The following is a 121896-nucleotide window of genomic DNA, read 5'->3' as shown; positions in this document are numbered from 1 at the left end:
TTATCGTGCTTGAGGGGAGGAATGCTGTTCTACCATCATTTCTCTTTATAATTTCTCATTAGACTTTTCTTTCTCTTTATCATTCATCAAATCAGAATTATTCTTCCCCTTCATTAATATGGAACTCTTCAAAATTAAAAGTGGATTAATGAGAAACGTTATACAGTTTCCTCTGAAAAGATATTAAATGCTTTCTGTGGAGGGCTGATAGTTAAGGGTGAAATGGACCTAAACCACTAATCAGATGCCAGGTTTGAGCAATAATTTATTGGTTAGAAATCATTCATAATTATCCATCTATATAGTTCAGGTTGGTGCAGACTTTTTACACTTGAGATGAACACACAACTCAAAAGATCGTACATCAGACTGTCTCATCAACACATCACGAATTTCACACACACTTTATCAAGGACTGTTAGGAAAAACTCGGCAAGGCTTTGCCCTGGGAGTGCATCCTAACTGTACTATAGATTCTGAAGTCTGTGTAACACTGGGGCAGCAAGGCTGACTTCATACCATTGACAGGCTGCCCATGCGAATCAAACTGCCTCTAAATAATTATGCAAAGAGCCCTCCGATGGTCAACCCAACTGTACAAATAGATTGAATCTCTCTCCTGCAGCTCAATATTAATACAAACCACCAAAGGAATTTCACAGTATGCATTGCTGGTCGCTTTCTCTTCCTTTAAAATCAAAAGTCCAAACATTTATTTTGCCACTTTTTGCAAATCAACACATCAGTTTCGCTGATATTATAATTTTCTGACTTCTCCACTCAGTGTACTCTTTCTCACTGATGTTAACGTGTTCTATTCTCTCTTCCCTGATATCACAATCTGCTGTGTGCTTTCTCTGATATTATGTTCAGTTGTCTTCTGCCTCACTATTACATTCTGCTGTTTTATGCCTCACTGATATTAGTCTTCAGGCATCTATTCTCACTGCTATTTACAGTCTGCTGTTCTGTTTCAATGATATCATAGTCGCTGTCCTGTCCCCTGCACTAACTGACACTAGATTTCTGCGCTTTGTCACCTGATATTAGAGTTAACTGTCACTTTCTCTCACTGATATTATTGTCTGCTGTCCTATTAGATTCAATGTTATCACAGCTTTTGTAAACAGGAATTCTGTGCTTTCAAGCCGGAAATTTAGGATGTCAAAGGATCTTTTCTACCCCAACACCTCCACTCCTCTTCTGAAAACACCAATTCATGGTGTATAATTTCACGGATGCTAGCTGGTTCCTTATCCAAGTGGTCATTCTTCACGTGAGCCTAGACAGTGTGTCAGCAGAATATTCAAACAGGGGAGTATTAACAGCGAAGCCCGATCTCGTTACTCCACGAACAGGGATACTTCCCTACATGACAGCAGTGATTACACTTCAAAAGTAATTGGATGTGAAACACTTTAGGATATTGTGGGGATGTGATAAGCCACTACAGAAATGCAAGTTCTTTCTTTGTTTCCAGCAGAGGTTGCTGGAAGGTGATTAGGAACCCTGCTAGATTTTTTCCCCTTCTTAATTCAGGGCTCCAAGGCCAATTGTAGAATCTCAACTGAGACCAGCTAACTCACCATAGATCAGGGATTAAAGTGACACTGAAACCAAGTTAGAATCAGCAGAATAGGAAAACGGGGTGAGAGAGAACCCAGTGATCCCTTTTTGTTGACAGTTCACTTCTCACATTGATGTTATCAAGCTCTTTATTAAATAATATTTCAGGCCAATATTAAATTATATTAATTAATTAACTCTAAGGTTTTCACAAAGTATATGCACCGACCCCCTATTGGTTCATTCTCATTGCAACAAACATGATGTGTGCAGCAGCTCCTCACTGTGACATTCATTCCCTCAGATTCTCAGAAGATGCCCATCCATCATACCTGAATTTGAATAAATTTGGCAAAAATATTTGCTGTCAGATCCCAGCATTGTTATATCATTTGCAATTTGTAGTTAACTCTCTCTGTCTTTGGAGAACTCAAAGGCTGTAGATACTAATTCATGAGCAGCAGTTCTGTCTTTATCAGGGCAAAGCGTGGATTGTACTGCTGGTGTTGAATCCTCTGTATGAGAGGAGTGCTGACTTGCTCTCTCTGCCTCCAGAAGATCATCACCTGACAAGGAATCAGAGGGCTGAGTATTGGCTGCTTGTGGCACGTTCTCTCCAGCAGAATTTATTTCTGTGTTACCTTCAGGCGCCTCTCCTTCTCTTGCACACTTCTCACCCATGTTAAAAATGGGGTTAACATTCCATTTGTCCTCCAGGCGACATTCCTTGGTTTTCACTCCTACAGCCTTTAATATCGTGTCCATTTGTTTCATATAATCCAAATGTCCATTTACCTGCAAAACAAAAATAATTATATTTGCGCAGATGAAGCTGTTGTGTCTGTGAACACTCTTTGCCCAAAACAGAATGCATACTAACTCCCCATAGGGACATGCACCACTTACTTAAGTCCAGACAGCTTAGGCACGGGGTGGTACATCCAAGGGTTAGGGACCCCCATATATGTGCAGGGGTACTGCTGAAGTTTAAAACCATGCAGCTTACCAGCATAGTAAACTAAACTTCTTTTTGTTTGTGCAGCTAGGACTACCCTATTTGTACGTGCACTGGGCCTGCAGGGTTACCTGGAGCTGAGTGGGAAGAATTCCAACACCCAGTGACAGGTTTATCCCTTCAGATTCCATTAATGAACCAAGCTAGTCAATCATCAACAGTGCCCTGGAGTACAGCAAACCCGCTGGCTCAGGTGTAGCATTACCAGGCCTGACACAGAGGTTTGATTGAATTCTGAACTTTCACCTGTGCGGTGTCATCTCGAAGCCATGTTCTATGTTGATCCTGAAGAGACCCTGCTTACCTCCTCTCCCTCCAGGAAGGTAGTATTTTCATATATTTGAGTATCTCTGCATTATAAGAAATGCTGAACCAACTTTTTTTTTAAAAAACAACAGTTCTTTGTTGGTCTGACAACAGAATGATCACAATAACATCTGTATGTGGGCACATTCCAGGGGAATCTGCTTGGAGGTTACATTAGTTCTAATGTGACCTAATCATTGTTTGGTTGGAGGTTATACAAAGTTCCCTGGAAGAGCCTGCAAATTCATTGCTAGAAAAAAGAAAAGAAAAGTATCATGGATTTAATGAGGTATGATCATCTAGCTTTCTTATTCTTTTTTTCTGCCTCCTTTTCTCTCCTTGTATCCTGAAACACAGTCTCATCCTGGGGAATGTCCTTCTTTTCTAAAGCTTTGACTTATACTGGGATATGGTTCCAGGCTCTGGTACCTCACCTATGTAGCCAACCTACAGAAGTGAGTCCAGATAGTGAGTGCCAGCAGACTATTCAACCTCAGGGGCATCACAGCTGAGCACAATGTTGCCTTCACGAGACGTTACACAAAAGCACTTTCCAAAAGGAGTCAATTGACAGTAATCAGCAGCGGGAACCCTGGCTCATTTTGCTTTCTCTGACCCAGGGGCAGTGAGGCCAATTGCAGAGTCCTACTGTTGCTCCACCTTAAACCAGTTTAGACTGGTTTTTAAACCTGGGACTTTCCTGGTTTGTATGGTTCAGTGCAACACCAGGAAATGTATTTATTCACTGAGTCACCTGGGTAGCGCCCTAATTGTTCGTCTTCGTGTTTATATTTCAAAATAAAACAATTTTCTCTTTTAGGGTTGTTGACCAAACTGACCATCAAGTGCAGATTGTGCAGTAACAGAGCACATTTAGTATAGTCATGGTGTCTGAAGGCAGAATGCGTGTGTCTGGTTAATTGACCAACACTACAATATTCACAACTGTTAAATGCAAAGTCTGCTGCGTTTGCTTCAAGAACACAAACAAGATCCTATATATTTTTGCTCTGGGTTTATACAAAAACAACAACTTGTATTTATACAGCACCATCAGTGTAGAAAAATATTCCTAGGTGCTTCACATAGGGAAACAAACAGCCTTTGCTGTAGAGTTGAGAGGAGTGACCAAAAACTTGGTCAAAATGAAGGTGGCTTTAAAGCAGAGAGAAACAGATAGGGGGAGGGGTTTAAAGTGTAAATTCCAGAATGTTGGCCAAGATAGCTGTAGGCTTTACCACCATTGGGGAGTGGAGTTAGGGGGGAAATGCACGGAAGTTCAAAGACAGTGAACCAAAGGGCATGGGAAGGGATGGAAAACTGGAAGAGGCTGCAGAAATAAGATGGGACAAGGCTTCGGATGAGGTCGAGGTTTTCAATTTGATCAGTTGGGGCACAGGGGGCCTGTATAAGTCAGTGAAGACGGAGGTGATGAGTGAGTGGGACTTAGTGTAGGCCAGGATTTAGGAGGTGGATTTTATGGAGGTATACAAGTATGCGTATTGGAAACTGATTTTGTTGAATACGCAGCATTTTGCCTGAGCTCAGAGCTGCATTACTAATTTGAACTGTTAGTAACAGACGATTCAACAAAATACTTGTGTCATCAGGGTTGAGTCATCAGTTCTGCTGGATTACATTAAATTGCAGCATCTTCCAATCTGTAAGTAAAGGCAGCACAGAAAATAATAAACAACCGTGTTTAACTAGAGCATGGTGCTGCCTGCTGTCTGACTCCATGCAGAGATAATGGAACATGTTCCTCAGCAGTGCTGGTCCAGACACACACATCCCTAAGGAAATTCTGAAGGAAGAACAAAATGAAACACGAATTTCAAACAGTTGGCTGCCAGCTTTTCAAGTGTCTCTAAAGCGCTGGGAATTTCAAAACTGTGCTGTTAGCAAAGTTTTGCAAAAGAACAACTGGAAGAGGCTGCAGACGTAAGATGGTAAGGAAAAATAGAACTGTAAACACAATTTTTAAAAACAGTACCTGAACATTGTGTATAGTACTTTAAACTTTTTAAAATTTGTTCATGGGATGTGGGCGTCGCTGGCAAGGCCAGCATTTATTGCCCATCCCTAATTGCCCTGGAGAAAGTGGTGGTGAGCCGCCTTCTTGAACTGCCAATGTCAAACTGCATATATTTCATTCAAATACCACACTCCAGAAAAATTTATATGAAGTGTATCTGTTACATCCTTTATGACTGAAGGTGTCAGAAGAATACTATTTCATTACTTCAACGGCTGTGAGACTTAACATACACACTGTTGCAAGAATCTCTGCCATGTGATAGTTATATGAATGTGACATTAAGCTTCTGTGAACCTCTGATAAACATTTTCTAATATATTAATGAAAAACCATAATCTGCTGAGTTGTTTTGTTAGAGGACTGACTTGGGCTGTAGCTGATGGGAAATGCTGCACTGATTTCTATCAGATTTACAACTAAAAGAAGCTGGAACAATCTCTGCTTGGGAATGGGATGGAGGTTATAGGGATACGTACAGACGGAGGTGATCAAATATCCTTGGCATACACTGCTTCTGATGCTGTTGGAAGGGGGAATGCTGTCTGGTGATGGTAGGATGCCAGGATTGAATAGTGAAAATGTGAGAATGGATGAATATTCTGGACTTTAGTTTGATTATCTTTGAGTATCGGAGTATTTAGATATAACTTTCTCAGGATATTAAATGAGCAGGTTAGAGTGCATGAGAGGGCAGATTGTACATGGGCTGTGGTAGGAGATTAAATGAGTGAGGTAGAGTCTATGATAGGGTAACTGTGCATGGGCTATGGAGAGAGCAGGTGATGGGCCTAGTAGCTTTTTCTCAGTCTGTATATGTTCTATAAATCAGTTTTATAGAAAGACACTAAAGATTGCCATAGGGACTGAGAGATTGTGATGACAGTTTCAGTGAGGCATGCAGACAAGCTGTTCCACACACAGATTGACTCTTATTTCCCCAAGCTCCCACATTCATTTCATTAACTAATTATTTCACTTGCAAAACAAACTGGCTGAATAATGCCTAAACTTTCCCTGTGTATCTAAAAATATTTCTCAAGATTAAATTTGTTTACCATAATTAATGCAACTCAAACATGTGAACACTTCACATACCTTACCCCAAGGGCTTCATATGAATCAAGTGATTATGAGAAGGAACGATTGTGATTTTGTTGCTGTTTACTGACAGATTGAGTGGTCAGCGGCGAAGGGTGAATGTTTTACTCGCTCCATCACTTTTTGAAAACTAAAACAGTTGGAGTTATTGTACATCTGTCTTCAATCTTTGTATTTCTCTCCCATCTTCTCCTGAAGTCATCAATTCTTGATGTGGTACAGTGCCACAGATGCTGGCCAAACACCTTCAAGTGGCCACGGTTTCACATGTGAGCAGAGATTCTCATCGTCAGCTGACTATATTATTGAGGGGGGGTGTCAGGGCCAAGCCTGACCTTGTTCTCACCTGATGTCCATGATGGAATAAAGGGCAAGAAACTACCAGCATTGGTATAAGTATATTTGGCTGTTAAAATTAAGAACAATTATTGCTTTAGGAGGCCAGGTTAATTCAGGTCACAGTCAGAACTGTGAGCAGCTACACATCCTTTTAAAGTTCTGACACTGATTTCTCTACTTTATTGAGGGTTGGCCTTTCGCCTGGTGTCCTGCACCGTGTGGCTCGGCCTTTCGCCTGGTGTCCTGCACCGTGTGGCTCGGCCTTTCGCCTGGTGTCCTGCACCGTGTGGCTCGGCCTTTCGCCTGGTGTCCTGCACCGTGTGGCTCGGCCTTTCGCCTGGTGTCCTGCACCGTGTGGCTCGGCCTTTCGCCTGGTGTCCTGCACCGTGTGGCTCGGCCTTTCGCCTGGTGTCCTGCACCGTGTGGCTCGGCCTTTCGCCTGGTGTCCTGCACCGTGTGGCTCGGCCTTTCGCCTGGTGTCCTGCACCGTGTGGCTCGGCCTTTCGCCTGGTGTCCTGCACCGTGTGGCTCGGCCTTTCGCCTGGTGTCCTGCACCGTGTGGCTCGGCCTTTCGCCTGGTGTCCTGCACCGTGTGGCTCGGCCTTTCGCCTGGTGTCCTGCACCGTGTGGCTCGGCCTTTCGCCTGGTGTCCTGCACCGTGTGGCTCGGCCTTTCGCCTGGTGTCCTGCACCGTGTGGCTCGGCCTTTCGCCTGGTGTCCTGCACCGTGTGGCTCGGCCTTTCGCCTGGTGTCCTGCACCGTGTGGCTCGGCCTTTCGCCTGGTGTCCTGCACCATGGGCCATTGTTCCTCTAAAAAATCCTTCCAACCTTTAAATAGCTCCAGCCTACATGCTCTTCCACTCCCTGCATTCTCACTGAGTTGAAATCCAGAATCATTCCACCATGTCCTAGTCCAAAACATTTTTTCCCAGGAATTCAAAATAGTGAAACTCCTAACCTCCTTCAATCTTCCCTTCCTCATACAATTGACAGGTTTCTAAAACTCAAAGCTTAATCACTACATTCTCATTTACCTCATCTTCTTTCCTACTCCTTTGAACCTTACAGGTGTCTTGCACTGTGAGGCTTGCCCCTTCACCCGGTGTCCTGCACTGTGAGGCTTGCCCCTTCACCCGGTGTCCTGCACTGTGAGGCTTGCCCCTTCACCCGGTGTCCTGCACTGTGAGGCTTGCCCCTTCACCCGGTGTCCTGCACTGTGAGGCTTGCCCCTTCACCCGGTGTCCTGCACTGTGTGGCTTGCCCCTTCACCCGGTGTCCTGCACTGTGTGGCTTGCCCCTTCACCTGGTGTCCTGCACTGTGAGACTCGATCCTTCTCCTGATACCTTACACTTTGGGGCCAGCCCTTCATCCGGTACCACGAACTGTGGGGCTTGGTGCTTTTCCTTGATTTCTCAATGAATTAAAAAAAACAAATTGGCCTCCATGTCCCTAGGTTGGGAAGGGGAAAATCAGACAGAGTTCCTCTTGATCCCTATACAGTAACCCATATAAATCCATTTGTGTGTACGCTGGGTGAAGAAGGGATTGGGTTTGGCTGTGATGCCCTTCACAGTTGAACAGCCTGTCTAGGCTCACTCATGAAGAATGGTCACTTGGGCAAGGTGACTGGCGGTTCTGGAACTACCTGCTATCAAGGGTCAGTGCCTGTGAAACCAGTACCCCAGAGAAGGTCAGCACCTTCAGGAGAGATGGGGAGAAAAATGGAAAAAGAAAAAGAAAATATCACAAGAGAAAAGGTGTGAATGAGTTGATGTCTGAGCCAAGAGAGCATTACAACTTGCATCAAGAGTGTAATACAACTTCCATTCTGATTCTTCAGGAGTTGAATTGTGAGAGGTCAGTAGAGTGAGAAGGAACCCGAGTGAGCCTGAACTGGAGTTCGGCACTGACGTGTAGTTGGCTTGAAACTACATTAAGTTATTTGTGTTTGAGTTCTTTCAGTCCATTTATCGTGGCAGCACTGTGGAAACCAGTGTTGTGTATAACTTGCAAGATGTGCGATTTCTGAAAACCATAAGTGTCAAGGACAACCAGAGGTGTAAGAAATGTTTTCAGGTGGACTCAAAGTTATTGAGCTTGAGACACTCTACTGTGTATGAGAGGAGGAAAGGTCCCGATAGCACACACTGGAGAGGAATAGGAAAGCAGGCAAAGGAAAATGGGTGACTATCTGCTGGGGGGAAGGAGAGGATGATTGGGGAAACTTCAGGGAGTTTGAAATTGCCTACTAGGCATTTAGTGCTGGATACTATGATAGATAGCGATAGTGGCTTAGGGTGGGGTGGGAGAAGTGATAGTGTTGAGAAAAGGCAAATGGTTGGTAAAGAGGATTCTTTCATTCGACAGATAGATAACTTTTTCTGCAGCTCTAACTGGGAGCCTCCCAAGTGTCAGGGTAAAGGACGTAACAATATGGGTGGAAAAGATTCTGGAAAGGGAGGATGAGCAGCCTGAAGTCATGGTTCATACTGGAACCATTGACATAGGGAAGAGCAGGATGGATGGAGCTGTTGAAAAGAGAGTTGAGGAATTAGGTTTTTAGATTAAAAAGCAGAACCTCCAAGCAATGATTATTCCCAGTGCCACACAATGGGCAGTTGGAGAGAAGCAGATTAGACACATCATATTGTGGCTTGCCAGATGGTGTAGAAAGGAGGGTTTGAGATTTCTAAGGCACTAGGATGTGTCCCAGAGAGAGGAAAGTTTTACAGATGGGATAGGCATCACCAAAACCAGTATCAATGTACTAGCAGAAAGGGTAAAAGGGGGAAGGATTTAAACTAGCAAAGCAGGGGCAAGAGACAAATCTTACAGCACATGGGGGAGTGGCTAAGCAGTCTGAATTAGTGAACTTTGGGCAGAGCGTAGTGGAAAGATGGATTTTAGGGTAAATAATGAGGGAGGTTAAGAAGAAAGATAGTGAAAGAATGAGAAAAGATACCAGAGGAATATGAATGTGTCAGGGTTGCAGTGTTTATATGTGAATGTGCAAAACGTTAGAAATAAAGTCAGGGTACTAGAGGCACTAATTACAATGGAGAAACATAATGATGTAGCCTTGATAGAAACTTGGCTAAATATTTTCAGGAGAGATAGAGAAGAAAAACAAGGGAAGGTGGGTGGCCTTATTTAATTAAAGAGATAATTACAGCCACTGAAAGGAACGTTTGTATTGATTGTAGTACCTGTCTGGTTAGAGTTAGGAAATAGTAAGGGATATGCCGCCATATTAGGAATACATTATACAGAAATTTGCAGTTGGAACAATGTTGTAATTATGGGGGAATTTAACCATCCTAAGGTAGACTGGGATGACACAAACATTTGTGGTCAAAATTGGGGAGGGCTTCTTAGAATGCATCCAGGACTGTTTCCTTAATCAGTATGTTGCATGCCCAACAAGGAAGCGTGCAGCGTTAGATCTGTTCCGGGCAACGAAGCAGGACAAATAAGTGACCTGAAGGTTGGAGAACCCGTAGGAATCACTTTTCTAGATAGATGCCAGATACAATTCAATGCAATAAAATGTGAAGTAGTACATTTTGGGAAAAAGAAGAATGAGAGTAAGTATACCCTAAATGGTGAGACTCTTAAAGTGGAAGAAGAGAGGTGTAGGGGTACAGATATGTAGATCTTTAAAAATGGGAGTGCAGGTTAAAAAGGCAAATTGAATTTTGGCAAGCAAGTGATGTTGAATTTGTGCAAGACATCATTTAGGCCACAACTGGAGTATTATTTGCAGCTCCGAGCAACCCTTTATAAAAAGAATGACCTACATTTACACGACCTCTGGGCATCTCAAAGTGCTTTATAGCCAATGAAGTACTGTTGCAATATAGGAAACACGGCAGCCAATTTGTGCACAGCAAGGTCCCACAAACAGCAATGTGATAATGACCAGATAATCTGTTTTAGCGATGAGGGATAAAAAAAAAATCAGGGAGAACTCCCCCCCTCTTCTTCGAAATAGTGCCATGGGATCTTTTACGTCCTCCTGAGAGGGCAGATGGGGCTTCGGTAATGCCTCATCCAAAAGACAGTGCAGCACTCCCTCAGTACTGCACTGGAGCGTCAGCCCAGATTTTGTGCTCAAGACTTTGGAGAGGGGCTTGAACCCACAGCCTTCTGTCTCAGAGTCAAGAGTGCTAGCCACTGAGTCACAGCTGACACCTAGGAAAGATATTAGAGCCATGGAAAGGGTACAGCAAAGATTCACTGGAATACTGGGATTGCAAGGTGATAGTAAGTAAGCCCTCAAAAATTGGAGCTTTTTTCAATGGAACAAAGAATATTAAAAAGGGATCTAATAAAGGCTTTTAAAATTATAAAAGCTATTGAGAGGGTAAACAGTGAAAGGCTGTTTTTACTGTTTGACAAATCCATAACAAAGGGCATAGTCTCAGGATTATCACTAGAGGGAGTTAGAAGATTTTTTTTTTTACATAGATGGTTATTAGGACACGGAATGCTTTGCAACAAGTAGCTCCTGAGGCACAGACTATAAGGTAACTCAAAAGGTAATTGGAGAAGTATTTGAAAAGGAAGAATATAAAAGTAGAATCAGACAGATCTAGTTAAGAGCTAGTCCCAGCATAGGCACTATTGGGTGAATAGACTCCTTCTGTGCTGTAAATTCTTTAATTTTATGAAAAAGATCTATGTATGTGTTCTCAACATACTAGAAAACTAATTAAAATAAAATCAGGTGGAAATGAAATAACTCACCCACAAGCTATGCTGGGACTTTCTCTAGCAATGTCCTCATGAAGAGCTTTATGTCACAGTCCCATTTGGTCTCTGACACAATGTTCCTAGATGGCAGTGACATTGATCTATGTAAAGCACTAGTTTCAAATTGGGGTTCTAGCAGATTCAATAGCAATTTTCGAAAGGGAATTGGATATATACTTGAAAAGGAAAAATTTGCAGGGCTATGGAGAAACAACTGGGGAGTGGGACTAATTGGATAGCTTACAAAGAGCCGACACAGGCATGCTGGGCCGAATGGCCTCCTTCTGTGCTGTATGATTCCAAGGCGTTAGGGGGTCCGCAAGGGGATCCCAGGAGTTCATTGTATTTCTGTATTTGCTGACTTACTAGCACTTACCAGTTCTCAAAGCCACATTGGATTGAACACGATTTCATTTTTGTACATTGTTGCCAATGTAACTGAAAACATTTCAACAGGAAATTAAAGCCCCCTCTATCTGCAGCCTTTCATCCAAACTCTTTACAAGTAAAAATCAAATACTTAAAAGATAATTGGAACAATTTGCCTGTGATAAATATTTCTATCCTCAGTGTATTTAAGCTCTGCGTATCTACACAGCAAAAACATCCTTCAACATCTTTACAAGGAATAAAACTTCACTCTGATAAAGTTTTCCCTGTGACCCCTGAATGTTTGTCTATGTACAGGGTGTTCCCTTTCTGCATTTTGTTTCTCGCTCAATTATATGGGACTTTTCTGCGGTTTTGTGGATTGTGCTCTGGGATTTATTCAGTGAGAGACAAGTTTTCCATTGGCACAGTGCTGTGAGGGCCACCTCTCTGCTGAGTACGGACGGACACCTACTTGCCATTCTGAACTGACCCAACTTATTAGTTGCTAACGATAAGCATGTGAGAGTGCTGGTCTCGACAGTAAGGGAGCAAAGCCAACACTCTAACATCACAGTAACAAGACATTGAAAGCCAACACATTAACTCTCACCATAACAGGACACTCAAAGCCAAAACTCACATCATAGTAACAGGACATTCACTTTAACCCACCCTGTAACAGGAGACTTGAAGCCAACACACTAATCTCACAGTAAGAGAAGACTCAAAGCCAATAAACTAACTTCACTGTAATAGGACACCCAAAGCCAACACACTAACCTCATGGTAACAGAACATCCAAAGCCAACACACTAATTTCACAGCAACAGAACACTCAAAGTCAATACACTAACGTCATGGTAACAGGAGACTCGAAGCCAACACACTAATCTCATAATAAAGGACATTCAAAGCCAATACAATCTCTAGAAATCTACAGTGAATTTTGCTAACCTCTTCTGAGATTACTGGAGGGGGGAAATCTATAAGGATAGATAATGAAATATGTGGGGCATTTTTAACCACAATTTTGTTTTAATCAATAAAATGCCAATAAAAGCACATTGTGCTGACATTTAAAAAAAATACACTAACGTCATGGTAACAGGACACTCAAAGCCAGCACACTAACCTCACAATAACAGGACACTCAAAGCCTACACTATGTCCAATAGTTATTTTTTCTGCGTGTTGAAGGACAGAGAACAAACTGCTTCCTTTTGCAGGGGAAAAAAACATTCAAACTAGGAGCTAAACCAAATCTTTACACATCTCATTACAAACAGATGGTTCACATATCTCATCTACAGCCAGTGAAAGCTTCTGTCTCTCCACAAATAAACAGGTTGTATCTGGAGCTCGGATGCATGTTTTTTCCGAGAATTAAAATAAAACAAAACAACTATATCTTGGCATTTAATGATGGAGTCAAAAAACTGACTCCTTTTGCAAACATGAGCACATCTAAGCACATAATTTCTACCAATGTTTTTGGACATATGCTATGCAGTGTACAGTAAATTAGATTGGACTTGGGCCATTTTTCAAATCACTGTTTAAAATCTGATTTGATACCATGAAAGAATATATTTTGAGCACTTTGATTAACAAGTTTAGACAGTTGTGATTATCTCCCACCTACCCCTACAATCAATCAGCCTGTCGACACTCACTGTCTGGACTCTCACAAAGAGTGGCCACTTGGTTGAGGTCCTGGTGGACAGGCACCTCCTGTAGAATAGTACCCCAGTGAAAGATTTGTGCCTTTAGCAGAAGGCAGGAAAAAAAAACATTGAAGTGAAAATAATGAGCACTGTGTAACATTTTAAACACAGAATAGTAACAGCAATCCTGCTTTTGTGGTCAACATGAATTGGTTCTAACAATCAGCATGACTGACTTAATAGACTGGTACTAGGTTTAACATCTCTGTAACATGGTATTTCCTAATAAGACCTTTTTTTAATCAACTAATTCAATTATGCCCCAGTGTCACAGCTTCCTTCCATCACATCAGATAGAGACATGTGTAACATTCAGCTTTGTTATGGTAAACACAAGTGGTGTTGACGGAAATGAAAGCTGTGATGTTAAAATGTGAACAGGAAGCATCTGAAACAGGAAAAGTGCTGGAGAAAACCTTGGTATCAAGACAATGAATGCTGTCCAGGGTGTTTCAGAGATTACCACACACCATCAGTTTGTTTGGGCTTCAGTTAGCTCCTAACAATACATCATTTCAAAACAACATTTAAATCGTGTAGAAAATACCAGCACAGTGTCATACAGGGCTTCTGATGGGCTGTTTTCTTTCAGCTGCCTCATCTTCTTCCTGCTGTGCGGATTAATGGAGGTTGTACACTCACTGCTAAAATGAGCACATTAACACAAACTGATGTGCATACAAACTACACTATATGCCTCAACATTGGTACATGCTGGTGGGCACAGTACACCGCACACATTACATCAGTGGCCTGCAAACAAGCACATGCTGGTCAGCCCACACTGCAAGCCTACACACCAACATATTCTGGTGTGCACACAAAGTACACCACACACTGACCAATGCTGGTATGCTCTCACACTATTCTGCAGGCCTGCACACTATGCACATGCTGGTTGGCACACGCAATGCACTGCAGGCCTGCACACTAACGTATGCTGGTGTGTACACATTAGAGACTGCACACCTGCACACAAACACCTGCTGACATGCATACCAATATGGCACAACCCCCCAAGTTACCACTTCATTTCGGACAGGCTGCCACTATCACCTGGCTTATAAAGATAAACAGTAAATAAACCAAAAATCTATCCAACTACATCAGATCCAACTATCTGTCAGTGCATTTTGCCTATAATTCAATCTCAGCTTCTGCTGACACTTATAACCTACTTGAGATGTGCTTTTGTACTTTAGGATGTCACCAGAAACACTCAGTTGAATTGTTACTGATTCATTTTCATATACTGTACTTTATAATAAATATGTCTGTGAACTGCTGCACACTTGTTCATCTACCTGACATGGTTTTTCTGCTGTTTACTCAAAGTAACTAAGGATGGTCAGGTCACCAAGCTGAATCATGGTTCACTACATCCCTCCCACATTCTCTCACTAATAGACTGACACTCTGCCACCTACTGTTTGTTGCAACTACCAAGATTCAAGAAAACAAACAAAATTAAATTCCTCAGTTAATTTAGATAATGGAGTTGGAAACTGTACACATATTCATCCATTTATTTTCTATTTTCTAATACTTGCCATCTAAAATTTATAAAAATCCGTCTTTGCTGACCTTACTGATAATTTCAAACCTATTATTAGGGTTCACTGTCACAAACTCTAGAATCGGGGACACGGGCTCAAGATTAGAAGTGGGTAGATGCACAGACAGTTACGATTTAACTACTTTATGCAAAGGGTTGTGGACATGTGGATTGGACGGCCCAGGGAGGCAAATGGTGTAGAAAAGGTTAAAGAATTGGATGGAAATTTGAGGGAGTGGGAAATCAAGAAATATTAATTTTTTGGGACCGGCCAGATGGACTGTAAAGTCTTCTTCTGTCCTGTACTTTCCTATATTCTTACCTGACGTTATAATGAGTGTGAAGTAGAAAAATTGTATTGGATCACTCAGAGCTTAAAGATTCTGGCCTCTGACTTGCATTTCTCTTTTTGTTCTGTATAGAATATTTAACTCATGGATCTGGTTTTCTCTCCCATTGTTGGCTGACTGTGGTGTGGTAAATACAGGATTGGGCAGATGGATATCAACAGTTAATTAGCTCATCAAAGTTGCCTTGTACTGAAAGTCTGGCAAGAGAAGGCTGACTTACAGTAAAATATTCTCCTTGTACTCGATCTAGCTGTGATACAATAGGCATATAAGGTATCAAGTACAATAAGATATATTGTAAACAATTTTACAACACCAAGTTATAGTCCAGCAATTTTATTTTAAATTCACAAGCTTTCGGAGGCTACCTCCTTCGTCAGGTGCACCTGAGGAAGAAGGTAGCCTCCGAAAGCTTGTGAATTTAAAATAAAATTGCTGGACTATAACTTGGTGTTGTAAAATTGTTTACAATTGTCAACCCCAGTCCATCACCGGCATCTCCACATCATGAATAAGATATATGGCATCGGCTGTAATTAAATTGTATGTTATTGCTGATCCAGGGACATCCAATATGTTGCAATGGGGACAGGCAGGGAGAAAGAGAAACAATGATTATTTTTTGCCCTCCTAATTTTTCTTCCAATCTTCTCCCCTTAACTCCTGAGAGTGCTGCCTCCTGCTGGGGTACAATTCGTGGATATAGGCAGGTCTCCAGGGCCTTGATAAACTGGCCATTCTGCATGTGTGAGCCTGGACGTCAAGTGTTGGCAGGTATCTTGACAGTATAAAGCATCACAATGGTGCTTGATCCTGTTTTCATCTGTCCACACTCATCCAATTTTCAGCATGGGTCATTGGAGTGGGAATCAGGAATAGGAACCTTCCCTGATTTCCATCCTCCCTAAAACAGCGGTGCTGAGTACAGTGTATTTTCCCACTGAACCATGAGGACAGAGCTACACTTCATGCATAATTCCACATTCTACTGCTGCCAGTTATATCTATCCTAATTCAAAACTGGAATAATCTTGGTTTGGAGATAACACCTTGGATGCTTCAATTTCTTTCCGAGTTGTAAAATCTTTTAAAATAAATCTACAGATTGAAATTCACTGCACGTCATTTACTCTCATTTGGAAATAGGAGTAATTCCCACTTCTGCTATAATCCAGTTTCCACACCCCCCAGAATGTGCACAAAGCAAAACCAAGAGACCTGTGATCAAGGGTAGGCCTGGAAAGACTGCATTAGGAGGAATTATTTTTCCACAGATTAGTATGGAAAGTTAGCTGTATTGACTAACATTGCTAAAAAAAAAAATTGTTGAACAAATAAGCAGTTAGATACAGGACTGAAGGACAGTACAGACAAAGATGATTTAACGCTGCGTGCAATAGGATAGTTTGCGAACTTGGCATTGTCATACCATGGAAGGCATGTGGAGGGAGACAGCTTGCTGTGCCATATCTCCCGTTCTTGTTCTGAGCTTTCTTATGTTCTTGAACAATGATAATCATCTGGAGTTATGAGAATAAGCAGACTCCACATCTGGCTGCCTCACATTGTTCTGAAGACAATTTAGCTTATGACAAAAGTTACAGCTCTGGTATTTATGAGTTTATTGACTAGGAAGATAAATCAGGTTGTAACCTAACTCCAGATAAAACGTACGTTCTATTCTATTACACTGGTTTCTGCACAAGAGGCATGGAATGAGAAAACACCATGTTCTGTATAAATACTCCCTGATCGCCAAAGGGAATTAAGCAAAACTCAAGAACATTCATCCATCCTTACATCTCCACGAGTCAACCCTAGACCATTTATGTTCATGTAGGCTTTTCTTCAAAATAAGTCTGTTTATTTTGCTATTGTTGGATGTTTCTAAAATACTTGAGGAGCAGTGTTTTAATTCTGTGTAAAATAAGAATGTAGCAGCAACAGCCATTAAAGCACTGAGGGAATGTGTGTGTTGGTTTTGGCGATCAACTCCGAAGGGAAATGAAAAAAGAAAATGCTGCAAATACTTGGCAGGCTGGCCAACATCTGAAAAGAGGAAAGGTTAATATTTCAGGTGTAGATCCTTTATTAGAATGTGACATACCGGCTGTGAATTTCCAGCATTTTCTGTTTTTATTTCAGGTTCAGTGTTCACTGCTTTTCTTTTTACTTTTAACATAATATGAACAAAACTGCTGCTGATCTCAAAGCCCACGTTCACTGGCAACAGTGTTGCTGGTATAAACTGAAGCAACCAAACAGTGAATCTTCTCTTTTCCACTGTGTCTGAAATAAGTTTGATGATTCAATTTTGTTTAAAACAAAGTTTAGTGCAAGAAATGTAAACAAAGAGAATTCTAGGATTGCACAGTTAGTTAAAGAATGAAATACTTTACATTTGATTTGCCCCCCACCTTCCCACAGTAACCTCATTCGTTAGGATAAGATAGGTTGGTTTGGCATGTGGCTCAGCAATGGTAAAGTTTACACACATAAGGAAAATAAAAGTGGAACCACAAGTTACACAGCAATAAATCCTCAAGGTGAGAATACAGACAGTACACGTGTCAGGAATATCAAAGGAGCATGCATCAGCAACACTGAGGGAGTACGTTCTGAAATACAGAGGGGGGTCATTGTCAGGAACACAGGGAAAGCATAAATCAGGAGTACAGAAAGAGCTTGTGTCTGGAATTCAGGGGCGAGCGGGAGCCGGGCGAGCCGAGGGAGCGGGAGCCGGGCGAGCCGAGGGAGCGGGAGCCGGGCGAGCCGAGGGAGCGGGAGCCGGGCGAGCCGAGGGAGCGGGAGCCGGGAGAGCCGAGGGAGCGGGAGCCGGGAGAGCCGAGGGAGCGGGAGCCGGAATACAGAGGGAGACAGTGGCAGTAATAGAGGAAGCACATGTCAGGAATACAGAGGTGGCATGTGTCTGGAATTCTGAGGACAAATATAGCAGGAAAGAGAGAAAGCATCTATTAGGATAACTGAGGGAGCATGTGTCAGGTGTACAGATGAACCATGTGTCAGGAATACCGAGGGAGAGCATGTCAGGAATACCGAGGTAACATGCGTCAGGATTACTCACGGAGCATGCGTCAGGAATACCCACGGAGCATGCGTCAGGAATTCCAAGGAAGTGCATGTCTGGAAGACAGAGGGAGAGCGCCAGTGACAGAGAGGGCGAGTGGGAGACGCCAAGTGCCAGTGACAGAGGGGGAGCGCACGCCAGCGACAGGGGTGGGGGTGCCTGCGCCAGCGACGGGGGGGGGGGGGGGGAAGAGCCCGCGCCAGCAACAAGAGCGGAAGCGCACGCCAACGATAAGAACGGGAGCGTCTGCTAATGCATTTGTGCTTTGCCTGGCACCAGTGCCCCTGATTTTCTTATGTATCTGGTTAGAGAGGATGCTGAAGGATTCAGAGATGTACAGACAGAGATAATCAATACTCCAGAAAACACTGTGGTTCATGTGTTGCCCTGGGGGAGGCAGGGGGTGGGGAGAAAAGATTGGGAGGAAAACAACAACAACTTGTATTTTACAGTGCCTTTAACATTGAAAAATGTCCCAAGGTGCTACACAGAGGTTAATTCAGACGAAAATGGACTCTGAGCCAAAGAAGGAGCTATTAGGATGGGTGACTAAAACCTTGATCAAACTGGTGGGTTTTAAGGAGAGTCTTAAAGCAGGAGAGGGTGGTGAAGGGTTTTATGGAGGGAATTTCAGAGCATGGGGCCTAGATGGCTGAAGGCATTACTACCAAAGATGGGGCAAAGTGGGGGATGCACAAGACACCAGTGTCGGAGGAACAGAAAGTTCTAGGAAGGGCGGTAAGGCAGGAAGAGATTACAGAGATTACGGTCAAGGCCATGAAGGGATTTAAACACGAGGATGAGTGTTTTAAATTGGAGGCACTGGGAGACAAGGAGCCAATGTAGGTCAGCGAGTGATGTGTGAGTAGGACTTGGTGTGGGATAGGATACGGGCAGCCAAATTCAGGGTGAGCTGAAGTTTACAGATGGAGGACGGGAAGCCGGCCAGAGGAGCATTAGAATAGTCGAGTCTGGAAGTGACAAAGGCATGGACGAGAGTTCAGCAGAAAATGGGCTGAGATATAATGGAAATAGGAAGTAGACATTCTTTATGATGGAGTATTAATGGGGTCGGAAGCTCATCTCATGGTCCGAATAGAACTCCAAGGTTGTCAACAGTCTGGTTCAACCTGAGACGGTGGTATGGGAGCAGGACTGAATTGGTGGCAAGAGTACGGAGTTTGTGGCCAGGGATGAAGACGATATTTCGGTCCTCCTAACGTTTAACCGGAGGAAACTGAGGCTCATTCAAAACTGGATGTCAGACAACAAAAAGGGAAGTGAAGGATTCAAGAAAGATGGTGGAGAGGTAGAGCTGCATGTTGTCAGCGTACATCTGGAAGCTGACCCCATGTCTTCGGATGATGTCACCAAGGCACTACATGTAGATAAGGAAGAGAAAACGGCCAAGGTTAGATCGTTCGGGTACTCTGGAGACAGCAGTGCGGGGATGGGAAGAGAAGCCACTGCTGAAGGTGCTCTGGCTACAATTTGATAGGTAAGAGTGGAACCAAGCAAGGGCAGTCCCCCTGAGCTGGACAACGGAGTAGAGGCATTGGAGGAGGATGGTACGGTCACCGTGTAAAAGGCTGCAGAGAGGTTGAGGAGCACGAGAAGGAAAAATGCACCATGGTCACAATCACAGAGGATGTAATTTGTGACTTTGATTATGGCTGTTTCATTGCTGTGGCAGGGGTGGAAGCCTGATTGGAGAGATTCAAACATGGATTATTGGAAAGATGGACACGGATTTGGGAGGCGACAACATGTTCAAGGACTTTGGAGAGGAAAGGGAGGTTGGAGATGGGCCCGTAGTTTGCAAGGACAGAGGGGTTGAAGGTATGTTTTTGAGGAGAGAACTGATGACGGTAGATTTTAAAGGGAGAATGTCACTACCTGAGGAGAGGGAACCACTTAAAATGTCAGGAGAGATGTTACCTGGAAGTCAGCAGGCCAGAGCTGAATCGTGGAGATATGAAGATGGATGAATATTCAGGAGTTTTGCTTAATTTATACAGAACTGTCTCTCAGGAGATTAAAAAGGTGGGTACGGTTCATGATAGGCTAGATTGTATGTGGTATATGGAGAGTGTGGGCTTCATGGGCAGAATGACCGTTTCTCATTCCGTGCTGCTATTATGGTGAAGTATGTTAATGAAATGTTATTCAAGTTGCTTGGTAATTCAGTGGAACTTACTTATTGGTCTGCTACATTTTGTGGAATATTATTTGAATTAAATGTTTTGACATATGCTCTAGAATTTGCTAGTCAGCTTCTCAAGAGCACCACATCTGAATGCATGATCATAAGGTTAGACAGGGTATCAAATTTCAGGTTTATGGGGGACTCAGAGTGTGCTCCTCGATAGGTTTCTTTACATAACAAGGACAGTGATCGATATGGCAATCAGTTAATCAGTTTAAATCCCCTCATGTCTAGCCTCTTCGGACTAATCTTTTGATAGAAGTTGCAGTAACAGTAATTTGAAGCAAGACCATCAATTCAACCCTCTGCATTTTTGGAAAAATGAGTTGTATGTTCTCTGTGTAGGTGTAAACTTTAACTTATGATCCAATCTCCTCTGAATGAATCACAGGCTTGAATTTACATGCCAGGTAATTGGAATGTGGTTGCAAATACTAAATGGCAAGGTCTGATGAAAAGTCTCATAAAAACAGAGAAAAACGTCAGACAACCCCAACTGTGTCAGGCAATCATTGTCACAGTGTCTTTCATTATCTAGTGTGAGATTAGAACTGACCCCTGTTTCTATGCCTCCTGTTCACAGATCTAGTGTCAGGAACCACTTCCCTTCATCTCACAGTAATTAGTCTCTCTCTTGACCTGTCTGTATTTCTCTTTCTCTCTCTGCTTGACTTGCTCTCTCTCCCTGTATGTTTCTCTTTTCTTTGTCTACTTGTCTCTCTTTCTATCTCAACTGCTGCTGCTTCCCAATCTTCATCAGAGCTCCCAATGTTGCTATATATTTTACCTAATGATTTAATGCTCTTCATTTTCGCTTGCATAGCAGACTGAAATTAAAATCACACTGCTATGAAATTTAGATTGCACCTAATTTTCCCCCCAAACAATTGAAGTCTAAAATGGAATAAAACATGTGTGGGAGCTGCAATTATTTTCATCTTCACTAGTCACAGTGTCATATTTTCATTACCACAATGACTGTGTAATGTGATGGGGCTTGACATTAACTGCACTCAATCATACTTGCTGTCACAACACAGACTCTAAAGAAAGAAACTGCATTTACACAGTGCCTTTCAAGACCTCAGGATATCTCAAAGCACCTCACAGCCAATGATGTACTTTTTGAAGTGTAGTCACCGTTGCAAAGTAATGAAATGCAGCAATCTGCACACAGCAAGTTCTCACAATGAGATAAATGATCAAATGATCTGTTTTTAGTGATGTTGGTTGAGGGATAAATGTTGGCCAGGCTAACGGGAGAACTCCACTGCTCTTCTTCAAATAGTGCCCTGGGAGCTTCTACATCACTACAGAACAGCAAGGCCTCAGTTTATCGTCCCATCTGAAAGCATTAGATCCTTTACACGTGTGCTTTCCAAACCAGCATCTAAAGTAAACTGAAGCATTGTAAAGCACAGTGCATAAGGATGCTGAGGGAGGAGGTTACAATCGGTATTGGGAATGGCTCAAAATACAGAAAAACTGCAACATATTTTCCTGGTATGTACTGGCACTGTGATCTGCAGGCACCTATATTGTGATTGTGAATGATTCTGCAGTTGGATTTGCTGTTTGTTCATTCCCATGTCCTTAAGATACTCAATCTGTTCACTATAGAAATTGGGAAAGCCTTTGCAGTAATGAAAATGCAAGGAATGGGGAGCATGAACATACTACTTGATTAGCAGCATGTAGGAGGCGAAATACAATATTTGGATAATTATCAGAAATAATATTTTCTGAAATCCAAAAAATATTATTTAGGTACTAAATACAATTACTCTGCTGGGAAGAAATGCTTTAATTGCTGTGTATCAGATATAGTAAACGCATTTAAGAGCATCATATTTCTGGTGTTACTAAACAACATGCCCAAAGAGTTTCTTTTCCATGATGTGTAGGGGGTAAAATTTTCTTCAGTTTATTAACTTTACATAGGGTCTAAAAACAAACTAGGCTAATCTGATAGTATTTACATAGTAACAGTTAGAATTTGTTGAATAATATATTTTTAAATACAGTAATAAAATTTAATATTTCAAATACACTTTATTAAGATAAAACCAAATGTTGCAAATTTATTTCACCAAGTCTGGATATTAAATGTGTATAAGAATTTCTAATGGTTTCCAATTGGGAATTAAACTGCCAAGGTTACTGAAGGGTTAACTGATCTCATAATATCACATGCACTTGGAGGCTTTGTATCACTGGAAGAAAAAACCATGAGGGGGGCTACCCAGGTTTGAAATAGAGATCTAATAGGATTAAAGCCTCCTCTGCTCGCTGACAGTAAGGATTCAACATTTGGGTAGTTATAATCAGTGTTGTCATCACTTATAATTATAAAAAGGAGCCCTGATGCATCATCCAAGTAGGATGCTGTGTTGGGACTCCCTTTGAGAATAGAGATTGTTGGCGATGCTGCTCAAACCAATTCCTCATGTGTGTGGGTCCACAGCACACAACTCCACACAAGCTGCAATTGAAATGGAAAAATTGACACTGGTACAGTAGGGGATGCTCTTCTAAGGCTGGGGTGAAGGGATGTGTTTGGGGAAAAGCATCTAACTCAGGTGATACCGGAACTGGGGACAGCTAGAAGCCAACACTTGGTACCTGAAATGGAAGAAGGGATTTGAACCGTCACATCACATGAAAAAAGAACAAGAACAAGAACCAAGATTGAAGCTGAAGAGGGTTCGGTGCTCAGAATAACAAACAATATAGTGGGACACCTTTAAAAAAATTGAATTAATTTAAGATAGGTTTAAAATAGCTACAGTATATCAGAAATAAACAGTCACCCAACAAAGGAAGACTGACACTGTCCCGTACAGTAAAGTTTGTTCATGCATGTCAAACAAAACTTAAGACAGTGGAGATAAATACTCACAATGGATGAAAGATCCACATTAATCATTCTTTTGTCGTCCATGGCAATTGGCTGTAGACCTGCTACATTGAGCTGTACTGATGAACTACGATAGACAAAATTAAGAAGCCAGTCTCCCCTGTTAGAGCAGAAAGAATTCTCTTTACAAAAAAGATTTAGTGAAATACCATTTGTCCCAAAGCAAATTGGGGAAACTACGATGAAAGTCAAGGCTTAAAGCAGAGGACACCAAAGTTGGGAATGGCAGAAGAGGAGTTCAATCAGAAAGTGATGCCAAGCTTGGGTTTTAAAAGCTTAGACCAGAGGAGGATTAATAACTAGAACACTGTCACTGAATGTTCACGTGGGGTTAGTGACTGTGACACCATCACTGAATGTTCACGTGGGGTTAGTGACTGTGACACCATCACTGGATGTTCACATGGGATTAGTGACTGGGGCACCATCACTGGATGTTCACATGGGATTAGTGACTATGACATTATCACTGGGCATTCACATTGGATTAATGGCTATAACATCATATTGGGCACTTACATGCTTTAATGTTTTAATACGATTAGGTCATCAAAAAAGTTTGCATCCTTAGCCTAAAATGTGGTTCCTGGGTCTCCCAATACTGGAGAGGCCTGTCAGAGGGGGAGTCTGACATGCTATCTCTGTGCAGGAAAGAAACTTAAGGTTTTTATTAAAAATGTCAAAAAAAATTCTGCCCAACTATTATTTTATTCTCTGTATAAAATTGTGTGTGCTTTGAGCTCATAGTCGCACCTCCACAACCGTTCTTCCCCTTTAAATAAATGTCATTTAAAAAAAATAAACTAGCCCACCACATTAGGATCATATTTACCAATACAACGACAATTGATTCAGGCTCTACATTGCCCAGGGTGTTTAGGAAGTGAGCCAGGTTTCCCTATGGAAGTAAATTTACCACCAAACCTAACCCACTGTACAGATCTGTCTGGTATAGTGATAAACATATTTCAAAATCTTCCAATTGGTTAAACGCTTTAACTCCAGTCTGACCCATAGAACCATTGAAGTTTAAAGCACATATTGGTCCATCATGTCTGTGTGCTCATTGCTAGTACAATCCAAAACTAATTCCACTACCCTTCTCTCTCCCTATAGCCCCGTATCTTCCTCCACTTCACATGTTTATCTACTTTTCCCTTAAAAGATGCAATGGTCTCTGCCTCAACTTCTCTGTTTGGCAAAGCATTCCACACTCTAACAACTATCTGAATATAGAACCTCTCTCATTACTCTCTTAGTGACAATTTAAATCAATGACCCCTCAACAATGACTCCCGAAACCAGAGGAGTTTTCCTCTATTTACACAATCGAAATTCTTCAAAGTTTAAAAACTGTATTAACTTTCCTTTTACAGAAAAAAGAACGAACTTGCATTCATATAACGCCACTTTTCATGATCTCAGGACGTCCCAAAGTGCTTCATAGCCAATAGGGTTGGTGGAAATAGTTCTAGTATCTTAAGCCTCTCCTCATAATTATAATTTCTCATCTCCGAATCATTCAGGCAAATCTATGCTGTATGCTCTCTCGCTTTAATGTACTTTCCATAATGGGAATCCCAAAACTGCATATAGTACTGTGGCTGAAACATTTTCTTGTACAAATTGATCATACTCATTTTTCAATTCAATCGACCTGTGGAGTGCAGCATGCCTTCCATAATTAATGATCTTAATGAGCATGAATTGTCTTTTTCTTCACTAGTATCCAGTTAGTGCTCTCTACCCCGTTCCATCACTTTTTAATTTATCTACTTTTGCGTTAAATTAGCAAAGTCAGGAACTTTGGCCCTTGTAATAAGTCAGCAATATTACAGTCTCAAAGCGCAGAACATGCTTGTGTACCTGCAATAGCCATTAATTATTCGCCCCGCAACCACTTTAGTGAGGGGTTTCCAGTGTTTGCTCCCACCTTCCACTGGTGCTCCTAGCAACACAACATCTTCAATAATTCCTTCACAATCTGTAAAACAAAAGGAACGGAGGGTATGATGAAACCTTGTGTGCATTATAAGAAAATTGTTGACACCCTGCAGCACAAACAGATTCATTATCCTAGCATGTCAATGTTAATTAAAGAAAATGCTATAAACACTCAGGTCAGGCAGCATCTGTGGAGAGAGAAACAGAGTTGATGTTTCAGGTTGATGATCTTTCATCATTGTGAATGTCAACTTAGTACAAACTGGTGAATCTTATCAAAGCACAGACACAGTCAGAGCTAATCTGATTAGTTCAACAGCTTTAAGCAGGATAGTTTAGTTTCATATTGAACTCAGCTAAATTCCGTTATTTCTGTTAGTGCGATGTGCAGGATGCAATTTGGATGCACTGAATGCCATTTGTTTATTTCTTGAGTCAATTTATGTTTTGGTTGCCATATGGTATAGAATGCATGATATTAAATAATACACTATATAGCGTGTTATATCATCAAATGCAGCAGCCATTCTATGCACAGCAAGACCCAACAAACGACAATGAAATGAATGGCCAATCAATCTGCTTTCGTTGATGTTGGTTGAGGGGGACATGTTGGTCAGGACACCTGACTGGCACTGGCTGATCATCTTCCAGTAGTGCCATTGGATCTTTAAGGTACATCTCAACCACTATGGTTTACCATCTCATCTAAAATACAGCACATTCCAACAATGATGCACTCCTTCAGTACTGCACTAGAGTGTCAGCCTGGATTATGTACTCAGGTCCTGGAATGGGATTTGAACTGGCAACCTCCCGACTCAAGAGATGAGAGTGTTATCAACGGAGCCAAGCTGACACACACATCAGGTCGCCGTAGTATAAGGAAGCTACAGTTGACCTCAGTAACCAGGGCAGTGGAGGGGAAAAAAAATCAACCAGGATTTCAATTCACAGTTGCCTAGTGACCCCTGCTGGAACGTGCATCCATGTAGACATCAGGTGAGGGCAGGATCGACTCAGCTGTGATGATTCTAGTCTCACACACACTTAGGAAAAGTAGTACAGGGTAGGCAGTGCCCATGGAACCCATACTCAGCACACACCAGGACCTGAAACTGGGACCTGCTGGTCCGTGCAGCTCAGCACCATAATGCCTGTGCAGCTCAAGACCTTTCCTCCCTCTTTTATTTCTATCTATTTCTGAGTTCCTGCTCCTATTTTTTATGTTCTTATGTTATTGACTATTACCATCCAACTTGTAATCTGATTTTTAAAAAAATAATGAACGGAACCCTGGGTCTATATCCTCACATCACATTGTGAAGAGGACTTCTGCTCTATGAGATAATTGCTGAACAATGTTGATATTTACACATGTTGAGTTGTACAAGTGAATTTCACAGTAAATATTTAACATGAAGATTGTTTAAAGGGACCATAATACTATTCTCATCCATCAGCTCAGTCTGTCCCTCATGGCAACATCTGTTACAGCTTGCAGTCTGTGCTGTTTACAGCCTTACTGCAGCACTAATTCACAATGTTTGCCACTCATCGAGCCTGAACCCTTATCCTAAATCAACACTGAGACAAATTGTCCAGTTTATTCAGTTTAGCATAGGGTGATCAGTAAATCCAAGATAGAGTTCATTTGAAGACTAATTCCCCACCATCCCAATTATTTCTCTTCCTCCTCCGAATGGCCTAGTAGTTAAAAGGCATAATCAGTCTAATGCTGAGCTGCACAGCCCAGAAGACCCCTGCTTCAGTTCCTGGTCAGTGCTGGGTATCGGTTCCATGGGCACTGACTACGCTGTGGCATCTCTCTCAAGTGCCATTCTGCCTGTGTGAGTCTAGAACCGTCACAGCAGAACTTAATCCTGTCGTCACCTGATGTCTACACAAATTCACTTTCCAGCAGGGGTCACCGGACAGCTGGAACTGGTTGATTTTTTTTCCCTCTCCTCTTGTTTGGGTTGCTGAGGTCAATTGTAGCTTCCAAATTACTTCCTCAGCTGAGATCAGCTAACACAACACCAACCAAGAATTGAAGCAGGGTCCAGCTGGCTTGTGCATGTTTGACTAATTTATTAGAGTTCTTTGGGGAAGTAACAAGCAACGTGGATAAAAGGGATCCTGTGGATGTGGTGTACTTGGATTTCCAGAAGGCTTTTGACAAGGTGTCACATCAAAGGCTACTACACAAAATAAAAGCTCATGGTGTAGGGGGTAACATATTAGCATGGATAAAGGATTGGTTAGCTAACAGGAAACAGAGAGTAGGCACAAATGGGTCATTTTCAGGTTGGCAAGATGTAACGTGTGGAGTACCACGGGGATCAGTGTTTGGGCCTGAACTATTTACAAGCTATATCAATGACTCGGATGAAGGGACTGAATGTATGGTTGCTAAATTTGCTGATGACACAAAGGTAGGTAGGAAAGTAAGTTGTGAAGAGGACAGAAGGAGTCCCATACTTCCAAATTATGTTGCCAAGAGTAGCATATAAATGATGAAGAGGTGGAGGCCACAGAATGCCTATGATGTCACAAGTCGGAGTACACAGCAGACTGTATTTAAAGCACAGCTGTAGACAGAAATTATACAACAGACTCCACTCAATGTAGCACGTCTGTAGGCAGAGGTTATACAGCAGACTCCACTCAGTTAGCACTTTACATTCAGCCTCATCCACAGTAGTTTCATATAAACAGCAACTTTACTGGTGTGAAGGTGACAGCCTCCAGGAACAGAATGCTTCCTCTTAATCAGAAGCAAAATACTGCGGATGCTGGAAATCTGAAATAAAAACAGAAAATGCTGGAAATACTCAGCATATCAGGCAGCATCTGTGGAGAAAGAAACAGAGTTAACGTTTCAGGTCAATGACCTTTTGTCAGAACTGGAAGAAGTTGAAGATTTAACAGTTTTTAAGCAAGTACAAAGCCAGGGAAAAAGTGTGTTAGGGGGGGGGGGGGGGGGAAGAGAGGAAGAGGAGTGGGGGGAAAGGAGGGGAGGAAAGAATGAAAAGGAAGGTCTCTGATAAGAGGGCAGGAGTGATTAAATGAAAAAGGGATGATGGTGCAAGGCAAGGAAGGTGGTAACACTGCTCCTCCTCTCCCTCTTCCAGTGTTACAGTGCTCTCCTTCTCCCAGCAGTCTCTGTGTTCTCCTCTCTTAATGCAACAAGTTGCGGAGTTTCTGAAGCAGTAAACCCTCACCCGCAGGAACCAGGTCTGAGTTCAATTCATTCAGCTCCACCTGACAGTTGGTTATTATGTGAAATGGACTTCAAATGTACAGTGGGACACAGAGAAAGGGGAGCAATGGGAGAGGGAGGGCAGGGGGTGGTGGGTACCGGGAAAGGAGAGGGGGAGTTCAGGTACTTGAGGACAAAGCGAAAGGGATATGATGGGGGAAACAAAGAAAAAGGGAAGTAATGGGAGTGGGAGAAAGAGGGCACTGGGAGAGGAGGAACCTGAGTGTGTTTGATTTTTTTGGATGGATTAATGGAAACAATGACTACACCAGATGGCAAGATGGTTTTGCATTTTAATCAAGAGGTTTCTGAATCCTGTACTGCTCATGCATGAGTGGTTGCATTAATGTGGCATCAGGAGATATTACAATGATAAATAACTTTCCCCTTAACCTGGTCCAACGTCTGATTTAATTTGTTATGGCACTGCGTCAATGTTATGATTCAAGTTTTTGGCTCATCTTTTATAAATCAGCTAGCAATTTGCAATTTGATTTGATACCAATTTCCACAACCTACATTTCTGTGCATCATACAATGTTAAGTGAAGGATGGTTACTGAACATGGAAGAGTTCCTGTGCATTAAGACCTATTATACATTTATTTTTAGCTAAAAAGTTGGAAATGATTACCTCGGAGGATGAACAAGTGATCTCTATACAAGAGCTTCATAACACCCTGTCTTGTAACAGCGAGGATATTTGTAATTATAGTACCTGCAACTACAATAACTTGCATTTATATAGCACCTTTAACATAGGAAAATGTCCTACGGTACTTCACAGGAGTGTAATCAGACAAAAACCTGATACTGAGCCAAAGGAGATGATATTAGTATGGGTGACTAAAGGTTAACGGCGTAGGTTTTAAGGAGGGTCTTAAAGGAGGAGAGAGGTGTGGAGAAGTTTAGGAAGGGAATTTCAGAATTTAGGGCCTATACAGCTGAAGGAATAGCCGCCAATCGTGGGGCGAAAGGAACGAGGGTGGACAAGAGGGCAGAGTTGGAGCAATGCAGAGATCTTTGAGGGTTGTAGGGCTGGAGTTAGTGATGTCGTGAGGTATTGTAACTCAGTGGAGAGAAGTCGATTTTTGCAATTTCTTTGACCCATTTTTAATTTCCTCCGCAAAATTATCTAATTTAGAGTTCCCAAATTCAAATTCCCAAATACCACCAAATTCAAATTCAGGACTCCCAATCCACACACCCTTCTCTTGTCAGATGGCTCACAATGCTAGCCATGGTTCCATTGCATGAGGTGCTATGACAACATGGATTCTAGTTCAGGGTGAGCCATCCTACAATTTTCCAAGTCTGAGAGAGGAATTCTAGGTTTTTACTGATGCCTGTCCCTGATAGTGTAGTTGGTATTGGGAACACTATTCATTCACTAATGTGAACTACACCTGAAACTCTGATTTGATTTCTGCTACATTCACTTATTGAGTTCCAACTGAATAGTCAGTGTTCACTTGCAGCCCACTGCCTTTCACCTGCAGCTCTTAGCAGACCTGTTGTTCCATGTCTCTCTGGACCTCAATGGCTGTGAGATGTCATCAGACCTGGAATTCAGCACTGTTAATTTGCCTTTTCTTTTTAAAATTTTTAAAATGTGGGTGATGCTGGCAAGGCCACATTTATTGCTCATCCCTCGTTGCCTTGAGAAGGTGGTGATGGGCCATCTCCTCGAACCACTGTAGTCCTTGTGCTAATGGTATTCCCACAATGGTGTTAAGTAGGGAATTTCATGATTTTGACCCAGTGATGATGAAGGAATAGCGGTGTATATCCAAGTCAGACCGATGTTCAACTTGGAGGTGGTGATGTTCCCATGATCTTGCTGCTCTTGTCTTCTTTCGTGGTAGAGTTTTGGCTGGAAGCTGCTGTGAAAGTAAGCTTGGTGAGATGCTGCAGTGCATCTGTAAAAAGTACATGACAGTGCACTGGTGTCAGAGAGGGTGGATATTGAGTTCAGAGGCAGCAGCACAGTTCAGGTGGACTGCTTTTCTTGGATGGGGTTGAGCTTTAAGTGTTGTTGCAGCTGCACTCATCCAGGTGAGTGGTGAATATTCCATTACACGCCTGACTTGAGCCTTGTAGATGGTGGAAGGACCTTGAGGGGTCAAAAGGTAAGGTACTTATTGTAGAGTACCCAGCCTGTGCCCTGCTCTTGTATCCACAGTGTTGATATGGCTGGTTCAGTTAAGCTTCTGGTCAGTGTTGAGTCCAGGATGTTGATGGTGGGAGATTCGGCAATGGTGGTACCAAAAGTTAGAGGGAGATGGTCAAGCTTTTTCTTGTTGCAGATGGTCACTGCCTGGCATTTATGTGGCACAAATGTTATCTGCCACATCAGCTCAAGCCTGGATACCACCACCCCCTCCCCGGCCACTGTCTTGGGCTGAACCAGACTGTTTGCAACTTCAGCATTCTATTCGACCTGAGCTAGGAATCCAACCTCATATCGTCTCCATCACAAAGACTGTCTACTTCCACTTCCATAACATTGCCCACCTCTGCCCCTACCTCAGTCCATCTGCCACTAAAATCCCTCATTTCATGCCTTTGCTGCCTCCAGACTCGACTAGTCCAAGCTCTCATGGCCATCCTCCCATTGTACACCCTCCATAAACTCCATAAATAAAAAACCCATATCCTACCTAGCACCAAGTCCCGCTAACCCATCACCCCTGTCCTCAATGATCTATGTTGGCTCCCAGTCAGATTGATGAAGTGGGACAATTCATTTTGGATGAAAGGAAAGTGAAAGGCAGCACAGGGGTACAGCCCCACACCATCAAAGCTTTCTCCTTGACTAATAATGCACTGACATTGACGGTGGTGATAGGAAGCTTGTAACCAGGATTATCTTACTCTCCTGACTAAAAGAGGGTTGCTTGGTAACAAGAAAACCACAAACTGCACATATAAATAAATTATTTTGAAGTGGCAAACCCGGGAGTGTCAATATTTGGCCCAGTTACAGTGCAGTTTCTTCATCAATGCAACATCAAAACAGGATCCCACTGATGGAGAAACTGCAATGCAAGTATGGTTTAAAGTTATTAATGTGCGTTCACTTCAAATTTTGGCAAGTGATAGGAGGCCAATTTTTTTTAAAGTTTAAAAATGTAATTTCAAATCTTATCTAACTGTGTGTGGTTTAGAGTACATGTGTGGAGTTCCACTATGCCTAGAGACAGAACAGTGTAGTCCCACAGTATAACTTATTGCTGCTGACTCTCACTGCTCTAAAGCAGGTACTGGGCTCAAACTGCTATATATAGTATAGAGAGGTCAACTGGAAGAATGAAATACCAGTGCAGGATGTAAAGGAACAATATTAAACCATTTTCTTGCTCACCAAATCCAACTCATTTTACCTGAGGGCAGATTTAAGAACCTAATCTCTGCACAGACTCTAGTCTAAACAGATGTCCTGCCCCTGGCTATGGGATAAGAGACCTGGAAATGGGGATTAGCTTCCCAGAACATCATAACTCCGGTGAAATCCAACAAGTGCTGCTTTCTATGAAAGCTGAACAATATAGAAAAGAAATCCCTTGTGATATTAAGAAGCCCTATGGAATATGTCAAACTATAAGCAGTTGACAGAGCACTAATACAGTTTAAAGTTGTACTTGTTTTTATTATCTAATTTTCTTCTCTCTCCCCTCACCCCCCTTCTTCACCTGATGGTGCTGACTCTGGCTGGTGTATGGGTTCCACAGGAGCCAGGTGCACTCTAGTACCTCAGCCAAGTGGCCACCTTCATTTGCGAACCTAGACAGTGAGTGGTAGCAAGCTATCCAACATGAGGGGAGATCATCATAACCAAGCCCGATCCCATCCTCACTCAACATCCACACACGGATACTTTCCAAGTCAGGTCACTGGATGCCAGGTGTTACATGTCACATCAGCATCCCTCGGATATGGAGCAGAAACACTAGCTAGGGTTCTCGCTCCTAATCACTGTCCAATGACTCCTGCTGGAAAGTGCGTGCGTGTGGATATTGGATGGGGATTGTATTGGATTTGGCTGTGAGGTCCTCCACAGTTGTATAGGCTGCTGTTACTCACTGCCCGGGCTCACACATTAAGAATAGCAACTTGGGTGATGTACCCAAGGGCGGTGGCCGGCCAGCTGCTGAGGACCCCATATGCCAGCAATAATCAGCATCTGTGGGAAAAGGGAGGTAAGAAAGAAAAATTGGAAAAACAAAACTAACCTTTAATTTCTTTACCACAAGCAACAAAAATTAGTTGGTAAGCTAGCGTTCTGGGTATCAGAACATGGAGCACTGCCGGCTGGACTGTAGTGCCCTTGTTTGCTACTCCATAACCATCTAAACTGCTTGAACATGCAGCAGTCCAAAAATAGCCCCCTTGAAATTTTAAATTGCAGGTTTCATCATCTACGATAACTGCAATTTTATGCTTCAAAGTCTTCAAAAAATATAAGGAATTTTATAAATCTGGTGGAGTGGTCAAGTGTTTTACATTAATTATAATCAGAAACTTTACTGCAAGGGGGCTGATACAGGCAGGTTCATTGACATTCATGCTGCACACTTAAATACTCATTGAAATTCATTCACTGCCAAGCAGTTTTAAAACACAATTCAAGGCACTCTTTATAGTAACTCTGCACAGATCATATTTGTTGCAGTGAATGTATAGTCATGATTTTACATTCAAACAGGTAAACAATTGGATTGTAATTCAAGTATCACGGATCTTAGGATCTCAAACATCTGCAAACAGAACACAGAAAGGAAAAAAAACCTTCTAATTCTTCAACAGATCTATCAGCTTATATATACTCCATCTGGTCCAGACACGTGCAGTATGACTCAAGTCAATACGAGTTTATTCAGGCACAGTCAGTCAAAGTTTAGATTTTGCCACAATAGCTGTTATCTCTGTGTGGTCACAACAGTCTCTACACAGACCTGAATGCAAACTACTGGAATAAACAGATGCATCCCACCATAGAAATACATAGAAGTTACAACATGGAAACAGGCCATTCGGCCCAACCAGTCCGTGTCGGCATTGACCCTTCACGCAAGCAAACAGTTCTGATCACATTTACCCACCTTGTTTCCATATCCCTTCAACCCCTTTTCTTTCATCCACCCAATCTAATCTTGAATATTGATGTTGTTTCTATCTCAACTACTTTCCCTGGAAGTGAATTCCACAGCCTCACAACTCTCTGTGTGAAGATGATTCTCCAGCCCTCTGTTCTAAATCTCTTACATTTAATCTTGTATCTTATGTCCCCTCATTCTTGACCCCTTTGACTGGAAATAGTCTGCTTCTATCTTTCATATTTTAAAAAACTTCTAATATATGGCCCTGTAATCTGCGTCGTTCTAATGAAAAATCACCCAATTTTTCAAGTCTTTCTTCATATTTGTATTTCCTCATACTAGACAGCATCCTATTGAATCTCTCGAAAGCCTCAATATCCTTCCTATAGTGTGAAGCACAATACTGTACACGGTACTCTAATTGAGATCTTATTAAGGCTCATCATTACCTCTTGGTTTTCATATTCTGTACTTCTTGAGATAAAACCTAGACTTCTATTAGCTTTTTTTTTAAACAACCTTATCAACCGGAGTGTTGCCTTTAAGGTTCTGTGACCCTATACCCCCAAGTCCTTCTGCTATTCTACAGCACTGAGCCTACTTCCATTCAGAGTATAATTATTGCTTTATTTTTAAAACCAAAATATATTCCCTCACACTTACTGACATTGAATTCCATCTGCCACTTTTGATCTCATTCGTACATCTTATTAATGTCCCTTTGCAGTTTTCTTTGGTCTTCAAAAGAATTGACTGTACCTCTTATTTTGGCATCATCTGCAAATTTTGACACCAGTTCCTCTAGGTCTAAATCCAAATTATTGATATACACAATGAATAGAAATGGCCCCAGAACTGAGCCCTGAGGGATACCACTACCCACTTCCAACATCTCTGAAAAACTGTTCTCAACTACTACTCTCTATTTTCTCCCTTCTAACCAATTTTTAATCCTGTCTCCTAATTCTACACTCCTCAATCTTCTCTAATAATCTCCCATGTGGTACCTCGTCAAAGGCTCTCCTAAGGTCTATGTACACTCCAATGTATTTCCTCCATCTACCATGTCTGTTACCCCCTCAAAGAATTCTATTAGGTTTGTAAACAACAACTTGCATTTATATAGCACTAATGTAGTAAAACAAAATTTGACACCAAATATTAGGACAGGTGACCAAAAGCTTGGTCAAAGAGGTAGGTTTTAAGGAGCGTCAAAGGAGGAGAGAGGTGTAATGAAACGGAGGGGTTTTGGGAGGGAATTCCAGAGCTTAGGGCCTAGGCAGCTGAAGGCACAGCCATCAATGGTGGGGCAGTAGAAATTGGGGATGCACAGAAGGCCAGAATTGGAGGAGTGCAGAGATCTCAGAGGGTTCTAGGGCTGGAGAAGGTTAGAGAGATAAGGAGGGACGAGGCCATAGAGGGATTTGAACACAACGATTAGAATTTTAAATTGGAGGCATTGCCGGACCGGGAGTGAATGTAGGTCAGCGATCACAGGGGTGATGGAGGAATGGAACTTGGTGCAAGTTAGGATACAGGCAGCAGAGTTTTGGATGAGCAGAAGTTTACGCAGGGTAGAAGGTGGGAGGCTGACCAGGAGAGCATTGGAATAGTCAAATCTAGAGGTAACTAAAGCATGGATGAGGGTTTCAGCAGCAAACAGGCAGAGGCAGGGGTGGAGACGGGTGATATATTACGGAAGTGGAAGTAGGTGGTCTGGTAATGGAGAGGATATGGGGTCGGAAGCTCAGCTCAGGGTCAAATAGGACGCCAAGGTTGCGAATAGTCTGGTTCAGCCTCAGACAGTGGCTGGGAGAGGGATGGAGTCGGTGGCTAGGGAATGGAGTGTGTGGCGGGGACCAAATACAATGGCATCGGTCTTCCCAATATTTATTGGAGGAAATTTCTGCTCATCCAATGCTGGATGTCGGACGAGCAGCGTGACAAATCAGAGGCAGTGAAGGGGTCGAGGGAGATGGTGGTGAAGTGGAGCTGAGTGTCGTCAGCATACACGTCAAGCATAATTGTCCCTTTTGAAATCTGTACTGGCTACCTCCAACTCCTTTTCTTTATTTAGATACATGGTAATTTCATCTTTAATTAAAGGCTCTGAAATTTTCCCTACCACAGATGTTAACCTAATCAGAAAAGATACACCTGCAGTACAGAACAAAAATATTGCCGCAACTTCTGAAATCAAAATGCCCTAAAATATTTTATGTTATATCAGAATGTGATATAATAAACAGAATTTCTTCTCTTGCATTTCATATAGAGTTTTTAATCATTGCACAATTTTTAAGCTTGCATATGACATGAGTTGTCCTACAACAAAAAAGTTAAGAAAAATACACATCATATATTGATTTAATCTAAAAAAAATCTAGTGACTGGGATTAATTATTAAGAACTATGTAGCCCCCTGTGACAATGGAATTGGATAAAGAATAGCATCATTATACTTCCCTCACTAACCATCTCTACTATACATTTCAAACAGAAGAAGCGTACAGATTATGAATCTACACAGCAGGTTGATTTTGTTCATCCCAACACTGATCCATGGTAAAAAGTGAGGCACTTACAAATCAACTTTAGGCAAACGAGAAAGACAAGTTTTGATATTAGATATTTGAATTAAGATGAAAGGCTCTGGAAATTGGGTATTTTCCTCCTTTGGAAAGGAGGAGAGCTTGAAGTTTTCAAGATTACTATTATTCAAGAGGATTAACAAAATTAATCTCTGTGGTGAAGGGTTCCAATTGTTTAAAAGTGAGAAGTTAGGACTAAGAAGGGAAGACAGGTGGAACTTTTTCACCCAAAGGTTAATGGGTTTGTGCAATAAGTTATAGGGAAGAACACTGAAGCAGACGGTATAAATGGGGTCAAGAGACAATTAGATTTTTCTGGAGAAAGGAATTGAGGGATATGGTGAGAAGATGGGTAGGTGGGGCTGATCAGTTAATAAGTGATAGACTAGATGGCACTTAATTGGCCTCTTCCTGTTCCTAAAAAATTCTATTGCCTTAGGTAAGTCTGTCCTAATTTAGTGACTGCCCCAGCAATTAACCTAATTCTTTAAATATTATTGCCTCAAGTAAATAACATTTAATTGAATATCAGAAACAGTAATCAATGCAACATGAAAATACAGACTGTTCTCACAGCAACGAAATCCATACATTCTACCATTTGCAATTTTTATTCCAATATTTTGTTTTCAATATTTAATTTTGTTAAACAAACTCTGACTCCACTGGAAATGGAAAACTGTTTTGCAATCTAATCCACAGATAATTCCGTAACTTATCCACTTTTAATTTGCACAATTGCAAGGAGCACCTTCAGTATCAGGTTGCATTAGGTGCCTACGACGGAGCCCCCGGGGCCGTCGGCTGCCTACGACGGAGCCTCTGGTGCCATTGGGTGCATACTATGGAGCCTGGGGGTCCACTATACAAACTCATGGGGCCATTAGGTGTGTACTATGGAGCCTCGAGGGCCATTACTGGCACAGTATAGAGCCTGGGGGCCATTAGGTGTGTACTGTGGACCTAATGGGCCATTAGGCGCAGCCTCGTCATCATCCTTCGTGTCATTAATGTCTTCCCCCTTATAGGGCTCAATGCCCATGTCCTCGGCAGCTCCATCTGTAGCGGAAGCAACATGCTACAGACAGAGCTAAGCGATTCCACAACCAACGGATCAGATCAAAGCTCTGCAGTCCTGCCACATCCAGTCGTGAATGGTGGTGGACAATTAAACAACTAACGGGAGGAGGAGGCTCTGTAAACATCCCCATCCTCAATGATGGCGGAGTCCAGCACGTGAGTGCAAAAGACAAGGCTGAAGCGTTTGCAACCATCTTCAGCCAGAAGTGCCGAGTAGATGATCCATCTCGGCCTCCTCCCGATATCCCCACCATCACAGAAGCCAGTCTTCAGCCAATTCGATTCACTCCACGTGATATCAAGAAACGGCCGAGTGCACTGGATACAGCAAAGGCTATGGGCCCCGACAATATTCCGGCTGTAGCGCTGAAGACTTGTGCTCTAGAACTAGCTGCGCCTCTAGCCAAGCTGTTCCAGTATAGCTACAACACTGGCTCTACCCGACAATGTGGAAAATTGCCCAGGTATGTCCTGTCCACAAAAAGCAGGACAAATCCAATCCGGCCAATTACCGCCCCATCATTCTACTCTCAATCATTAGCAAAGTGATAGCACTGTCAACGACACCTTCCATCAAGCAGCATTTACTCACCAATAACCTGCTCACCGATGCTCAGTTTGGGTTCCGCCAGGACCACTCGGATCCAGACCTCATTACAGCCTTGGTCCAAACATGGACAAAAGAGCTGAATTCCAGAGGTGAAGTGAGAGTGACTGCCCTTGACATCAAGGCAGCATTTGACCGAGTGTGGCACCAAGGAGCCCTAGTAAAATTGAAGTCAATGGGAATCAGGGGGAAAACTCTCCAGTGGCTGGAGTCATACCTAGCACAAAGGAAGATGGTAGTGGTTGTTGAAGGCCAATCATCTCAGCCCCAAGGCATTACTGCAGGAGTTCCTCAGGGCAGTGTCCTAGGCCCAACCATCTTCAGCTGCTTCATCAATGACCTTCCCTCCATCATAAGGTCAGAAATGGGGATGTTCGCTGATGATTGCACAGTGTTCAGTTCCATTCGCAACCCCTCAGATTAAAGAAGCAGTCCGAGCCCGCATGCAGCAAGACCTGGACAACATCCAGGCTTGGGCTCATAAGTGGCAAGTAACATTCACGCCAGACAAGTGCCAGGCAATGACCATCTCCAACAAGAGAGAATCTAACCACCTCCCCTTGACATTCAACGGCATTACCATCGCCGAATCCCCCACCATCAACATCCTGGGGGTCACCATTGACCAGAAAGGTAACTGGACCAGCCATATAAATACTGTGGCTACAAGAGCAGGTCAGAGGCTGGGTATTCTGCGGCGAGTGACTCACCTCCTGACTCCCCAAAGCCTTTCCACCATCTGCAAGGCACAAGTCAGGAGTGTGATGGCATACTCTCCATTTGCCTGGATGAGTGCAGCTCCAACACTCAAGGAGCTCGACACCATCCAGGACAAAGCAGCCCGCTTGATTGGCACCCCATCCACCACCCGAAACATTCACTCCCTTCACCACCGGCGCACAGTGGCTGCAGTGTGTACCATCCACAGGATGCACTGCAGCAACTCGCCAAGGCTTCTTCGACAGTACCTCCCAAACCCGCGACCTCTACCACCTAGAAGGACAAGAGCAGCAGGCACATGGGAACAACAGCACCTGCACGTTCCCCTCCAAGTCACACACCATCCCGACTTCGAAATATATCGCCGTTCCTTCATCGTCACTGGGTCAAAATCCTGGAACTCCCTTCCTAACAGAACTTCACCACATGGACTGCAGCAGTTCAAGAAGGCGACTCACCACCACCTTCTCAAGGGCAATTAGGGATGGGCAATAAATGCCGGCCTCGCCAGCGACGCCCACATCCCATGAACGAATAAAAAAAACACAGCAAAATGGGTATTCTTCGTCGCCAAGAAGCCAACGTAGTACTTGTTGTTTAGTGTCAGGGGAATGGAGAAGTGGCATAAGATAAAGGCATCATGGCTGCCGGGAAAGTGGGCAGTATCCTGCAGGATCTGTTTCAGATGATCAGACTAGCTGCCCTTGAATGGAATGGCTTGCGATTCACGAAAACTACACCACAACAGGAAGTAGCACGCAAAGCTACATGTCTGCAATCTGTGCAAATCTCTGAGTCCTAACCTCTTCCTTCCAGATGTCCATGGGGAAACTGATGATGTTTCCTTTTGAAAGCAAGGCTTCTGTCACCTGTTTGATACTTGCATGGACTGCAGATTGGCTGATATCACCTGTGGCAGTCTGGAAGGATCCAGAGGCAAAAGGACTGCATTGATCCATACTGCAACAGTCAGTGCCATTGCTTGCCCTCGAGGATGTTGCAGGTAATCTTGGAGCAGGTGACACAAGTCCATTACTACTTTCCTAGAGAAGCATAGCATTATCATACATAGCTCCTAAACTTACTGCAGGAACGTTTTCCTTGGCCTATAACACTCAGTTGAGAAGGGAGAATGTGAGCAGGTTAAGACCCCTCCGCAGCATCTCTGTTTCTATCCTTTGCCTCCTCCTCTAAGTAAATCCAATTATAATGGCGTTCCCAAAGCCCAGTAAAATCCCTCCTGCAAATCGCCTTCACATAGAGTGCTTTTAATGATCAACAAATTACTTGCTGCAGCAAAAAAAAAATCTATTTAATTGTACTTGGTATCGGCTGCTGGGCCGTATAAATGCTTACAATTTAGAAAAGGCACCTGTTTTCAGCTCTTGCCTAATGGCAAGAACAAGAACTAATGTGATTTGTTGGGGGGGGGGGGGGTAGGGGTGGCGGGTGGCAGGGAAGGATGTGACACATTACCATAGAGCTTCCACCACTGGCTGGGAAATTGAGTGGGATGGAAAAGGACTTCCAACTTATTGCATTGTCCATTATGCCCATATGCACCTGAAATCAGGGAGGAATAAACACAAAAGCCAGCCCCAATGACTCCAGGGGTGTAATGGCTCTTGATGCCCCAGCTGAAGTGTATGGAACAGCAAGATAATGATGTATCTGAACATAGCAGAAATCTCCTCTTCCCCCACACCACCATGGAAGTATTGTTGGAGAGACCCATATCACTGGTTGGTGATGAGGTAAATTCTGTATAATCCCATTCTGTTTGACATTGTAAAAATCTGAAAGCAAACATGACCCACAATGTTTTTTATCTGTGAACTGATCGCCCAGTTGGCATGGTATAAAGCAAGCTTCACTGCAATCAGACTCCACTATTGCAACGACTGACACAAATGTAAATAGGAATAAAGCCATTAGGGTCAGCAGGCAAGGTTTGAAAATATTAAACTACTTAATGGTTAATTAGCAGCTCCAAAGAAACTGCAATATTATTAATTAGTAAAGATGGTTTGAATGTTTCAAAATGTGTTGCTTGTAGTTATTTTTTTTTTTTAAAAACTGTATATGCATAGCAGTAGCTGTCCGCAAGAGTGTTATGCTGGTAACTGCTCCTTCCCATCAGAAAGACATCACTTTCAAGGTCAAAGTGTTATTAGATCAGAGACAAATAAGCGAGTATGATACCATCTGTCACAGTACATTCAGAAAATCAAATTTACTGTCATTTCAGGTAACACCTAGGGGATGAAATTGTTAGTCAATAATCTCAGCAAAAAAGTCAGTATCAGCACAAAGTAGGAGCACTCACGCTGAGTTTCTGTAAATTGTCACCTGGAGGAACTTCACCCCCTAGATGTGTTGGGTTTAATCTAGTCTGTGAGGAGCCTGCATCAGTGCTGCCCGTCTCAACCTTTACCAGTAATTGGCTAATGGGATACAACACAGTTTAGTTGTATTGCTGCTGTACAATAAACTCAAATTCTTAAAAGATAGACCACTTAATTTTTTCCAAGCAAGGATGAAAATTCTAAGAGTACTGAAATAAAAGGGAAAAATTATGGAAATGAACAGGTCAATCAGCATCTGAAGGGAGGATAATGTTCAAGGTTCTGAAAGGTTTATACCTGAAACATTATCCTGTCTTTTTTCACTGCTGACAGATCTGCTATGTATTTTGAGCATTTTGTGTTTTTATTCCAGATTGCTAGTTTTTTTTCTTTTGAACTTGCTACTGGTTTTCTGGTCATTCGATCAAATGCATTTCAGAGTGGATGAATGCTGGGATTTTTCTCCATCACTCGGATTTGCTAATTTGTATGTGGTGTCACCACGAGTTAGAAATGCTAGCTGGTGAGTCAGCCGCCTGCTTTTTCATTGTAAAGTTCCAATAGTCCATTACTGGATTGTTTTCCTTACCCACCCACAAAAATTGTATTGTACAGCATGTATTATAAGATTATGTACTGTGTTTAAATTGTAATATTGGAATCATATTGTGTACGATCTGTGTTGTATTGTTTTGAACTGTATCACCTTGGAATTGTGGTACCGTCAAATTTTACAAAATAAAGTATATTTTGAAATTTTAAAAACCCACAAAAAAAAGGCCCGGAGAGAGGATTTAAAGCAGTGCAGGGAATCGGAGTGGTGGCAGCACTGAAACAAACAAAGGGAAGAATTTGAAAAAGTGACGTAATAGCTGATGCAGAGAGAGGAACGACGGAGCCCGAGGAATAAAAGCCAAGTGTTCAATTATTTATTCACATTTTAGTATTTAACTATATAGTAGATTGAGGGACCACTTAACTTAGAGTAAAAATTAATATGAGGCAAAGATAAAAACCTATCAGCTATAAATATGTTAATAATTAAATAAAAACTGAAGTCATCATTAGACGTAATAGGCTAAATATATAAACTGAGCAATCATAGTGACTAACAGAAATCAAATTAAATTCATTTGTTAATCATAATTTAGTATTAAAGGAGAATCCGCTAGCACAAGAAAGAGATAAGTAAATAACTGCTGTACAGTAAATAAATATATAAAGTAGTTAATGGCAGTACAGGCAGTGTGGCCAGGACTGCTTAATGTGAGTTTGTGGACAGTGAGGCAGTCCCAGATGACCACACCTGTGAGAAATGTCCATGTCTTCAGTAACTGTGACTCAGAGTCATTGAGCCGGAGCACGAAATAGAGACACTCTGACACATAAGGGAGGGGGAGGAATATCTGGAAACTTTACTCCTGAACACAGTAACATCACAGAGAGATACAGGTATAGAGGAATGCATGACTGAGTCAGTCAATCAGTCAACAGGGTATGGGGAACCTAGTGGAGGCAGAGAAGGATGAACTGCAGAAACTGGTCCTGTCCAACAGGTATGATGTACTCACTACCTATGGGGATAAGGAGAAAGGCAGTGGGGAGGGTGGCCAGAATGCTAACCAAGGCACCTTGGAGCAGAAGGGGAGGGGGGAGGAGCCGAGCAGAAAGGTTGCAGTCTTCGAGGATTCGCTGCAGTCACGATCGAGAGACCAGGAGGGGGTTTTGCCTACCCGATGCTAGGGCAAGGGATATTTCAAAGCAGCTGGGAAGGAACCAAGGCACCTTGGAGCAGAAGGTGGGGCGGGGGGAAGAACCAATTGTCGTGGTCCATGTTGGAACCAACAACATAGGAAAGAACAGGAAGGAGATCTTACTAAGGGAGTATCTGAAGCTAGGAGCTAAATTAAAAAGCAGAACCTCGAGGTTGGGAATCTCCGGATTACTACCCAAGTCACATATTAACTGGCATAGGTAGAAACAGAACAGGAAAATGAATGCATGGCTGAAAGACCGGTATGGGAAGGAGGGATTCCAGTTCATGGGACACTGGCACCAATGCTGGGAAAGGAATTGGCTGCACCTGGACTGGGCTGGAACCAAGGTCCTAGTAGAAAGAATAAATAGGACTGTAGACACAGCTTTAAACTAGTAAATGGGGGGGGGGGGCGCGGGGGTGGATATAATAGTAACCTAAAGATAAGAAAAAGGGATGAGAGCAAAGGTCAGAGTACAAAAAGAGGTAAAGATAATAGATGCTCAGGGAACAGAAAAGGTTACAGGAAGTAAGAAGTTATTTTAAACGGAAATAAAATGTAAATGCTCATGCTGTCATGTGTTGTCAGTGTGCCTGATTTGCATTGATTCTGAAGTTTGTGAAGTGAAACCAGAAGGGTGAACATGAGGGAAGCAGGTAATGACATTAAAGATGGAACTGAATTAATCTTCATAAATTACATTCCTGACTGAAAAGTCTTAAAATGTTTTTAATTCACATCACAAAGTTAGTTATGATCTGTTACTAAAGATCAGATGTCAGAACAATTTATTGGGAAAAAAATGATTCTATGAAATGTCAATGAATGTTGGGAATACACAGCAGGCTGGTCAGGATCTGAAAGAGAAACAAAGGTTGATGTTTTAGGTGAGACCCTTCATTAGAACTGGCATGGCCAGGCTGTGGAAGCCCCTTTGCAGGACTAACCAGGATAAATCAGTCCCCTTATTTCCTATCTGACTCGTCCTTCTTTTCCTATAAAAGGGGTATCTCCAGCCTGACTGGCAAATCTGATTAAAAGGGCCCACCTGAAACAGTAAACCCTCCTTCCTCTTTCAGCATGTCAATTTTATTGCTGCATATTTCCAGCATTTTGTTTTTTTAAATTTCAATAATGAATGCTATTTAGGAAGAATTCACTGTGTACCTTTCTCTTGAACCAGCTCCTGAAGACAAAAGTAAATCACCCGTGCTCCAAGGCTAAAGCCAACCAAAGTGACTGGTCTCTTGCCCTGTGGAAAACATCAATACAGGGGGGAAAGTGAGAATGTTTGTTTATTATATCAAGGTGCGCTGTCATCCTCTGAGAAATACAATTCCCATCATCTTGCCACGTTGCAGCTATCAGGTACTTATAAGCAAGCACAAGAACAAGGCAAGGAATATTCAGCCGTCTGTTCATCTGGGGCATGCTCAAAATGAAACACTCACATTTTCTATTAATTTGACTCAACTGCCATATGAAAGGAGAGCAATTGTCACTGGCAATGATTGTGAGAATGTACATTTGCCCACTAATCACTGCGTGGGAAACTACTCTACAAAAACACTTCATTCAATATATCACAGAGCTCAGTGAGACTGCAGTGCAGAATAGACTGACAGGTCTTTGATTAGAATACATACTGAGGAAGTAGAATTTTGTGGGGGGGGGGGGGGGGCTGGTGCGGGGGAGAGTGGGGATTTGGTTCAGATTGTTCTGAATGTCAATGGTCCAGGACAGTTCAACTCTTTTTTGTTGCCAAATAATTTAAATTAGGTGAAAGTGTTATTTAGAAAATAGCTAGATATTAGAAATACTAGGAAACTTGACAAAGTTGATCCAGCTAAATTATTCATTGCGATGGAGGGTTCAAATCGCAGTAGACACTAGTTAAAAATTAGGAAGTTAGGAGTAAAGGGAGTATGGGGAAACTTTTTCACCCAAAGGGTAACAGAGTTGTGGAATATGTAACCAGGTAAGGACATAAAAGTGCATGGATTCAAGAGTTGATTAGTTGCATTCCTGGAGAAAAACAGGATTAAGGAATATGGTAAGTAGCTGAGATTGAAGGATACAGTGAAAAGGTGGTGAGGTGGAATTAAGGGATATTCTAAGATGGGAAGTAGGTGGGATTGAGAGATATGTTAAGAAGGTGGGCAGATGTGATTTTATTTTTAATTCATTCTTGGGATGTGGAAGTTACTGGCATGGCCGGCATTTATTGCCCATCTCCAGTTGCCCCGAGAAGGTGATATTGGGACTTCTTGAACCACTGCTGTCCATGTGGTGATGGTTCTCGCACAATGCTAAGGTAGGGAGTTCCAGGATTTTGACCTACGACGATGAAGAAACAGCGATATAATATTCAAGTCAGGATGGTGTGCACGAGGGGAACCTGAAGATGATGGTATTCTTACGCACCTTCTGACCCTTCTCCTTCTAGGTGGTGGAACTTGAGCGTTTGGGAGGTGCTGCCGAAAAAGCCATAACGTGTTGCTGCAGCGCATCCTGTAGATAGTACACACTGCAGCCATGGTACATTGTTGGTGGAGGGGTGGGTGTTGAGGGATATTGTGAAAAGGTGGTTTGGTGGGATTTGGTGTTAAGATGGGTAGGTGCAGTTGAGCAAATATAGTGAGAAGGTAGGTAGGTGGAGTTGAGGAACACGGTGAGAAGACGGATAGGTGGTTTTGAAGGGTGTACTGAGAAAGTGGGTAGTGGGGTTAAGAAAAAGGGGTAGAATGGTTTAGCTAAATAGCCTTTCTCTGCTGTCAACATTTCCTTTGTTCCTGGTCACAGCTACTGAAGCTGGAACAGGATGCCCCAGAAACATAGGAAGAAATCTATAGGTACACGGTGCGAGGAAATGTGCAATATACTTTACTACAAATGCAATGTCAAAGTTTTTCTGCTACACAGAGTATCTTAATCCCCTGTATTGACAACTCAAGGGGTCTCAGCTGGGAATGTGAAACTGTCATTAATGTGTCACACCGAACAGGAAAATGCCAAGTGGTCCTCGCAGCTTCTATTTTACATAATCTAGCTTTTTTTCTAAAGAGAAAAGACAGATTCACGTTTTGGATTTGACCTTTCTTCCATCTACAGTTACTGACAGACCTGCCATGTATTTCCAGCATTATTTACTTTTATTTCAGTTTTCCAGCATTTACAGTTTTTTCTTTTTATTTCCAACCATTCGTAGCCAGTCCCAAGTACTTAATTCCTTTATTTTATTTGTATCTCCAGTATACTCCATTGGACTCAATTTAAGAACATATGTACTGTATCTTCCCAAATTTTAATATTGACATCAATTGACTTAATTCAGACTCCGCTCCCTTTTCGCTAATTTATTTCACACAAGTTCATCAGCCTCTAGGAGAAAACATTTTTATGAGGTTTCTGATTTTAATCACGCCCTCTGTTTACTCCAGATTTAGGACATAAGTTACTAACACCTACTCTATCTATCTTAGTTTAACTACCAAATCAGATCTCCCATCAATACCCATCAGAATACCTCAACCTCCCTCAGCCGCTCCTTATGACACACAATACCATACCCACAAATCAATCCAGCCTCCATTCTATACATATGGTCTGGAACCATCAGTTTCTTTCTGGAGATGTAGAGATCAAAACTGGACACAGGAGATGAATGATGGATGCAGGGGTCCAGCGGAGGTGCACTGTGGTCTCAGGAGTTAACAGTGCACACCACCAGGTGCGGTATACAAGCAGAAGAGCGAGGAGCTGTGGGAGCAAAACCCAAGGACCAAAAGCAGTGAAGTCCAGAGAACCAGGGGAGGGTGAAAGGATCAGTGCAGATGAGGGAGTTGGTCCAAGGAACAGCTGTAGGGAAATGAGGAGTACACAAGATCGAGAACAGCAGCTGCAGCTTGAGGAGCCGTCCAGCGAAGAGTGATGTTAAGAGTTCTGAAGAATGAGTGGAGTCAGCGGCCAAAGGAAGCAAGCAGATAGCAGCAAAGCAGAGATCATGTAGCAGCATGGAAGCTGAATACAGAACATGATGAAAACCAGCAGGAATGGATGCGAGCTAGCTCAGCATAGAGTAAAAATTCTCAGCAGAGAAGCAGAAAACTGAACTTGCAAAAGCAGACCAAGTACTGGAACAGAGGCAGAGAATATAATGTTAGTAGAAAGTGTGGCAAAAGTGGAGGTCACAGTAAAGCCCAGAAGCAAGTGGAGAAATGGAATTCAGATCAGAAGAAAGCGGATTTCTGTCCAGCACCCAACACAGCAGCAGAGTGAAGCCTAGAAGCCAACGGTGCAATGAAGTACAGTCCTGAAGCAAGTAGCAGCAGCAGGAGGGTGGTGGGCACTGCAAGATTGAACAAGTTACTTTATACTTGAAGAGATCGAGTGGCAGAGCAGAGTCCCGGTAGTCGAGGCGTACAATGTAGTCCAGTAGAGCAGTGCAGAGGAGTCCAGAAGTCCAGGAAATCAAATTTCCTTGGCCTCCTCGTTTTCCTTGTTTACATGCTGTCCCATGGCAATATTATTTGTAAGCACAAGGATCCACTGTTATATGTACTCTGATGACACCCAGCTTTACATTCCTACCACCATCCCTGACCCCTGTGCTGTCTAAAATCAAACAATGACGAGCAAAAAACTTACTTCAACTTTACATTGGCCAAGATCTAAGCCATTCTAGCTCCCTGGAATAACTCAGCATCCCAACTCCATTCCATCTTTCTCCCCTGCTGCTTGCTCAGTCTGAACCTGAGAGGTGCAACCTCAGTGTCCAGTGAGCTGTGCTTCAAACCCCACATGCTAGGCACAGCCAAGAATGCCTGTTTCTACCTCCACTTTCACCTCACCCTATTACTGTTGAAACTCTTATCCATGGCTTCTACACCTCAAGGCTCAATTACTCAAATATTCGTCTCGCAAACCTCACGCGTTCCACCCTGCACAAACTGCAAGTTGTCCAAAAATACAGCGCCCACATCCTACCCCACATTCTGTTCCATTCCACTTTCAACCATGCCAACCTCCATTGGCTCCCCATCCCCCAATCTATCATATTCAAAATTCTTGTCCTCACCTACATATCTCTCAGGTTCTCAACCCTCTCTACTTCTGTAAACTCCTACAGCATGTGCCCTCCGCTCTTCGCATCGCACCCCCCCACCTTCCTGCTCCACCTTTAGTGGCAAGACCTTCAACTGTCTTGGCCCAACACAGAGAGTCACTCTCTAAACCCTTGCTACTTCTCTCTTCAGTCACCACATATAACTCTTCTCTCTTCACTGCTCAGCACTTTTTTCTCATCTCTGTGAAGAGCTTTGGGATGCTTTGTTACATGAAAGGCTCTATATAAACGCAGGTTGTTTATTATAGAGTGATCTCTATAAGTGTAGATGGCAGGTTTGGACTCAAAGACGATGCCTTACACAGCTGGATAACCTGCCTGTACTCAGTCATGACTAATAGCCACTTGGGTGAGGTACTGGGTGTTAAGTGTGGAACTATGCTCCAACGAGGAAGTCAAAACTTTCAGAAGAGAGGAAGGCAGAAACACTGGAGCATAAAAAAATACTGGGGTTTTTGACATTGAATGCTGGGTGCATTTTTAGTCAGTAATATTACTAATTGGTGCTTTGGCAAGTTTAGAGAATTTGCTTTTGCTTATGTTCATAAATCTGTCAGTTACATCACCCAACTTGAAATCTGCCTTTTACCTGCTGTCTGCTCAGTAGTACGTGGGCCAGATGCTTTCCAACTTCAGCCGATCGAGAGAGGCAGACCCCCCAGGGGTTGTCTATGACATTGGCAACAGTCAGCAGTGAGGCTGGCCATGTCAGTGCAGTCACGATACCTAGCAAGTGCAAAGATGAGGTTGTTAAAGATATGAACCAAGTTCAACATCATTGCTACTGCCTCTGGAGAAACTGAGGCCCAGGCACAGATGTTTTTCTCTTGTTCGGGTTCTGGTCCAATGTAATCGGCAGCACTGGGAGAACCATTGTTCGCAGTGGCTGTCTAATACTGTACAAAAAGGACATTAGAGAATTTGGGCTCAATTTTAACTCCTGAGCGGGAATGCGGAAAATTGGGTGGCCGGCCCGTCCAGGATGGCAGCAGAAAGGCACAGCCGATTTTAACCGAAACGGCCGGAAAGTCAGCGGGAAGTGGCTGACCGGCCATTAAAATCAAGTGACAGGAGGCCGCTGCCAGGAACCCAGGGGAATGGTCTTGGCACAAGATAAGTGCTCTGGGAGGGATTCCTGGTTGGAGGGGGAGGGGAGAAAGAGAGGGGAATCCAGGGCAGAGCAGTCCCAAAGTTTTCTTGTGGAACCTGGGGGAGCACTCCTCTGCTTCTCCTGGCCAACAAAAAAAACTAAAAAATAATTATCTTGCTAGGTATATTCTGCCCCTGGCTGCTGTTCTTGGCAGGTTTTGCCTGGCGGGGAAGCCACCACTGTTCCCCAGCTCACGACTCAGGTTAAAATAGCAGGTTGGGCCCTAATATTATCAGAGCCCAATCTGCATATTTAAAGAGGTCACCGCCGGCTTGGGGCGGGAATCCTTACAGTCTGCAATTTAAAATTGTACTCCGACAGATCGGAGCGGGAATGGAATGGGTGAATCCTCCGCTCCATTTTAACTGCCCCTCTGCCCAGTTTCCGCCAGGCGGGGGGAATTAAAATCAACCCTTGTGTGAAGTATAGTGAATCCACACTATATCACAGTGTTGTACAGTTAAGAATGGAACAAATTCGTTCATGATTTTATTCTGAATGACTTCAGCAGAACTCCACTTTCCTTCAGCGCAACAAACGAATCCGCGTACCATAAATGCACATAAAATATTCACAGGGTATTACATACCGCAGATACATATAAATTATTCACACCAAATACATGTCTTATATATTTTGAGTGTATCAAGGAGCTTTCACATATAGTCTCAACAAATTTCAAACTTCACATACCGCAGATACATATAAATTATTCACACCAAATACATGTCTTATATATTTTGAGTGTATCAAGGAGCTTTCACATATAGTCTCAACAAATTTCAAACTTCATTTCGCAACATTTTCACCACATTTCCCTTAATTAATCTTAATCACATCGTATACTCAGGGAATTCAATCACATTCTGACTTCCTAAAAGTTTGCAAAAGCACGAGGATTGACAATAATGAGAAAACAAACCCGACAACTGGAGTACCGCCGGGTGTCACCGACAACCCGAGCACCGCCGGGTGATTATTATTAATTAGAATGCAGATGATTGCCAAAAATTTTAATACTACAAGGAGGCTACTGACAATTAGAATAATGCAGGCAGATTATTAACAATTAGGATACTGTAGGGGGATTACTAACTATTAGAATACTGCTTGGAGATCATTAACAATTAGAGTACGGCAATGAGATTAACAAGGAGAGTACTGCAGAGAGATATAAAAATTGGAACAGTGCAGGTGATTATCAACATTAAGTGGTTGACATTTTGCTGGCCATTAAATCTGGTCCATACCATGTGTGATTTGTATGGAGGTACAATTTATTTTCAAAATCAATCTACTTTATTTAATACCCATTTTTTCTGTGTCAAATATCTCACTGATGACAAAAAAAAATGAATCTTGTTGAAAATGCCACAAGGAACAAATAGTCAGTGTGTGTATGTGCCTTACCTGACAGAACGGTGTACTTTAGGGCTTCCTGTGCCACAATATTGACCAGGCCATTCAGCAGCGATTCGAGAGCATTACCCAGTTCCATCAAATATTTTGACTCCCAGGCTAGGCAGTACTGTTCCTTGGACTGCAGCAGGCTTCGCCATGGTGCCTCAAAGCTTCCTAATGGAGCAACAAATGCATGATTTAGAGAGAACTTAAAAGAACTTGCATTTATATAGCACTTTTCATGACCTCAGGACATCCCAAAATGCTTTACAGCCAATGAAGCACTTTTGAAATTTAGTCATTGTTGTAGTGTAGGGAAACGGGCAGCCAATTTGTGCACCACAAGATCCCACAGTCAGTAATGAGATAAATGAACTCCCCTGCTCTTCTTCAAATAGTGCCAAGAAATCTTTTAAGGCTACCCAAAAGAGCACATTTAACGGTTTAGTGTCCCATGCAACACTCCCTCGGTACTGCAGTGAAGTGTCTACCTAGATTACGTACTCAAGTCCTGGAGTGAGGCTTGAACCCACAACTTTCTGACTCAAAGGCAAGAATGCTGCTATGCAGCCAAGGCTCGTGCAGTTTTCCTGTGGAGGCTGGACCTCACATAAAAACAGAAAAGCAAATATGTAGTGTCTGAAAGAGATGCAACAAATTAACATATCAGGTTCCCTTTTCGCTCTGACACTTCGCATCAGCCATCATTTCCTCATCTTTTCATTTGAACATAACAAAATGAAGGACAGAGAAACCAGCTGATCCATCAAGCATATCTCATACTGTGAGAGATGTAATAAGATGCTTTATAAATGCATGTTCTTTCTTTCTTTCCTCCTCCTTTCCATCCAGAGTTGGAAAAACATAAGCTGCTTCCTCCAAAATCTCTATCCCGATAAGCAGAGCAGTTCCCTGGCAACAGAGATGCTAATACATAGCAGTCTGTAGCACCCGACATCCTCTTGTTAGCTATTTTTATATCTTTCCAGGCAAGCATAGTGTATTATCTGTAATTGAGTTTGACCCACTGTGAAGACTAATGTGAACCAGAACAGCTACAACACTTACTGAGGCAGACTGACTCAAGTAATGAACAGAGTTAGTAACCTTGTCACATACAAGTTCCCTTATCTGAAATTACCAATCCCATGAAACTAAATTCGATTTCTGCTTGGCAAAGTCTGTCAATTGGAAATACCACATGAAATGATGATATTCTTTGATACTGTGTGGACAGTATAGCAGTTTGAGGGGAAAAAAAGTGCCACTTTAATAAGTTTGTGCAGTGTTTTGCATTAATTTCTTACTTAAAAAGAGAGAAACTCAACTGGGATGAGTAGAGAGCACTGCAGCAAAGTTTCACAGTTACTTCTCTCACTTGAGTATTATTTTCTCTTGTATAGATAAATACATTTTATTACCTTTTTGTAAAAAGTTGCCTGGAACTTCCCCGATAGCTCAGTAGGGAAATGAACCACCTGGTTCTGAGCCAATAATACTGAGCCATACAGATCAGGAAGGTCCAGATTCAATCCCTGGGCTGTGCTAAGTTAGATGATTGCAGCTAGGGCAGCAGCAGCAGCAGCAGCAGCAGCTGCTCAGGCTACTACTGTCGCCAATGTTGTAAGCATGCCATGGAGGGGAAATTCCGCCAGGATTCCTACTCATGGAAAAAATTTTGGAACAATTCCTGGGGAAAGCTGAATAATGCTACCAAACAATTGCTTAAGCCTAACTTTGTCTCTGGGGCAAATACAATTTTTTTTAAAATGGAAGAGTAGTTGCTCTTGATTTGTGCTTTATCATTCTTCGTACCATATTTTCCCGTGCACAGCCAGCCAGTGACAGCTACTGTGATGTGCAGTTGGTTTCCATCAGTCAGAGGAAGGAATTCGAATTCTTCGATGGCTCCCACCCTCTTCTTCATTTTATATCCTGAAAGAGGATGAAAACCAGATTTAACCAGCTAAAAGATTATACCAACAAAAAATGTTCATCAAAAGTAACTTAGAAAAATAAATGAATTCCTATTATGGCAGAATTTAATTGACGAGAGAGATTGTTGTGTATTGGGTTATACCTGGAAATGCATAAAAATCAGCTTGCACATCTTGCAGTTTTACAACGGACAGTTTTTGCACTCGGATTAAAATCAAACACATCACTGAGAGTGAATCTTTTTCCCTTCAAACTTTGTAAAGACAGTAAATTTTATTAATGAAAATGTAGTCATGCTTAATGAGCATGCTGCTCTTTTCCTCTCTTCTACGTTTACACAAGCAAAGCAAAGCCAGTACCAGTTTGCTTTTCTAGAAAGTACTTTAGGCACGTTGTATGTCACAAAGGATTAAATTTATTTGAGAACATATTTAATTTCATTTTAGTACAAGACATTAGTAAGGCCACACTTAGAATACTGTGTACAGTTCTGGTCACCCTATTATAGAAAGGATATTATTAAACTAGAAAGAGTGCAGAAAAGATTTACTAGGATGCTACCGGGACTTGATGGTTTGACTTATAGGGAGAGGTTGGATAGACTGAGACTTTTTTTCCTGGAGAGTAGGAGGTTTAGGGGTGATCTTATAGAAGTCTATAAAATAATGAGGGGCATAGATAAGGTAGATAGTCAAAATCTTTTCCCAAAGGTAGGGGAGTCTATAACGAGGGGGCATAGATTTAAGGTGAGAGGGGAGAGATACAAAAGGGTCCAGAGGGGCAATTTTTTCACTCAAAGGGTGGTGAGTGTCTGAAATGAGCAGCCAGAGGCAGTAGTAGAGGCGGGTACAATTTTGTCTTTTAAAAAGCATTTGGACAGTTACATGGGTAAGATGGGTATAGAGGGATATGGGCCAAGTGCAGGCAATTGGGACTAGCTTAGTGGTATAAACTGGGCGACATGGACATGTTGGGCTGAAGGGCCTGTTTCCATGTTGTAAACTTCTATGATTCTAGTAAATATTAAAATAGCAATAAATCCCCAGAAATTAAAACACCTTCTCCAAAACAGTAGCCTTCATCAGTGCTGTCCATGTTGTTCTTTGTTCAACCAGATGAGATTAAACAAGACAAAAATCAGATCAGCTCACTTTGGTTCCTACCCACCTCATTTCTTTTTCTCCTCTCCCTCGTCTGATTCTTCATTCCCAAATGGTACTCCATCTTGTGGCTGAATTGGGGATGACTAAATTCACCCAACCAACATAAATGGGTGCAAGTGTCACACAGCCTTGGACTTCATACAAGTTCATAACCCACTAGTCTTTATATAAAGCATGCTGACTTGGGACAAGGTGGTGCAGTGGGCTCTTGCACTATCCTTTTACCTCCAGGACTGATGGGATCAAAATACCCTCTTACTGCTGCCTTTAAGGGTCCAATGTGAAATGAGTTTGGGCAGCCTTAGCCCCAGTTCCCAATTGCTGTAGGCTCACAGAACAAAACTGAACCTAATTTGGTACAAATTGGCAATATCATTCAAGGCCACAAGGATGGTTAGGGTGGGAAATGGATATGCGGCACTTGAGAAGTAGGGGGTGCTTTTTAAAAATGGAACTGAAGTGCTTTCTTGGATTAATTTTTTTCCCTGTTTCTCTCCTCCTTTCCTCAGGGGCTGGCTCTTACACTTATTGATAAATGTAAAGTACTGCACATCATTTGAAAAAAATGACCATCATAAACATACAATGAATGGGATTGAACTAGTAGAAGGAGACTTGGAAAGAAATCTGAGAGTTATAACAGACTTGTCACTTTCAATGTCTGGACAATGTAGTGAAGCAATTAAAAAGTTAATAGAAAGCAGGGAATATACAGCCAGAACAGTACAAGTCTACATAAGGAATGCTGATGTTCTACAGTGCACTCTACAGACCTCACTTGGAAACCTGTGCACAATTCTAGTCACTATGCCACAAAAAAAATATACAGCACCATTGAGGCGACAAAGAAAAGCAACAGTACTGAGGAAAGATTAGTGAAGCTCAAGTTGTACATTTACAAAGAGTTCAAAAGGAGAACCTCTTCATAAATATTAAATGTACAGATAAGGTAAACTCACAATACTACTTCAAATTAAACCAGAAAAGTAGGATCAAAAGGCAAAAAGTTAAATTTAAAACAGATATTAGGAAGAATACTTAAAGAATGAGAAAGACTTGGAACAATCTGCTGAGCATTAAGGAGAATCAAAATGCAGCTGGATGTTTTAATGGGAGTCAGGGTGCCAAGGGGATGGGCTTCAAAGGGCGCATTTGGGTTTGTGAAACTCCAGGCATGTTCATATCACATAGTGGTCCCCAGTAAAGATTAAGGATCAAGAGAGAGACACAACTAATAAATCATTAAAGGTGCTCCAGGGGTGTGACAAGGCCACTGGGAATGTATTGCTAGGACAGTACAATATAAAACCACTTTGGCCGTACAAGACATTTGTACAGCCACACGGAGTATTGTGTCCCGTTTTAATTGCCCGTGTGGCAGAAGATATTAAGAAGATACAGAGGATGATATCAAGACTTAAGGCTGGCAGCTATCAGCATAGACTCCAGGAGTTGGGACTATTTTCTTTACAGCCATGCAGACTTAGAGTGGAAGTGATGAGGTTTTTTAAAAAATCATGAAGGGATTAGATTACATCCAGTTGGATAGGTTATTTGAGAAGAATGGAGACAATAGGACTAAGGGGTATGAATATAAATTCTTAGGCGAAGAGTTAGGAAGTATTTCTTTTCAGAGAGTCATCAGGTTCTGGAACAGATTACTGAAGTATGCAGTGAGTATGGATTCCCTACAGTCCTTCAATGAGGAATCTGAACAACATTTTGAGGCAGAATGACAGTTCCAGTTATAGAGGGTAAGTTGTAGGTTAGCTGGGAACAGGGAGTTGGGGAATAATTTCCCAATTTTTCCTAAATTGACCCGAGGTTTTTTTCTCTGCTTCTTTGCGCAATAGGTCTAATGGTCTTCTCTGTCCTTTTTGTGCGTTAGGGTACTAGAGGAATGGGATTCGACAAGTGAGTTTACATACTGGCGGGAGGAGCTTCGATGGGCAGAACGGCCTTTTCTCATCCTCGGTATCTCACCAGTGGAAGATATAAGGCACTGGGGAGAAAGGATTTGTTTTGGACTGCTCTAGCAAAGAGCTGGCACAGACACAATGGGCAGAATGGTCTCCTTCTGTGCTGTAAACCTCTATGGTTCTAAGTTTTCATTCTTCATGTGGGAGCTTAGGAAGCTATTCGCTCATGGAGTGCATCACAGCTGAGCTACTCTACATGCATCCATGTTATACCTAACCTTGGAATACTTGGTACTGACAACAAGTGGCCATATTCAAACAGTGTGTCATTCTCCAACATTAACATCCCTTACCTTGGTAAACACAAAAAAAATTAAATTGCGCCTACCTGTCAGTCCTGCGCCTGCTGCCCCAAATAACGATGCCATTATGGCAATTCCTGCTGTGGAACCGATTGCAGCTGCTCCTGCAGTTCCTACAATTGCTGCCGCCCCAGCTGCCACGAAGGGAGCAGCAAGGCCACCAGTGAGTCCTGCAGGTAACAATCAGAATACGTTAATGGCTTCACACAAAAGAGGGGTCGTGTCATTACATTACTGAGCTCAATGGTGCAGCTTTTTAAAAAAATGAATCACCACAAGAGTGTGGGTTCTTTTCCACACATGAAGCAGCATCAAATCTCATACATAACCCACTGCCTTATTTACAATTGCCTATCTACCAGCGTGTGATTCACCAACATATGCATGTGTGATACAAAAACAGGCAAGTACAATTCATACACCATATTTTTAATTGCACTACTAAAGAACATTCACATAGAAGTTGAACTAAATTTTACAGATCTAGATTTCCAAGTACCACATTTTGCTGGTTTGAGTTGGTTGAAAATTTCTGACTTTGCACTAATTTTGATTATTTCATTCCAGTGTTAGAAGGAGCTCTCAGCCCAACAGCATTTTTCAGTCAATTATTTCAGGATCATCTGAATGTTAAACACTCGCTTTTTTTTTCTCTCTTACTAAATTAAATGCTGTATAAAGTAACATGTGGCAATTCATCAAGTGGAACATATATCTCCACCAAGCTTGTGATTAACTGCTCAGTCACATATCTTCCTACTGTTGCCTGAAAACTCAAAAAATCACTCAAACGGCAGCCTACTCAATGTTCCAAGGTTTTAATATTAGCGAAGGACCAAATGTACTGTTGGCTGTTTTATAATATTCAAAAATGTCAGTGTTAGTTTAAGTATTTATAATGAACCTCTGCTTTACCTGAACGAAGTGTATTGTTGGTTATCAGTAGAAGTTTGTGCCGCTTACTTGCAACTGCTCTCAAAGCAGGTAGCAGATTTATATCAGTCTTTCCTTGTCAACCAGTTAAAATATGTTACTGTGAAACCAACTCTGATGAGCCACAGGAGACAGTCACTCCAACTATACAGACTGACAGTTTCATTATTAATCTGCAGAAGCTTCCAGATTAATTACTGCATCTCCAATTTCAATTTTCAGACTTAGGTCTATGATTTTTAATGTGCTTTCAGTTATAATGTATCTATCACATTTCCATCTCCTACTACACTGTTACCCGTTTCTGTTATAACTTACGTATCACAGTCCCATCTCCCAGTATAAGCTGGTTTTAGTTTAACGTACCTATCATCGTCCCATCTCCCAGTATAACCTGGTTTTAGTTATAACGTACCTATCATCGTCCCATCTCCCAGTGTAACCTGGTTTTAGATATAATCTACCCATCACAGTCCCATCTCCCAGTATAATCTGGTTTTAGTTATAACCTACCAATCACAGTCCCATCTCCCAGTATAATCTAGTTTTAGTTATAATGTACCTATGACAGTCCCATCTCCCAGTTTGACCTGGTTTTAGTTATAACATAGTTATCACAATTCTGTAATCCACTGTAACCTGGTTTCAGTTATAACATACCCATCACAGTCCCGCCTCTCACTGTAATCTGGTTTCAGTTATCATATACCCATCACAGTCCCATCTCTCACAGTAACTTGGTTGCAGTTACAACGTACCTATTACGGTCCCGCCTCCCACTGCAGCAAGTCCGATAAGGAAATATCTCTTCAATTTCTTTTTACGTTCTCTTTTTTCCCGAGAACTTTCAAATTCTCTGGAAATGTTGAAGAGGGATCAGGGTTAGGTGCAGTGTACAAAAGTAAATTAGCGAAGCAAGGAAACAGTCATGAAACTTCGCAGCGATTTCTCAGTATTTAAAATGTGTGTAGTAAAATAAGAATACTTACAGTGAGCACCATCCTTATGGAAAGGCAATTAAAAAGAAAACTGCGATCAGTATAAACTCAGTTACAGGCACCTTTATAATGTGAGATTACTGATATTTGGTATCATCAGTGTTATATCCATCTATTAAATAAGCGTATTTATAATAAATTACTGGTCTCATTTTAAAGATGTTCAAGCTCCAGACATAATCAGGATGTTCCCATCATTAATGGAGACACTAAAAAATTCACATCGTGACACTATTTTGGTCACATGATTTTACGCTATAGTTCTCTTTGAATACTAGAGGTTTTTTGTTTAAGAAACAGAAGGCCATTAAGCCCAACAAGCCTGGCCCTTTTCCACAGAATGAACCTACCTGCTTTCTCACCATATCCCTCAATTCCTTCTTTTTCTAAACACACATCTAATTGTCTCTGGAATCCATTGATACTGTCCACTTCAGTGTCTTTCCTTGATAATTTATTCCATAATTCAATATTACCCTTTAAGTGAAAAAGTTCGCCGACTTCCCTTCTTACTTCAAATTTCCTCATTTTCAACTTGTGTCCCCTGGGATTTGAACTCTTCACGAAACTGAACAATTTGCCTGAATCAGCTCGGTCAGTTTTTTTTCCTAATCGCAAAAATTTCAATCAGATCGCTCAAGGTCTTTTCTTCCAAATGGGGCAGCACTGAGGCTTCAAAAACAACAATGAGGCAAAGTAATGGACAATTCAAACAACAGATCGACGCAGCTCCGGGTCATAATGAGATGGCAATCGAGGGAGAAACTGGGCAGGAACTTTGTCCGAGGAGCTTGAACTTCTTTCAGAGTGGGAGAACGAGGACACCTACAGTCTGCGTGTCTGCCTCATCTATTCAAATGTACACCCGGACGGGATGCTGGTTTAATCGAAATGGTTTATAAAAACCCAAAACAATGCTGAACATTATTGCTTCATTACTGCATAAGATTAAGTGGGGCCCCACGACATTGCCAGATTTTACATCACTCGGCAATAGCGAAAGAAGCAGTCACGCTATTTAGGGTGTGTAGGTTGATTTCATAAATTGATGAAATACAGAAAAAGAACACATTACAAAAAAATATACTGCTAACATTATATATGAAATAGAAGCATCACATTCTCATGAACTCAATCATAAGTTGATTGCCTGGCAGTCCACGGCTGCACTTTTCTGTGTAATTTTGATTACATGGCTACCTAAAGTATCAAAAGGTGTTAGCAAATAAACAATCACACAGATGATCCAGATTTCCTTCATGTTACAATAAATGTTGCAAATTATCCAAAACACAAATATTGTATCTGTTTAGATACAACAGCAGGACTGCTGTTTCAGCCTCTCTATTATTCTCTGGCAAAAACACACCAGCTGGGGAAATCACTTCCTTATCGAGCCCTTCACGCAATTCACTGTATTTAAAATGTGATTCGTGTTTAGAAAGCTAAGTGAGTTGTAGAAATTACTTGAGAAAGACAGCAGAAATGTAACCAGAATAAAGTGCACACAGACACGGAAATGTACTGTAAAGTGTGAGCCCAGTGATCACAGAGTTCACTATCCTGTAGCTTACCTACAGCCTGATTTTAATACTGCAGAATAGATTTGTTCTCTCCTGTATTGCCAATTATGTTTTGTTCTTCAGACTCTCATTCACAAAGGATTGGGTTGAGACTAGATCGAACTCATTTCACTTAGAAGAGAGACTTTCATCCCATCAGTCAGGGCTTGACTGACCCGGTGTCCCTGAGATAAAAGGACAGAGATTCCAAGCCTCTGTGCCGTGCAGACCCCCGGAACTCAGCATTTCATTTGAGAAAGATACTGGTGACACTGTTGGGCCAAGATCTGCCGAAACACTTTTAAGTCACTGAGGAGACAAGTTAGTGTTCATTGACAGAGTCACATGAATCTGCTTTTAAAAATATGTAGATATTGTTTATTATTTTAAACGTTATGTTTAAAATGTCTTTTACTTGCCAGTGTGTAGCTTGTACTACTGCAGTGGTTGAAGAATTTATACATGTAAAAGAGCAAAGATTCATTAAGCTCTTGCGTTATAAATATTAATTCTCTGAAACCTTACACCATTTAATCACATATTATTGTGCACAGGGAGCATGTAACGAGTCTTACTGTACGTTAGGGGTCAGCCTTTGAGCTGCTGCCAGAACCAACAGCCAGTGCTGGTTTTATGTTGGACTTGAGCAATTTGGGTCAGGGTCAATATTCCATTTTCAATAGATAAATACGAAGGACTGTTGCCAACTGGAAATATCAATTTAATAAATACAGACGATGCAATATCCTGATCAACTGTCAGTATCACTCAGAAACTGGAGGTCGGCTCTTGTGGTAAAAGGGAAAATTCAGACGAGTGCAGCAAGGGAGGTTCTTCTAAAGCACATTGTTGGGCTCTAACCTGCATTCAACCTATGCTGCACCAGACCTCGGAGCAAGACAGAGTAAACGGAGCTTTACTCTGCATCCAACAGTGTACTGGACCTGGGTGTGTTTCATGAGACACAGATGAGCTTTACTCTGTACCTAACTCATGCTGTACTTTAGAGATGTCCAACCTTTTTGAAGCTGGGGACAAGATACATATGTCAAGACTAGTGAGTGTGCTGCATAGGACTAGGCAGAAATATGAATCCCCATACAGAAAAAAACACAAGATCGCCCCATACACACAAAAAGAGAAATTACTAAAAGTGTTAGGGTTAGAAAAAAGCCAGAAACAAAAAATGCGAGACCCTCATACACAAGAAACGCAAGGTGCCCCATTCAAAAAATCAAGTCCTCGTCCTGTGTCCCCCACCCCAACATCATCCTTCCCCTCTGCTTTCCTCACCCTCCGGTTCCCCATCCTTTCCTCCCTGTTTTCTCCTATTCTCCCCCACTCCCAAAACTTTGAAAACTTGGAAAATTCTAGTCTCAGATCTGGAGGACTGGTAAAAACTGATTCTTGATTGCTGTAAAAAGGCGTCAATCAGGGTGCAGCCTTTTCCCAGACCAAGGCCCAGGAAGTTTAAAAGAGATCAAGTCGAAATTGGCTTTGTATACCCATCTTGTACTTGATGGCAGTGATTGCTGGGGCAGTGTGGAGGTAGCATTAAATTAGCGGATTCATGTTGCCTGATGAGAAAGTACATTAAAATTTAAAAACTGTCACTGATTGGGAGCTAGAATAGGCCAATATACCCAATGTTTGATGTTGCAATATATACATATATATAGGTATATTATACACACACAGTAGATTTAATATATGCTATGCTAAGTAGTGAACTAAACAATGGAGGTCCAGCAGGATAAAAACATTGCAGACACACTGTAGTGACTTTCAAACAGTAATATAATCTAATGGCTCAAGCGAGAATTATAAAATACAACTGCAAAACCTGAGTGCTTTTTAACCATCGTCCAAACCCCGATTGGACTCTGCAAGTAATTACTTCATTGTTCTCTTAATCTTGTGATCACCCTGCTCCCTGTCACCTTCAAACCCCTGTCAAACTGCAGCTGCTGGGAGCCAATCTCACAGAACTCAATCCGAGTGACCCGTACAGATATAATGATCAGGGTTACAATAGGAATAAATTATGTGAACTGCTGGTATTTTTCTTAATGCTTTGATTAATTATATGTTCTATTTAGCAAATTTGCAACCTTGCGACCTCACCCTATTTCCCTCCCAGAGGAAAAAAGTCTAAATCCACAAGCTCATAAATGGTACTGTTTGAAGATAGGGCTGCTTATTCAGGACTCTGTGCCTGTTTAAGTGTTGCTACTTAATTACCGAACACACTGGAATTGTGAAATGTTTTCGAAGTCTAGGTTCTTCTCTTACTCTGATTCTTTTTCTTTATGTCCTTTCAGACTCTCTACCAATGATTCCTCAAAAACCTCCAGTTCTTCAAATGAAATGCGTAAGAGCCACGTGATGTGACGGATGAGGACCCTCGTACGGGCGTCATAATATCCTGCAACACAAACATGATATGTTGAATGGTGTATTCCAGTTAGAAAGCCCCGGAACAGCTGCAACTTTTACTGGTTTTGAATTACCATGATCTAGACATACTATATTTTATAACAACAAACATGTGAAATCTTGGGTGCTCCACATTCCAAACAGGCTCCAAAATGCTATTTTTCCAGATTAAGAAAAAAATTACATATATGTTTACCGTCAACTGATATTTTGATAAATTCAATTAGATAAAGGGAAGGTGTGATAGCACATTTACTGGGACCATCAGCAGGCCTTCCTCCAATACCCCACCTCCTCTAACACAACTACAGTCAATCTGACCCCATCCTTCCTGAAAACCTACACCACAGTGAACCCACTATCAGCACAAAGAGAGAGTGTGGGACAAGCAAACAATTCACATTATGTCTTAGAATATAGCATCATACAGAAATGCACTGCTTTATTCCAAGACATAAAATGAATTGCTGGCTTGTCCCACACACTCACTAGGACGGTGAAGAGCTAAGTTTCCTCAATACCCCACCACCCACTGATGACATTTTGATCGCCTCTCCAGTGATCTCAGACCATTAACTGTACCACCCTATTCTCAATTCACTCCTGAAACGTTAGTGATGTCTTCGTGTATAACCAACCCCTTTTGATCAAGCTGTGCAGGATTAACCCTGTGAAGCTTGCACTTTGCCAAACATTTACTCCGACTGGTAAATTTTATTTCCTCTCTCCCTAGTACTTCTCTGCGGATGGGTGTACAGCCACAGAATGATCAAAGCAGTCACCAAGAGACTATAGAGCACTGTGGCAAACGTTTTACTTTCCAATAGCACTTAGTGCTCCTCTCAATGACAGACAACAAAAATAGGTAAAAATGTAAGCAAAACACTTTTTAAACATGACATTTATTGTAACAAACATTTTTGTGCTCATCAAGGTGAGGAATTTCTGTGCTGGGGAATGGAACATTTTACATTTCAGGCGCCCGGTATCAGCTGGATCATAGCCCCATCAAACACTCCAAGGTTTGCTGCAGCACAGGTTACATACAGGGTAAAGCTCCCTCTATGCTGACTTAAAATATGCGCCAACCTCAGGACCGCCCTTTACTGCACCAGTGTAATGTCTTCTCATTTCCACATCAGCCATTCTGCAGCCTCTCTGAGGGAGACTAGCAACTTATTGTCAATTAGTACCGAAGTAAGGGCAGTTTTGTGATGTGGGTCCATCCCCACTGGGAATTGGGCTGCAACTAAAAATACAAGGATGTTACAACAGGGAAACAGGCCATTTGGCCCAACCAGTCCGTGTCGGCATTTACCTTTCACACGAGCAAATAGTTCCAATCACATTTACCAATGTCTCTTCAACCCCTTTTCCTTTATTCACCCAACCAATCTAATTTTGAATGTTAACATAGTTTCTACCTCAACCTCTTTGGAAGTGAATTCCACAACCTCGCAACTTTCAAAACTGGGCAAACTCATTCCATGCAGGACCCAGCCAACAGAGGAAACTTTCGTCCTGCCAATTTCAGCTGGATTTGAACACAGGTCTCAGAGGTGAAAGACTGGAGTCGAGTGGACTGCACCACCCAGTTCCCTTAGACAAAATGCTTCTACTGTATACACAGATAATAGTCTGTAGGAAGCAGGTTGAGCTTATAGGAAAAGTGTAAACTTTACAGCTCATGCACCACAAATATTTAACTTGCACAGTTTGAAAAAGGAACTACAGCAAATAAAGTTTATTTAGTTTCAGCTGGTTTAATTTTCTGTTTAAACACGAGAGCACTTTGCTTTCATCTGAGTAGTGTGTTTATTTTTCAATTTTCTTCCTCTCATCACGAAGGTGCTGATTCTAGCTGGGTACAGTTCCGTGGAGGCTGGCAGTTCTGCAATACCTCACACAAATTATTCATCATTTTTTATGTGAGCCTAAACAGTCAGTCTCCACAGGCTATTTAACAGCAGGAATACATCACCGCCAAGCTTGATCCTGTTCTGACCCAATGTCCACGGACATTTTCCACCAGAAGTCACTGGATATTTATCAGGGACAAGAATTCATTGCTCATTTTAACCCTTCCGTAATCCAATGGCACCAAGACCAATTGTAGCACCAGCTGCTACCCGACCAAGGTTGCGAACCCCCCAGAGACCGACAATCGAACCAGTGACATTCCTGGTCAATATAGCTCAGCACTCAGTGGATAGTGTACTCTTGCTTTGTATGGTTTGGTACCACCAGGCAGCTCACTCCTAGTCTGTGTGTTTCAGTATCACACAGAGTAGTGCTCTCATTACATAGAATGTATAGCACAGAAACAGGCCATTTGGCCCAAATCGTCTATGCCGGTGTTTATGCTCCATGAGCCTCCTCCCACCCTACTTCATCTAACCATATGTGTTTATCTAGCTTCCCCTTAAATGCATCCATTCTGATCACCTCAACTACTCCTTGTGGTAGCGAGTTCCACATTCTAACCACTCTCTTGGTAGAGATGTTTCTCCTGAATTCCCTATTGGATGGTTTGTATTGCTCAATGTTGTACTAGGTAGCACATTCCTAGTCTGTCCGGCTGAGTACCACACCAGATAGCACACTCCTGGTCTATGTGGCTCGGTGTCACACTGGGCAGCGCAATCATGATCTGTATTGCTCAGTATGGAACCATTTGAAAGATCTGTCCACTGAAACTTGGGGGGAGATAAGTGACAGGGGGGAAGATCTTGCCAGTAAATCAGCAGACACACTAATGAGGGCTGAGTCCTGGGGGAGGTGCCAAATATAACACATAGGATTCCCCACAGAGTGAAAATCAGGTAGGCAGCTAAAATCAGAGGTTGAGGGAGGGAAGTGAAAATCAGGGAGGGAGAAGTCAGAGTGCAGGCAAAAATCAAGGAAATATAGCTCGGACTGCTCTTCCTCAACCCCTGACAACAGACAAGAAGGAATAGCAAGGTTGTAGGGGTTTTATCTGTCCTCTCTCCTGCATAATAGTAGGTGGTGCTGACAGGGGAGGGAGGGGGTGTTGTAAAGAAATTCTAAAACATGGCCCATATGTCAATGTGGGAGGCAGTGTCACAATACCAGTCTAGGAGTCTGCTAAAGAGACAGAATGGCATTGATTTTTTTGATTGCTTAGGCTACCTCACGCTTGGTATGTGAACCAATGAAGAATATCTGTAATCATCTCATGTCTTTGTATAAATGCTATTTCTCTCTCTTGTTCCTCAAGTTTCAAATATCCAGTCCTACTCTTTCTCCTCCCTACATCCTCACCCTGTTGAAAACAAGACTTATTGAATTATCTCCTAACACAATTCATTCTTTCTCCGCATCTTAAAACTGTGGAATTCCTCACCTCCCTAAATTTTCCTTTCCTACTACAACCTACAGGCTTTTAAAATCCAAGCCTGGTGTCACCAAATCACTACTTTCTGATTTACCTTCTTTTTTGTTTTAATCAAGCAATCTTGGTCCTTCACCGAGATTGCTTGATTAAAACAAAAAAGCACTTAACACTTGAACACCATTAAGAAGAACCAGACACTGTCTCCATATATCACTGAAAGTGATCCATATACCAGTTCACCACACCTGTCTATTTTATGATTCTCAGCTTCATGACGACTATAATGTAGCAGTGGGTTAATAGTAGCTCCTGCTGATACACAGCTAAGATGTTACATGACCGTTCACAACCTTGGCGTCATTTTTGACCCTGAGATGAGCTTCTGACTCCAATTCGCTCCATTACCAAGACCGCCTACTTCCATCTCCATAACATCGCCAGTCTCCGCCCCTGCCTCAGCTCAGCTGCTGCTGAATCCCTCATCCATTTTCATTTTACGTCTAGACTCGACTATTACAATGCTCTCCTGGCCGGCCTCCCAACTTGCACCCTCTGCAAACTTGAGCTCATCCGAAACTCTGCTGCCCGTATCCTAACTCGCACTAAGTCCTGTTCACCCATCAACCCTGTGTTCGCCAACCTACATTGGTTCCCAGTCTGGCAACGCCTCGATTTATAAATTCTCATCCTGGTTTTCAAATCCCTCTATGGCCTCACCCCACTTTCTCTGTAGCCTCCTCCAGTCCTACTACCCTCCGAGATCTCGGCGCTCCTCCAATTCTAGCCTCTTGCGCATCTCCGATTTTAATCGCTCCACCATTGGCGGCTGTGCCTTCAGCTGCGTAGGCCCAAAGCTCTGGAATTCCCTTGCTAAACCTCTCCGCCTCTCTTTACTCCTTTAAGACGCTCCTTAAAACCTACCTCTTTGACCGTCACCTGTCCTAATATTTCCTTATGTGGCTTGGTGTCAATTTTGGTTTGATAAAGCTCCTGTGAAGTGCCTTGGGACATTTTACAAGCGCATCACTCTGCACAAATCCATCTAACTATCGCTTGAACTCATTTATACTGCCTGCTTCAATGACCTTCCCATGGAAGTTATTCCACAAATTGATCACTTTTTGGGTAAAAAGGGTCCCCCTGACTTCCCTTCTTATCCCTAACTGAAGGTGGTGTGGAATGGACTTCTAAGGAACGTAGCAGGGGCTAACTGTATCCACAAGTTTTACTATGTTAATGGCACTAAATAAATGCAAATTGTTGTTGTTGTTTTATCCTGATAGTGAATGAATTATTTGATTCATTGGTTTGGGATCTCTAAAATATGTATTTTTCACAACTATAATTAAACACAAAACAATTGACTCTTTGGAGCAATAACTACAACATTGTAATTTCATTCAGAATTTAGGATGCCAGTTTAGAAACAACACCCATGTCTGTCATGGCCATGTCGGATCTTAGTGACTTACAAATACTGAATACTCAAAATAGAATATCAGCTACCCCCAGGTCATGAACACCATGGGCATGATTTTAGCAAGGAGGCAGAAAGGGAGCTGTTTGGAGAGGGGGGGGGGGGGGGGGGGGTGGCGGTGAGGAAAGAGAAAGATAATAGGACGCAAAAATCGGTTGATCGCAGGGTCATGTCGCTCCGGTTGAGCTTGTTGGGCCTGGAAGAAGAACTCCTGCTCCTCCTGGCCCATAAGCAGTGCAATAAAGGCACTCACCTCATGGATCCGGCCCTTCCCGCCTGCTGATTCACGTCAGCTGAAAGAAGCAATGGGAAACCCAAACAGGTAAGGTCTTCCTTAATACACAAAAAATTAAATACCTCAGATATCACAATGAGGTACATTGCCTCTTTAAGTATCAGCCCGTCAGCTTTAAGTGGGGGTGGGACTTCCAGGCATCCAAACACACCTGGGTCAAACCCGGAAGTGGGCACGTTGGAGCCGGGATGCGGTCCCGCTCCAAAAATCCACCACTTTTACTGCCCACTCGTCCCCAACTCACCTGTTCTTGGGGGGTTAAAATTACCCCCCCATGAGTCAGATGCAGATCAGGCACAGCACAGATTAGATACAGTAAATGTCAGAGGTGAAAGGCCAGCATCTAACCTACTGCATCATCCAGTTCCCTTAAGTGGTCATTCTTCATATTTGAGACTGGACAGAGTATTCGATCGGCCAAGCCCAATCCTGTTCAGCCGATGTCCACATGCACTAACTTCTACTAGAGATCACTAGACAGAAATCATAAAGATAAACACTGACTGATTTTCCACATCAGCTAACTCAGCACAAACCAGGAATTGAACCTGAGACCTTAGCGGTGTATGTGGCTCAGTTGTTCACTGCCTTAACCACTGGGCCATCAGGGGAGGTAAGTCAGCATTTTTAGAGTAGCAAGAGAAGGGGGCCAAAGATAGATCCTTGAGAAGCGCTATGCGCCTTCAGGTACCTGGCAGGTACACAGCAAGGGTGGAATTTTATTTTTTTTAAAAAAAATCAGTATTAGAAGCAGTAGATGGGATTATTGCCTTGCAACCTGTTCCTAATGGAATCACTAAATGGGATTATTTCCTTCACACGCTATTCTTGATTGAATCAACAAACTTGATTATTACTTTGCATATTGTTCCTGGGTAGAATTAGTAAATGGAAATAGTGCCTCACACACTAATCCTTGGATTGAATCAGTAAATAGTATTACAGATCAGCAGAAGTTTATTCAGGAATCAGCTGAGGCGCAATATCCACTATCTGAAAGATGAATTTGGCTTCGGTGTCCTTTGTGCTCAAACAGCCTAGCTACACTTGCTGCCTGGGATCACACATGAAAATGGCCACTAGCTGGACAAGACTTAGCTGTGATATGCTCCCTCCCATGGGTGAACTGACCTGCTAAAACTCACTGCATAGGCTCAAAGAATGGCCACTTGAGTGAGGTAGGTACTGCAAGGCAGCTAGCACCTTTAGAACTGTACTCTAAGCAAGGAGTCAATGCCTTCAGGAGAGGAACGGAGAGCACTGAAGGTGGTTAAAAAATATTCTTTCCAAAATAAACTGAGAAAATGGTGGAATTACACAGCAGGTTGGTCAGCATCTGCAAGGGAAAAGACAGGTGAACCTTTCATGTGACCCTTCATCAAAGCCCCAAACTATAAACTTTTCTTTTCAAGTGCTAACAGACCTTCTGTGCACTTCTGGTATTTTTTGTTTTTATTTCAGATTTGCAGCATTCACAGCTTTTCTTTCCCCATGTAATGGAATTTCTGTTCAATGTCACATGTAAGGTTGAAGAAATAAGTGGCTCATTTAAAATCAGGAACTGGGTAATGGTTTGGAACATTAGAGAGTCAGTAAACTCTCATGGTATCGATGTAAAACTCCATTTATTGGAATCCTGAACTTTGTTCAACTCCTCCCAGGTTAATTACTTCCTCAATCATGATGATTCTCTGAAAACAATCCCCTGTAATCAGACTGGTGAGTAACAAACTATATCTGTACTTTGGAAATTTTCTGCATCAGCAAAACATCCGAGGCTAGGCACACAGCAGCTGCACTGTTCACATCCCTGGCTTTAGATTAAGCTCTTCAATGAATAATGATGACCTGATTCAGGAATGTTTTGCAGTATGGCAATACAACAATCCCAACCCATAGTGTGCTCAAAGAAATTCAATATTTCAGACACAAATAAAAACTCAACCCACATAATTCTCAGAATACTAAGCATTTTATGAATCTACAATAAGCAAATTAATTGCAATTTTTTTATTAGAAACCAGGTGCAGGACCAAAACCCATATTGCAGGAAACCACCAAGGTAAGAAGAGGAGGTAAATCAGGAACTAATGAGTCGGTAACACCAAGCTTCAGCTTTAAAAACCTGAGGGAGGTAAGAAGTTTCACAGTTTTCAAGATCCAGGGAAAGAATGAGCAAGAGGCTGGGAGTGTGGTGCACAAGGTTATACTGTCTAACGGACAGGATGAGCAATAACGGGCTTGATGCTCTTTTCTTGTTTGTCTTTTCATATGTTTGTAGAGTAACAGACAGCATAATGGATCTCGTCTTCAACACAGTAAAGGCGCAGGGAAGAATATGAGGCCTAAGCCAGGTAGCCTGAACCTTTATCGCTCTGATTATTAAATGAAGTTGATGGTAACAGATCAAGAGGCAGGCAAAGAGAAACATGGTCAGATTATGTGATAGAATAGCCAGTACCTAACTGGGCCTAGACCCTGGCCGAGGGAGTAAAGCCCCAGGAGCTTGGACTATAGCCACGGTACTAGGTCAATTCACAGAGGGCGTGATCAGGACAGCAAGGAGCAGACAGGGCCAACAAGTGAAAAAGTACTGTAGAGCAGAGATCTCCAAACATCTGCAGTTGGATACACGGGTCAAAACCAGTGAGTGGGCTACATATGATTATGCAATAATACAAGCCCCATACATAAAATTTGAGACCTCCATACATAAAAAAGTGAGACATACGATGCCCCCATCCTTTCCCCCTAGCCAGGTCCTTGTTTGTCATTTTTGTTTTTTTAAACCCATATGTAAATTCACTTTAGAAGGGAAAAGCATAATGCTGAATACAAAAAACAAGAAAAATGGAAACCTTAAAATAGTTGGCTGCTTTGAGTTCTGCTCATGCCACAAGGTCTGATTTGTTGCTCTTAATAAATCCCCTCCTCACCCTGTGATGCCTTCACTGACCTTGATTGAAATCTGAGCTTCTGAGGCAGAATTTGCCAGTCAAAATTACTTTTGCTGCGGAGATTAAGTAAGGACCTTCAGAACATTGACTAGTGATCATTTTGACACCATTGAATCCTGCGCTCTGGGTGATGATATCCACCAAAACAATATTAAAGCAGCGCGGGAAGAGGGAGGGAATGTCATAGCATGGAGGACGGGAGGGAGCGCTCCACAATCAGGGAGCAGCCATTTCCAATACTCCAGGCCCAAGAACTTTAAATGGCTTCAAGGTGCTGAAGTTGGCTTTCCACACAAGCTAAAAAGGGAATCAGGAGATTTGCAGGGCAGATCAAAGACGCTCATGGGCTGCCTCCAAGACATCACCGTTGTAGGGCAATGGAATAATCAACAAATGTATATTCCATGTCTGCGGTATATGGTCATGACGTTTGGCCTTAGGATATTAGGCCCGATTTGGTCCAGGCCCTGGAGTACAGGGGTGTGGGTGGATGGTTATAGTGCTAACTGCTACTAAGGAAGGGCATACCCAAGAAGAGGCTGCTGATTTCACACGGTGAAAGAGAAATGGAGCAATTATCATTTAGGATAAGGAAGTTTATGGGCATATTTGTGAATTTACTGAATTTTTATGTGTTGATTATGTGAGATTTATTATTAAAAGGTATATAACATGGTGGGTGAGGAACTGTCATGGCAGCTGTATGATACAGAAAAATGTGGATAGGGTGTGGCTGGTCATTTTTGCGATGGAACAAATCAGAAATGACATTACAGAGATGGTTCTAGGATCTGAATGCTTCCTGATTCTGGGATCCCATTGGTTGAATAGTTAGACTGTAATGACTATGGTCTCTGGTTAACTGATCTGATTGGTGGAAGGGAAGGGCTGTTATAACACTATATTTATCTGTTGTGCATTTCCAGCATTTTCTGTTTTTACAGTTATAGAATCCAGAACTCACCATCTTTCAATGAAAAGGAAACAAGATCCTGAAATGGAAGAACAGCAAAGTGATAAAATTAGGTTGAATATTTAAGTTTTTCCAAAATGTGCAAATATTTCACAGAAATTGTCATAAAAACATGTGCAGCATCAATTGAACTGCAAGAAACCAAGTGAAATTACAAAGCAAGGACAGAAGACACAACAGCACACCAGGATGCGATATAGAACGTGTACCTGAGTGATCAGGATTGGACTGTCCTTCAAAGCCGGTTCTTCAAGCAGCAGGTCGGCAAATGTGTCTGTTCCTTCCCCTCCCATTCCATTGGCAAAGGCCTCCATGACTGGCAAGACAGATTCTGAAAGCTGCAACCATTGTACAAGCCCTTCAATAAATTCCATTCTGAACAGCCTACAAAACCAAAGAAATGTATTTAGTTACCCTGCTTTAACACAACTCGCAAATAAAACTGCCTAGCACATGCATGTATACATATGTGCACCCATAATACACACCCATGCATGTATACATGTACAATGACACACCTATATACATGCAGTCGCACAAACACCCATGCATGTATACACATGTACATTGACTCACTAGTGTGAAATGCACATGTGCATCCATACACATTCATGTGTGCACTCACACTCATGTATGTACACCTGCATCACACACATACCAATATGTAAAACCAGCAAAAGCCTAACAGCTTCAAAAAAACTGACACAGCCCCACAATAAGCAGACAGCTCAATAACAGTTCTGAATATAGATCTATGGTATGTGAAAACTGGAAGTTCTTTGGGACATGGGCTTGTCATAATGTAAGCTCCAAGCGTACCCAACATTGCATCATTTTTATTATAGTACATAAAAGCACAGTTAGCAGCAGTTGGAAATTACTGAAGGGGGATGTGACTGCTGAAGGTATGAGAATTATTTTCTGTGGGGATATACTTGCAAACATTTTGTATTTTGACAACTGAATAGCTACATTTCATGGCATTTTGGAACCTACTGTCATTCTGAAAGCAAATCTCAGTATTTTCTAATCAAGAAAAACATATCATTCCAATCCCACTCTCTATTTATTTCCAAACCGGGGCAATTGCACAAGTATAGTGACAGAAATGATCAAATAAAGGCAGTTAATACATTCACACCAGGAGACATTACCTCGTCTCAAAAAAGCAGCTGCAACCAGCATCAAAGAAAATAAACTTCACATAAGGCAACAGCGGGACATACTCCAGAAAGTGCCTTTTGAAGATAATATTAAGTTTTTAGAAGCTGCATTTTAGAAGCTTGTTATATATAAAATTTCTTTGGGGACAAACTCTAAATAAACACACCCATAACCTACAGCTCAGCTAATTTTTTCTGCCTCAAATTTAGGTAACAATGAGTGAAAGTACCATCTAATTGATTCCAGTCTTATCCTTCAACTTATCTGGTTCTAACAGGCTCCAGTCTTACATTCCAAATGATCTGCTTGGATAATACTGATAACCTCCAATGCCAGTGAAAAAAGCTGATTTTTCTTGTAAAACGCTGACACCTGGGTTGAAAAGCTGACATTCAGCATTTATGAACATACCCATGAATGTACACAAGTGTACACACACAAACCCATGTTTGTGGATCATACTTGATCAGCATGCTCAGAATATCTCCAAATTTTGTAGATACTTCGTAGCAGGGAGATGATCGTAGCAGGGAGATGATCGTAGCAGGGAGATGATCGTAGCAGGGAGATGATCGTAGCAGGGAGATGATCGTAGCAGGGAGATGATCGTAGCAGGGAGATGATCGTAGCAGGGAGATGCACAAAATGCAAATCCACCAGAAACTGATCCCAAATGCTCAATATCTGGTACTGCCCCGTATGGACTACTCTCAGGTTGCATCCCAGGTCTGTACTGAGTTACCTGAGCTCAGCTAGGACAGCAGTGGAGCTACAACAATTGACCTTAGTGCCCCAGGGTTGGGAGAGAAAAAAAAAATCAGCCAGGGTTCCCTCGAATGATTGCTATTCAGTGATCCCTGCTGGAATTGTGTGTATGGTGGTTGTGGAAATCAATCATTCAGTATTAACACCTGCTGAGTGCTAGCATCTTACACCAGAGTACTAACCTGTGTTCCCCTCCAGGAAACAGCAATGAAAGCGTAACACCGCATAGGCCGCCATATGCAAACCTTCCTGGTTCACTCAGCAGTCGACCCACCAACTCCAGCGGCTCTTTCTCATCACCTGAGCAGCTCATCTTCACAGGGCTGTGAGCTGCACTGTCCTGGTCAGTGGCATGGACATTTTCAGCTGGTGTTAGAGGAAAAATATGTATTTTAAAAAAATTAAATAACAAAAATAAAGAGCAAAGCAAGAACAGCAGAAACAGTGAAGTAACTACCATACTATTTCCTGACTATTATTCTGCAACAAGCTGGCGGCAATAAATCACACTCATTAGTTGTTCTGTGTAGGTAGTAGAACACATCGACAATGCACACCACAGCATCCATGCTGACTGTTTCTTGTTGTCAGCAGCTATCCTTAAACAGAATAAAAGGACCCCATGAAATTCACACTATATATTACAGAAAATATCAAATACTCCAGAGTGTTTTCAAATCTAATCTTAGGACTCAGATAACAGTAATAAATGACTCAACCTTCGTTCTTGGAGCTTAAAATGTCACCTGAACTCCTCAATTAGACCAATACCTTCTAATTAGATCCAGGTATCTATTGTTCCGTATTGACATTTTTCATAGAGTTTAGACAGCATGCACACTAAACTGCAGTAACACAAATCTCAGTAGGAAAACAGGAACAACTTCTTACAATGTTCCTCAAACTTGAGGCTGTGAAAAATACAGCACGCAGTGTTATTCATTAACCTTACGTGTAGGTTGTGACCTTCAAATGCATACTCACCCTGCAGCGAAGTATGACATATGATCCAATTGTAGAAAATGCTGTTCAAAACAAGATTTAGAGCTCCACAATGCAGGTGGAACGGAATTATTCTGGCTCCCAAACTAGAGCAAGACTAGTTTTTTCATTAACTGCTGTGACTTAAGAAATCTGAGTTTGCGACATTTCCCCATGTAGTTTCTGTGTACAATCATACAGCAAGTGACCATTCTAATAACACAGAAAGGCTCCTGACACAGAGGCAGGGGATTGTTTGCTTGATACACTAACTCAAATGAGCTGCAGGGTAGGGAGGAAGCTTGAGGACAAGTCTCCCATAACAGATGTTAAAGTGTACTCAGTTGAATAGTTGAAGATCCAGAATTCACAGAGCCCCCATCTGCATTTATTTTACTGGTTGTGACCAACCCCCCAGTTCAAGAGACCACATGAGTTTTACTTGATGGACTGTTTCACACTGATTTCAAACAACATTAACTGGACCATGGACCACCACCCGCCTAGGTACTAGATCAGTACTAGAAGCTCATAGATAACTTAGAAGAAAGTACTTGCATAATAATTCAGTTCCACCTGCGTTGTGGAGCTCTAAATCTTGTTTTGAACAGCATTTTCTACATAATGCCTTGCATGATCTCAGGACATCCCAAAGTGTTTTACAACCAATTAAATACTTTTGAAATATAATCACTGTTGTAACGTAACAGCCAATGAGATAATGACCAGATAATCTGTCTTAGTGATGTCGGTTCAGGGATAAATATTGGCCAGGATGCTGGAAGAACTCCCCTGATCATCTTCGAATAGTGCCATGGGATTTTTTATCTCCACCTGAGAGGGCAGACTGGACCTGGACCGAAAGACGGCACCTCCGACAGTGCAGCACTCCCTCAATACTGCGCTCAAGTCTCTGGGGTGGGGCTTGAACCCACGACATTCTGACCCAGAGACCAGAGTGCTACCACTGAGCCAGGGCTGACACTTTTAGTACTGTATTGTGACATTGGGTCTGCTAGACCTCCCTAAAGCTTATGACACTCCATTGTTAAAGATGTGGAAAGATGGAGGCTCCATCACCAAGCAGTAGAATAGGAATGAAACCGAATAGAATCCCCAAAACAAATTACTTGTCGCATGATAGGAAGTGATTTCAGCCAACTGAGAAAGGGCAAAGGGCTGACGTGAACAAGTTACATAGAAGAAAGCAGAATAGGAGGGCAAGGTTTTCTCGGATTGGTAAATCCTTACTTGTATTTTCATAAAATCTAGTATACAATTTGCATGTGTGTATAAGTTACTCTGTTATTCTGCAGCTGTAATTTTGGTACATCCTTATCCACATGCTGACCCTTGATGACATCAACCATAGGCACGGGGTCAGCTTTTGCATGTACGTGTTGACATCTAGCTTTAATCTTTCACCACCTCCCGTCTCAGGCAGAATCATATGACTCACAAGCTTGACGTCCTGTTCAACCTGAATTGAGCTTCAAACCAAACATGCTATCCATCACCAACTTCCACCTCTGCTCTGAAACTGTTAGGCATGCATTTGTTGCCTCCAGACTTGACTACTCTAAAGCTCGCCTTGTTGTCCAAGTCAATACTCTATACAAGCTCATTATTAACCCATTGACTGTACGCAGCACTCAAGATGAAGACAAGCCAATGCTTTATAAAGCTCACTATTACTCTAGCTCCTATGCTCTGTCCCTCTGGCTATACAACATGAGATCTTGTTTTCCTAAAATGGTGGTTTCAGCAGAAAGTTTCAAAGCTAAATTGTTGTCAGCTTGCTTATAAATTTAAAGAAACACACAAATGATTTTGCTTTTGCACTCGGTCATCCCTTGCAAATGAGTTGGATCAAAAAAGGAAGATAAGAACATAAGAAATAGGAGCAGGGGTAGGCCATCCGGCCCCTCGAGCCTGCTCCACCATTCAACAAGATCATGGGTGATCTTCTACCTCAACGTCATTTTCCTGCACCATCCCCATATCCCTTGATGCCTTTAATATCTAGAAGTCTATTGATCTCTGTTTTGAATGTACTCAATGCCTCAGCCTCCACAGCCCTCTGGGGTACAGAATTCCAAAGATTCACCACCCTCAGTGAATAAATTTCTCCTCATCTCAGTCCTAAATGGCCACCCCTTATTCTGAGACTGTGACCCCTGATTCTAGACTCCCCAGCCAGGGGAAACATCCTCCCTGCATCAAGCCCTGTAAGAATTTTGTATATTTCAATGAGATCATCTCTCATTCTTCTAAACTCTAGAGAATACGGGCCTAGTTTACTCAATCTCTCCTCATGCTGGGAGAACCTTCACCACGGACTGCAGCGGTTCAAGGCGGCGGCTCACCACCACCTTCTCAAGGGCAATTAGGGATGGGCAATAAATGCTGGCCATGCCAGTGACACCCACATCCCACGAACGAATAAAGAAAAAACAATCCCGCCATCCAAGGAGTCAGTCTGGTGAACCTTCGTTGCACTCCCTCTATGGCAAGTATATCCTTTCTTAGGTTAGGAGACCAAGATTGTACACAATACTCCAGGTGCGGTCTCACCAAGGCCCTATATAATTGCAGTAAAACATCTTTACTCCTGTACTCAAATTCTCTTGTAATAAAGGCCAACATACCATTTGCCTTCCTAACTGCTTGCTGCACCTGCATGTTAGCTTTCAGTGATTCATGTACAAGGACACCCAGGTCCCTTTGAACATCAATATTTCCCATTCTCTCACCATTTAAAAAATACTCTGCATTTCTGTTTTTCTGACCAAAGTGGATAACTTCACATTTTTCCACATTATATTCCATCTGCCATGTTCTTGCCCACTCACTTAGCCTGTCTATAGCCCCTGGAAGCCTCTTTGCATCCTCCTCACAACTCACATTCCCACCTAGTTATGTGTCATCAGCAAACTTGGAAATATTACATTTGGTCCCCTCATCCAAATCATTGACACAGATTGTGAATAGCTGGGGCCCAAGCACCGATCCCTGCGGTACCCCACTAGTCACAGTCTGTCAACCTGATTCATTGTATACATTAGTTTCACAATAAATTTTGGTGCCAGCAAGAACACACAATACATATTTGGTCATTTGTGATGCACTGTGCTCCACACTGGATACTGTAAGTGATTGAGGTCAGAGCAGTCAGTGAAGCCCAAGACTTCTCCTGCCACTGGACCTAGAACCTATTTGTAGAAACAAAATCCTACTCAGATTTGGACCCAATGGTCACCAGTTCAGCAGGAAATGGTATTAGTTGGGTATTTGCCCTGCAGGGGCACCACTCTTTGGATTTGCCCAGGGAGAATTATTGCTTTGTGCATTTACCAAGGGGGTTTGTATTATTCTGGATAATTAACCCAGATGAGGGCAACTATTATTCTGGCTGAGGGGACAGTTATTTTGCAGGATATTTACCAGGTGGAGAGTAGATATTATTTCAGGTAGAGTATTTACTCAAGTGTAAGCAGGTATTACTCTCCCCCACAGGTAAATACAGAAAGAGTGGGTATTATTCTGATTATATAACTGCCTTTTACAACTTCAGGACATCCCAAAGCACTTTACAGCCAATTAAGTTTTTTTTTGAAGTGTAGTCACTGTTTTAATGTAGGGAACAAAGCAGCCAATTTGCACATATTAAAGTCCTACAAACAGCAATGCGATAATGATCAGATAATCTGTTTCAATTATGTTGGTTGAGTGATAAATATTGCCCAGAGGAGAACTCCCCTGCTCTTCTTCAAAAAGAGTGCCATGGGATCTTTTACATCCACCTGAGAGGACAGTGGTTTAAAGTCTCATCCAAAAGACAGCACCTCCAACCAGGCAGCACTCCCTCAGTAATGCACTGAAGTGTCAGCCTAAAGTTTGTGCTCAAGTCTCTGGAGTGGGACTTAAACCCACAACCTTCTGACTCAGAGGCCAGAGTGCCAGCCACGAAGCCATGGCAACTATGACTGAGTATTTATATGTGTGAAGGGACGGGTACTATTCTGGGTATTTACGCCCCACAGTAGCAACCAGTTAATAACTGTTTCGCTCCGTCTTTCCTGTCACAGCTTCCGGTACAAAGGCGGTTTAGTTGTTGGGGTAGAGGCGCCGCTTCGGCCTGGGTACCGCCTGAGGCCTAGCTGAGACAGCCGCAAACTCGGAGCGGAGCCAGGCCGCTGCCCCAGGCTGAGGTAGGAAATGCCGCAGGAGGCCCGATGCGTAGGGCGGCGCCAATTACCTGCAGGAAGCCGGGTCCACGGTCCGGGATCGGCCTCTAGTTTCACGCCGCCGGTTACGGTCACCAAGCGAGAGCGCGCACCTACGTATCGAGCGGGAGCGGGAGCGCGCGGAACCTGCACCGTGCACCAGCCTGGAGAAGTGTGACTTGTACAATATAAATTGCAGCAAAACAAGGAAATAAACACCAACTGCCGCGGCCAAACCTAACGCACGCGCAGGTTTAATTCATTAAAGACTCATTTATTTAACAATAAACATAATTCTGATCCTTTCCTCCAATTCGCCTCCTCCTCCGAAAGTGCTGACTCTTGTTGGCGTAGGGTTTCCATGAGCACTGTCCACCTTTCCGTACCTCAGCCTAATGTTCATGGGTGCGTCTGGGCAATTACTGCCAGCGGGATATTCGACTGTGGAGAGCATCACTTTCCTCGGATCCCATCTTCACTGCACGTCCTTACACGCATGCACTTTTGAGCAGGAGTCACTGCATAGTGATCAGGAGGGGGAACCCTGGCTGAATCGCCCCTCCCTAACCCAGGGTGCTTACAAAAAGGCATTCCAAAGGATTCAATGAAAGGAAACAAGGGTGTTACCCCATTTAAGGTCACCGGAGCAAGAGAACAAGTTAATTTGTCCTTATATACAGGAGAAGACTAATGGGTGCATAACTCAAGTTTCAAAAATTCCACGCTCCAGATCTTTGGCCGCCCGGTGAGGAGGGGGGCGGGCAGGTCAGTGGACGTCCTCGTGGGCTTGCTCATGGGCCTGTCCAAGGTGGCCACCCACAGGTCCAGGTTGGTCGTGGCCCGTGGGGGCGGTCGCTCGGACTGTCTGCCTCTCTTCCGCGGAATTCTCCGCACCCGGGTGGCCCTGGAGATGGAGCACGCGGTGTCTGCCGGTACGCTTGAGGCTTTCCGCGACCAGTGGGCACCGCAGGGGCTGGAGTGTATCCTGGACGAGGAAAATAAAATTTTAATTTGATACTTGGTTTTGGTTTTTCTTTTGGATTTTTGCATTTAAACACACCCTAAAAAAAATTTTTTTTAAATGTCCCAATCAGCCTGAGGCAGAGTCCGAGGCCCACGGGCTCCGCAACATCAACCCGCATTCGCACGGCTCACACGGAGATGGGCCTGTTTTTAATGGAAGAATATAGGTGACACTGGGTCTAACGACAGCTCCACAAGTGGCCCCCGGACTTCTTGTAAGAAAAAAAAGTTTCAAAAATTATTAGCAGATCTCCCATGACATTGCTCACCGTCAATTGGTTCAGTGGTTAAAGTGGAATTTGTCGCGGAGTACTCATGTCCTTTCCCATGTACCTTTGACCCCCTCCCATCCTGCAATGTTTGACTCCACCCCACACCCTTTCCCTGCCCAGCATCACTCCTTCACACATGCCAACCTATGAAACTTGCAAGAAGCTGAGACATTCCCCAAAAAACCTGACAACTCTGCAAGGGCCCTGAATAAAAGTCGATGATATGTGAAAGCAAGTAATTAGATTGAAAGTGCTGTGGGGATGGAGCTGTAACTTAAGCCTTAGATAAACCAAACATTCCTTCACTCTTAAATGCACAAAACATGAAAGAGGTTGTTGAAGGCACCAGGATTATTTTCTAGGAGAGTTTGGGGACATGTTCTCCCAGATAAATTAGATTTTTGATCCTTTATTTGATTCGTTTTCCAGTACTTTAGAAACTTCAAAGAACATGGGGGTACATGTTTTTACCCATCTAAATAGGAAGGGGCTTTTGCTACTTTATATCCAGATACACTGAAGAATTTTCTGTAGATCATAAAGATGCAGAAGTGGAGCATCTGAAAACCATTAAAATTGGGTTAAATCATATTAACAGTCAAGCCTCTTTTTGAACATGCACTGACATTGTCAAAATTCATAGCTCATGATTGATTGAACACTCTTCATGATTTTCAAGGGACTTACCAACAATCAAAGCAACAGTTCCTGCAAGGTTTCTATTGTTATGATTGTCTCATTCAAATTATTGGATAATTCGAAAAAAATTAGTGCAAAAACAACTTTTGAATTATTAGGTGTAGACTGTAACCTAAATAAAATGTTTTATTTGAGGCAAAGGGTTTGTTTTAACAATTTTTAAAATTTCCAAATGGATTGGTGATTCGTGCCATATTGGGAACAAGAGGTTTGCATTAGTTCAGGTTAATTTTGGAGGCCGCAGCAGAGAGGGGGAGGGGTGCAGCTGAGAAATATGCATGTTGGGGAGACTGAGGAGTTGGAAATCGAGGAGTAAATGTGGAAAATGGGAACCTTTAGAAGAAAAGGCGTGACTGAGGGACAGACCATGAATTCCCGTAGGGATCATGGAATGTGGGGTCTGGCTGTTGCAGAGACAGAAGATGTAAGTAAAAATGTCACTGCTCTAATGATCACTTGTGTGACGTGCATTTTGATGGTTTGCTGAAGATGAAACAAAGAAAAATGCTATGGATCACACCAGACTGTGCTGTGCCCCTATGCAGTTAAACAGAGCACACAGAGCCAAAACTCATGAGTCACAGAAAACACATGATTTCAGAAAACCTTGCATGTTGGACAGTCTGTTAGTTTTTGGGTAAAAAGTGGGTGAAAACTGAAGAAACGAACCGTAAATATAAGAAAGAAAGTTTGCACTTATATAACACTTTATCACATCTCTCCGAAACATCCCAAAGTACTTCACATACAATGACTACTTTGAAGTGCAGCGACTGTCATGTAGTCGAATATGGTAAGCGTTTTGCACACAGCAAGATTTCACAAACAGCACTGGGATGAATCTCCAACAGATGAACCTGTTTTGGATGGTGTCGGTTGAGTAAACAACGTTGGCCAGGACACCCAGAGAAATCTCTTCGAATAGTGCCAAGAGATCTTTAACATCACAGGAACAGACAAACTAGGTTTAATATCATCCAAAAGACAACACCTCGAACAATGTAGCATTCCCTCAGAACTGCATTGGAATGTCAGCCTACTATAATTCTGCCTTTCAAGCTAAAGGTAATTTCTCCTGGAAGGGTTGCATTTATAATTAAAATATGAAAATAAACACAGTTGTACAGACTACAATACAACTTTACAGGGTAAAGTTAAAACAAATGGGTTAGGTGGGCTACCTGTTAAAATAGTGGCTGGAGAAATGTCAAACAAACACATTGAACATCCATGCGCTATGCTGTGAACAATAATTTCGAGCTTATGTTTCTCTTTTGAACTTGTCAAGAAGGTTTATATTCTTGTACTGTAAAGAAACATTGTTTCACGGTGGAAACATTTACAAAAACACTGAAGTGTACAAAATTTGTGGTTTGCGGGAACATGCGTGGGGAGCGAATTTTTTTTGCAGTTGCAAGTTGACTCAACTAAGTGTCTCCAGTCCAGGGTTTGCAACCTAGTATGCTGTTACTGATTATTAATGTCACACCTCACATTTCTAACACATGGTGTAGACTTTCACACAATATCTGCACTGTAGCAAAGGAACCTCTACCATACACACATAAACAAACTGAAAACAGCTTTCAAAGTTACTGAACATAACCAGGCACTGCAATGTGGACATGGGAATTTATCATTGAAAAATTAACAGGAAGTGAATGCAGACGTAAGATATTTAATATAGTTAGCGGATTGCTCTTGGCAATTTTTGCATCGGTGCAAAGTAGTTTCAGCTTTGCACTAACATTAAATTTGTGGAATGTAAATCGGATGTCTAGTTCCGCACTGATTCAGAAGCAAAGCGGAGCGACACTACCTCCTTCAGTGAGTCTCATCTCATTGCTCCAGTGTCAGATCGGGGCCTACAATAACTGCAGCATCGGTATGAAGTGAAATTGCTTCACATTGATTTTACAGTTACAGAGTGTATACACCCAAAGCCTATGCTGTTGTAAGTTGGGAGTGGAAGTGGGAGAGGGATATATGTATTTCGTGAAAGAATGTGGAAAAACGTTTGTAAGCGTTATCCTGCTTTGATTGATTCCTGGAAAATAAAACGATTAATCATTTTCTTACGCACTCAGGTAGATAAATAAATACCTCTGTTACTTAATATGAAAGAGCAGCTTTTTACTGTTCACCTGTTTATATGAAAACTTCTTGTTTTCAAACTATCAGTATAAACAAAAGGACAGTTGCTGTAATGGTATAGAATAAATTATAAAATATAAAAATTTCACTTTGAAAGTTGACAGCGTTCAATGCTTCATTTGTCATACATAACATGCCCTTGAATATAGGAGCTCAAATTGTTTTTCAGGAAAATGACCACAGAAAAGGATGATTCTTTTACCTTATTTTTGAGATTTTATACTATAAACAGATATTTTTTAAACATTTGTTTTTTTCATAAGAATCAACGCAGGAGCATAAAAATGTGCGTTGGTGTCTTTTTTTAAAAAAGCAAACACAGCCAGTAACAAATGCGATATTTCATATAAACATGCTTCTCCAAAACTTGTTTTCTAACAAAGTACAAAAAGAGACAAAACTCTGGAAATGAAAGTGATGAAATGAAAAATAAAATTCAGCCCATGGCATCTAAAATATTAAAGTTTTCATGCCTTCAATTTGCAAGTAATATGGCATTTTATGTAATATGATACAGCAGTGACATGTTTTAGGTTGAATCTGTAACAGCAATATCCCAGTAAATGATACATTTCTCGACAATACAGCAGAACACTGTTTTCTTAATTTTCCATTGGAGGGGTGGAGCACCCTGGCCCTCTCTATGAATGGTCAGTCTTGCTGTCAATCATAAACATGTCTAGAAGCTGTGAACATATGTTGCTCATGATAATTCAGATGATGCACTGTTTTATAAGGACAGGAGTGTTATTCCGTGCAGTGTGCTATATAATAAGGCCAAAAAAAAATCTAATTGTTGTTAAGTAAACACAGGCTCTGGCCAATCAGAATTTGATTGCTGTTTGGCCAGGGAAATTTACAGATTGGATTGTGCCTGTTGGTTTCATGCTGCAGCTAGGACGCATCAAGCATTTTATGTTTGTTTTTACAAAGTGTGACATCTGGAGTTATGTCTGTACTTGCTAGATGTACTTTTAAAAATATATTAGTAACAGATCTCATGTGGTGTTGATCGCATTAAGTCAGAGAAAACACTTTTATTACAATAGGATGTTCTGCCATGTATTGCACAATATGTTATCAGAGTTACTAATTTATGGTGACTGAATAAGTTAACATGTGTTTTTGTTACATGGTATTCTGGGATTTTTTATCAGTGCTTTGGACATTGAATTCCATGGCTTCATTTATCCTGTGAAAACTGTAAATCAGCGGTCCTGATGATTCTTATATTCACCAACGAATGGCATTTGTTTCAAATATATTCCTTTTCCTATGCCTTTAATTTTTGTCTCTTACTTGAGAATACACAGCAAGGTGGTATGCAGGATGTATCAGGTTAGAGGTAGGTACCGTATTTGGCAGTACTGAGGAGGGGTATGTAAGGGGTTTAGCAGCACTGGGAGGATGTCCTGGGTCTTGGCAGCACTGGAGTTGGGATTCTGCAGATCTGCAGCATTGGGAGATGAGTTTAACAGCATGGGCGGTGTCTATGGTTTGGCACCCCTGAGGAGTGGCAACCTGGAGGTTGGGCTGACCTGGATAGTGGGATGTAGGTTTTGGCTCAATGGTGAATCCCTGGATTCTGTCAACAGTGGAGTGGGGAGAGGGAAAGGTTTTGAGAACCCCGCAGGGGAAGGGGCGGATCTGGCAGCACTGGTTTGTAAGTTTCTAACAGATCTCTGCAAATATTGAATTAATTATTTTGTGATTTGGTCCCTGAAAAAAATGCTGCCCTTAGATAAATAAATATCACAGCTGCACAAATATCACACCACATATGGTATTATGTAAAACACTACTCTGTATTATACATCAGACACCTCTCTGTGCATTATATATAACACAGCTCCATATATTATATATAACAACACATATATATAACATATATACAACACCACTGCATGTTTATATATATAAAACAACTGTATTATGAATAATATTGCACTATTATGTATAACATTGCACTGTATTTATAACATTGTGCTGTGTATCATATACAATAACACAATATTATATGTAACATTACTCTACTGTATAATGGAGAAATATTATTGACAATAACATCACTATAAAGGAAAAATCATTGCTGTGCATATTACATATAAATATGCAGAGCTATTGTATATAATACTTGGATCAGTGTTATAAACAATGAGCAGTGTCATATATAGAATATAGAACAATTATTTTGCATATGAGAGGTGATATAAATAATAGTTATATATAACGCACACACCTGTGTTATCATATGTAATAGTAAGGAATCTTACAACACCAGGTTATAGTCCAACAGTTTTATTTGAAAATCACAAGCTTTCGGAGGCTTTCTCCTTCATCAGGACACTCACCTGACGAAGGAGAAAGCCTCCGAAAGCTTGTGATTTTTCAAATAAAACTGTTGGACTATAACCTGGTGTTGTAAGATTCCTTACATTTGTCCACCCCAGTCCATCACCGGCATCTCCACATCATCATATATAATAGAGGTGTTATATATAATACAGAATGGTATTTTGTATATAATAGTAATTATATTGTATATAATACGCAGACTAGTGCTATTGTATATAATAGAATGATGTTATATACACTAAATTGCCCTTGGCATTGCCCACAGTTTGTGAATATGTTTTTTTCTAATATACAAGATGGCAATGGAGGTGGGAGAGAGTCTTCATAATCTCGCTCCACAGAGCCACCTAGTGTCCAGAGCCCATTGTGACCGTTGACATAGCAAAATTGAATGGGAAATGTTAACATAGCAATTCACAATGGTAACTGTTGAGAGAAAAGCATGACCAAAAATCATGACAACAGGAAGTAAGGGTTGTGTACAAGAAATGTGCACTGTACACAAGATTTTTAATAACATATAGGAAAACCAGAGTGTTATATATTACACAGTGATGTTATATATAATACAGAACAGTGTTATTGTATACAATATAGAGCATTCTTACATAATATTGCATATTATATATAGAGTGAGTACAAATGGTGCAAATATTTTTGCCATCCAAACTGACAGAGGTAGTGAGCATTCTACATGATCTCAAGTAAGCCATTTACCGTAATCAGAGTTTGACTGTTAGCAAAGAATAAAAGATTCAAGTTTCAATTCCTAGGAGATGTGGTCTGCTATCAGAAACTGTTGTCAACCTGTTTATGAGGAATAGGTGTAGGAAAAAGCCCAAACTGTTCCATAAAGACAGCATTACATCAGTCTTGTTGACCATGACACTTGCCATAAAAACTGGATACAACAAAGAAGGGTGATTTAATATTTATAGTTAAAAATAATCTTGCTGTATATATTAAAAGGGGGTGTGGGAAGGAGTATGCTGAAGATGTAGCCTACACTACACTCCTGCTCCAATCACTTTCCATCCACCTCTCCAGACGCCCTCAATTAAAACAGTAAAACTTGAACTTCTGACACCACAAAATTAATGTTTTAATGCTGCTTCAAACCAAATTTTCAAGAAATTGAGACAAGGCATGTTTGTTGAAATCACTTTATTATTTTAAACAGATTCCACCATGTGGTGAGAGTCACAGTCACTTCCACCCTGCTATGACTTGGATTTGTACCAGATTTCAGCAGAACACACATGCCATGTTGACATTTGACGAAACCAGACTACGAAATCACAATCGTTTATTGTGAATGAAAAGTCAATTTCCGGTTTTATTCTGAATTATTTACCAATGTTTTTGGGATCACACTCTGTAATTTCACCTGTTTTTTCATGCAACCACAAATCAGTAACCTGGTCGGTCATCCCTGTACACTACGCTAGATTGCAGGAGAGGGTTTTGGAATGGAGTTTTTACAAACCGGAATACATCACTGAGTGCATTAGATACTCTCGCCAATCGCTTATATCTGAGGTTTATAATTATGACTGAATACACCTTCTGTTCACGAAGTGCCTCCTACTCAAAACACAGAGACACTACATGCAGCAGAGAGACACTGCAGGCAGCTCAGAACCATCAGCTCAATTCATTTCTGTCCTAGCTGAATGTTTGACCGAACTGTAAAGCCTAAATCCACTTCACTCTCACACAAGCATTAAGTTATGAAAGGCGAGTAGTTGTAATGTGAGGTTCGCACAGTGTTTGCAAAGGTTTGCGCCTTTGAGATACTCGGCTCAACAGCACTGTGACGGACTGAGATGTCCAGGCCAGCCCTTTTGGCTGGACGCATGCTCCAGATTTGCCCCCGGTCTGCTTTCTTACTGGGTTAGATTACTCCAGATGCCCCATTCGCACTCCCTCCCTTGCTGGGTTAGGTTGTTGTTACCCTGTTTGATTGCTGGGGCAGTTCCAAGTTCCGTTGCCGTTCAGACATTAAGTCCAGAATAGGGAAGTGTTGTATAGAAGCCAAAATAACAGGACCAGAGAGAGCACAAGGAGCAACAAAACCATGAGACGTCTGGCAGCAACTTCATTCCAGTTATCTTCAGAAGTCTCTCCATCTATCCTCACAAAAGCAGCAGGGCGCGGGCTGACCCTTTGTTCTGGTGTGAGCAACTGAGGCGACAGAAGAAGCTCACGGTTGTCTCCTGGAAGTTTTTTACGTAAATGTTCTATCAAGGTCTCCTGATCGGGTAAACTGCGGATTGACCCGTTAGGAACCACCGTGAGATACCTGCAAAATGGGCACTGGACGACCCAACAGTCATCATCTCTCTTGACCATTATTTTCAGGCAAATGGCACAAAATACATGCTGACAAGTCAAAATCTTGGGTCTTCGAATGATTCCATCATATAGATTGAAGCAAACGGGGCAATCAGCATCAGCCAGGGACCCCCTGGGAACAATCCCATTCTCCAATACAGTAGAATCCATTAAGGCTTGGCGAGAAGCTCCAGCAAAGGTGAGCTGGAAACCTAGAGCATTGTTCAAAAGCTTGCACTCTTAAGAAGTTGCAGGCTTTGTAGCTTATTGCCCTGACACGTCACCTTTGCCAGTTGTCCCTGGTACACGGATTAGTTATGCTACCTGAGGTCATCTGGTTTAATGATTAAGTGGAAATCGTAACTTTTTGCACGTGTTTTGCATTGAGAATATTGTATACAGTCATAGCTTGGAGCCTGTTACCGTAATCATGGGGAAAACTGCACACAACAGCGTTATTGGACAAATCAAATCAGGGAACATTGCAACATCGGGAGCTCAATATCACCGCTGCTCATTATTAACAGCCCCATATTTCTGATAACATATATTCTGTCCATATAAAGTCAATCAGCGATGGCTCGAGACATCCGTATCTCTTCCGAGGCCCATTTGCTTTCGTGTTTAGATATTAATACTATTGAGACACGGATTAATAAATAACTTGCACTCAGTAACACGTTCAGGCTACAAAATAATCCCTGAAACATTGACCAGCTCAGCGGGAAATAAAACCTTTAGATCTTTCTGGCTCAGTTACAGTAGATGGCGTATTTACAAACTAAACCATGGAGGGTAACTTTTTAAATCTCAATGCCAATGCTCCTCAGTGCCCCTTTACTTCAATTTTAGAACCTTTTAGAACCCATTCCAGTGAGTCAACTTGGCTCAGTTGTCAGGGCTAGGTCAGAAGGTGGTGGGTTCAAACCCTACCCTAAGAACTTAAGCACATAATCTAGGCTGATGCTCCAGGGCAGTAATGAGGGAGTGCTATATTGTCAGATGCTATCCTTCAGATGAGATGTTAAACTATGGTCCTGTCTGGTGGTTTGGGTGGATGTTAAAGATCCAATAGCACTTTTTGAAGAGCAGTATGGCATCCTGATCACCATTCCTCCATCAACCAAAAACTACTCAACTAAATAGTGGAGGGACTCAAAGGCACCATAAGAAAGTGGGATGAAAGAAAGACTTGTATTTATATAGCACTTTATCACTGGAGGGTAGCCAAAATAACATTTCTGTTCAAGAAGGGAGAGAAGAATAAACCAGGTAACTATAGCCCAGCTAACCTAACTCAATTGTGGACATGCTCTTTGAATCTGTAATTTGAGATCAAATTAGTGAGTATTTACAGGTGCATGGATAATCAAGGACAGCCCACACATTTATTAAAGGCGAATCATATTTGACAAATCTAATAACTGTTTTTTGCAGCGATTGAGTGTATAGATAAAGGGGAAAGCAGTAGATGTAATGTACATGGATTTTCAGAAGGCATTTGCTAAGATGACACGAGTAGGGAGTTTGGCAAAAAACAAGGAAGACTGTAAAAGACTTCAGGAGGACATTGGCAGGTTAGCAGAATGAGCAGACAGGTGACATATGTAATTTAATACAAAGAAGAAACAATTTGGGAAGAAAAGCAACAAATGGGAGTGTGCACTTAATGGGGGGAAGCTGAAGGGATATAGAAGAATATAGAGATCTAGGGGTTCAAATGCATTTCTCTGAATATGTGAATGCAGGTATGGTAGCATAGTGGTTATGTTACTGGACTAGTAATCCTGAGGCCTAGACTAATAGTTATGAATTCAAATCCTGCCATAGCAGCTGGGGAACTTAAATTCAATTAATTAAATAAAATCTGGAATTAAAATACTAGTGTTAGTAATAGTGGTCATGAAACTACTGGATTGTCGTAAAAACCCATCTGGTTCATTAATGCCCTTTTGAGAAGGAAACCTGTCGTTCTTACCTGGTCTGGCCGATATGTGACTCCAGACCCACAGCAATGTGGTTGATTCTTAATTGCCCTCTGAAATGGCCTAGCAAGCCACTCAGTTGTAAAATCTCGCTTAAAAAAGAAGTCATAATAAGAATAAAACCGGACAGACCATTAGGCACTGGACATGACAATGGCAAAGCAAGCCCAGTTGACCCTGCAAAGTCCTCCTCACTAACATTTGGGGACTTGTGCCAAAATTGGGAGAGCTGTCACAACAGACTAGTCAAGCAACAACCTGACATAGCCATACTCCACAGAATCATACCTTTCAGCCAATGTCCCAGACTCAAGCATCACCATCCCTGGATATGTCCTGTCCCACCGGCAGGACAGACAGACCAGAGGTGGTGGTACAGTGATATACAGTCAGGAGGGAGGGCCCCTGGGAGTCCTCAACATTGACTCTGCACCTCATGGCATCAGGTCAAACATGGGCGAGGGAACCTCCTGCTGATTACCACCTATCGCCCTCACTCAGCTGATGAATCAGTCCTCCTTCATGTTGAACACCACTTGGAGGAAGCACTGAGTAGTAGCAAGGGCACAGAATGTACTGTGGGTGGGGAACTTCAATGTCCATCACCTAAGAGTGGCTCGGTAGCACCACTACTGGCCGAGTCCTGAATGACATAGCTGCTAGACTGGGCCTGCGACAGGTGGTGAGCGAACCAACACGAGGGAAAAAATAATTTGACCTTGTCCTCACCAATCTACCTGTCGCAAATGCATCTGTCCATGACAGTATTGGTAGGAGTGACCACCGCACAGTCCTTGTGGAGACGAAGTCCTGTCTTTGCACTGAGGATACCATCCAACATGTTGTGTGGCACTACCACCATGCTAAATGGGATAGATTCAGAACAGATCCAGCAGCTTAAAACTGGGCATCCATGAGGTGCTGTGGGCCATCAGCAGCAGCAGAATTGTATTCCAGCACAATCTGTAACCTCATGGCCCGGCATATTCCTCACTCTACCATTACCAACAATCCAGGGGATCAACCCTGGCTCAATGAGGAGTGTAGAAGAGCATACCAGGTGTACCGAAAAATGAGGTGCCAACCTGGTGAAGCTGCAACTCAGGACTACATGCATGCTAAACAGTGGAAGCAACATGCTATAGACAGAGCTAAGCGATTCCACAACCAATGGATCAGATCAAAGCTCTGCAGTCCTGCCACGTCCTGTCATGAATGGTGGTGGACAATTAAACAACTAACGGGAGGAGGAGGCTCTGTAAACATCCCCATTCTTTATCCTCAATGATGGAGGAGTCCAGCACATGAGTGCAAAAGACAAGGCTGAAGCGTTTGCAACCATCTTCAGCCAGAAGTGCTGAGTGGATGATCCATCTCGGCCTCCTCCCGATATCCCCACCATCACAGAAACCAGTCTTCAGCCAATTCGATTCACTCCACGTGATATCAAGAAACGGCTGAGTGCACTGGATACAGCAAAGGCTATGGGCCCCGACAATCATCCCAGCTGTAGTGCTGAAGACTTGTGCTCCAGAACTAGCTGCGCCTCTAGCCAAGCTGTTCCAGTACAGCTACAACACTGGCATCTACCCGACAATGTGGAAAATTGCCCAGGTATGTCCAGTCCACAAAAAACAGGACAAATCCAATCCGGCCAATTACCGCCCCATCCGTCTACTCTCAATCATCAGCAAAGTGATGGAAGGTGTCGTCGACAGTGCTATCAAGCGGCACTTACTCACCAATAACCTGCTCACCGACGCTCAGTTTGGGTTCCGCCAGGACCACTCGGCTCCAGACCTCATTACAGCCTTGGTCCAAACATGGACAAAAGAGCTGAATTCCAGAGGTGAGGTGAGAGTGACTGCCCTTGACATCAAGGCAGCATTTGATCGAGTGTGGCACCAAGGAGCCCTAGTAAAATTGAAGTCAATGGGAATCAGGGGGAAAATTCTCCAGTGGCTGGAGTCATATCTAGCACAAAGGAAGATAGTCGTGGTTGTTGGAGGCCAATCATCTCAGCCCTAGGACATTGCTGCAGGAGTTCCTCAGGGCAGTGTCCTAGGCCCAACCATCTTCAGCTGCTTCATCAATGACCTTCCCTCCATCATAGGTCAGAAATGGAGATGTTCGCTGATGATTGCACAGTGTTCAGTTCCATTCGCAACCCCTCAAATAATGAAGCAGTCTGAGCCCGCATGCAGCAAGACCTGGACAACATCCAGGCTTGGGCTCATAAGTGGCAAGTAACATTCGCGCAGACAAGTGCCAGGCAATGACCACCTCCCCTTGACATTCAACGGCATTACCATTGCCGAATCCCCCACCATCAACATCATGGGGGTCACCATTGACCAGAAAGGTAACTGGACCAGCCATATAAATACTGTGGCTACAAGAGCAGGTCAGAGGCTGGGTATTCTGCAGCGAGTGACTCACCTCCTGACTCCCCAAAGCCTTTCCACCATCTACAAGGCACAAGTCAGGAGCGTGATGGAATACTCTCCACTTGCCTGGATGAGTGCAGCTCCAACAACACTCAAGAAGCTCGACACCATCCAGGACAAAGCCGCCCGCTTGATTGGCACCCCATCCACCACCCTAAACATTCACTCCCTTCACCACCGGTGCACTGTGGCTGCAGTGTGTACCATCCACAGGATGCACTGCAGCAACTCGCCAAGGCTTCTTCGACAGCACCTCCCAAACCTGCGACATCTACCACCTAGAAGGACAAGGGTAACAGGCACATGGGAACACCACCACCTGCACGTTCCCCTCCAAGTCACACACTATCCCGACTTGGAAATATATCGCCGTTCCTTCATTGTCGCTGGGTCAAAATCCTGGAATTCCCTTCCTAACAGCACTGTGGGAGAACCTTCACCACACGGACTGCAGCGGTTCAAGATGGTGGCTCACCACCACCTTCTCAAGGGCAATTAGGGATGGGCAATAAATGCTGGCCTCGCCAGCGATACCCACATCCCATGCACGAATAAAAAAAAAGATAAAGTCTTATAAAGGTCAATAGCATTTTGGGTTTAATAAATAGGGCCATACAGTACAAGAGCAAAGGAGGTAACAATAAGTTTATACAAGACAATGGCTGGGCAGTTAGAGTACTGTGTGCAGTTTTGGTTGCCCCATTAAAAAAAGGACATTAAAGCCACAAAGAATGCGCAGTATAAGATTCAACAGGATATGGTAGTGTAGTGGTTATCTTATTGGACTTGCAATCTAGATAGCTGGATTAATAATCCAGAGAGTGTAGGTTCAAATCCCATCATGGCAGTTTGAGAATTTGAATTCATTTTAAAAACATCTGGAAATAAAAACCTGGTATCAGCAAAAGTAACCATGAAGCTGTTGGATTGTTGTAAAAACCCAATTGGTTCAGTGATGCCCTTTAGGGAAGGTCCTTATCTGGTCTGGCCTATATGTCATTCCAGTCTCACATCAACGTGGTTGACTCTGAAGTGGCCTAGCAAGCCGCTCAGTTCTGTTGAACTGCTAGAAAGAATAGGGACTGCAGTGGCTGAAGAAGAAGGCCCACCACCACCTTTTTAGGGCAACTAGGAACGAGCAATAAATGCCGGCCTTGCCAGTAACACTCACATTGCGAGAATGAATATTTTAAAAATGATACTAGAGATGAGAAACTATAGTTATAAGGAAATATTGAGACTTTTCTACTGGAGCAGAGATGGGTAATAGGAAATTTAATGGAATTTTGTTTTAATTATAAAGGATTTTGATAGGATTTGAATGGAGAAAAACTATTTTCTCTGGTTGGGGAGTCATTGACAAGAGACCATCAATTTAAATTTTTCACAAAGAGAGTGAGGGAGGAATTAAAAAATTGTTTTCATACTGAGAATTGTTAAAGCATGGAATGCTTTGCCACTGGGATTAGTTGAGGCAGAGACAATTGCATCTTTTAAGGGAAAACTGGATAAATATTTGAAGCAGAGAAAGATGTAGGGCTATGGGAAGAAGGCAGAAAAGTAGGATTAGTTTTGGATTGCTTTAGCAAAGAGCAACACTGATATAATATGTCAAATGGCCTCATTCTGTGCTTTCAACTTATCTGGTTCGATGGTTTATCATGTCTCTCAGAAACACTCAGATTGGTTCAATGATTACCCTTCACACTGTGACTGTTAGGTGGTCAAACATGCCAGACATTTTCTGTCCCACAAAATCCCACAAACAGCAATGAGATGATTGACTCGTTCATCTATTTTTGGTGTGAGGGTTGAGGAAGGAATGTTGGCTAGTGCTCCAGGAAAACTCCCTGCTCTTCAAATACCGCCATGACATTTTTAACATTCACCTGAACCACTAGAGCAGGTAGATGGTGTCTCAGTTCAATGCCTCATTCAAAGGACAGAACCTCTTAACAGTGCAGTACTGCCTCAAGGCTGGGGCTGGAATGTCAGTCTGGAATATGTGCTGAAGTCCTGGAGGCTTGAAACTACCACCCTCTGACTTAGAGGTGAGAGTGCTACAACTGAGACATCTTGGGAAGGTTATTCTGGCGTATCCTTGTTTTGAACTTAATTATACTGCAAAGTCTAAAACAGATGTTTATTTATTGCATGTTTACAATGTACGATAATTAAGTACAGTGGTTAATAATTGCTGTCTCTACTCACTCACCTCAGAGCTCCAATTAGGGACTTTCCTGCTGAGAGTGACACGTAATAACCACTTCACCAGTTTGAGCAAAGTCTTCCTTCGATCTAATGAAAATAAATTGAACCGATTAAAAACAGACTTTGCACTTGAAGGTGATGAACGGTTTCAAATCTGGTAGGTTCCATATTTTCCTGTGGTGAGTGAAATAGGAAAAAAAATGCAGAGTGGAAAGTGGAGCTCTCGTGGCTCACAGGGTGTGTCCTGCAACTGATTATCCACATCATCTAAATCATTCTGCCCTGTGGGACTTGGTGGTGCAGTGGGTTAGATACTGGCCTTTCACATCTAGGTCCTGGGTAACAGGAGGGGCAGGGTCCAGTAATAGGAGGGGCAGGAACCTTCCCAGTAAAAAGATGGGCAGGGTCCATTAATAGGAGGGGCAAGGACCTTCCCAGTAAACACATGGGCAGGGTCCAGTAATAGGAGGGGCAGGGACCTTCCCAGTAAAAACATGGGCAGGGTCCAGTAATAGGAGGGGCAGGGATCTTTCCAGTAAAAAGATGGGCAGGGTCCAGCAACAGGGGGACAGGGCCCTGTCCAGTAACATGAGCATGGTCCAGCAATAGGAAGGGCAGGCTCCTGCCCAGTAACAGGAGAGACAGGGGGACAGGACCCTGCATTCCAAGGGCATGTCTGAAAGATCCTCAAATCAGTTTACTGTGTAGTCGGCTGCACTCATAGTAAACATTGTATAGCAGACAAAACCTAGAAATCCAAACCAAACCTACAGACCCAAACTGACTGAGTTAATCTGCTTTTAATCAATCCCAAGAATGAATTAAAAAATGTTAGGTAACTACTTCAAATCAAACCAATAGTAATTGGATGCAAATCTTACTTTTAATGTTAACAACATCACTGCTTGGTTTTCGGGGATACAGTTCCACAGGTAAGAAGTGGCCATTCTTCATATGTGAGCCTGGACAGTGTTGGTGGAGTATTCAAATATGGGGGCATCACTGTTGAGCAGTAGACCAAGAATGCAGCCTTTTATTTTGTATATTATAAGCACAAAGGCTGTTTGCATGTGTGAAAACTACAGTAAAGGAAACATACTGTACCACCCTGCGACTGATTTAATAACTAGTAGACAGCGCCATCAAGTGGGGGTATGTGAAATTGTTAGAGAATATCTCCTGTTACAGTTGACACAGCTGACACTGCGCTAAACTTGATGCACTGTGGATTCTAGTATTAGGCTTTCAATACATATAATGTCTATGTTATGTTTATCTAGAATTATGCTCTTGAATGTTTTTGTGGGACATCAGTACCTTCAAAATCAGGGTCTGGCACCGTGTACTTCTAAACATGTTACCATCTTATGGCCATCAACCAATCCTATGTTCCTTGCTATCTAGTTTCCTCTCAAATTGCTCAATCTTGCTCTAATAGAAATTTAGTCATCTGACACTTTTTCCATCAACTTGAGTTCCTCAGGATTCTCTCCTCTCGCCCATTCTGTTCTTTCTCCATATGAAACAACTCCTCCATTCAGCATCCAACCCAATCCATTCCTTTTCTGATTCCACTCAACATTCATCAACTTCCTTCAGATTGCACATCCTCTGGGCTCACCCGCTTTCAGTCCTCTCATAGTGCAATAATTGAATAACTGTATCTCGATCTCCCACATGCCCCTCAAGGGATCAGCGGAATTCCTGCTTCAATTCTTCAAAGGCACATCTATTCATGTCTCTCACAATGCTAAGCAACAGCTTCCACCTCTGACCTTCGATGTCTCCACCCTTAGTCCTTCACCTATCAACACTTCTGGTGTCACTATCTTCTCGAACCTCAAATGCAACTCCTACTAATTGCTAAAAAAGCTTCCAAGAAGTTGGTTTCCTCTTTCATATTAAGCACTTCTTTTCCCCTCAGTAACTCCTAGCTCTCTTAAGCTCAAGTCTATCCAACGCTTGAATATTGATCCCATATCTAGGAGACTCTTCTAGCATCTGTCTCTCACTCCTAAGAAGGATACAAGAGAAAGCTCATCATCTGATAGATAATCTCTCTCTCTCTCTCACCTCCAGCTTCTCTGTCACAACCTTTCTTGTCTTTATCTACTTTGTCAATATTACTATGATCTATGCTCCTTTGAATTTTCCTCTCATTCTTTCTAAGCTCCAAATACCTTGTCCTACGCAGTCTTCCTCCTCCGTGCATCCCGGCTGAAGAAATCAGGACTCATCGCATCCTCACCTACTCAAACTCATTTTTCCCATGACTTCAAACCGTGCAACTCCTTCCTCTGCATTTTCCCTTCCTCCTACAATCTACAGGCTTTTAAAATCCAAAGTTGTCGTTGCCTAGTCACCATTTCTTCATTTGCTTCATCCTCCATTTTAATCTTTTCAACCATGGTGGTGTCCACATTATGGACCTTGGACTTTCACCTGGGCTTCTTAATGTAAAAAACACTACAGTGAAGAGGACTCTCACCTTCAATCCAGCCATGGCTTACATATGGTGTGTATTTGCGAAGGAATCAGTGTAAAATATCTGCAGAATTAAAAAGCACCCCCCCCCCCCCGGCTTGTTTCAGTTTTATAGTTAATGACTGCTTGTTTTCACAGGTTTCTGTTCTTCAACCACAATTCTAAGACGATCTGATTCCAAATATCAAAGCACTTTTCTGCCTCCCAGAGTCGTGTAACATGAGACTTTCAGTCTGGTACAAACCAATTAATCTTAGTTGCCCTCATTACTTTAAACATGGCCCACACTTTGGGATGTTCAGACAGCAGGGGGCAGGGAGTGGCCCCAGGCCCCAGGGTAATGAACATGATTTGGATGCCTTGCAGGCTGCCCAATACCGCTCCATAGTGATAGTACGTCCTTGCTCCAGGATTTGCGAGTGGTGGAACAGTTAGCCAAGGAGACAGGTTCCATAATCAATGTGCTAAAAGAAAGACTTAAAAGACTTGCAATTATACAGCGCCCTTCACAACTTCAGGATGCCCCAAAGCACTTTACAGCCAATGAAGTGCTTTTTGAAGTGTAAATTGTAAACAATTTTACAACACCAAGTTATAGTCCAGCAATTTTATTTTAAATTCACAAGCTTTCGGAGGCTTCCTCCTTCGTCAGGTGAACGATGTGAAAATGAAATCCTCGAAATGAAATCGCATTTATAATTCACAGAACAATGCTTGGTGATTACAGACAGTTTTTTCAACTGCCCGTTGCCAAGGCAATCAGTGTGCAGACAGACAGGTGTTACCTGCCAGGTCTCAGAATATACAAATCACCAAAAAAAACAACAAACAAAAAAAAAACAGAGATAGAGAGGTAGAAACATAGAAAAGACAGCAACTGACCCGTTATATTAAAAACAGATAACATTTGTTCGCTGGTGGGGTAACGTGTAGCGTGACATGAACCCAAGATCCCGGTTGAGGCCGTCCTCATGGGTGCGGAACTTGGCTATCAATTTCTGCTTGACGATTTTGCGTTGTCGTGTGTCTCGAAGGCCGCTTTGGAGTACGCTTACCCGAAGGTCGGTGGATGAATGTCCATGACTGCTGAAGTGTTCCCCGACTGGGAGGGAACCCTCCTGTTTGGCGATTGCTGTGCGGTGTCCGTTCATCCGTTGTCGCAGCGTCTGCATGGTCTCGCCAATGTACCATGCTCTGGGGCATCCTTTCCTGCAACGTATGAGGTAGACAACGTTGGCCGAGTCACAGGAGTATGAACCATGCACCTGGTGGGTGGTGTCCTCTCGTGTGATGGTGGTATCTGTGTCGATGATCTGGCATGTCTTGCAGAGGTTACCGTGGCAGGGTTGTGTGGTGTCGTGGACGCTGTTCTCTTGAAAGCTGGGTAATTTGCTGCGAACGATGGTCTGTTTGAGGTTGGGTGGCTGTTTAAAGGCGAGTAGTGGAGGTGTGGGGATGGCCATAGCGAGGTGTTTGTCCTCATTGATGACATGTTGAAGGCTGCGGAGAACATGGCGTAGTTTCTCCGCTCCGTGGAAGTACTGGACGACAAAGGGTACTCTGTTGGTTGCGTCCCGTGTTAGTCTCCTGAGGAGGTCTATGCGATTTTTTGCTGTGGCCCGTCGGAACTGTCGATCGATGAGTCGAGCGTCATATCCCGTTCTTACTAGGGCGTCTTTCAGCGTCTGTAGGTGTCCATCGCATTCCTCCTCGTCTGAGCAGACCCTGTGTATTCGCAGGCCTCAACCGGGATCTTGGGTTCATGTCACGCTACACGTTACCCCACCAGCGAACAAATGTTATCTGTTTTTAATATAACGGGTCAGTTGCTGTCTTTTCTATGTTTCTACCTCTCTATCTCTGTTTTATTTTGTTTGTTGTTTTTTTTGGTGATTTGTATATTCTGAGACCTGGCAGGTAACACCTGTCTGTCTGCACACTGATTGCCTTGGCAACGGGCAGTTGAAAAAACTGTCTGTAATCACCAAGCATTGTTCTGTGAATTATAAATGCGATTTCATTTCGAGGATTTCATTTTCACATCGTTCACCTGACGAAGGAGGAAGCCTCCGAAAGCTTGTGAATTTAAAATAAAATTGCTGGACTATAACTTGGTGTTGTAAAATTGTTTACAATTGTCAACCCCAGTCCATCACCGGCATCTCCACATTTTGAAGTGTAGTCACTGCTGTAATGTAGGAAATGCGGCAGCCAATTTTCACACAGCAAGCTCCCACAAACAGCAACGTGATAATGACCAGATAATCTGTTTTAGGTGTTGGTTGAGGGATAAATATTGACCAAAACACTGGAGAGAACTCCCCTGCTCTTTTTCAAAATAGTGCCATGGGATCTTTTATGTCCACCTGAGAGGGCAGACAGGGCTTTGGTTTAACATCTCATCCAAAAGATGGAACCTCCGATAGTGCAGCAATCCCTCAATACTGCACTGAAGTGTCAGCCTAGATTTTGTGCTCAAGTCTCTGAGACTTATGGGTGAACCTATAACCTTCTGCTTCAGAGGCGAGAGTGCTACCAACTGAGCCACGGCTAACACGGACTACATTGTCCGCTGTTGCTCAGTCAGTAGCACTCTCGTCCCTGTGGGAGTAGAACTAGGGGATATATGATATCAGGAAATTATTCACACAGAGTGATTAACACACAGAGTGAACTTTCAGAGAGCAGTGGAGGTAAAAACCCTGGAACCATTTAAGAAATATTTGGGATACTACAATGGAGGTATCATGAGGATCTCTGGATGAATGAATTAAGATGAGGTGAATGGTTTTCCTAGTCCATAGTTATCTCATGATCTTTTATTTGACTCAATTATCCTCAATCAAGAAATCTTCTTTCTCCTTCCCACATTCACCCTACCCCAGTCTTAACATCAGCTGCCCAGATTGCTCTATGTTTAACATCATGAATACATATTTCAAACCATTACATTCAATTTAGAAACCAAAAAGGTGAGCGTATTTGTTGCTGCTAATTTAGATTCAATCCAAACTAATTTTTTTTTTAAATTAAGAAAGTTTGTAATCCAACAGAAAATGTGGGGCAATGAGTCTGCCACTGAATCCATCTGCCAATTCCTTGGAGTTTAACTAGTGGCACATTGAGAGTTTTAGCGGGGTGTTCACATGAAAATGGGTCAAATTTATCTGTAAAATCTCACAAGAAATATAATTTGAGAATTTAGCAACAATACTTGAAAACAGTTTATAGAGTTTGTGAAGCAGACACAGAACTAAAGTTAATCCCTAAAGCAACAGGTTAAAGTGTTTAAGTCACGAGTTGAATTTTAAACTTCAGGTAGCCATAAACAAAAGCTGTAATGCAGAAGATCACATCCGCAATTAAGGTGTTGAACAGTTCAACACTCGACTGCTGTGCCCTTCAGCTGTTATAATACAACATACTCCCAGCACAACATACCCTGGCACAACCAGTCAGACTGTTTGACATTTCCTTAAAAAAATCTGAGTTTATATATAAATAATGTAAAGACATGGATAGAAAAGTTCAGTTTATTTGGGTTTCTTGGTTGTGGCAACATTTCAGGTTACAAACAATCACACAGAGATTGACTGTCACTGATCCAACTGGCTTCCTCTGTTACTCATAGATGTACATTCCATATTACAACATGTACACAACATTCTGCAGTAAAGGGACTTTGACCAAAGTTAATAGTGTTTACAGCACAATGGAAAAAAGGGTGCAGTATTTTATTTGAATCTCCTTCCTGACCGAGTCTCGAAATGTTTACCAAATGCAGATTCCAGATGTCCGATTTTGCTGAGACCAACGATCGGTGGGGCTCACCAGAACGATAACAAGCACCTCCCTTAATAGGAGAGGTCACTAATAAAACTAAACAGTCTGTCCAAACTAACATACCAAATCGGTTCAAGTAACAACTGTTACATTTACCTCTTTGAAACATTGAATCTTTGGCCCAGGGCCCACTGGTTACAGAAGATCCTGATGACACCATTTGACCCCTCCAACCAAACTCTCATTTATTATTATATAAAAATATAAATGTGATTTAAAAACATGAACATCTGACTTTCGAATTGTTACAGTGTTAATAATGAAGTTGCTACATTTGGTTAGAGGTTCAGAGATGGTTGGTTTGAGAACTGCAGGCAGCTGCAGCTTGTGCTGCACAGTCTGCTCCTGTTGCTCTGACAAGTGAAGTAGAGAAGGAGCAGTCCTGTCAATCCACACAGCACAGCGAGGATAATCAGAATCCAGATCAGAGCGGGGTTTTTGAAGAAATACTGCAGTCCAAACATAAAGATCAAGAAGAAGATCATGGTCAGTAGAAAGCGTCTGATGGCCGACGCCGTTGCCCGATTCCTGAAGTGTTCGTCCTCGTTGGCTGGTTGAAGATTGGAGTCGTTGACTTCGGCGGGGAGAGTGACAGGACTGGCGTGGGTCAGCATCAGCAGGTGTGGAGACAGCACCACCTCGGGCACAGATTCAGGGAAGGCGGACATCCTTCTGGACAGGACCTCCATCAGGCTTGGATTGTCCGGGAGATTGCTGATCAACGCTTCCATCACCAGAGTGGAGCGTCTGCAGAGAGGACAAGAGACCACCCAGGAGCCATCCTTGTTTGACACCATGATCTTCAGGCAGATCGCGCAGAAACAGTGCTGGCAAGCCAGGAGCTTGGGCTTTCGAATGAAAGATTCATACTTGTTAAAGCAAATTGGACAGTCGAGCTCTGAGGCCGAGGCATTTCCAACAACCACTTTGTCCATCGTTCGATTGAGAGCTTCAATCCAACACGGAGGCAGAGTCGATGTTCCTCGGGACTGCTCCTGCCTGCAGGCACTCAGTATTTATATCTCTATGGCAGGTCGTTCACACATTCTTCCAGCTCAAAAGTTTTATTGCATAATTCACCCAAGGGTTGTATCAAGTGTAATGTGTAACTAGTTTAATGAGTTTATCGTTTGCCTTGATAAGGTCCAACTGACTCAGTTCAGCAGAGGCTGGTGCGGCTAATTTAAATTCCTACTGGGTGCAGTCTGTCTAACTTTCTTCTGTTGTTTCTGAAGGTACAAAGTTGGGGTTTGACACCATTTCACAGCCATTCCCTGTTGGGGGCCGGTGGGTCAGAGCTGATGAAGTATCAGCCACAGGAGACCATTGCTGGGATCAGACACATCAACCCAATGGCCACGTAGATCCCTGGCACCTTCTTCTTAAATTAGCAGCTCTGACTCAGTGGCAGCACTCTCACCTCTGAGTCAGAAGGACGTGGGTTCAAGTCTCACTCCAGAGACTTGAGCACAAACTCTAGGCTGACATTCCAGTGCAATACTGACCGGGTGCAACATTGACCGGGTGCAACACTGACCGGGTGCAACACTATCAGAGGTGCCATCTTTCGGATGAGATGTTAAACCAAGGCCAGTAGGTGGACCCAAAGATCCTGTGGCAATATTTTGAAGAAAAGCAGGGGAGTTCTCCCCCGTATTAATCCCTCAACCAACTCCTAAAAAACGATAATCTGGTCATTTATCTCACTGCCATTTGTGAGACCTTGCTTTGTACAAATTGGCTGCCTTGTTTCCTACATTACAACAGTGATTACACTGCAAAAAAGTACTTTATTGGCTGTAAAGTGCTTTGGGACGTCCAGAGATCGTGCACGGGGTTCTATAAATGCAAGTCTTTCTTTCTTTAAAGCTGTACATTCTCCTCTGCTAGGATCAGCACTGAAAAGGGCAAATACTTTCTGGTGGGAGATAGAATAGTCCTGTGACTGTCCACTGGCTCGTTCATACCCTGTCACAACTACAAAGAAAGTGAGGCAGACTCCCGGCAAAAGGCAGGATGCCCAGTGTTGTTTTGCCCCTCTGCCTATGTAAATGGAACAGGCACTGAGCCAGTAAATCTCTAGGATGAATAAAGAATGGCTCCGTTTGAAGCATGAAACCGATTATCGTTAAAGCTGGACGTAGTTATAGCTCCTGTTCACACGCACAGGGCTCTTGTAGCACTGTTGGTTTTTTGATTGAAAATTTGCCCTCTCTTATCAGCTCTTTTTCATTTCGCACAGAATAAGAAAGTGACCTCCTGCATAAAAGTAAATACAAGTCAGGCTTCCCGGCAGCTAGGGTTCTGTTGCCTGCTACGGCTGGTCTTCACATTTATACCTACAGGTTCAGACCAGTACTGGTACTGGAGCTGGCATAAGCTGTGCAACACCTTCTGGGCATTAGAAAAATATTTAAACAATCTCAGTACTTCCTTGAATTTTAGAGATTCCACATTAAACAAGTATTTAAAATGTTTTTCCTCTTGCATTTTGCCCTCTCTTTGTCTGTGTGTGTGTGTGTGTGTGTGTGTGTGTGTGTGTGTATAAAAATGTAGATAGCTTGACAGAGTGTACTAGTCTTAGACCAGTCTTTATCCTGTGTGTGTGTGTCCCTCAATCTGTCTCTTTGCCTGATTCCTTCTCTCTGCGTCTGCCTGTGTCTCTCTCTTCCCCCCCCACACCCACACCCACACCTCTCTTCTCTTGCTCTTCCCCACCACCCCGGTTTCTATCTCTCTCTGCCTGATTCTCTCGCCACATGTCTGTCTGTGCCCGATTCCTTCTCTCCCTCACCCCGCTGTCTGTGTCTCTCTCTCCCCGCCTGTCTGTGTCTCTCTGTCTGATTCTGTCTCTCCCCCACCATCCACCCCCCAACCCCACGGCTCTCTGTGTCTCACTGCCTGATTCCTTCTCTCAGTAGAAAAAGAGGATAGCATGCCGGAAATCACAAGAAAACTAATATTGAATTGGGGACAGGGACTCGATAAAATTAACATAAGTAAAGCAACAGTAATGAAGAAAATAATAGCACTGAAGAGTGACAAATCCCCAGGACCAGATGGTTTCCATCCCAGGGTTTTAAAGGAAGTAGGTGAGCACATTGCAGATGCCCTAACTATAATCTTTCAAAGTTCTCTAGATTGGAAAATTGCACGTCACTCCGCTTTTTAAGAAAGGATAGAGAGGGAAACCAGGGAATTATAGACCAGTTAGCCTAACATCTGTTGTGGGGAAAATGCTGGAGTCTATAATTAAGGATAGGGTGACCTTGAGAATTTTCAGTTAATCAGAGAGAGCCAGCATGGATTTGTGAAAGGTAGGTCGTGCCTGACAAACCTGATTGAATTTTTTGAAGAGATGACTAAAGTAGTGGACAGGGGAATGTCAATGGATGTTATTTATATGGACTTCCAGAAGGCATTTGATAAGGTCCCACATAAGAGACCGTTAGCTAAGATAGAAGCCCATGGAATCGAGGGAAAAGTACGGACTTGGTTAGGAAGTTGGCTGAACGAAAGGCGACAGAGAGTAGGGATAATGGGTAGGTACTCACAGTGGCAGGATGTGACTAGTGGAGTCCCGCTGGGATCTGTCTTGGGGCCTCAATTATTCACAATATTTATTAACGATTTAGATGAAGGCATAGAAAGTCTCATATCGAAGTTTGCCGATGACACAAAGATTGAAAACATAAAATTACAAAGCGATATTGATAGATTAGGTGAATGGGCAAAACTGTGGCAAATGGAATTCAATGTAGACAAATGTGAGGTCGTCCACTTTGGATCAAAAAAGGTTAGAACAGGGTACTTTCTAAATGGTAAAAAGTTAAAAACAGTGGATGTCCAAAGGGACTTAGGGGTACAGGTACATAGATCATTGAAGTGTCATGAACAGGTGCAGAAAATAATCAATAAGGCTAATGGATGCTGGCCTTTATATCTAGCGGACTGGAGTACAAGGGGGCAGAAGTTATGTTGTGCTATACAAAACCCTGGTTAGACCACACCTGGAGTACTGTGAGCAGTTCTGGGCACCACACCTTCGGAAGGACATATTGGCCTTGGAGGGAGTGCAGCGTAGGTTTACTAAAATGATACCTGGACTTCAAGGGTTAAGTTACGAGGAGAGATTACACAAATTGGGGTTGTATTCTCTGGAGTTTCGAAGGTTAAGGGGTGATCTGATCGAAGTTTATAAGATATTTAAGGGAACAGATAGGGTGGATAGAGAGAAACTATTTCCACTGGCTGGGGATTCTAGGAATAGGGGGCACTGTCTAAAAATTAGAGCCAGACCTTTCAGGAGCGAGATTAGAAAACATTTCTACACACAAAGGATGCTGGAAGTTTGGAACTCTCTTCCGCAAACGGCAATTGATACTAGCTCAATTGCTAAATTTAAATCTGAGATAGATAGCTTTTTGGCAACCAAAGGTATTAAGGGATATGGGCCAAAGGCGGGTATATGGAGTTAGATCACAGATCAGCCATGATCTTATCAAATGGCGGAGCAGGCACTCGGGTGGGGGGGTTGTGGTGTTTGTGTGTGTGTGTGTGTGTGTGTGTGTGTGTGTGTGTTTCTCTGTCTTTCAATCTGTACGTTCCCAGTTTTTTTGTAAATTACTCAGTTAATATTCCAGGTAAGGTTCCATTAAATAAAGGCTGATTGTACAGTTGGGGCTCCAGGTTTTGCTGTCAGCGCAGTTTGTCTCTAGTTTGGGACGCTGGGATTTAACTTAATTTCAAACACTTCTATAGATTTGTATCAAAGCATTATTATAACTGGGGAGGGGCTGACAATGTCAAACTGTCCATGCCATCTGAACCCCTTTGATAGATTACTGCTTTTGTAATATGTTACTAAACATTCATACTCTGTACAGGAGAACGGAACATAAAATGAACAATAAAACATAAATCAAATACAAAATCTTGTGAAAGTGAGTGTGGGGATATTGACACAAGAACAGAATTTTTAGTTACTAACCACCTCGATTTTCACCTCAATCATGGAATCAGAAAAGCCATTTTGTCTCATCAAACCCAATCTCTCAGAAAGGAGATGGAGGGCAGACTTTCTATGTAGTATAACATTTGTTGACAACACCAAGCTATACGTCCAGCTGAGTGGGAAGAAGGCTGGTAATACTCAAAAGAATCACACATTTAGTAGGTGAGGTAAGGGATAGTTTTAAAGGATAAATGCAAGGTACTGTAACTGTGAAATCTGTACACAATGAAGGACTATAGAGACCAGTGGCAATCCACAGCTTGACTGACCTCCAGTCCTGGATGAGCTGAAATTTCCTTCCATTGGGAAGGCTGAAGCCACAGTCTTTGGTCCCCGCTACAAAATCCTAATCAAGGATTCCATCCCCCTCCCTGGCCACTGTCTTAGGCTGAACCAGACTGTTCGCAACCTCGACGGCCTATTTGACCCTGAGCCGAGTTTCCGACCCCATGTCTTCTTCATTACAAAGACCACCTACTTCATAATATTGCCCATCTCCACCCCTGCCTCAGTCCACATGCTGCTGAAATCCTCATCTATGCTTTTGTTACCTCCAGACTCAACTATTCCAATGCTCTCTTGGCTGGCCTCCCATCTTCCACCCTCCATAAATTTAAGCTCATCCAAAGCTCTGCTGCTCGTTTCCTAAATCGCACCAAGTCCTGTTCACCCATCACTGATCACAATGGCTCCCAGTCCAGCAACACCTTGATTTTAAAATTCTCATCCTCATGTTCAAATCCCTCCATGGCCTCACTACCCCCCCCCCGCCCCATCTCTAACCTCCTCCAGCCCTACAACCCTCTGAGAACTGCGTTCCGTCAACTCAGGCCTCTTGTGCATCCCCCCCACTTCCTCCGTCCAAGCTCCAAGCTCTGGAATTCATTCCCTAAATCTCACCACCTCTCTGTCGTCCTTTATGATGCTCCTTAAAACCTACCTTTTTGACCAGGCTTTTGGTCACCTGTCCTAATGGCTCCTTTGGCTTGGTGTCAACTATTGTCTGATTATGCTTTTGTGAAGCGCCTTGGGAAGTTTTACCCCATTAAAGGCGCTATATAAATGCAAGTTGTTGTTGTAATTGTGGGATCAGGTATCAGACCAAGTCCAAACCCCTGGGATACAAGTGCTCCCCTTAAAGAAGCAATGTTATTAAAATTTCAAATGTAAGGAATCTTACAACACCAGGTTATAGTCCAACAAATTTATTTTAAAATCACAAGCTTTCGGAGATTATCCCCTTCGTCAGGTGAACGAGTGAAAAGGTTCTCAAATCGCATATCTTATACTAGGCTGGGACAGCATCACACCAATCAAAAGGTGTCGTTGTTGTTCAAACAGGCCAGTCACAGAGAGCAGCACGTCCCAGTACACTGGATATACATTGTGTCAATTACACAGACAGACAGAAAGAAACCCAAATGGCAGAGAGAGAGAGAGAGAGAGAGAGAATGAATATTAAAAACATAACATTTTTTCCCCTTTTTGCTGGTGGGGTTACGTGTAGCGTGACATGAACCCAAGATCCCGGTTGAGGCCGTCCTCATGGGTGCGGAACTTGGCTATCAACTTCTGCTCGACGATTTTGCGTTGTCGAGCAAAAGTTGATAGCCAAGTTCCGCACCCATGAGGACGGCCTCAACCGGGATCTTGGGTTCATGTCACGCTACACGTAACCCCACCAGCAAAAAGGGGAAAAAAAAGTTATGTGTTTTAATATTCTCTCTCTCTCTGCCATTTGGGTTTCTTTCTGTCTGTCTGTGTAATTGACACAATGTATATCCAGTGTACTGGGACGTGCTGTTCTCCGTGACTGGCCTGTTTGAACAACAACGACACCTTTTGATTGGTGTGATGCTGTCCCAGCCTAGAATAAGATATGCGATTTGAGAACCTTTTCACTCATTCACCTGACAAAGGGGATAATCTCTGAAAGCTTGTGATTTTAAAATAAATTTGTTGCACTATAACCTGGTGGTGTAAGATTTCTTACATTTGTCCACCCCAGTCCATCACCGGCATCTCCACATCATTAAAATTTCAGGCAGTCCAATTGCTTTCAAACAAACAAAAAGTAACTACAAGAAGTGAAGGAGAAAAGCAAATGCAGCTGGATATTACTGGGAGCTGGATAACATTACTAGGAGCTCCTTCCCTTGTTTTATGAATAATGTAAATAAAAAAGGATGAGGAAATAGCTTCTAGAGACTTACTAGTTACTGGAAATGTTCTAATTACTGACCACGAGAGCCTCGTTTCCCTTCTATGGTTTAACTAGTTTTTAATCTGGCCAACTGTTTGCCATTAGTTTTACTAGCACTAATCTCTTTTAAAATCAACTACAGCGCTGAGTTAGTTAATCTCAGTTGGCTAACTACAGTTGGCTGACACCCCTGAATTAGAGATGAGGTGGAATAAAAAAGGCAGCCAGGCTTCCTCCTCCTGATTGCTATCCAATGGGCCCCAGTGGAAGTGTACATGTGTATGAACATTGGGGAAGGGAAGGATTGGGCTTATCCTTCACCCCTGTGAAGTGCCTTGGGACGTTTTACTAAGTTAATGATGCCATATAAATGCAAGTTGTTGCTGTAACCATAGGATCAGGAATCAGACTAAGCCCAATTGCTTTCAAACAAAACAAAAAGTAGCTACAATAACAACACAATGAAGGAGAAAAGCAAAAAGGCTAGTTGAAAAGGCTGCTGAGACTCACCATCTAGGCTCACACTTGAAGAATGACCATGTGAGTGACGTACTGGAGGGCAGCCAGTACTTCTAGCTCCATTCAGACTGCCCCTTTACAGCTCTTTAAGATGAACATTGATGGTGTCCTGTGAAATGTTGAATAATTTTTCTGTTATTGATGTTATACTAATCACGTTACAATTCCCAAATTGACAGCTCACTCCTGTAGTGAATATCAGGATTATCCTCCCATCCGCATGCATATTATTAAAAGAAAACTTTAACTCTAGTTCTCATCTGGGCTGCAATTTAATTTCCCTAGAATTATCATCAAGCTTTAACAACTGTCAACATTGGAACAGAGGCAGCAAAATGGAAAGGGCCTGAAAGAGGCTTATTATGGATGGCCATAGGACAATTTAAAAAAGGTACCTTACGCTGACCAGTGCTTTCAAGAGTTGTTAAGGGCAACATTCCCCCCAGTATATGTTAATCTTTGAAGGATTATTCAACCAAAACTAAAGCTCAAAAAATGGACCCAATACATGGACATTATTTCGTTTTTACTGAGCTGAACGCCCAATATACACAGAAATCCATCACTGTGCTTCAGAGTCTCTAAACCAAACGCAGAAATCCACAGGAATTTCCCTGCTATCGAGTGCATACTCTCCCCCCTAAGGGACACTTTACACTTATCCAAGTCCAGAAAGCTTTGGCGCATGTTGACAGGACCAAGGTTTCAGAACTCCCAAGTGTGCGCGGGCGTCCTGCTGGGGTTTAACCAATTAACACCATGCAGCTGACTAGCACCATTAAGCTTCCTGCTGCTTGTCCAGCTACCCATTGGGTCTGTAGCCTGCAGGGCTTTCCCAATTCCTGGTAACAGGTCCCCCCTCCAAGATTTATTACTGAGCTAGGTTGGCTAATCAATCATCAACAGTACCCTCAAGTAGTGTGGACCTGCCTGGTTCAGGTATTCAATTCCCAAGACTGCCACAGAGTTAATTTGGTTCCAAACGTCTATCACCAGGTGTGTCATCTTAGAATCTCCTCCACCCTAAAAAGAGACCTTAATTATTCTAAATCATTGTGACAGAAAAAAGATTGTTTTTTAAATGAGAATTGCTTTTTAAATGAGCTTAGTTTCTCAATGAGGTGATCATATATTTATTATCATTTTATATACAGAGCAGAAAGATAGTAAACGCAAGCAATCATACAATAGCCAGCTGTTCAACATTGTCGTCCATGGGAGTTACTGTTTCAAACACTCGGTGGCTATTCCCAACCACTTTACATAATCAAATGGTCCCTCACTGCCAAGCAAGGAAAAATCAGAGGTAGAAATTCAACAAACAAGTTCAGGAGTGTCTTTATGTTAAGTTACCTTCAGGAGTGTTCAACCAAAATATCTGACAAAGCTTTGTTAAGATCTAGGAACTCCTGGTGCCAGTCAGAAGCAGTAGTTTCTCCCCCACTAGCCTCATACTGGTTTAACACCCACTAAGCCTACTCAAGCACAGTCTGTGGGGAAAGCATCCTTCGTGTTTGGTGATTAGCAGCATATTTGTACCCTATACTAAAAAAATATCAGAGTCCTGGAAAGGATTAAAAAAAAAAATCAGCTTTACTTTTTTTTAATGTTCAAGGCCCTGCCCCAACAGATGCCAGCTGGTGAACAATGCTTCTTGAACACTGTACCAATGATATGTTCAGAAACGTTCCCATGCAAACCCCTAGGAGCTGTGCAAATACATGTTGTAAAGAAAGGCCCTCACATTTCACCTCCATTAATGCAGGTGTAAGGAGAGAGTGATATTTTAAAACGTTACAGTCAGACTCTCTAACCTGTGCTTTCACGATTAAAGAGCATTCTTGCTTTTACATCCATTTACTAATAAAATTCATCTAAACACACATTTCACATTGCCCATTTTAATTCTCACTTATTACCATTCGAAGCTTTTATTGCATTTGTAAAATGTAAATAATCCACTGCTTTCACCTTTAGTGTTTCTTCCAGTTTGTTTTCACGCAAGTTTACAAAGAAAAACAGGTTCTTCAAAAGGAGTGAAATCAAATATTTTCTTAATCTAAAGCAGCATCAGAAAACAGCAACAGAAAACATCTGAAATCCTTTCCATCTCCCACCATGTTATCCCCCACCCAGGAGACTTGTGTAACCCATTTGATATCAAGTGATCTCCAGCTGTAGAGGGAGCTGCTGTCCATGAGTCAAATGTTTAAAGTAGCAAATGTTTTCACTAGGGTCACCGGTGTCTTCAAGCCCCCATTAGTCCCATGATCTTCCAAATTATTGCTCCTGCTGTCTAGAACCTTCTGTCGATGTCTTTCTTCCTGTCGTTTCTTCTTTTCCAACCTTTGATGTTCTTTTCGCTGCTTGTTTGTAACCTAGAATTTTTAAAAATGCAAATTAATGATGAGACCATCAAAATCATGTTGGTGCACCAACCATTGTTAAACAGCATCCATTTTAACAGCCAGTATGCATGTTCAATATTTCTCTATTTTCTGCAATGAGAATTTCACAAAATGGTCTGTATAAACTATTACCAAGTTAAACTTTTCCTTATAAACTTCTTCATGGAGTAGCACATCGGACGGTGTTAAAATTGCACTTCTAGCTGCTCCCTGGTAAGCTCTGAGTTTATCCAGTGAGTAGCTGAAACCAGGAAGGCCCCAGGTTTGATCCCTGGTCTGTGCTGAGTAAACTGATCTCAAGCTGGGGCAGCAGTTAAGGTGCTACAATTGGCCTCTCTAACCCGAGAAAGGAAAAGCAAAGCATTTCCTTCTATTAACTACTATCCAGCAGTGACCGCTACTGGAAATGCAAGTAACTCGAGGTCAAGCGAGGAAAGGAGTGGGCTTGACCGAGATATCCCTTGCAATTGAATAGCCTGCCAATGCTCACCGTCAAGAATAACCCGTGAATAATGGTCACTTGAGCGAGATACTTGGGGGTGAGGGAGAAGAATGCCCTTTGCTTCCAGAACTGTACCTCAGCAAGAAATCAAAGCCTTCTGGAGAGAATGATGAATATAAAAGTACACTAAAAAGTCATACTATTTCCACCTGTTTACTACATGTCTGCTGATGGCAGCGCTGACTTTGAAGACTATGCTGGGAGGTAAATGAGATGGTACGGCTGCCTCCCATAAAAGCTGGTGATGTGGTTTTGCTGCCACTGCCCCTTTAAGATTCATTGGGGAACGTCTGTTAGCCGGAAATGATGCTGCAAACCATGAATTTAAAGACTCAGATGTGTGCAAACTTGCACAAGTGTAGCTGCCTGTCTGGTACCATGGAATCCAATCTGCATCATAAAATTTAGGGATTCCACAACACCTGGAGCCTTGGACAATATAATCTCTGGTATAACAAGGGCATATGTCACACATTACTGGACAAACCCTTTTCTGTTCTATTTTTAATCTGCCCCCAGTCACACATACCTTACACAGCTTATTTTTGGTCCTCTTGTTTTCTTCCTTTTCGTTCAGCATCCTGTTATTTTCAATTTCTTCACTGTTCACACTTTGATTTCCAAAAATCCTGGTACCAGTTCCATGCTCCATCCAGAGGGGAGACATGTGCTGAGGGCTGCAATTAGAGCTGGTTTTGTTGGACTCTTCACTATCTAATCCAACTAAAAACAAAGAAAATTAAATTGATGTATGATGTACTCACAGCTCAGAAGCAGGGTCACGCAACATACAGTGGTTCTGCACCAGTGAATACAAAAAGATTGAATCTCAATTACAGAATGCGAAACAGGGCATGACAAGATATCCGAGACCTATATTATCTTTTTTAAATTCTCAACTAAGTCCGATACTGCTGTACCAGACAGTGCGTTTACCACTAGACCATCAGGGAAGGCTGCATCCCCAACCCATTCTCATTCAATCTCGTTTGTTATAAAGTGTAATCTTTTATTCTGATGGAGCTAGCCTCTTTGTCAGGACTGTTTCATATAATATAAACTACCACTGATCTGGAAACTTACATAAACTGAAGTACTCACCCAATTACAATTCAGAAATATCTTTAATGCCATCTATGGGCGTCTCTAAACAACAACAGTAAAAGCTAACCTCATGACCCTCTACCAAAGTGACAAGTCAGATGTTTACCATGTAAAACCCAAACTGAACTGGAGCACCAAAGGGCAAATCTTACACAGAGAAATAATCAAAATAGGAAGTCAGTCAGAAAATCATTACAATTCAAAATCTCTTGAAGTGAACTTACAACATGTTGGACACAGAATGTATTAAATATTCACATGTGGAACTCACTGCTATTCTTCAGTTCATCTATCTGCAAGATGGCAAATATCACAGACCCTATGTTGTAGTTTTCAGCCTCCAGATTCTGAACAATCAGATCTGTGTCCTGCAGGATAACAAGGAGAACATCAACTGTACAACAAATCACTTCACTTTCCCAATATTTCTATCCTCCTCTCCTGTGAACACTGACTGTTGTTCACATACAGGTTCCAAGGGCATGCACACCCTTGGTACCTTATCCCTGTGGCCATTCTTCATGTATGAGCCCCAGCAGCAAATGTCTTCTGGATATATCATAACCAAACCCCAACATGTCCTCACTGAACATCCACACACATCAACTTTTCAGCAGGGGTCACTGAATAGTGATCAGAAGCAGAAATCCTGACAGGTGTTCCCCTCTTCCTAACCAAATGGCACTGAGGCCAATCGTAGCACCCCTGCTGCCTCCCTGACTTGATCAGCCAACAGATTCCTGGTTACTGTGGCTCAATACCGTACTGAATCATGCAGTCCTGGTTACTGTGACCCAGTACTGCACCAGGCACCGCTTTTTAGCCACTGTACTAATAAATCGTACAGTCTTTTTTTTTTAAAAAAAGGACTAAATACACAGTTCCTGCACCATAAACTCCAAATGAAGGATTGCAACTTACAGAAAACAAAGACTTCACAAATGGGAATAGAAACCGCACAAAGTATGGTCACAGTGAGCTCTAAGATTTCAAATGAAAACATCTCAATTATCGAACTGTAATTTAGACTGGTCATTATTGTTTTTAATATATAAACAGTGTGGTATTTGCATGATCAGCAGCAGACACCATTTGCAGCAAAATTGCATTAGAACAAATCTGTATGAAGACAAAGTATGTGAATAAATGGATGCAGAACCGTAACATTTTATTTAGAAAGATTTTAATTGATATTAAATGCAGAGCCTGATTCCAGCAGTTGGTGTTACTTCATGTGATTTACTGTAAGCCTAGCCTTGGATCACTGAAGGTAGCTTGGCTGATCTGTTTCCAGTTACTCACCGTGCACCCTGTTGCGTTGCGAACTTTCTGAACTGCATCATCCAAATCAGTCTCTGTCACTTCACTTTCAAAATCCCGTATATCATCCACCTGGTAATGACTCATTTTGTTTCGATCTTTCTTCTTTGAATCATCTTTAATGAGCATCTGAGAGTCACATATTAAACATGAATATTTGTGGATCTAGTGCTGTAGAGAGCCACTTGACAATACAAACAGTGCTGCTTTAATATCAGAAGCTGTAGGAAACAATGTAAAATGAGAAAGCAGCCATGCAGCACATTGTCTCTACCTACAATTCCAAAGAAAATTAAAGTTTCACCTTTTAACACATAGGAGATCAAAGTTTCTGGTGGCTGTTGTCTGATAAAGTTAAATCACCCTGCCCTTGCCCCCCCCACCCATCCTGAATCCTGGCCATATGTTCAGAATTCGTTCCATAACCTGAGCAGAAAACATTAAAAGAAATTAAATCTTCTTGTCAGCAAGAGTTTGCAAGCTAGCTTACCAGCAAACTCCTAAACTTGCACTTGTACAGAAACCTTTCCCACAATTTTGGAGCAGCATGTTTTAGAAACAAAGCATTTTCTGAGCTTCTTTGAATTTCGCTACTTATTTCCTTCTATTGCTTTCTCTTTTCACACTGGTTAAGAACTGGAATGCAGGTCACAGACTCTTCTGGTTACTTTAATGACTAGATATCAACATTGCAAGTTAGCCACAAAAAAAGTCATTGTGCCTACTTCTGTGTAAGGGTGAGTGCACAAAAGGTTAAGAGCACAATCACATGCATGTACCAACCTCTGTCTTTAGGTTTGCAGGTGCTTCTGAATTATCATTAACCATACGCACACTGTCATAGTGCTCCCCATATCTGTAGGCAATATGTAACTCCACAGCATTACTCTTCCGGGTTCCAAAAACCTGCAGAGTTAAAAGAATGGATTAATCATTAAAGGCTCTGTTTACTGTTCTTAGTTATATGAGCTGTATTATCTGTATCAGAATCACAAACAGACATATAATATGATCTTATGGGGGCAAGATTTCCATTGCACTGTGCGTGCAAATAAAAATGGGGACTCTTTTTTTAAATATAAATGAGCTGATGATTCCATTATACATAGACGCAGAGGAAACCTATACCTACGTTTTGATTCATTGAAAACAGTGGGAATGAGCTACAGAGACACCTACTACCCAGTTATAAGGTCTTTACACACACAATAGCTACATTTAATTTATACCTACAGAGCCCTCGGCATTTGCTCAGTACACACCTACAGGTTCCACAATACTTAGAGCATAGACTTCAAACTCCAGCCATACAGCCACCTTGTGTCGAAAGCAGTCCAGCATCTCAGTGAATGCCCATAATGGCATCTCATAATGCCCCAAAACTGCTTACAAGTACAAGTTTAAGATAAAATGCATGGAATGTCTCTGCACTCTGTCTTAAACTGCACCATTCATGCAAAGCACTGCCACAAGTTCACTGTGTTACCTGAAACATTTAGGGCTCCAGTTTCTGAAGTTGATCCTCACACCATTCAGGCAGCTTCTGAAGGTTTACTTGTGCTGGTATATTGGGCAAGACAAGGGACAACAACATAGAGTCTTCAGCTGACACGAAAAGACAATCAATGGCAGAGTATGTGATGCAGTGTATTAGACACTGTTCTAACCTGTGCTGTAGCTGACCTTGGAGTGCTTGAGGGGTTAGTGTAGAGGGAGCTTTATTCTGCATCTAACTTGTTCTATACCTGACCTGGGAGTGCTTGATGCTGACACTGGGCGCCCAAAGTGGGAAAGCGTTCCATGCCTCTGCATTAATTAACACCTTTCATCTTCATGAGCACAACTACTGACCAAGAAACTTAAAAACAAAAACACAAGAGATGCAGTTTATCAGATGAGGAGAACACTAAAGTGTTCGAGTATGGCAACAACAGCCGATCATACACATTCTTTATAAAATGCATATCATGGGATGTAGTGATTATATTATGATGTTACAGTTTCTGGTCCAATGTCACAGAGCTGCCTTGTTGGGGGCACACCCCAGAATACCAAGCAGGTTCAGTGCCATGTGCTGTTCTGGTTTGTTTTGTAGAGACGCAGCTCTCTGGTATCATTAGGCCAGGAATGGAAACCAAATCTTGAAAGATTTGCCCAGTAGTATTTCACTGACTATTAAGTGCTTGGTTGCTTCTTTCCTTTTTACAACCAAGTCCCCCTCAAATGCCTGGATTCACATTGGTTCCATCTTCAATTCTTCCTATTAAATTTTTCCCTTCCCCCCCCTGAAGGTGCTGACACTTTGCTGGGTTCTGGCACCACAGATGCTGAACCCACTTGGGTACCTCACGAATCCTTCGTGTGTGAGGCCAGACATTGAATGTCAGCAGGAATAGGATGACTCGGGCATCGCAACCAAGCCTTATCCTGTTCACACCCGAGTCTGTGTAGCACCCTTTCCACTACCCCAGACACAGATCTGGAGTTTTGCTGCTACTTCTTAGGTGCAGTAGTGGAAGAAGCCCAGGAAATTGCTTGCATTGGGGTTTAATTAGTGTCCGATCAGGTGTCCCAGAAGGCAGGGAGCTGAGTCAGTAGCTTATTTTACTCCCTGCACCCTCTAGCCCTGTTGGTTAAATGTGTGCAGGGTGGGAGTGTGATACCGGCCTATTTTAATCCCTCCCTTTCAAATTGTCACAGCCTACAGTGTCTCAGAGGGGCCTCTTATTCCACTGTCCAAGCTCGTTGAAGCTCGCCTTCTGCTGCGCTTGCATTTTCTGGACCTAAGTAAAGGTCTTGGACCTCCATGAAATCAGCTTTGCTGTGTACTCATGGGATGATGAGAAGCTGCCTGGGTGTTAGTGGCTGGATGACTAATCTCAGTTAGTTTGACAAGATGAGTTTGATTTGTTGTTGATTTCTTTGGGGTCCGCTGATGAGAACTACCTGCAAACCGCCAACAGTTTAGAACCAGTTGAAACCATTGCAATTCCTGCAAACAACAGTTCTCAGCCAAGGCATTAATACCACGTAAACACACATGCACTACATGACGGATACAAAATAATCACCTATCATAAAGATTATAAAACCACCAAATTACTGTCAATCTCCCAGCATGCCCCAATAAGCATCTGACACACGGACTTTGCCAACTGATAATGTCACATATATTGTAACAACCACTGAGCATTCAGAAACTTTACTTGCTGGACATCACGTCACACAAACAAGACCAACCCTCCATGCAAATGAGAGACTACATTGCATCAGAACTCCACTGCTACAATGCAAGTTTATTTGAAGTCTTTAACAGAACACCACAAGCATGTTCTAGAACATTATAGAGGAAGCTGCTGAGAACAAAATGTGACGTGAAGGGGCTCTGTACAAATAATTCACAACAAAGTCACTGGTGAGTTAAAGTCTCCTTGTATTTGAGATTTTTGAATGCAGCATCCTCTACACACCATGTATTATCTCAGCATCTCTTAATATGTGAAGTATTTTATCCTGCACTGTATGTTACCTGCCAAAGTGGGGCATTAAGCTGGTGGATCACGATATTCACTTGTTTGTTCCTCGCAAAGGCGACGATCACATCGTTGCCAACAAATGTGCCTGGCTTTTCCAGATTCATAACTGAAAAATAGAAATTAAAATCGTTAATGTGTAGGTTGTAATAAATACCAATCATTACCTCCATCCATGTTCAGTATTAAATAGTTGGAGGAAATATAGTGTGAGCTGAAATTGTGGTCTCAATAGTTCCAGTTTAGAGTGTTGCTTGAATTGGAACCTGTCTATCCCACACCAAGTTGGCTCAACTATCACACCCGTCCTCGCTGATCTACAATTACTCCTGGTCCCCTAATGCCTCAAATTTAAAATTTCCACCCTTGTTTAAATCTCTCTATACCTTTAACCTTCTCCACATCCTCCTCCCCGTACTCTCCATTCCTTTGCTTCTCGCCTCTTGTACGTCCCCTTACCATCACCCCATCACTGGCAGCTGTGCCTTCAGCCACCTGGAACTGATTCCCCAAACCTCTCTGGCACCTTTTCCTTGTGCCATGGGATGTTTTTCTACATTAAAGGCACTATATAAATGCAAGTTATTATTGATTGTGGGTGAAAGATTAAGTGTCAGGAAGTAGCATTCTGAGTCTCTGTTTAATATACCCATTACAGTCCACAGCAGCAACCAGAGTCACGTTAACAGTGACTGCACGCATGAGATGCCGTCAGTAATGGCCGGACACCCCAGCAAACACAATGTAGTTTTCAGAGTCACGCAGCAATACAGTTCAGTAGACATTATAAGAGAGCATAATATATATCAAGAACATTTGCCAGCTTTAGTATAATTGTACAGGAGACTGCATGTCAGCAAAAAGTTTAATGGACAGCTTTATTTCCTTGTGTCGCTCTACCACCAAGAAAGACAAGAACAGCATGACCATGTGAACACCATCATCTCCAAGTTTTTCTTTAAGACACATACCATCCTGACTTGGACATATAGCGCCATTCCTTCATTGTCGTTGGGTAAAGAATTCCAGGATTTTAACCCAACACCATTACAGGAGCACCATCAGGACAAGGACTGCAGCAGTTCATGAAGGCCGCTCACCGCTATTTTTCAGAGCAACGAATAATGGGCAATAAATGTGGCTTTGCAAGTATCGCCCTTATCCAAAGAGCAAATATAAATAGATTGCTCTGCAGCGGTGTACACTCATTTCCTCTGTTTGTCTTTCCTTTGTTCAACGGTCACATTGAAAACCATAAATTCAGTTGAACAACACACTGATATCTGTTCTGATAAGCTGTAATCTTGTGTTCTGGAAAATTTAAACTGTGACCTTGAGCTCAGTAAATTCATAAGAATATTTAGGGATTTCTGAGTGAGAGTGTTTGAGAGAGAGGCAAGCAAGTAAAGACTTATTCTTTGATGAGTTTCTCCAAAGCAATAGTTTTTCAAGGTCCCACAGTCAGCCCCAGCATTTGCAGACTGGATGCTGGGAATCATTGTTGACTTCAGTTGAGCTGATAATTATACCGTTAGCTCACTCCCCTCACCTCCCCCACTGGGTGACCTGGTTCATTTTTTGAAGGCCAGAATCATATCAGTAACACTACAATAGAAAATCTGAGAGTGTAAATCACTGCTACTCTTTAACTGTTAGTGAAGGGCCACTCTCAGAAATGCTGCCACACAATGCATAACAGAGTGATGGGATATGGGTCTGTGTCTGCAATTTCAGGTAAGGCCTCTCATTGAATTGGGTGAATGGAGGGGCATGTTTAGCAGCAAGCTTGTTGACAGCCACTGGTGAAGGAGAGCCAGGCCACTAAGCACTCCCAGGCTAAACAACAAGTACAACTGGTATAAACCAAAGCAACGATAACACAGCATGTGTCGCACACACGCATACCATTTCATGAAGTATGCTCAACCCGTGGCCAATGATAAAATTTTAATGTCACACTTTTACTACCTTTTCTCAGTTTTTAACTCATACTTTAGGTTAATGAGACAATCACGTTCAGGACTCACCATAGCGATCAAAAGGGACGTCGTCCTCTACAAATGGCTCAAAATCTTGCCGATGTTTTATCATGTAGTCTACAGTTTCCCTGCGGTGTTTTAAGTGGTTCCGGGAGTGACCTTCCAGCTGGTCGCCAAGAGCACGAAACAGGCAATTCCTTTAAAAAAATGAAAATGAGACATTTTGTTGCTTATTTAACTCCTTGTGCCTCTCAATTAAAATAAGCGTAAATCAGCAACTCCAGGATCAAAGGGATTGTCACACGGTGGTGGCACCACATAAGAGTAAGTAGAGGCTCTCCAAGTTTCTCCAGGAGTTCAATCGTTGGACATTCATGGGTGAAGCCATTTCCAAATCAGAGTTTCATTCTCCAAAGATATCTCAGGTAGTTCAGCACACAATACAACTGTAGCTAAAATGGTTAAGTACACTACTCCACTGCCACACAGCACCTTTCATTGTCACACTTCTACAGTATTTAAAAAGGGATATACCAGTTTCATTCTGGAGAAGACCGTCGATCCATGTAGCCCATCTATCTACAGTATTCCCTTGGTTCATTTCTAACAACATTGAATCCCATTTGTTGAAAAACTGTCTAGTTTATTCTTGAAACCCATTAAAGTTTCTTGTTCCACCACCCGTGCTGGTAATCCATTCCACATATTTACCGACCTTTTAGAAAAGTTCCTCCCGCAGTTCCTATTTTCTTGTCCTTAATTTGTAAATATGACCTCTTGCGCTTAAATTCTGTACAAGCAGAAAAGCTTACTTGGATCCAATTTGTCCAAATGTTTCATCTTTTTAAACACTTCTATCATATCCCCCTCAGTCTTCTCTTTTCAAGAAAAAGACCCTGGGTAGTCAATCTTTCTTTATATGTCAATCCCTTAAATTCTGGGATCAACTGTGTAGCCCTTCTCTGTACTTCCTCCAACAACTCAATATCCTTTTTGAAATAGGGAGATCAAAACTGCATGCAGTACTCCAGATGTGGTCTCACCAGGGCCAAATACGGTTTTAAAACACTATCTCTGGATTTATATGTTATACCCCTTGCTATGCTTTCCAAAATTTTATTTGCTTTAACAGCCTGGGAACATTGAGCTGACAGTTTTAGTGACCTATCCACCAAGACCCCAAGATCTCTCTCCTGCCCCGGAACCTCAAGTACATTCCCATTCAGAACGTAAATCCCTCTGATCCTTAGAATCTAACATCCCTCTGCCAAATCTCATTATCACCATTTCCCTGTATTAAATTGCATCTGTCATTTCTCCACCCACTGATCAAGCTGGTCAAGATCCTTTTGAATTTGTATGGAATTGATAGTCGTCATTTTCCACTGCTCCCAATCTGGTGTCGTCAACAAACCTGGACACTTTGAACACAATTCCTTCCTCTAAATCATTTATAAACATTATGAACAGTAATGGCCCCCAACACTGAACCTTACGGCACTCCTCTGGTAACTGGCTGTCAACCAGATAGTTGCCCATGCATTACCACTGGTTATTTACTAACCAACCAATCATTTGCCAATCCACTACATTCCCATCTATCCCATGGGCCTGGACCTTATGTGGAATCATGTCCAATGCCTTCCTGAAATCCAATTGGATAACATCCAATGTCTCTTCCCATATCTATGAGGTCAGTAATGTTCTCAAAGGAGACCAATAAATTAAACCAAACATGACCTCACGCTTGGATAAATATTAGAAAAGGAAAATAAAAGGAGAGGGGGAAAGGGCAGGGAAACGTGATTAGAATAGCTAGTGACAGTTAAAGAGCTAGCACTGGAGCAATGGACTGAATGGTTCTATGATTCAAAACTTTGAAGAGTGCTTCAAAAATGAAAGTACAGATCTGTGAGCTACATTTTGAAGTACTGATGCAAGAAGATATATACAGAATAGTTTAAAGGCTGTAACACAGCTGTAATGCAACGCCCATCAATTTTGACAGTGAAATGTTACCAGCTTATCTCTCACCATGACATTCAGGATGTACCAAATTCTTCAAACACATTTAATTAGTATGTTATTCTATATAACATCCACAGGCAGCTCACAGCTGGGAACTACAACAACTTGCATTTATACAGTGCTTTTAATGTAGAAAAATGTCTCAAGACACTTCACAGAGGCGAAATCAGACAAAAATGGATGCTGAGCCAAAGTAGGCAATATTAGGAGAGGTGAGGTCACAGAGGTCGGTTTCAAGGAAGGTCAAAGGAGGAAAGGGAGATGGAGAGGCAGAGCGGTTTCAGGAGGGGATTCCAGAGCACGAAGCCTATGCCGCTGAAGGCATTGCCACCAATGGTAGGGCGAATGGAGGGAGGGCTACACAGGAGGCCAGAGTCAGAGGAATGGAGAATTCTGGCCGGGGGCTGTAGTGCTGGAGCATACAGAGATAAGGAGGCGAGGCCATGAAGGGTTTTAAACACTATTCTGTAAAATGTATACAGGGAATCATGGTCTGAATCTATTCTGTATAACGTATATGGGGAACTCATGGCCGGTTATCCATTTGGACTTGGCCAGGTTTTTGATCCTCACATGAAGTATTACTACAGAAAGTTGTGGCTTGCTGGCTCTAGCTCCCACAATCAAATCACACAATTGCAAATGAAATAGCATTGTTTTTACTTCATAGCACTTTACGAGGGGACAGCAGCTCGTACATACGTGGTTATGTAATACAGTCTGAGCCCTCAGACAAAAAGGCATCCAACAGCTTTACTCTGGAGGTCTGGGATGTTGCCCAGTGCTGTGTTATTAAGCCTTATCACACTCTCATCTGTGCATGCTTCTATCACTGCACACTCAGGATGAGAGCCTGCAAATTGCCCTGAGAGATTATTGTCTGCATGCTTAATGTAATTGTATCACATTCCTTTCTCCATTATTAACATGTTAACAATTCAGTTAAAATGGAAGGCAGGGGAATTCAGTATGAACATATTAAATGTTCAATTGATTACACACAGCTTACTTTACAGGCTGAGGAATGATATCAAAATGTGAAATGCAAATCTCAAAAATCACAGATGTGCGTAGACAGTCCATCCCAATTGGCACATACAGCCTTCTATCTATATAACTGACGGTGCATTCGATACCTCACAACCAAGAGAGCTGTCACAACATTTTGAAATCAGACATTTTAACTAAAACCCAGAGGAGAAAGCATGACCTAAGCCTTGGGGGAAGATTACAACAAGGTACAAAGTATCTGGTCTCAAGATCTGCCAATCAACAATCTATGTAACATTCAGAACAAATGCTTTGTATCACACCAACTTTAGGTTTGCAGCAAAGCAGTTTTCACTGAAGTTGAGTGCATAAATACAAAGCCAGATCTGATTTCCCACCACGCTGGAATTTGCAAATGAAATCCTCAGCGGCTGGGGATTTTAAACACGAACTCCCTATCCCATACAACAGTGTAATTGTGGTCTCCATAATCACAGCAAAGGAATGAGTGATTTACTCTCAGTATCTGTGCAGTGTAAATGCAATTTTAGAGGAAATGCTGAGTTACAACACTCTCA

The 121896-nt window shown here is 42.3% G+C and overlaps 3 protein-coding genes across 7 annotated transcripts in view; all 3 read right to left on the bottom strand.

Moving 5' to 3' along the window:
- Positions 1-247: 247 nt before the first annotated feature.
- tmco4 (transmembrane and coiled-coil domains 4) lies at positions 248-78387 on the bottom strand. 4 transcript variants are annotated; one of them, XM_067970501.1, is made up of 14 exons: positions 78298-78387; positions 72887-73070; positions 70985-71159; positions 70767-70794; positions 61575-61707; positions 57481-57578; positions 55816-55959; positions 52223-52342; positions 50417-50581; positions 48446-48582; positions 43899-43983; positions 25194-25311; positions 23310-23427; positions 248-2361 (listed from the first exon to the last, which is right to left on the bottom strand). In XM_067970501.1, the coding sequence occupies exons 2-14, from the start codon at positions 73015-73017 to the stop codon at positions 1972-1974; spliced, it is 1842 nt and encodes a 613-aa protein (XP_067826602.1). In that variant the 5' UTR covers positions 73018-73070; positions 78298-78387; the 3' UTR covers positions 248-1971. The 4 variants fall into 4 exon arrangements, with proteins under 4 accessions (XP_067826602.1, XP_067826600.1, XP_067826601.1 ...); XM_067970499.1 differs by lacking the exon at positions 78298-78387 and adding an exon at positions 77944-78024; XM_067970500.1 differs by lacking the exon at positions 78298-78387 and adding an exon at positions 73476-73588.
- A 21019-nt stretch (positions 78388-99406) lies between these two features.
- Positions 99407-107560, bottom strand: LOC137300849 (E3 ubiquitin-protein ligase RNF186-like). Its single transcript, XM_067970101.1, has 2 exons — positions 107446-107560; positions 99407-101977 (listed from the first exon to the last, which is right to left on the bottom strand). The coding sequence occupies exon 2, from the start codon at positions 100651-100653 to the stop codon at positions 99997-99999; it is 657 nt and encodes a 218-aa protein (XP_067826202.1). The 5' UTR covers positions 100654-101977; positions 107446-107560; the 3' UTR covers positions 99407-99996.
- Positions 107561-108559: 999 nt separating this feature from the next.
- Positions 108560-121896, bottom strand: part of otud3 (OTU deubiquitinase 3) — a 14746-nt gene continuing 1409 nt past the window's right edge. For both annotated transcript variants that reach the window (XM_067970099.1, XM_067970100.1), the window contains exons 3-9: positions 118349-118497; positions 116318-116430; positions 113572-113694; positions 112771-112917; positions 111740-111836; positions 110894-111087; positions 108560-109832 (exon numbers count right to left, since the gene is read on the bottom strand). In XM_067970099.1, coding sequence (XP_067826200.1) covers positions 109656-109832; positions 110894-111087; positions 111740-111836; positions 112771-112917; positions 113572-113694; positions 116318-116430; positions 118349-118497 — 1000 coding nt within the window. In that variant the 3' untranslated portion in view covers positions 108560-109655. The remainder of the gene's footprint in view (positions 109833-110893; positions 111088-111739; positions 111837-112770; positions 112918-113571; positions 113695-116317; positions 116431-118348; positions 118498-121896) is intronic.

Source organism: Heptranchias perlo, chromosome 32 (genome assembly GCF_035084215.1).
Source record: "Heptranchias perlo isolate sHepPer1 chromosome 32, sHepPer1.hap1, whole genome shotgun sequence".
Taxonomy (NCBI): domain Eukaryota; kingdom Metazoa; phylum Chordata; class Chondrichthyes; order Hexanchiformes; family Hexanchidae; genus Heptranchias; species Heptranchias perlo.
The sequence above is the reverse complement of the archived record's forward strand: the minus strand, read 5'-3'. Positions and strand labels throughout refer to the sequence as shown.

Coding starts and splice junctions, on each gene's coding strand:
- tmco4 (XM_067970501.1), bottom strand. CDS start 73,017: ATGAGCTGCTCAGGTGATGAGAAAGAGCCGCTGGAGTTGGTGGGTCGA. Junction 57,579..61,574: donor CATAAAGAAAAAGAATCAGA/GTAAGAGAAGAA, acceptor CAACATTTCCAG/AGAATTTGAAAGTTCTCGGG. Junction 50,582..52,222: donor GCTGTGCACGGGAAAATATG/GTACGAAGAATG, acceptor TTGCTCCATTAG/GAAGCTTTGAGGCACCATGG.
- LOC137300849 (XM_067970101.1), bottom strand. CDS start 100,653: ATGGACAAAGTGGTTGTTGGAAATGCCTCGGCCTCAGAGCTCGACTGT.